A 139,749-nucleotide genomic window follows, 5' to 3' on the forward strand; every position below is an offset into this window, starting at 1 on the left:
AGATGACTTTTTTTAAAAAATAATAATTCATTTAGTCTGAACCCAAACAAAAGTATAGCTAATTAAGAAGAGTTAAGTCATATTTTTTCTGCATGTCTAATATATATGTAAGAGAGTTTGTTTGAATTAACTCCTAGAAATTTTAGAGAATTAAAGATGTTTTTTTTTTTGTATTAAGTGTTTAGTACTAAGTAAAAATAATTTGTTAAAAAATTTTGCTGAGTTATGATAATTTTAAAAAATATATATTATATAAAAAGTGATGGATCATTGATTATTTTATTATAACTTAGAATTTGGTAGAATCATTTTTAGTTTGTGGTATAACCTAACATTCGATTGTTGGAATCTCTTTTAATAAAATGTAAAAAAAATTAGAAAGTATTTTAGTAAAACCATATATTTTTTTTGTTTCATATATACAGTGAAACCATCTTTTATATGTAAATAATCTATTATGATAAAATATCATTTTAAGAAGTTTTTAAATTAGAAGTATGCCAAAGCATGGAATATTTTAAAAATAAACCAAATATAGACTTTCGACAATGACATTTGTTGAAAGTTAAAGCAATTTTTTATGCTTAATTTTAATTTGATCTTAATTTCGTCATTAAAAATTGATTTCAATAGGTTTATTCCAATCTTACTTTTGAATCTATAAATTTCAATTATAATCAATTAAGTTTCATTATTTTTCAAAAAAATAATTTTCATGTTTTACTTCCTAATCTTTTTAATATAATTAAAATTGATTTCAATAGATTTATTCCAATCTTACTTTTGAATCTATAAATTTCAATTATAATCAATTAAGTTTCATTATTTTTCAAAAAAATAATTTTCATGTTTTACTTCATAATCTTTTTAATATAATTAAAGTTAAGAAACATAAATTTTGAAACTTAAAAAATAAATAGAAATAAAATTTTACCATAAATTATAATATTTTAAAACTTAATAACTAAATTAAATAGAAGAAAAAACGGATAAATTTCTATCACCTATAGATCTATATCATTTTTTATCATTGATAATATTAATGGTTCAACAAGTTTTTATCATTGATAACTTGTATAAGTTTTTATTACATATCACTTGTAGACTTTTACCATTGTCTATCTAAACTATATAAAATGTAAAAGTTATAATTTGTAAATAGTTTAAGTTACTTTTCTATATTAAAAATTTTTCGAAAAAAATGTATTATTTTAAAATCAAAACTCAATTACCAAAAAGTACTTTACCTTTTAAAAAGGGGGAGATAAAACGGGTCGGGTCGGGTGGAGAAAGCCGTGCATAAATGTATATCCAATCCAAGTGGAGAACGGGCAGCCACGTCGCTGACCGCAAACACAGAATCTCACGGGTTTGTAATGGCCCTCAACGCTGGCAGTGGCAATGTCAAATAAGAAGTTAGAAGTACACCACACCATCTTTACCCTACACCCTCCCTCTCCCAATTATCGCCGATCCTTTCCATATCATCAACTTAATTCATTCATAAACGATTCTCAATACCAACAATTCCTACTCTTCACACTCATCTCCTTCCCTCCCATCTTCTCTTCCTCGCTCGCTCGCGATCTCCATTTCCATCTCCACCTCGATCGGGACTTTAGGGTTTTGGTCGATTTATTTTTCTTCATTTGATCCTTCTTCTTACCTGTTAACAATTCGATCTGATTTCTTTCCGATCAATTCTCTTCCACAATGCCGTCTGTCTATGGAGACCGTTTGACCACTTTTGAAGACTCTGAGAAGGAAAGCGAGTATGGATATGTCCGGAAGGTTTGTTTCTACTTCACGATCTGTTTATCTTCACTTCTTCTTTCTTAATTCTGACTGCCTCGATTGTTTTATTGATCTTCTTATATGTGATTTAATCGGCTTAAGTTGATTTTATATGCATTCTCTTATACTTCAGATGCCAATACTTGTTTTTTTTTTCGTTACTTCACTTCCTGTCTTGATGTGCAATTTTTGTCGTTTCATTTTGTTCAGATTCGTATTTGATCTTATTTTATGGATCCGGTTTTATTGTTTTTTTTTTATTATTATTATTTATTTAAATTTAATTTAACTGAAGTGTGATTACGTTGAGTAATTTCGTTATTTTTGTTGGATGTTGCAAAGTGAATATTAATGTGTATGTCCTCATTGTCTGGTTCTACAAGTTGATAACAAAAAGAAATGAATTATGATCACTGCGATTTTGGTTGGTCATATGCTTGTGGATGCATCGGGTTTCACTCCTTTAGTTTTTTCTTACATTTGATCTTTTAAATTTTTGTTTAATTCTCATTTTGATTTCACGGACGGTAAACGCGCTTATGATTCACAGGTATCTGGACCAGTCGTCGTGGCAGATGGCATGGGAGGTGCAGCCATGTATGAATTGGTTCGTGTTGGTCATGATAATCTGATTGGTGAAATCATTAGGTTAGAAGGAGATTCTGCCACTATTCAGGGTATGCTACATGAGCACGAGGATAATTTCTCTCTCTACTAAGTGGATCCCCCTTTTTAATAAGTTTCAGAGGTCCACTGGCGCACTTTCTTCCTACTTGTCTGATATGTTGACTAGACTTCGGAATATCGTCTTTCAATTTTCTTGTTCCATTGTTATTGTATGAGTATGTGTGTTAAATGTTATAAACCTCAGTAAATTGATTGGACTTATTCTTTCTTTTTGTAGTTTATGAGGAAACTGCTGGTTTGATGGTGAATGACCCTGTTTTACGTACTCGTAAAGTAAGCACTCCATGTTTTAGTTATTCTATTTATCTCTTCGGTTCTTGAATCTTAATTAATTAACGGCGTGTGAACTATCAGCCTCTGTCAGTGGAGTTAGGACCTGGAATACTGGGAAATATATTTGATGGCATTCAGGTTTGTATCACTTCATGCCACATGTTGTATTTAGGTTTTTACTGTCCATTTATTCTTGATTTCTTCTCTTAACTTAAAATTTTGAGAATGTAGAGGCCATTAAAAACAATTGCAAAGAGATCGGGAGATGTCTACATTCCTCGTGGTGTTGCTGTGCCGGCACTGGACAAAGACACACTCTGGGATTTTCAACCCACAAAGATAGGTATGTTATGACCATACAATTTGTTTTATGCAGATGTGTTTGATTATAGTAGTCAGATTGCAATGAATTTATTACTAACAAAAAGGAAAAAAAACCAGGTGAGGGCGACTTATTGACAGGTGGAGACTTGTATGCTGTAAGTTCTGCCATCTTTGTTTGTTAATATCACTTGAAATGGCGATGTTTTGGGTTTCTCCGACGAGCTAACATTGATAATTTTTTTAATCAGACTGTCTTCGAGAATAGTCTAATGGAGCACCGCATTGCACTTCCTCCTGAAGCTATGGGAAAAGTTACCTATATTGCAGCACCCGGTCAATATTCATTGAAGGTTCTAAGACTTTTAATTTTTTTTTTTTCTTTTTCAATTTTTATTTCTGTTCATTTATTTTAGATGCTTCTTTCATATCCAAAAGCCTATTCTTTACAGGATACTGTTCTAGAGCTCGAGTTTCAAGGAGTTAGAAAGCAATTTACCATGCTTCAGGTTTCTAACTGATGTTTTATTTATGATTCCTTCACAATTTTATGGTTCAATAGGTTCTTATGTTTGCGTGTATGTCTTTTCTATCCAATATAGACTTGGCCCGTGCGTACTCCTAGACCAGTTGCATCGAAGCTTGCAGCTGATACCCCTCTTTTGACTGGACAGGTGAATAAGATAGTTGATTGCTTTGCCATTGATTTTTTCCCTTGTAGAAGTTGTGTATTTCTAAACCTATTTTTCTTATATTTATTTATTTGATTTTCATGTGTAGCGTGTTCTTGATGCACTCTTCCCTTCTGTTCTTGGTGGAACATGTGCCATTCCTGGAGCGTTTGGTTGTGGAAAAACAGTCATTAGTCAAGCTCTCTCTAAAGTAAGTTATTTATCTTATATCTGGCTGAGAATTTGGCACGATCTTCTGTGGTGTTAAGAATTGCTATTGTTGCTGAACTTTTCATGCAGTACTCCAATTCTGATACTGTGGTATATGTTGGTTGTGGAGAGAGAGGAAATGAAATGGCTGAAGTTCTTATGGATTTTCCTCAATTGACAATGACATTGCCTGATGGTCGTGAAGAATCTGTCATGAAGCGTACCACTCTTGTAGCTAACACTTCTAATATGCCTGTGGCTGCTCGTGAAGCTTCGATTTATACGGGTAAAATTCTGCTTCTTTTTTAGAATCTCTCTAGCATCTCTTTTCCCATTGAGTTCTGCTAGTTAACCACAATTATTTCTCTGATCTACTTGATGCAATTTTCCTGTTGTCATTTCTTATTGTCCTTGGCACTGCTATTAAGAAGATATTATCATTTTACCAAAAAATAATGTTTTCATTTTATGGAAACTCAATATCGTATTTCCTGTTATGTTCTTTTGAATTGTGGCAGATAAATTTATTGCATTAAGTACATCATGGAATGAATTATATGCTCTTTCAATTGATACGTACATTATATTTTTCATTGTATGTTTATTCCATCTTTTTGGTATTTGCTTCTTTTAAGTCTTGTGGAGCCTGGCTGACATATTTTATTATATCAATATCACCGTATAATGATGTATAAAATGTGTGCAGGAATTACTTTGGCCGAGTACTTCAGAGATATGGGATACAATGTAAGTATGATGGCAGATTCAACATCTCGATGGGCAGAAGCACTACGTGAAATATCTGGACGATTGGTAAGTATCTGGAGCTTGATTTATAATTTGCTCATTGTCTCTTTAAATGTACTAGGACATGAAATAAAATTTGTATTTGATGTGTGTTGATAATAAATTAATTAGATTGATTTGTGTGATGGACTATTCTGATTTTTTGTTTTCTCATCAAGTGCCATCTTCTCATAAAGTAGCAACTAGAACTTCCTAACTTCCAGCTTTTTTAATCTCAATATTACTTTTACCTAAGTAACACGAATCGAAGCGTGGTATAATTGATATGTGTACACTCATTTCTATGATTTTTTTTGTTCTTTAGTATTTGTTGTTTAATTTAAATTGCTGCATTGAAATTACAAAGTAAACGACCAATAAGATATATGGCAGCTAATGGAAACTGAAACCATAAAGCAAATTGTAAATCCTGTTAAGATTCAATGTCTAGGTTGAAGGCTAAATAAGGGAATGCAAACTCGTTTCTATCATTCTTTGTGCTATAATATTTACACGTCAAAGAAAATAGTTACATTGAAATTTTAAAGTAGAAGACAAGATGAGGTATGTGACATCTCAAAGCAAAGAAGCAAAATGTATATCCAATAAGATCCGTTGTCCAGTATTGAGGTGTGTAAAAGGGAATACAAAAGTAGACAAACAAGTTCCAAATGATTCGATGTCTTCCGATAGCAAAAGAAAACTCAGAATTAATATTGTAGGGAAGTGTTATTGTATCGTGTTCCTTGTCTTATTCTTGTTGGACTTGTCTTTGCTTATTTTTCAGGCAGAAATGCCAGCAGATAGTGGATATCCTGCTTACCTAGCAGCACGTTTAGCCTCCTTCTATGAGCGTGCTGGTAAAGTGAAATGTCTCGGTGGGCCAGAACGAACTGGCAGTGTTACTATTGTCGGTGCAGTTTCTCCACCTGGAGGAGATTTCTCTGATCCGGTTACATCTGCTACTCTCAGTATTGTCCAGGTGAATTTTTCTCAAGACTATTGTAATCTGGTTCTTTTTAATAGATCTCCAATCAATGTTTTATTATCTGTGATTATTATGGTTATTTAAATTATTTGCAGGTCTTCTGGGGTCTAGATAAGAAGCTTGCCCAGAGGAAGCACTTCCCTTCTGTGAACTGGCTAATTTCATACTCAAAATACTCCTCTGTATGTTAACAAAGCTCTCAATATTGCGTTTGCCTCTTTGTATCTTTATCCTTTTAAACAAGTGCACCGAGTAATGGATTTCCTTTACATCTTTATTTTAGGCTTTGGAGTCTTTCTACGAGAAGTTTGATCCAGATTTTATTAGCATCAGGACGAAGGCTCGTGAAGTCCTTCAGAGGGAAGATGACCTCAATGAAATTGTCCAAGTATGTCTTCTAATACTATTCTAGTAAATTTCGTTAGTTATAACAAAACACTAAGATTTTTTTTTTAAATATATGTCACGGAACGTTGTCTAATTTCTTGATTATGGCAGCTTGTAGGGAAAGACGCCTTAGCCGAAGGAGATAAGATCACCTTAGAGACTGCAAAGCTTTTGAGGGAGGACTATCTTGCTCAGAATGCATTTACTCCGTAAGTCTTAACTACTACATCTTTGTTCCGGTCCCTTCAATGCAATCGATTGTAGGTAGAACAACAACAGTTCTCTAGCTTTCATATAATAATGATAATAATAAAATTGTGGGTGTGACAGGTACGATAAATTCTGCCCATTCTACAAGTCGGTCTGGATGATGCGTAATATCATTCATTTCTTCAATTTGGCTAATCAGGTACTTAGCTACTCTTTTATCAACCGTCCATGTTTAGTAGCTATAGGGTAGGGCATCCGCATTTCATAACTTCGGTTCGATGTTGTTCGCAGGCAGTAGAGAGGGGAGCGGGTATGGATGGCCAAAAGATAACATACACTTTGATTAAGCATCGGTTGGGAGATCTTTTCTATCGCCTCGTGTAAGTGAAAACTATACAATACAATACAATGCTATGTTGATTGTCTGTGAATTGGGTTGGTTGGATGGATGGATGTGATGATGTCCATTGTGATAAAAAAAATAATATTTGGGGATTTTGCAGGTCTCAGAAGTTCGAGGATCCAGCTGAAGGAGAACCAGCTCTCATCGAAAAATTCAAGAAGCTACATGAAGATCTGACCAACGGTTTCCGTGCTCTCGAGGACGAAACTCGATAGACAACAAAAATACGTTTGCCGACTTCGTGCCAGGTCTGGTGTTTCCTCCTCCTTTGATTTTGTAGAATAATATCGATGTATTATGTTGGTTTGGGTTGCGGTCGCAACTTTCGGTTAGCTATTATTTAATAATGTGCATTATTTTTTTCCTTCCCCCCTCCAAGTTTTTCCGGGTTCGTATTTTGGCGTTCAGAACTGAGATTCTTATACTATTCCCTTATTTATCTTATAATATCTGTGCAATAAGATGGATCCGAGTTTGTATTTTGGCGATTGTTCTTTTTCTTTCTTCGATATCTTTCTTATATTCCATCATTGAAAGGGACATAATTGGATGTAATGACATTTGGGAAAATGAATGTCCATTCTCTCGGTTGTTTTGTTTTGGTTGTAGGATGGCATCAATTCCCCCATCGTTAGAGAACATAGAATTCTTTTCCACACTTTTGAAGAAATTATGCTCTCCGCCTTCAATTATTTATTATATTTATACCATTGGATAAGTTAAAGTAATTTTTCTAGGCTTCCATGAATTTCATATTTTTATCAATAGTGGGCTGTCTATTACTATCTATCATTTCTACAATATAAAATTTGTTTTTTATTTTGTAAATATTTTATATAATTTTACTATATTAGAAAATGTTAATTTCATATCTTTTAGTGTCTATCATTACTATATTATAAAATTTGTTCTTTATTTTGTAAATATTTTATATAATTTTATTATATTTGAAAAAGTCTAATTTTTTAATTTCTATTTCATTTGAAACAATTTTTGGAATGAAATTGTTGAAGTTGAAATTCATACCCAAATGTAATCTAAACAACTTCATGAATGAGTCTTAAGTGTATATTTCCCTTGTTACTATTTTACTGTTTCTATTATCAGATTAAAAGTATCCAACTTTGAATTTTTAATTTTCTGAATGTTTTTGTGAAATTTTGTATCTACTTTAAACTTTTAATTTAGTTTGGACGAATTTAACTTTTATTGAAGGTTCAAAATTTCTTCCGTTCGTATTGTTGTACTAAAATTGAAAAGAAAAGGTGGATTTTGGGAAATATTATATCGGTTAATGATGTTTTAAATTGAAATTTTTGGACCTTAAAAGAAAAAGGTGGATTTTGGGAAATATTATATCGGTTTTTGTTTTAAATTGAAAATTTTGGACCTTTGGAAATCTTAAGTTTAAAAGAAAAGAGATTTTTATAAAAATAGTAAAAAATAGAAAATTTATAATAATAGAGTTTATGTCACACCATCTATTTTAAAAATTTGATAGTCATTTCATAACTTAATATGCAAACAGTCATATGATAACTTAATATGCAAACAGTCATATGATAACTTAATATTTAATATGCAAACAGTCATATGATAACTTAATATGTAAAATTTATATGATAACTTAATATGACATACTGCTTTTTTCTAATGTTTTGACAATTTGATGTAATTTTTTAAAAAAACTTAATTTTGATCTAATTACAAGTATGAAAGTTGATAACTAAATTTAATTTTAAATGTAAATTGTGAGTAATTAGTATTCTTTTGTTCCATTCACCTATTTAATCAACACTCCCTATCTTATCTAATCTCTTTTTTTAATCCTAATTTCAAAGATACAAAGTCGAGATTTGTCCGCACAACCAAATTACATTTATGAAGTATGATGAAAGTTTGGTGTGAAGACTTCAAAAATATTGAAACATGCATCATAAAGTCAGCAATTTAATTATCCAACAAAATCGTACTAAAAGTGATGGTAGGGAATCAAGTTGTGATTTAATTAGGGTGAATGAATGAGAAAAGTAGGATAGGCTGCAATTGGAAATTATTACAAATTAGTGATTATATATATATATATGGAAATAAACCAACCAAGAATGAAATGATGATGAGGTGGGCTTATTTGGATATGGAGAAAATGGAACTACACAATATATTTATTACCTTTTTAACTCAAACAAGAGTTTGAGGGGTTTGTATATAGGACTATCTTGCAACTACAATAATCATCTATTTTTATCTAGTTTTATTACCATATTTGCTATTTTTCACCATTTTTACTATTTCGATATTTATCATTTGTTAAATTTTTTTGTTACAGTTTTTACAATTTTCATCTAAAATTAAAATAGTTCAACACTAACACTGTGACTTTAAAAATTAATTGCTTATTCATGTCTATCCTTCCAATTGTGGGCATGGCCTTTTTAATATTTAAAATAAGAATTTGATTAATTTTTTTTAAAGTAAAAGAGCAGTTATGGCCACACATGTAAGTTATAACCTATTTAAAAGTCCTTTTTTCCACCATAGAAATATACACGTATGATTTAACATAGCTTGCAGAAACTCAATGATTGCACCATTAACATTAGTTCTTTTCATCATTTATTGACAGAGATGAAGTTGATATGATGGAATCATGAAAGCACACATTTGAATCTCTTTTCAAACAAAAGGCAATGGTTTGTATCAAAAGGAAATCCACCCAAATAGAAAAATATTAACAAAATATTTAGATTTCATATGAAAAATTTGTGCAATCAATTTTGTATTTTTTCTCTTCTTAGACTCCTTTCATACATACCAAAAGTCAAACATTTATAAATATAACTAAATGTTATTATGGGTGAGTTATAAATACTAATATACATTTATCAACATTTTGCTTTATTTACTGATTTATTGTACTATATCTAAAAACAACCTCAAGCATAAATACAAGTATGCATAGAATAGTAATTCCTATATAAAAAAAACGTGGATAACTTAAAAATCGTGTCTTGTATTTAATTTTGGCATAGGGTAAGATTTATAAGTTTTATTGATAAACTCTATTTTTTTATAAATAAATGAATCAATTGAGGCTATTAGTATTCATTATTATTGTTTAAAAAATTAGTAGCCTACAAACATGTATGGATTTACTCAGAAATGATTTTCAACCATAATTACAATGATTTTTCAAACAAACTTGTGTATAAATCACGTCTTTTAATTGATTCCACAAAACAGAAAACAAATTTTGCATCCAAAATCAAATTCTGAAGAATGCACTCTTGAATTTCGTAGTAAAATATTGAATGAGGTGGATATGCAAAAGTACATTTAATTTGTAGTGAATTTTGAGTACCACATCCGTTTCGGTTTTTGTTCATTTATTTAACTTCCTAACTTAGTTTAATCTAATTTAATTTATATTGTTTGTACCTTTTTAATTTTAATAGTACGAAGGTTACATTAATGTTAATGTTATTTATTTCTTAATTTTCGTCCACGTTTACTTCTTGTCTTAAAATTAAGAGTAGAGTAGCTTTAGGAAGTAGTGGCTGAAGAAGTCAAATTTCGTATTCGTTTTTTAAAAAATTGTTTTAAAAGTAGTACTTAAGTTTATCGTGGTCATCTCACGTGTTAAGAGTTATGATTAAACAATTTGATCTAATGTTATAAAATAGATAATGCTCGTAATACTCTAAGGACTATTTGGAGAAAAGATTAGGTTGGACCATAATAACAAATTCTTACTAAAATAAATACTATTTAAAAGTTTATAATTAGTTATAGTAAAATAATAACATTATCTAAGAACTTCCGATTTACTATAATATTAATTATTTGTTATATTTTTTTATTATTTAACATTCATCATTTTTTTTATTATTTGCTTCCGTGTTTATTACAGCTCAAACATTAACTATTATAATCAAACTATAATAACTTAAGACTATAACAATTCATCTCTAAGTAATTTTTAGGAAAATTTTTAAAAACAGCAAATTTTACAAAATATTTACAACATATAGCAAATTCTATCACTGACCGTTATTGATATGCTATAGTAATAGAATTCAAAATTTTGCTATAACTTGTAAATATTTTGATTTATTTTTCTATTTTTAAATATGTCTCTTTTCTTTTAATATTTTTAAATATAACAAAAAAAAATAAAAAATTTATATGTTTTTTAATAATTATAAATATACTAATTATATTCAAAATAATTAAATATATAACACCTTATTCGATAAGTAGCTATCAGTGTGATTACAAATGTAGAAAAGTGGTTGGCGTACCATTTGGGTCGAGAGACTACTATATTTGAAGAAAGAAAATGGCTAACAAACGAAAGAGGAAAAGTACCCATCTCGTATTCAATATTCAAATCCCAACTCCATTTGAGTCAACTCATTTCTCAGGTGAGCTCACCACAGTCTCCCAGAGAAAACTCATACGCCTCAAAAATGGCGGAAGGATCCAACACTGTACACTCACCCTTCCTCACTTATGTTTCCATGTTATCTCTTCTCACTCTCTGCCCTCCCTTTGTTATCTTACTGTAATTCTCTCTCTCTCTGTTTTTTTTTTTAAACTGCGCTTTCCATGCTTTATCTCATTCATTTCTCTATTTTCCGCTTCTATGTTTCAATATTCAACTAATTTCAAAGATTCATCACTGATCTTGCTTTTCCTTGTTGTTGATCCAATCAAACAGCTTAGTAGGATACGCAGTTCTGATGTTTGTGTCTGTTTCTTCAATGCAGATGGTACACCATGGTTCATGCTGATGGGTCTGTTTCTCAGACTTGGAATTACTTATATCAAAATGGGTTCGAGGGATTTATTAATATATGGCCATCGCCCTCTGCTACTGCTTGCAAGATAATTGGATGTTATGCTGCCTTTGAGGCTGCTCTTCAGCTTCTTTTACCTGGAAAGAGGGTTTTGGGCCCGGTCTCTCCAACGGGAAATCAACCTGTTTACAAGGTGTCTGCACATTAGACTCTTGATCACTTTGTGTCAGTTCTTTGCATTTCATTGTGCTGTAGAAGTTACTGATGCCTCGGCATTCATGGTGTTGTTTGAAGTTCTGTTCATAATTTATTGCTCCTGTTTTTGTTCTGCAGGCAAATGGCGTGGCTGCCTACATAGTGACACTGCTTACTTATGTTGCTCTTTGGCGGTATGGTATTGAGTCAGATTTCTACAAACTTATTGCCCCTTTAAGAATTTATTGCAGTCTGTACCTTCCAGTTAGACAATTTACACTTTTTGTAATTCTTCTGCTGTACTAATTTGTTTTGGGAAATTATTTTTTTCATTGTGTGATAGACTACTATCTGAGGAGGGTGATATTCTACTATATTTTGTAAACTTGGTTCTTTTTGTTATAATTGAAAATAGCCCTTTTTTTTTTGTAAATCTGTACTTTTCGTCTATATCTCTCAATCTTGGTCTGTTTATCATTGTTTTTCTCTAGCAGACTCAGTAAAGTATTTTAGGGTATTTTGTGTTAAAATTATGTGTTTATACATGGTTTTTGTAGGAAATATCTTTTCTGCTTTCTCGATTTATTATGATATTATTCTTGTTTATAATCAGGTTTGGGATATTTGATCCAGCTATTGTTTATGATCATCTGGGAGAAATATATTCGACTCTTATTTTTGGAAGCTTCATCTTTTGTATTCTTCTATACATAAAAGTGAGGATTTAGATTTTTATGCCCATACCTGTTGAAGTTGAGTATGTATATATATATGCTCTCTGCATATGTAACACTGGTGTTTGAATATACAAGGGTCATGTGGCGCCATCTTCCTCTGATTCAGGTTCCTCTGGAAACGTTATACTTGATTTCTACTGGGTAAGCTTTCACATCCTCTTGATATTTATGACTTGACGTGACAACTTCATTTTTCTTTAGTTAAAGAAAAAAACCCAACTATTTTAAAGCTGAATGAAGTTCAGAGAAGGCCACACACAAAAAAGGGCTCTACTAACATGGGACAACAAAAAGGAAAAGAGAACCTCAACTGTTGGTTGTAAGAAAATTAGGGTGCTTAAATATTTTTGAAGAGCAAACCTCATTAGAAGCTTTAAAATATTCCAGCTAGCAAACTCCCTCTTACGTTATGATGCTACTATGTATCAGATATATAAACATAGCTATCATCTCTTGCTTTATTCGGTGTTCTCTGCTGGTTATTTTACTAATCACCCTGCCCTTAGTTTCTTGTCTGCTTGATATTTATGCTATGGTAACAAAATGGGGAACCCGACTGGTTTGGCATAATCTATGTTTCCTTTGGTTTTCAATTTTTATTTAACTTTGGACGCTTCCTTGGAGTGAACAATATCTTTGTGCCATACATACTTACCAGAACATGATCTATTCTATAGGTTGTACAACAATGTCCTTGAGTTCTAAGGAAAAATATCCTTTTACGCTGTATTTTGACTCAGCTCTTATGTAATTCCACTAGCATTTCATTTAAATGCTTTCTACTGTGTTGTGAAGTTATATATGTGTGCCGTTTACAGACTTCCAATTTGGGAATTGAGAAAAATATTATACTCCATAGTTCAAGAGTTCGTACAACTTGGCTATGTCTTGCTCCTTTTTTTTTTTTTTTGTAGTTTTGTTTGATCACACGATTGCATTGGCCAAGCTAGGTCTTGTTGATACTCTATAACACATTTTTCCTATTTACTTGCTTTCAGGGCATGGAATTGTACCCGCGTATTGGCAAACATTTTGATATTAAGGTTTTCACAAACTGCAGATTTGGGATGATGTCTTGGGCCGTCCTTGCTGTGACCTATTGCATAAAGCAAGTAGGTAATCTTAAAGTTCCCAAGTATGAAAGATAATCTTACATTTGTGGATGTTTTCTTTTCATGTGAGGTTTACTAAATATTATTTATAATAATGGGATTCAAGCCTCGTTTAATTGATTGGCACCTTTTGTAACATTTCTGAGGCAACAAAAGTTAAAATCTGTTATCTGTTGTCCTTGTTTTATTTTGTTTTTTATTTTGTATTTCTATGATTCTGTCTTATGAGTCAAGTCTCTTATTGCCACGGTCACATTAGTTTGTATCAATCACACCTTTAAATTAGAGTAGTTGGTAAACATTGATCCTCGGAACTTTGGATGTGCGTTTTTGCACAAAGGACCTTTTTGCATCTGAGGGCATATACTATCTTACTGAAAGTACTTGAGCTTTTATTTAGTAATTTCTGGGGAGTGTGTAGGTAGTATGCTACTTTCTCTTGGATACATATGATCTGATAGAGCCTTGTGTTGTGATCAATAGTTCCTCCCTCATCCACCCTTTCATGAGAAGGATCGATTTTTATGGCTTGCTAGGGTATGTGCTATATTGTGTGATGTTTGGAGTGAGCAAAATAAGCGAGTGTTTAGAGGGTTGGAGAGGGATTCTAGTGATGTCTGGTCCCTCGTTAGATTTCACATTTTTCTTGGCTTTGCCGCTTCAACTTTAAAGACTCAGTAGGTACTCTATAGACATTATTTTTTTTTATAGATGGAGCCCCTTTCTCTAGTTTGGATCCCTTTTCATGGTCTAGTTTTTTCTGTATGCCCTTGCATTCTTTTAATTTTTCTCTCAATGAAAGTTGTTACAAAAAGATAATAATAATAATAAAATCTCGGGAAAAGGATGTACAACTTTGATGACCAAAGAGAAAGAGAAATAAAATTCACAGATGTTCGAGAGGCTTGCCTCTCTCAAGGCCAGAAACTATTTACAGCTTTCACTTGTTGACAGAGACTATTTCCTTTGCCCTCTCCTGTACATATAACCTAGATCTTTTCCCACTCAATACGATTGACTAACTAATTTCACATCCCTTTGATGATTTCACTAAAAGTACCAAACTATGACAAAGTTGCTAGGTTTTGACAAATATTAGAAAAGCAGTTGTCCTGCATAAATGTTCAAGGAAGTGATGGATTGAGAACACTATAGAAAGAGTCTATAAGCACTTAAAACTTGGTATACCTACTCAGTTATGTGAGTGTATAATTCTTTGACAGTATTTTTTTTATAATTGGGACCAGAAACAGATTTGTGTGATTATCATAATTTTTCACATGGTGGATTTTTTTCTGGACTGTCTTTTTTTTTCTTTTTTTCTTTTGGTCTGGAGTTTTTGTACGCTAATTCTTGTGTTTCCAGATTCATTGTTTTCTCTTAATTTCTCTATTATTTTCCTGGTTATTCTTGTAGCTGGGAGAGTTTTTTCTCAACAAGACTGAAGAAACCAAAAATGAAAAATTGTATTATAACGAGAAAAGATTCCCTCGCCCTACTTTTAATAACTACCCTGCCTTCGATCCACAGCTCCCTATTTTCCCACCTTAGATTCACTCTTCTTCCTCTTAATATAAGTAATGCAAACTAACTGCGTTAAATTCCTGTCAGGAAATTTTATTTATAATAACCTTGAATTGTCAGAGGAACATCCTTAATTAACTGAGCTGTTTTATGTTTTACTCAAAAGTTAGTTTTCACCCTTCTATTTCTTGCTCTTCAACCACTTATATGTATATAGTACTTCTGTACGTATGTTGATTCTCTGGTATTCAAAGTGTCGAGTGATGTAAATTGTTGCATAATTATCTTCTCTTCATCTATTTCAGTATGAAAAGAACGGGACACTAGCTGATTCGTTGCTTGTAAATACTGCATTGATGTTGGTTTATGTTACGAAGTTTTTTTGGTGGGAAGCAGGGTACTGGAACACAATGGACATAGCGCATGATAGAGGTTAGCTTATATTGTTAACATATTATTTTCTCATAGTTCTCTGTTATTAATTAAATGTTAAATCTTAAAAACACCCTTAAACTTTAGGGCAAGTTTTAATTATGTCTCCAAAATTTTAAAAGTTCAAACTTTTTAAATTCATAACTGAAACTTACTGAGTATTTTGTTTAGTTCAGGCTTGGTTAAAAATGCTGGAGCACAATTGACTAGTTTTTTATTTTGAAAAATGTGATATATTAGTCTGCAACTCATTTGCAGTTGAACTGTACTGGGTCTGATTTTGATTGTCCATTTACCTTTTTGGAATTAAAAATAAATAACATATTTTATCCCTTTTGTTTTACTTTTATCAATCTCGATATTCCTCAAAATTGGAAACTTGGACTTTGCAGCTGGTTTTTATATTTGTTGGGGATGCTTGGTATGGGTTCCGTCTGTGTATACCTCTCCTGGCATGTATTTGGTCAACCATCCTGTAAACCTTGGCACTCAGGTATCCTTTCTTCTGGTTAACTTCGAACATCAAGCACTTAATTTAAATTGAAACATGCTGGATAGTCACATTGTTTAGAGATTCGTGGAAACTCATTAGGTTTCGGATGGATGCTGGGTAGCCAATGTGGAAATGATAACCATTTTATGTATTTTATATGCATTTGGATATCGAATAAGAAAGATGACTTGAATAGCTAGATGCTTCATTCGTTGTGGTTGTATAGTTGTTTCTTAATCCAAAAACTCATAACTCACCCAATCAGACGAGCTTGAAAGCAGATAAAAATATACTGGTATTTTTATACTTCTTTATGAACCATGCTACTTTCCTAACAATCCCTTTTGGTTTTCAGTTGGCAGTATCTATTCTAGTAGCGGGCATTCTTTGCATATATATCAACTACGATTGTGACAGACAGAGGCAAGAATTTCGCAGAAAAAATGGGAAGTGCTTGGTTTGGGGAAAAGCTCCATCAAAGGTTTTGATGAGATTTCTGTGCCCACAAGTATTTATATAGAACTCACTTGTGATATTATGTGCTCAAATCTGGTATTAATTTGGCAGATAGTCGCTACATATACCACTACAACTGGGGAAACCAGAACTAGTCTTCTTTTAACCTCTGGATGGTGAGTTTTCATTATCATCATTTCCTACACATACATAAATGTGGGTGGGGAAGTATTAAGCATTTTGCTGTTGGGGTTGGTGCAGGTGGGGTTTAGCACGGCATTTTCATTATGTCCCAGAAATTTTGGCTGCATTTTTCTGGACGGTTCCAGCCCTTTTTCATCATGTAAGCATCCTCCATTCTAATTAATACAAGCACATACTTTTCATTTCAATGAAAAATAAAATACATCATTCTATAAACTAATAAATGTATCAATTTAAACCTTCATTTTTTCTTGTCAGTGGATTCAATTTATACCTTGGTTCCTTCCATGTTCTTAGACAAATTTCTTTTGAAAATCATCCATTCATTTACTCTAATAAACTAATTTTGTAAAATCAACATTTGAAGAAGTAGGCTTGAAAATTAAAGCATTGATGATTTTTAACGATAATCGTAGTAAAAGTTGTAAATTGATTAGCTTATGAGTATTTAAGAATTTAATTGACTCAAATTATAAGTTTTACATGATAATGGTCGGAACAAAATCTCGAGGAGAGTAAATTGATACACTTACACAAGTAAGTTCACTCTTTAAATTATAAGTTTTATGGTAATTGCCTTGTTGGTTCGGATCTTCTCTTATGCAGTTTCTACCATACTTCTATGTGATATTTCTTACTATCCTTCTGTTCGACCGAGCTAAAAGGGACGACGATCGATGTCGCTCCAAGTAAGTAAATCTGTTTGGTTAAGCTAATAATGGATGGGAAGTAATTTGGTTGATGATTTTGAAATCATGCAGGTACGGGAAATATTGGAAACTCTACTGCGAGAAAGTGCCTTACAAAATCATACCTGGAATATACTAATTGTAGTTCTTACTTTGTGTATTACTTACCACAGTCACAATGCCTTCTGCATACTCTGTTGTTGTAAACTCATTTCCCTCACCAAAGTTGGGGTTAGATTTGAACTCTTATTTCTAAAATTAAGTTATTTTAAGAATTTTTTTAAGGCATTTGGGAACGTTGGATAAGTTGTTATAGTAATTAGGGTTTAGGATGTAGACTATTATAGTCTGTAGTGTAAACTAGTTTTGTTTAAAAATAGTTCTAAGAGAAAAAAAATATAGTAAATATTAAAGAAAAAAAGTGTAATGCTTCCGTTTGCTAGGAAAACATGAATGAACCGATATACATTTAAATGAAAAGAAATTTTGAGAACATGAAAGTAATGTTAGAAAAGAATTAAAAGTTACTACTTATATCAACAAGGTCGACCTAAGAACTCTAAAATTAAGCCTAATGAATTTGAAGTGTTGGATGAATTTCGAATTTGAATTCTGAATCTCAGACTCGATGTAGCTTAAACTATCTCTCAGTGACTTGTCTTTCACAATTAATAAAATATAATATTGTATAATATTGTGTTTATGATAAAATGTATTATTGCTATTTAAATAGTATCTAGATGACTACAACTTTTATAAGAAAAAAGCAAAAATAGTGATATCCATTCCATTCCTTTTTATTCTTTTAGTACTTTTAGTACATATAAATGGTTATATTTATAAATATTTTAGAAAATTTAGTTTAAATTTAAAATAAAATTGTTTCTTAAAAAACTACTCCACAATTTAAAACTAATAAAACCATATTTGAATATTTTTTAAAAATAAATCTTCTAAGAAGTTTATAAACTATGAATATTTGGGGATTGGTGGGAAGCGCAGTTGGCGCTGGATTGGCAGTTCAATCGATCAATGCTGTGATCGACATTTCAATCAATGGACACCAATTTCAGCCCTAAACGTCCACCGGACGCCATCTCCGATCCCAGCCTCTCCGCCGGTCGCTCCGTCCGCCCAAGACAATTACCTCCACCTCCGCCATTGCCGCCGCCAGTATCCACCACTGCACCGGCAACATTAGGGTTAGACACTACCACCAGAGATGCTCCCGTTCTTAAACCCTCATCTCCCTCCGATACTCTCTTTCGCCTCCTTTGCCCAGCCTCCAAGGTTTCATCCATCCTTCGCCATCTCCGGGATATTCCCGGCGCTAGGATCCACGTCGATGAACCTCTTCCTTCATGTGAGGAGTGCGTGCTTGTCATCCTCGCCGGCTCCCCTTCCAAACCCGCGCACACTAATCCAGGAAATGATAGAGAATTCCGTGAACACGACGTCCATCGCAACGTTTCTAGTGATACAGTCGCTGGAGATTCGGACGAGCGGTCGCAGGCACAGCAGGCGCTACTACGAACTTTTGAGAGTATAGTTAGGATGAACGAGGATAGTGGAGAAAACCAAGAGATACAGAAGAAAAATGCAGATTCTGCTCCAAACGATCGGATTAGCGGTGGTGAAACTGACGGATTGGTGGTCTGCAGGCTGCTGGCGCCTAGTCATCAGGTAGGGCGCGTACTTGGTAGAGGAGGCAAAACTGTAGAGAAGATTAGGCAGGAGAGTATGGCTCATGTAAAGATTTTCCCCAAGGATCAAAATCCAGCATGTGCGTCGCCGCAGGACGAGTTGATTCAAGTAATATGCATGAGTTTCTTCGGCCTATAACGTCGCACTTGAAATCAAAAGTTTCAGTTATTATTATCAACTGTCTTTTCATTTGCAGATATCAGGAAACTTTTCGGCGGTGATGAAGGCTCTTTCTTCTGTTTCCTCCTGTCTTCAGGATAGCCCGAGGGTGGACTCGAGCAACTCTTCCTCTACAAAATCATTGGGGCCTACGTCCCATGCAAGTTCTATGTCAGTACAAGACGAAGAACCTTCTCCTAGGAGGAGATATGGTAGTCATCATAACGCAGATTACCGCTCAAGGAGTTATTCTTCCATACCAGGACATGAAAATGCTGGAGCTGGTCCAAGAGCGGCCATGGAAGAGGATGTAGTGTTTAGATTGCTTTGTCAACCCGATAAAGTTGGAAGTCTAATTGGCAAAGGAGGCACTGTAGTACGGGCGTTGCAAAACGAAACGGGTGCATCTATAAAGATAGTCGATACACCCGACTTGGATGAACGCTTGGTTGTGATATCTGCACGAGAGGTACGATCTTGTTGAAGCTTCAATTGTCTTGGTAATCGTTGGTTTTTTGCACGTTAAAGTCAATTCTTGAAAAATTAATTGCATTAGTTTACATGTTCCCCTATTTTTCATTTTTCATTTTAGCTTTTATTTTGAGTCATAAGTAAAAAGATAAAAAAATATTGCAGTTAAGGAGATTGGCTTGGGATCCTCTCCGTTTTGATCATCGTGTTGTTACTCCTTACCACCAATAGGTTCCATATATGAAAAATGGATTGAATAATTGTTTCTTTTAGGAACAAGGAGAGAGGCAAATCGGGTTGAATTTGAAAGACTGTGTTCCTTAATTTTATAAATCATGATCTGAGAACTTGTTCTTTTAGACAACCCATCTAACTCCACAACATATGGGGGAAAATTCTAAAATTAAGTCATAGACAAGTGGCTACCATGAATTGAACTCATAACCTCGTAACCTTTCATCAAGGTCGTGTCTCGTATTTACCACTAGCTCAATCCATGATGTTTTACAATCTTGGAACTTGTTTGAGTTCATAGATTACCTTCCTTCCTTTTTCTTATTATTTTATTTTATTCTTTGAGGTTGTTGTCATAGTGTTAGTTAGGTTTGAGGTTATGAGGTTGGTTCATTCCCTGCTTCACATATTGGTCTTCCCTTCGGGCACAATCCATGAAGGGCACGACTCCTATTTACCAATAGCTCAATCCATGATAGTTCACGATCCTAGAACTTGTTTGAGTTCATAGATTACTTCCTTCCTTTTTTTATTATTTTATTTTATTCTTTGAGGCTTGTTGTCATAATGTTGGTTAGGTTTGAGGTTGTGAGGTTGGTTCATTCCATGCTTCACATATTGGTCTTCCCTTTGGACACAATCCGACTAGTCTGTCTTTTTAGTATCTTACTGTGGAAAATATTCAGAAAAGTTTGGCATTGTGGAAAATGAGAAGAGATCCGACTAGTCGTCTTTTTAGTATCGGACAGAAGAAAAAACTCAAAGAAGGTTGGCATTGTGTGGAAAGGGAGTTTCTTGTCAGAAACTGGTAGAGGAACTCTCAGTCATTAGTGTTAAGTGGGATTCTTCCCTGCTTCCTTTCTCTTTTTAAATTCATGTGTTTCTGAGTAATGGTTTGGAGAAGCTTATGAAGAATTTCTTTGCGAGGGGTGGAGCAAAGGAGGGCGTCTCATTTGGTTAGGTGGGAATTCTTTGCGCGGGTCCAGATGCGTCACAGTCCGAAGGCGCAATTCAATATGCATTGAGAGGCGCAATTCAAAAGGTTTTGAAACCCGTGGATTTGGGGGATTGGGCATAGGAAATTTTGAAGCATGTAACCGTTTGTCTTCTTTGAATGCTTCAGTGGCTGTGGTCTTGGCTCAGCTTGCCCCCTTTTTGGGATTCCGCCCCTTGTTACTTGTTTAAGGAAACATGCCATATTGTTGGTTTTCTTCCTTTTTTTCTCTTTGCTTGGTAGTTTCAATGTTTTGTTGGGGAAGGGGATACCTTTGGTGTCCTAACCCTTCGAGGGATCTTTCCTGTCACTCCTTTTTTTTATTTTTCTTGAACTCTTGAATGAGTTGGTTTCTGCCTTGATGTAGAGGATGAAAATTTTCTAGAAGTTGAAGATTTTTGTCTGGCTCGTTCTTCTTGATTGGGTGAATACCTTGGACAAGGTGTCTAGGAAAATGCCTAGTTTGATGGAGTTGTGGTGTTGTATTCTTTTTAAAATAATCTTTTTAAAAGTGCAAAATATCATATCTTGGACTAGTTGTCTAGAAAACTATGAAAAGTATCTACAAATATTGCAAAATATCATAAGCTAGATCACTTACAGTTTGATAATTTGCTACTTTGTAAATATTTTGATTCATTTTGCTATATTTGAAAACAATCATGTGCCTTTACTCCTTTCTTTTCCCTCTTAATTTATCAGACTTTGGAGCAAACGTATTCTCCTGCACAAGAGGCTGTTATACGTGCACATTGTCGAATTGCAGAAATTGGATACGAACCAGGAGCTGCAGTTGTTGCTAGATTGCTTGTACATGGACAACAGATAGGTTATTTGGTAGGTCGAGGAGGCCATATTATTAATGACATGAGAAGAGGCACTGGTACTAGCATTCAGATATTTCCTCGCGACCAAATTCAAAACGGTGGACCTATGAGTGACGAAGTAGTACAGGTAATTCACATCCTCTTTTAACATTACTGTGCTTTTTTCCTCACCACAAACTATTTCCTTTCCAAGATTACTGCATAATCTTTCTTGCTGATACATATATGATCATGGAAGTGACCGATCATCTTGTACTTTCTTTTTCTAGTTTCCTTGGTTCTTTCCTATTCGTACAAAAAGCTGCAAAGAGTATTTAGCATATCAACCTAGTAGTTAGCCGACTATTTAGCATATCAACCTAGTAGTTAGCCGATAGATTTTTTCACCCCTATATTATCATAACAAAAGCTGCTGGGACAAATGTTGCATGGTCTTTTTGTAGTCTATATGATAGTTGAGATATGTATATTATATTGTAAATGCCTTTTCTAAGAAATAAGATGAAGAATTTTAATACGAACGCTTATATCCCCTTTCCTTTTCATGTAACGGCTGCATGATCGTGTGATTAGATCTTGTTAACAGTTAGATGGCTTGTAATGACCAACTAAAAGAAGTAATCGCCATGTCAAATTGATGTTTGTTTCATTAATACGTTTATTTCTCATCAAAATATGGCCAGAGATTGTTGTTTCTGTATAGATTTACCATCACACTAGTCCAATTTTCTGTTGAAAACTGATTTATGTTAATGTTCATTGCAGGTGATCGGAAATTTGCCGTCCGTACAGGACGCTTTATTTCATATAACAAATCGAATTAGAGATACTTTCTTCCCGATGAGACCACACGTACCAAACTTCAACAATCATCCACCTTACTTGTCGCCTCACCCAGAAACACCTCCTCCCTTATTTAGGCCAGGAAGTAATGCACATTCCCCTGGGTACTATCCTTCTCAAGCTGGAGGTCTCCGTGGGACCGAACGTCCTCCTTACCATTCCCACCCACTTGATCATCAGCCTGCATATCCTCATAATGTTAGTTTCGGTGGTGGTAACAACATGGATGGAGTTCCATATCCCCATGGCATGGAGAGACCAGGGCCAGGTTCTTTTGAGAGACCTTCTCCTAGATCATGGACTTCTCAGGTCATTGCTTGAACTTTCCAAGAAACCTAGACTCTTTATCGTGTCAAACTGATTGGGAAATGTGTTTATTTGTTTGTTTGTTGAATATGCAGGTTAGTAGCGAAATACCCAAGGGACCAACTGATGGGTTTGGCATGGTTTCAAGGAATGAGCCCTACGGCAGGTAACTAATTCCAAAGTGTCGGAAGATGGTTACTTCGTAAACTTGGTGTTAACAGCTACTTATTGGTGTCTTTCAGTGGAGGTCCTCATTTTATGGGAGGCACATCTATGGAGATGGTGATTCCACAGACTTTAATTTGTCACATCTATGGAGAGAACAACAATAACATTGCTCATGTTCAGCAGGTTAGTCGAGTTTCAAAAGTTGGGCACACATATTGTGTTTTGGCCTCTATAATAATGTGTTTTGTGTGGTACTGTGGCAGATATCAGGAGCAATGCTGGTGGTTCATGATGCTAAACCTGGGATGTTTGATGGTAAAGTAATCATGTCCGGCACACCCGATCAAATTCGAGCTGCCCAGAGACTTGTCCATGCCTTCATCTTGTGCGGAAAGACACAATCATGATAAACCTACCAAAACAACCACGAAAATTGGATTGTCTCAAAAGTTTTTATCGGAGTCTAAATATACACATGGTGAGTTAGTAGAGTGCTATCTCAATTTAGGTACAGAGTTCGAGTCCATTTTCCCCTGTTTCAAACATGTTTTCCAGCCACCCTAGCCGGAAGTGCACATTGTAGAAAATCAATAAGAAAAATACGAAGTTATTTTCAATTTTTGTAGCATATAATTTATAATCGTATTGTACCATTCATATCAGATTTGATTCGACCCTTATGCTAGTGGCAGCCATTGGAGATTCTGTAGAAAGGAAGACAGAGAATTATGTGCAAGTGAAAATGCAGGACAAAAATAAAATCTGATTACGAAAAACAAAACAAAAAAGAACCGTTTCATTGTACACCCGCAGGAGATGATAATTTACAAGATTCTAGGAATTGACAATTTGAAATGGTTCACAATGTGATAAAACAAAAGGCTAATAAATTAATTAGTACGCGTACACGGTTCACCCTCGATGCAGCCAGCTTTGGAAGATACAAGGGTTCGTTCCTCTTGTCTGATGGGTGTGAATCCATCTATAGCCATCAGTGAAATTTTAAATCTGTCAAATGTTGACTAACTCATTTCAACCTAATCTCTATAGGAGAGATGTATGGTTTTTGCTAAATTCCGCAACAGCAATCTCATAGCCATCTGTCACAATTCTAAACACCTTTCGGGTTGGACTCAGAATCTCCATTCTGCACAGCATTCTAAAACAGATTTGAATGATTTGATGTAATGGGCGATATTAACGACTACAAAAACAATGGTAAAGAAAACAACAATATAATACAACTTTCCACCTCATTTCTATTGAAGGTTGCAGTTTGTCCACCCTGATTTGGAGTTTTTGAGAGGTCCCGAAGAGTTCCCTTGACAGTCCACGGGGTTAGAAATTAGAAGTTTTTTTTTTTTAAGGATGCGAGTCTTACTATTATTAATATTGAAAAATGAAGAGACAAAGCTTAATGTAAATGAAGGTTATACAAATAGCAATAGGGGAAGGGAAGGGAGGATCAGCAAGCACCTCACATCTCAATAGAAATTACAAGTAATTAAAACAAAAACATTAAGGGCTATTCGCTACCTAACAGCCTTCAAGAAAAGATTTACTAAGGCGAAAAGCAGAGCAGCTAAATGCACCACACCATTTTCTGAATCATGTCTATCGAAAACTCTGAAACTGGTTTAATAACACCATTCTTAATGACTTTTATAGGCTTCTAACAAAAAGGAGGTAATTTAGGTTCACTGTATACCATTAATAAATATCACAACAGAAAAGCCAATCCAGAAATATTTGGCATTTTCTAACAATCCATGACTGGAAAGACCCTTAATTGTCTAATAGGCCTTATGCCCTCATTTGACACTTCAATTTGTTGAATGTACTTTAATTTTGGTTGATTGAGTACAGTATAGTTCGTATAGTCTAATATATAATCCTTGAGTGCTCTCTCAAAAGTTAATAAGATTTTAATGTTCCAAGCTTTAGCTTTAGCTTGGAAGTCTTAAAGAAGTTAGTCTACTAAGTTTATACATTTTGACGAGATATCCTTCATATCTTCAAAGTTTCAAACCTGCAGGAGACTTTTAGTCTTTAGAGCTTCAGACTTTATGATGATGGTACATTCCCACTACAGCAAAATTTTACGTCAAACATATTAAGCCAAGCATACCATAGGAATCCCAAAATAAAGTGAAACCTTCATCATATCCACCCTCATCCATGCTGTCTAATTCTAAATCCTACACAAGAATCGCTTTGGCTCTCTTAATCCCAACATAGAATGCAATAACCACTACACGTCATCCACTCTACTGATTGGAATCCACTTCCTGAAGAATCTATGCTCCAAGGACTTTGAAGAAGCTCTATCAAGGATTGTAAAATCATTGCAGTTATCTAAATTCTAATGTAAAAAGGCGTTACTCTGCTATACAACCATAAAACTCCGTGGCACCTTAATCACTTTTGCTTAATAGGAAGGGAACTAGAAAGCATCCAACTAAGTTCCACCGTACATGAATGGAGAAATTATACAAAAACTACCAATAGCATTTAAAGGAATAGGGCGATTATATTAGCAAGCAATCTAGCCACTTTGAAGTCCTAATCCATGTTCTGTTGGCTTAATACATCGGATTTTGTATTATGAAGAATTTGCAACCAGTTGATGATATTTATCTGGATTGCATAAGAGACATAAAAACGCTTACACCTTGGTGTATTGTTATCCAGAATGTCACTCTTCCTTTCAATTTTTCATTTTGTAGAGCCCTTTACAACAAAGAAATTGATGAGTTAGTTCCTTTCTATTTCTAATTCCAAAAGTTAAACTTAATATTGGGCTTAGCGACAGCCTTCCAAAAGGTCTCATGTAGGCTTTTATATATATATATATATAAAACAATTTTATTGATGTTCTAAAATTTACGAAAGGGACAATCGATCCATTATGATTACAAAAGGCTTTCCCAATTTGAAGAAAGGTGAACATAACTATAGGAAGTGGAGATGTTAGACAATTTACACCATGAAACAGCATAATAAATAATGCGATCAAAGAATACTTCAAAATTCTGCTGTGTCTATCAGAACCCTTTTTCTTGCACTCTTTTTCCAAATGAGCCAAAAGAATGATCTATTGACGTGGAACCACAGAAAGACTTCGGCACCATTGAAGGGGTGGCCCAATGAAACAAGAGTGAGGGTAACTTCTGCGTCCCTAGGAACTAGGAAGGGTTGTAGGACATCCAATATTCAAGGTGATAGGAGCCCAAAAAGAAGAGGATCTAGGGACGTCATTGAGGTGAAGACTGAAATAAGCAGTGGACTATTGCCCATGCTTGCAACAGATGTTAGAAACGAAGAAAGATCCATCTATAATTTACTGGCAGTTATGTTCAAGATCTCACATCTCAGATTTGCTAAAGTTGATACAATCCTTTAAGCTTAAAGCACGATATAATACGCATTTTCAAAAGAACTATATCACCATATTAAAAGATGTTAACGTCTTTTAACCTTTCTTTTTTTTTTTTGTGTGTGTGTGTGGGTTGGGGGGAGGGAGGTGAATGTTTGATACCTTGTTTGCCCACATGAGTCCACAAGCATTGCAAAGGGTTCTTGGCCCATCAGGTCCACGTCGCATCATTGGTGTTGACTTCTCACTAATACCACAATGTCGACAGCTACAGGCCAATAAATTAAAAATGTGAATCAATCAATAAAGCAATAAGCATGACTATTTAAAGAGTAGTTGAACTAGATCATAAATAAAAACTAACAGAATTTCTTGTTGTTGGGATCCATTTCCATCACTACTCCAGCTCTCATTTTGTTCCCAACTCGCCATGGCCAATGATGAATCTTCATGAATGGGTTTAGAAGATGTGAACTGGCCTTTATTACGCTGCATCCTATAAGAGTAAGAACAACAAAGTGAAAACATTAAATATAAGCTCAGTGATCTGTTTTGAATTTATCAATATAGTTATTAAAATAACTTATGTACAACGAGAAAGTGTATGTAAGAAATCTGTCGGCACACAAACAAAATAATTTCAACTTCTTGCGACAAAGCATGCTGCAAGATGCATTATTGGTCAGCAAGTGTGAAACTACAGGTTAGTGAGTCGAAAGTTTTCAGTTGCACTTATAATTGTTGAATCAGTAAAGTAATGGGCTAGATGTGCAGTCTAAGACATAATATTTTCTCCAAAATTAGAGTCAAAAGCTATTTGAAAGCATGTAGCTTTTTTTAAAGAAATTTTTTAAAAGGTGTTTTGATTGATTTTGAACTGAAAGTAAGTTTGTTTTGGTTTTTTGTTTCAATTAAAAGAGATATCAGTAGACAAACTACTAACTGCTACACTGGATACTTAACGCAACTTTGAGACTAATTACAAGTTAGCCACTACCTAAAACTGTTTCCAGCTCCTAAAGCCCTCTTCAATTCTCTCTTTTGTTTATAAGAACCTCTTCAATTCTCATAAATAAGCATAATGAAACTGAACTTATAGGCAGGAAATGTTGTAAAGTAATTGGCAAAAAACCTTTGCTAATTCAGAGAGAGAGGAATCATCAGGATGACAGCCAATGAACAAACTAAAGATGCATAAAGTATCCATTGATCATGTCATCAGAATTTTACACATTCATCATTTTGCTACCCAGTTCAACAAGAATACATGACACTAAACAGCTTCAACCATCAGCTGAAAAACTATGCTTAAATCAAACTAAGCCTCATAATAGGAACATACAGCATTAACTCCCAACTCTTAGAAGAAAATATAACCCTATTGAAGATGAAATAATAGATAACTTAAGGGAGAAAAAAAATAATCCAACAATAAAGGAAGGTGAGATACCTAAGTGCTACCTCTTTACGAACTGTATACCGAATTTTCTTGTCAAAATTACGTTCCTTTCGCTTTTCACGAAATCTAATCAAAGAAGCTAATCTCTGAGGGACACTTAGACGTGGGGGAATATTGGCAAGTGCCTGGTTAAACGCTTCATCAGTGAGATGCTACAGATGAGATAACACGTCATTCTTTAATAGATAGTACAATAAAATAATGGTAAAATGTTGACAAGAAGAAATACATACCCTATCATTTGGCTGATTGGTTATTGGGATCGACGGAACACGCAAAGGTACTTCACGACCTCCCAATAATAATAACACGGCTTGTACCTGAAAAGGAGTTCTTTAAACTATTGAGAAAGTGGGAAACCATTGAACCAATAAAGAACAAACTATATATGCTAACTGATGAACTAGTAGGTACATGCGAAATTGCTAACATGAATTTCTTTAGATAAGCAACCAATATTTCTACTTAGCCATAAAAATGGTAATTAGGGTATCTTGCTTGCACCTCAAATGACTAGCATTCACGTATTATCATTGCATAAACCATCCAATTAATCCCATCCCATCCATCGCCTATAAAGCCCAAATCAAAAGGTCCACTTAGTCATAAACCGGTAATGTCGATAAACATGTCAGTGTCAATTTAGAATATCTCAGTCACAATGAAAGTGAAAGATACTTAGGTCACAACATCAAACGAAGACTGTGAAGGACCAATCTGACTCAGCAGTTTTTTCAACAACTAGGAAGAGAGCTCGGAAAGGTTAATTGTGCAAATGTAGTGTTATCTCAACATCAGAGTATCACTTCAAGAATTCTCTAAACTGTTTTTACTTTATACAGTTAACACAAGCAGAAAACGAATAAACCTTTTCAGGCGAGACAGAATCGAAAACATAAACTTGACCCTGATAAGACAGGGTGAGCTGGTCGCAGTTCTCGCCTCCTCGATCCACCATTACACCACGATTCTCAGCAAGATCACCATGGTCCGATTGAACTTCCCTTTCCACAACCATAATACCATGACCTTCATTTTCATGTTCATCAGCCAATCCATTCCCATTACTCATATAATGCAAGTCATGGTGTTCCTGTTCTTGCACAGATTGCGTGTGCATCGAATGCTGTGCATGGCCGATATGCATCCGTCCATCACTTGGATGAATACTGTCCATTTCACTGCTCCCGCCAAAACACCGGAAAAAAAAAAGTAAAAAAGAAACCTCGATTAATCGTTGACAAGCATTACGCATGAATAAAAATAGGAGGAAAGTCCATCCTAACCCTACCGAATTCAATGCCAAACTCACAATAAACACTAAGTAACCAAAATGAAGAATATCCGTAACTGCGTACGAGAACATCAAGTCGATAGTTCAAAACCAAATTCTAAGTTCATTATGCCTAACACAATGTCAATGTGCTGTGAGTTGAAGAAGTCAATTTCCTCCATTTTCGGTAAAAATAAACTCAGGGAGAGGGAGTGATGAGAAGCGAAGAGTGGTATAAGACGATCAATTGAGATTTTGGTTAAAATTACCATCAAATAGAGTGGATAATCCAACAGATGATCGCGAAATCCACAACACGATGAAACCAATCTCCTGGCTCTGATGCGAAGTAGCTTTGAAAAGTAGAGGATCGACGATCACATTGATTTTCAGGTGGATGATCTCTCCTCGGGAAGGGAAGGGCTGAAGATGCGATCTGACCCAATTGGGATCAACGGCGGATTGAGCTCGGAGGGAGGAGAGAAGGTTCTAGAAACTAGCGACAGACGTGCGCTGAATGTCTCCCGCTTGCGCTTAACACATATTTTGATTCGGGATTTTTATACCATGTGATTTTATAAAGTTTTTTTTACCCATTTCCTTCTTACTTTTACAACTTTTTTATCTCTTTATTAAAAAAATATAGTTATCTTATTATTGTGAAATTTTATTTTAAATAACAAAAACATTTATTAATTATAGATATGGACGGTTATGTATATGTATAATATAGACATGTTAGTCTATGTCCATCGTAGATATATCAATATTGTGATATTTTGTTATATTTTTATAGATATTTTATTCATTTTACTACATTTAAAAACAGTTCTGTTGTTTTTATATTTAAAAAAATGTAAAAATATGCTTGATAATTATTTTGTACACTCTCAAATATTTCAAACTTCGCATACTTTAGCATAGTTTACCAACCTGACTTCTGGTATGCTTTTGTGAAATTGTCCATTGAAAATCTAAAATGTTTCAACTCAATCTCTTCGAGGTTTTTACATGACTTGCAGGTCCTTAGCGACTCCTGTTTGAATATTATGTCGATCCTAATGAGATTCTCACGTTGTTTCTCTTTAACTCCCTCGCAATTTTTATTAAAGTTTCATTGGGTTATACGAGCTCCCTCATAAGTCATTGAAGCTTTCCTCGTCACTCATCTTAGTTCTCTGGTGAGTTATTTGAGCTCTTTTGTATATTTTATTTAGATGGATCTTTTAAGCTTCTCCACTAATCCTCGTAAATCCATCGTGTGTCACGTTAAGGTTCTCCATGGGTATTTAGTTGAACCTAATTGTTGTTTGTAGGCCATTATCTTTCATTGAGTATTTGTCTCTTTCTAGACCAGTAATTTTAGGATGACTAGGCAAGTCTATGCAACATTTTGAATTAGCAAATGACTTATTTTATTTCCTTTTCTTGAGTCATAACATAATTATTCTCTTAAAACTACAAAAGTGTTGCCATTCTATGAAGTTATACTCTACATGTGATTGATGGCAAAAATTTTACTAGTTTAGGAACTTATATTTATATAGTTTGCCACTTTTAGTTAACTAAAGAAAAATGTAACTTCATTAATCTGAAGACATTGTAAATACGTTAGAATAACTTTGCATTGTCCATAAGCAAGGAATCTATTTGTACAAAATCAATATTAGTTTTTTCTTATTCTATAAAAGTAAAAGTACCAATAGATAAGGCTTATAATAGAAGACATTAGAGAATTTCACGTTTCTAGTCATAGACCAAAGAAGAGATAAAAAAACCTTAAGTAGAAAAAAAGAAGTTAAGTTAATGGTAAAAGATGTAGGAAAATTTCAACCAATGATTAAAAACCAATAAAAACACAAACCCTAAGGAGCGTTTGGATTAAGGGAGTTGAGATGGAAATAAGGGTGAGAATGGGTATGACACATAAATTGAGTGATGTGTTTTCTTATTCTCGACTCTCTTTTCTTTTTTTATATGTATTATTAAAGTTAATTAATTTAAACTAACAAAATTAAATTTGTGATTTATAAAATTACATTACCATCTATAAGTACCTAATTTAATGAATTACTATATACATATATATTTTAAACCATGTATTAATAGATAAAATAATTGATAAATTATAATTATGTTAAACTAATTATAATTTCATTAAGAAACAAATTAATGACAATTATCTAACTATATTAATAATTTGATTGTATTAGTTGTTTTTGTGCTTATCTAAAAACAAGTATGCATATATCCGTAAATTATAAGAGTTTTTTTCAACTAATAGAAAAAAATTGACAAACTATTTATACTTTATCAAACAAGCCACTATAACAAAATTAATTACACTTTATTTTTTTATATAAATTCATATTTTATAAACTCTTCAAATTTATCCTATCAAGTTACTCATTTTATCTACACTAATAATTGATAGTTTAATAAGTATTATTACTTGATTGTTAAATAACTATTTTTTCTCATACGTTCTTAATACCATTCACGTGCACAACAAAAAAACAGGCATTCTTGATTCCCATTCCCATCAATCTTATCCTCATACTTATTTTTTCCGTGCGTTAATCTTCAGCCATGTTATTCTCATCCTAATTTTCTCATTCCAAATGACCCCTAAAGTCTATAATAAATAAGAACATTAAATAATACCAAGGGTATGTCAAAATAAGAAAAACTAAACGAGCTTTCGACTGGTAAGATTTCTACTTAAGATGCAAAGTTTTGATGCACATTAAAAATCGATTGTTAGTTTGTCTAAATGTCATGTCATTAGTTAACAATCAAACAATGTGTGGTCTATAATAACTTTTCCTCATTATAAACTCATGTGCTCTATAAAACAATGCTTCCAAATTCATCTTTAAGGTAGGTTAAAAAAACTTACCTCTAAACTCAATTTGGGAGTTGAATGAATGTTGGGAACATTGAACATGGTGAAATAAATCAAATGATTGAAAAAAAAAAGGTTTAAGATGAAAGTAGCCAAAGGTTCAAACAAGTTTACAAGCAATTTGAGAAGCAATAGCATAAAAATTGAGTTTTTTTTTTCTTTATTTATTAAAGAACAAAAACAAATATGACTAGACATTTATGGGAGAAACCTTATTTTTTATTCTTCAAAACATAGTAAACACGATAACATAGTAAACACGATAAGAAAAACACGCTATAATTATGTTATAATAAGTGTAAAAAACAAATAAATAACGAAACCTGAAAAAATTACCTATATCAAAAAGTATCATCAATTACGTAAAAACAAATATAAGATAAAATAGTACGTGTATAATGACTTAAACATTTAAGAGATGTTCATAGATAATCATGTCTCAAATGGAAATTAGAACAAGAAAAAAGTGATCAATAAAGAGTGAAATGACCAAAATAAGTGAAATAAAATAAGTTTTTAATAACAATTTAAATTCACAACCGTCAATGGAAAGATGAATTTTTTATTACATTCCATTTTATTAGCATCCAATTATAACATTTACAAATCATTTCATTAATTAGTTTCTATATGCTATGAATGGAAGAATGAAATGAACTCAATTAATTAATTTATTTAGGGGTTTAATTGATACACCACATAACGAAAGAAAAGAAAAGAAAAGGCAAAGTCTTTGGATTGCCCTTTTCCCTTGTATTAGGGTGTTTGTTAAAAGTTAAGTGATGTACGCTGACGTTTACCTCCACTCAATACGTGGCAAAATATTATTGGTTGATATCTTACTGGTCAGTGAAGAAAATCAAAACCTCTCTCCCCAATTTTAATTTCCAAACAAACAATCAACAATTTTCTTTATAGTTTCAAAAAAGAAAAAAACATTTTTATTTCTTTTATACATTTACCGAAAATCCCCATTTTCTTCTCGGCGATCTTTGTTCAATACCATCCTTCAGCGGCTCTTCCGTTTCCGTTTCCGTTTCCATTTCAATTTCCCAGTTTTCTTCCAAACTCAGAAAAGCACATTCGAGGAGCTCTGAATCTACAAAGAGATCCTTTCAATTACCATCATTTCCAGACGCTTCAATCTCTGCCATTTTTGTTTTTCTTTCTTTATAAATCATGGTGTTTCTTGCTGTTATTTGATAGATCATTTGATTCCGAGTCGGAAATTATTTGCTGATAGTGAATCTGGGGAAGGTGATTTGTTGTGTCGGAGCCTGTTCTGAGATCCCATGGCTAGGACCAGATCGTCTACGAGTAAATGGAGGTATTGTCATCCATCGTACTACCTGAAGAGACCCAAAAGATTGGCTTTTCTTTTAGTGACATTCGTTTGCGCTAGTTTATTAGTTTGGGACCGCCAGACTCTGCTCAGAGAACATGAGGTACTGTTTGAGTTTTGGGTATTGCTTAATTTTCAATCGTAGAACTTACGTAAATGTTGCTTTGAATTTTGGGGGATTTATGAGGACTTTTTGTGAAGGGGCCGTGTAAGTTGGGTTGCCTTTATCTTCAGAACTGTGGAATATGAGAAAAATGCAAACAGTTTAGATTCTGAATTTGGCACTTCAATGTTTGAATGGGTCCTCTCCTCCTCATTTCCACTTCCTGGTAAACGGCGACTTGTTGGGTAGAATTTATCGACAAATAAGAATCTCAGTAGCTCGTTTTGTCCCTCTCGCGATAACAGTTAGTTTTGTCTTGTCAAGTCCACGTCGCAACTCACCCAACCCACGTTGTCGAAACTGATAATTCTTCATGTTTGCCCAACTATTTCAATATATTGCTACCAATGGATTTTAAATTACATGTCTGAGAATTAAAGAATAAATATGCTCGACCAACTATCGAGTATGGATGATAATGCCGGTTGGCTGGGTCCTCATTCAAAGAGAGAAATTTTCACTTTTGCGTTTGTTAGTTCATCTTCGTTTTTCCCCTGTCATTCAACAACTTATACTATTTCCTACTCACGAGTGACTACACAATATCAGTTATAACCGTGCGTAGTTATTATTGTCCTTCGCAATCATAATTTATAACCAAACTTCTCTGGATTAGCTGTACTATCTAATCTATCCACGGATACATTTTGGAAGTGATATCCAGGTCGAGGGAAATGGCCACAATACTTATAATTTTATGTTTACCAAATCACTTTTGTCATCGACCTTACTTGAACAAAATCTATTCTATTGGGTATACCAATGTGTCCTGTCACATAGTGTATTCAAAACCTTGATTCTGTTTTGAATTTTGGGGTAATCCCTGCACACTGATGTTCGGACAATTTTCAATGTAGTTCCATCAGCCTAAGAGTATTTTCCTTCATGGAATTTTTCATTGCCATCTTTTGATGTGTATTCAATACTCTTGTGTAGGACGAGCTTGCAAAGTTAAAATCTGAGGTGGTACGATTGAAAAGTCTGGTAAGTGATTTGATGTATTTATCTTTCCTCGATATCAGGCTAAGCTGCTTATGTCCAATCTTTTCAAATTTAAGTTATGGCCTTAATAAGTGCAAATGGCTATGTAAAAATTGTATGGTCAGGTAGAAGAAGATAACGATAAGACAATGAATGGAATTGCCGCCAGAGTTCACGAGGAGGCCAAGGAGGAGGAGGTTGACGATCCTATTGATGCTGAGCGAAGGGAAAAAGTTAAAGAAGCAGCAATTCATGCCTGGAATTCCTATGAAAAATATGCTTGGGGACAAGATGAACTGCAAGTATGATGGGCTTTCTTCTATGTAGTATTATAATTTGTTCATTTGCCATTGTTCTATTTCATTTGAAGTTAACAGTCAATATCTATGAATTGGTTTGAGAGTCGAAGTTTATTTGCTGAATGTCCTGTAGTTGTCATTTTTTTAATGTATAAATCATGTTCAAAATTTTGCACTTATTCTCTTTCCCTCTATGTTTTCTTTTGTCCTGAAACAGAGTTATAATAAAGCTGAAACTACAGCCGTTCTTTGTGTTTGCCGTAAGGCATATGTGTGTGTGAGACTATCGTTAGATCCTTGGCAATATTTTACATTTTCTTTGTAACTAAATTCATCTATGTAGTAGACTAGTTTGAAAATCAAAATAGAGATTTGCAACATGAGCATAGCTCAACTAGTCAAAACATTAGTCTTGACCAAAAGATTAGCAGTTCAAATCTTCATGCTATATGTTTTTAGCTAAAAAATCAAAACTAAGAATTGCAAGAAATTTCTGCCTCCCGCTTTTCTCTTTGGTGGTTCTTGTGGTTTTTTGACTGACTCAAAAGGAAAGGAACTATTCATTTAATTCCTTTTTCAATATTTTTGTTCTGTAATTTGTAGAAATCATTAAGATGGCCTGCATAAAAGAATTGATGTATCCAATTTTTCTCTCAATTTTGTTGGAACAACCAGAATATTCGCTTGGGAATGTTGAACTTGAAATAACATAACTGAAAAGTAGAATATACAAGCATACTACATGCCTGACTCTAGATATTTATGTTAAAATATAATTCTGCATCTGTTTGAGAGTTGGAGTGCTTGTTATGTGATATGAATGGATATGAATAATGAGATAGGCTGAAAACTGAGCCTTGACCAAAAGATAAGAGTTGTATTGCCTGTTATGTCTTCTTGATGTTTTCAATCAAAACTCTTCAAGGATTATTCTAATCAGGAAATTTGTCTTAACTAGAATGCTCTTAATTTCTCTATGTAATCAGCATTTGGCTATTTCTGTTTTCTGGGTGCACCTCCTAATCCAAAGGTTTTATGTGTTATGTTGCAAGTCTCTTTGTATCTTGAGCATCAGTCTCATTTCATCATATCAGTGAAATGTTTTCCATTTATACAAAAAAAAAAAAAAACTATATAAACTGATCATGGCTTGCAAATTCATTTTATTATGTTCCTTGATTTCTCCCCCATAGTGGTCAGTAAATATGAAGTGATCTTTATGGATGTAGCACCGAGGATGCCGTTATCCATACTTTAAAACTAATCAAAACTTTTGAATTTCACATTGATTGCTCTTTTGCCATTTTTTTTAGAATGATTGCTCTTTTGTCTTCCTATGTTATTTTCATTTTCAACTTTATCAGGTTGTGCATTCAAGTTAATGAGTAACATCTTTCTATTTCCTGATTTCTCTTAATTTTGGGTGTGTCCAGCCACAATCAAAAAGTGGGATTAATAGCTTTGGTGGTCTTGGAGCAACGATAGTAGATTCTCTTGATACATTGTATATCATGGGTCTCGATGAGCAATTCCAAAAAGCTAAAGAGTGAGTGTTTTCCATTTATTTTCCCCGTTTCTTAATGCATTTGACTCATTGACTCGCTGTTACATATTCTAGACTTTTTGTTTCTCCTATGAGCCAAAAGAGCACCAAAATGTTATTAGAGTTGTTTTGCTGCAAACTCAAGCCTATTTTTTCTTCCATGCTTCCCCCACCTTTATTTATTTATTTTAATTTGTATTTTTTAATCTCTAACTTCAATTTTCTTATTTCCATATAAACTTACGGTTATACTAATTTGGTAGTCCTTGTCAAGATCAAAATTTAATACCATTCAACTTAAGTGTGATCTATAGTATGATATGCTTGGTTTGTCTATGCGCTTTGCGTATTTGTGGTGTCCAGAAATATTTGCAGACAACTATAATGCCTCTAAATATTGCTTTACTTTGTAGGTGGGTTGCAAACTCATTGGATTTCAACAAGAACTATGACGCCAGCGTTTTTGAGACAACCATAAGGTTGCGTTATAAGGTTTAATGCGTCATTGATTTTATGTGCCTTTGTTATTGGGCAGAAGACCACCGGACTTGTGGCATTTTTTGCTTCTAATGAGAAATTCAAAAAGAGATGATGTCACAGTTTGTTTGCTCATAAGTGCTTTCTTTTGATTGGAATCAGAGTTGTAGGTGGACTTCTCAGTGCATACGATCTCTCCGGTGACAAACTGTTTCTCGACAAGGCAGTAGATATAGCTGATAGGTTGCTTCCAGCATGGGATACCCCTTCAGGAATCCCTTATAACTTCATAAATTTGGTTGATGGAAGACCTCATAATCCTTCATGGACTGGGGTAACTTTCTTTCTTCTAGCTTTCCAGTGCATTCAATATTGTCAGTGCTTGTTGTGCCTTGAAAGCTCAAGGGTAGTTTTGTAATTTATGTGATTCTAATTATTATTTCCATTTTTATTTAGGCTCTTGTTACCCATTAATCTTCCCCCTCTTGTATCATTTGTTGTATAAGAAAACTCTCTACCATGGTTTTTCTCCCTGTACTAGGGTTTCCACGTAAATCTTTGTTTAATTCTTTGTCGTTACTATCAATAGTCAGGGTAGCACATTCATGTCCGGTCCTAAGCTATGATATATTGCTACTTATATATCTTTGTAATGGTATTGCGATACCTTTTACCTCTAAACTTGAACGTTGAGGTTGCTCCTGGGCATAGAAATTCCCATCTATATCGAAATCCCTCTTAGATTGAATCTTAATCCTTGTCTTCGTTTCAAAAAAGATTGAAACTTTACCCTGGGTTTTCTTTTTGGACACTAAACTTCAGACGTTTTTATTTATATAATTTACTTCCAACGATTGATTTTAATTCAACGATTGATCGTGAATCATGATATCTGACTTCGAAGTTGTTTTCTTTAACCTTTGGTGAGTTTCCTGTATTCATCATGTTTTCTAGCTGATGTATGTTGTTCAATGCGAGTTCAACCGTTACAGCTGGAGGTTTATTTAGCTATATTTTTTAAGATATGTCCTGCAGTTGTAATCCATTGGTTTATAATGGCATTTCTAATTCAAATAGTGTACTATTATTACTCTTTTTAATTTTTTAATAATTGTAATTTTTTTAGTAAACTAATAATTATTTTTTCTTAGGGTTTTAGTATCCTTGCAGATGCTGGTACTGAGCAGCTGGAGTTCATTTCTCTGTCACAAAGGACTGGAGATCCAAAGTATCAGCAAAAGGTTAAATTTTAATTGTTTTCTTATTGTGCTCTTATATAATCTCAATACACTCTCCACTGACTCAGAACAGATAGAATGGTAGCCCTAGTGCTGACTCTAATGAAAGCCGGGGTTTCTATATATATATAAAAGATAGGACGGTGGCTCTAATGTCGTGTACCAATGCTATTGTTGTACGTGTTATTTGTCCTGAAATGTATTCTTCAATGATGTACACGTTTAATTGTTGATGAGGACGTTGATTGCAATTGCTGTTAGTGTTCCACTATTTGTGGCTTTGATTAATTCATTGTTCTACTGCTTACTTGATTGTCAAGTGCTATTCTGTGCATCAATTGGCTTCCTAGAATATTGAACGTTTGGTGTACAACATGTCAGGTTGAGAATGTAATAACCCAGCTCAATAAAAATTTTCCCGATGATGGGCTGCTGCCCATATACATTGATCCAAATGAAGGAAAAGGATCACATGCAACCATAACTTTTGGTGCCATGGGCGACAGGTATTCAATCATTCAAGATTGAGACTTTTTATTATGTTTTTGAGAATTTTGTTTTCTTAGGTTTTCCCTCCCTCCATTTCAAGTATTTTTTAAACCATACTTTGTTTTTCGCTGGTATCCTTTAACTTGAAGATTTTTGGCAGCTTTTATGAATACTTGCTCAAAGTGTGGATACATGGAAACAAAACTTCTGCTGTAAAGCATTACCGGTAAGAAGCCATATCATTTATAAACACAGTTCAAAGTGGATGTATTTTTCTGTGACGATGTTTAGGTTAATGAAATTTGGGAGAAAAATGATGGTACGTTTTTTTGGAGTTGGTGATATTTGACACAAGGATAATTGTAAAGGATAGCAAAACTAGTGGTCATTTTTGCATTATGTCACCCAAGCAAATAATTTGCAAACATGACAATTTTTTTGTATATATCTAATAGGGAAGGAGCGAGTATAAATAATTGTTGATAACAACAAATTTATAATATGTAAATTTGCTATGTATATCCACGTTTTATTTCCTTGTATTTTGATCATTAGTCTTTTCTCATTATGTCAATGAAAAATTATGTTTCCTTTAAGAAAAATGAAGGTACAACAAATTTTCCATTTAATAGTAAATGAAGTAAAATAATACGATTCCTATATATCATATTTGTATTTTATTGACATGATACACTAGTAACAAAAATATTACCAAACGGGTATGTGTTTATCGATAGTAGACATCTATCACATATAGACTTCAGCAAGCTATGGGTCTATCATTGATAAACCTCAGTTAATGATAGGTTCATAAGCGATAGAAATCTATTATTGATAGGCCTATCAGTGGTAGACCTCAATTATAACTCATGAGTGCTTTGATGTGTTTATTAGTATTATTTTAATTTATTCTTAAACTTCCTGTCTTTTAATATGACAGACTTTGATATCAGAATTGTTTGTTGGTATTTTGAATTTAGGGAAATGTGGGAGAAGTCAATGAAAGGCCTTTCAAGCTTGGTTAGGAGGACAACCCCGTCAGCTTTCACCTATATTTGTGAGAAGAGTGGATCTTCCCTCAGTGACAAGGTAATATCTCCGCTAATCTTTCTCTCATTTATGTTAAGAAGATCAACTGCCATGAATTCTTTTTCCCCAATTTTTATGACTTGCAGATGGATGAACTTGCATGCTTTGCTCCAGGAATGATAGCTTTGGGATCATCTGGCTATGATTCTGAAGAGTCTAAGAAGTTTTTAACGCTTGCAGAAGAGGTAAAACGTTTCCACCTTTTCCTCTTATGGAATAATGAGGTCTACTTGTTTCCGATTATTTGACACTCTCTGGGAACTTCGGTTTGGCTCCTCAATTGTTTACCTTAGACAAACATAAATCAATTTGTTGGAATGCGGTGTGTGAACATTTAATTGGGGCATTTGGATGATTTATTTACTTTTGTTTGACGGGGGATTGATCCTAAAAGTTAAGCACATGCGGGGTTCTAAACTCTGTCTGTTTCTAGTTTGAAGTTGGTTCTTGAGTTTTCGTTAATTCTTCATTTTATTTTATTTTCGTTCTAGCTTGCTTGGACGTGCTATAATTTCTACCAGACCACCCCTACAAAGTTGGCTGGAGAGAACTATTTCTTCTACTCCGGAGAGGTTGGTATTATTGATCCACTAATGTAATATCTCTCACCAGTTTCTTCTTATTACTGTAGTTTAATCTTGATTTGATTTATATATGTAATTTTAGGATATGAGTGTCGGAACATCGTGGAATATACTGAGACCAGAGACAGTAGAATCACTCTTTTATCTCTGGCGCCTGACTGGCAACAAGACATACAAAGAGTGGGGTTGGAATATATTTCAAGCATTCGAAAAGAATTCCCGGGTGGAATCAGGTTATGTCGGGCTGAAAGATGTGAGCATTCTCCAAACTCTTAAAATATTTGTCACTGTTTTAATAATTTTTTAGGGGTCTTTGTCCAAGAAATTTGTGGAATCCCACTTTTAAATAATATCACTTTATACCTTATTAACTTCTTAAACGGTAGGCTTTTAGGAAACTCTCCCTACCTCATAACTTCTTAGAGTTTTTTTGCTATTCCACCCTATGTTCAAATATCCTCCAAAATCTCTATGAACTCCGAATGACGTGCCTGTGACCGGTATTTTCAGGTGAACACAGGTGTGAAGGACAACATGATGCAGAGTTTCTTCCTCGCAGAGACTCTGAAATATATCTATCTTCTCTTTACACCACCTTCAGTCATTCCTCTAGACGAATGGGTATTCAACACAGAAGCTCACCCTCTACGAATTGTAACCCGAAAAGAGGGAAGAGACATTGAAAGAATTTTAGACGAGAAACGCAAGCCATTCATAAGGCTGCGTAGCAGGAAGGAAGGTCGGTCTGATTGAAAACGTGTTTTATTGCATTCTAATTCTTGGTAGAGTTGATTTTTATAGTTGAAAACCTCAAGCATCCTATATTATTATAGTTATTGAGATGATGATAGAGGCAGTTGTTGCTTCTGGGAAATAATGCAGCTCCCATATGTTTAGACAGAATTTATTTGTAAGATGTAATACTTAGAGAGAAATCTTGATAAGGTTTTTGTTCTGTTTTTCTTTTCTTTTTGGGCTCTTGGAGATATTTTATTTGCTTAACTTGCTTGAAAATATTATAAGCTCTTCTTCCTCTTTGGATTCCATTTTCTCAAACAGTTGATATGGTGGAGGGCACATGTATATGTAGTGTCCAATAGAAACAAGGCAGCTCTGTAATCATCAAATGGTGCTACATTCAAAGTTAGAAACTGCTGTGATGTGAAACAGATATGCTGAGGATGATTTACAAATGGATTGTCAATAGAATCCTGGGGGATTTTTCTTCCCATTTCCATAGGAAAAATATACATCTCATTTTGATACACACACTGATATTTTGAAGTCTGTTTAACTAGTTCATGTATTCTGAATTGTACAATTTTAGTCCATCTACTTTCAATAAATCTTAAATGAAATCTTAAATTTAGTCCCATTGATAAAATTAATATTCGACTTTCCATTTTATCTTTTTAACATATTCATATAATTTACTCTTCTTCCCCAAAAGTTATTATTATTATTTAATTAATTTTAGTGAAAGATTTGGGACTAAAATTTTAAAAAAAATAATTGGACAATAGTAAATAACAAAAAAAAAAATATTTTTTTTAAAAAACAAATTTTACAAAATATAAAGATAGAAGTCAATCAATTTTCATTCTTAATAAAATTCAAAACTTTACAATAATTGATAAATATTTTAATTTATTTTATTATTTTTAAAATCGTCAAGAACTTAAAATATATTAAAATTTCAATATCTATCACAAACACTTACGGACACTATTATTTATAAATTTCGATAGAAACACTATCAGTATTTAATAACCTATGTTGGAAGTTATTTTAAATGCGAGAAAATTGTCAATCCCTTTTGGAAAAATATAAAGTTGTTTTTGGAAGAAACTCTTTGGAAATTCTGATTGGGTATGGGCGCCCAAGTTTCCTAACCTACTTTTTTTTCTTTTCCTTTGCGCATATTCCATTTACTTGTCTTTTTCGACATTTAATTCTAATTTGTAAATTTATATTTAAAAAAAATGCTCTTAATTTATAAAGACTAAACCCTAAACCCTAATTATTAACTCCAAAATATCGTGTATTGCCATTATTTTTTAAAAAAATACATAATTGAATGAAGGATGTATTTTTCTATATTTATATTTGGGAAATTTTTAAAAATAATATAATCCAAAATTTTGTGTAAACATTTTAATTAATTTTATTATTCTTTTAAATATTGTTATGTATTTGATTGTTAATAGTAAAATGTTATCTATTGTAATTACTCGTTTCTTTTATAGAAAATATGTAACTGAAATAGATGCAACTATCATATAAAATAATTTGTAAATATAACAAAGTTTAAATACATCTTTCTTAGCTTATCACTCGTTTTTTAACGATAGATCATATGATTAATAAATCATCAACAAGTATTAATCATCAAAAGATTTTGTTATATTTATAATTTTTAAAAAGATAGGTATACATTTAATACTCATTTACAATTAATTTTTTAAATAACCTCACCAAATAAATATCAAATTCAAACCTACAAAAATTGATCAAAATGAACTTATATCGTAAGCACTTTCTTTCCTGTACACTTGCTCTAAGGGTTTTTTTTTAAAAAAAATAAATTGCCTTTTCAATATATGATGTAATAATTCTTAAATTTATTTAGTTATGCTTGAAAGAGAAAAAAAAAAAAAAAAGAAGAAGAAGAAGAAGAAAAGAGAGTGAAATTATATTATCAAATAATTTACATTAGATAGCTTTTTTTTTAGACTAAGGTATGTATTATACATAACTCATCACCATCGAATCTAACCGGTCTACTTCGTAGCAATTGCTGCGAATGCAAATTTCTGGCCCGCCCTCGATTTCGCCACAGAAGAGGTTCATCGTTGTTCTTCAAGTCACCCGCCGGCTCCGGCCATCTTCAATTGAATGCGAGAGCGTGGTTTGATATGTTGGTAATGGAATCGTGAGATTGATGTTGCTGTGATAATAAAGAATCGGGACAAAGCGAAAAGCAGCTCTTGCACAATCGTTTTGATGCGAACATCCTACTTATTGCAACGCTTCGGTTTTCACCACACTCACCGTTCTTCTTCTTCTACCTCATTTCGTTCCCTCTGCACTTCCTCGCCGCCTTCTTTATTTGACTCCAAAACACCACAGCAGCAGCAGCAGCAGCAGCAGCAGCAACAGCAACATCAACCAGAATGTGACAGTTACCGCATTCCACTTATCGGAACTTACTTTCAGTCGCGGAGGCTTTCGTCTCCTTCCAGTTGTTCGAGACGCTCCGTTTTGTTGGGCTTGATTTCATTGGACTCTAATCCCCCTCGTCCTCCTCTTAACCACCATTACGCTTTCCATCGCGGTATCTTCCTTTTCAACTTTGCATTTTTTTTAATGTTAAAGTCTTTATACTTTTTGCTCGGAATGGGGATGTATTTATTCTTGTGCTCAATTCGTAACTTTTTCTCTCTCTCCTTTAAAAACTGGGTTTGTAACTTTTGCAGGTTTTTTCACTAGAGCTAAGCCTGTACAAAGAATTGAATTCAATGATTATCATAGGTAGTGGTTCTTTTTCTTACACAGTTCCCTTGAATGTTATGTAGTGATATAATTATGAAATACATACACATTAACACGTTTATCTCTTCGTAGTTTTGTTCTAATTAATGTAAAGGCGAGCAATTGCTGTTATATCATTTCATTTCCGTGCTCGGCCTGATTGTGTCTTACTCAGTTTTGAAGTTTTGATCTAGTGTTAAATTGTAACTACACTGAAAAGTTCGATTGGTTGGTCAGTGAAATGTAATATTTTCAATCTTTTCTTCCAGAATCAGCACCTTTACACTCAAACACCATATCAGCCAGCTATGATTCATAATATTTGAACATATGAAATTTTAACTTGAAATGAGCCAGTTATACTGGAGAAATTTCCGTTTAAGTTGTTAATTAGTATGAATGTAGTCTTTTCAGTTTATTTTTCAACACATAGGATCTTATAGGTAGCACTCAATGTAAATGTGTGTACTTTTGATGAAAACAATCCTCAGGAAGAGATACAGAGTAGAAGGCACGTGAAAAAGGAAATTAACTTATAATCACACAGGAATTGGGATTACCTTATCGTCACTGTTAGTATGTTTTCTTCACATATCCCATAGTGGAAGTTAATTTTACCTCATTGACTTATTTTCTTCATTTTTCCGGTATAATATTTTTATCCTAGTCAACGAGCAGTTACCACTGCTTTGTGGTGCAATTTCCTTGTTTTCTCTCTGAAATTTGGGGTTTGGTTTGCCACATCAAGTCATGTCATGCTGGCAGAAGTTGTGCACTCTGTTGCTGATTTTGCAAATCAGGTATCTTAACCTTTCATCTAGCAAAGCATAACTGTCCATGTCTCATTTTAACTTGAGTTGTTAATCACTGAATGCAGAGAAACTAATTATTTTTAACATTGTAGGCACTTCTTGCTTATGGTCTGAGTAGCTCAAGGCGTGCCCCTGATGCTATCCATCCGTGAGTTATAAATATCTTCGTCATTTTAGTTTCATCCAGTTTGTATACACATAATTTCCAACCTAAGTGGCAATATTGCTTTCTACTTTATACAAGAAGTTATTTTTTTCAATCTTTCCGTGCTAGTGTTATGATTCGGCTGCAATTTTATCTTAATAACCAAATTGAGTGGTTTTCATGCTGTGGTGCAGAAATACTATGACCTATTACTATTATTTTAATCGAAACATCTGAGATATTTTCGTTGTTGAACAGTTACGGATATTCTAAGGAAAGGTTTGTTTGGTCATTGATATCTGCTGTTGGGATCTTTTGTCTTGGTTCTGGTGCTACCATTGTTAATGGAATCCAAAATTTGTGGACTTCACAGGTAACTGGTCAATTGAAATTTGAATCCTGCTTCACATGTTATCACTTTCAAATTTTCTCTTTTCCCATTTGGTACTTAGCTCATTTGTTGTTAGTGGCAACTCTGGATGTTATCTTCTAATTTTGTTTGCTTCAGCCTCCTGCCAATATACATTATGCAGCCTTAGTGATTGGTGGTTCACTTATTATTGAAGGTCTGATTTTATCCTTCTTTAAAATGAATGTCCACAACTACTACTAATTGGATATAATCTAATTTGATTTTACTCCACAATAATTTTATCTGCTCAGGTGCTTCCCTGGTTGTTGCCATTCAAGCTGTCAAGAAAGGTGCTGCTGCAGAGGGAATGAAACTGAGAGACTATGTTTGGCGTGGTCATGATCCCACATCTGTAGCAGTTATGACAGAGGTGGTGACTCTTACATACTGTGGATTGAGGAACATTGTTCCTAAGTGTTAAACTCTCATGTGGTAAAAATTCTTAAGATTATTAAATTAATGAAGCACGAAATGTCAGAAGTACCTAAGCTTGTTTGACACGAGGGAGCGTGCATTCACATAGTTGATTAAGAATTATTAAGTTTAGGGTCAAAGATTTAGAATTGCATCCAATATGATAGAGTATTTTCAGACCTTTTAGTTTTTAGTTGTTTAAGATAGTTTTTAAATCAGTTGAATCTGTGAACTTTTAATGTTCTTCAATGAAGTGGATTAATTCACGGAACTACAGAGTGGTATCATTTGATGTCAAATATATCAATGAAGGATTCTTTTGTCTACGTTTGTGGGTTCCCTTTTCTGTTTGGCGGTTATTTTGTGTATGCTCTTGTACGTTCTTTTATTTTCTTCCACGAAAGCTTGGTTTCTTATGAGGAAAAAGATGCTAGACATTCTGTTGAGCCAGTTTTCTGAAATGTTCAGGATGGTGCTGCAGTCACTGGTCTTATCATTGCTGCTGCATCTCTTGTTGCAGTTAATACCACTGGGAATGCAATTTATGATCCCATCGGTTCCATTATAGTTGGTAACTTACTTGGAATGGTATGTCTCCTACCTGCAACTGTATGCAAATATTTTTTTTCTCCACATTTGTTTATTGAAAGAGACATTTCATAGTGACTATTTATAAACCCTAAATAATAATTGTGTCAATTTAAACTAAATGTATTAATTTACACCCTCTTTCAAATTTGAAACATGCATGACATGGATTTGTTTTATTTGATAAAAGTAAATTCACTACTTTCGTATGTACTAGGTCTTTCTTAGGATGTCTTTACCTGCGTACTCTTACCTAGTTTTCCATCCAAACATTCAATTCCAGGGCTGACATGTGATTGATCACGACGTCCTGTAAAAAAATATAATTGATAGCGAGTAGAAAGCTTTTGTTGAAATAATGAAAAGAAATGCTTCAACCTGACCTCTCAAAAGAAGTCCAAGCCTAGCTACCTTTTGCTTCCAATACCCACTGGCTAAATCTTGGAATCGCAAGAATAGCCACAACCAAACTCTCTTATATCATGTTCTGTAATACAAATAAGTGATAGTGAAGTAAAAAAAAAAGAAACAGCTTCTACAACAAACCACGCCACTAATGGAGTGGCAAAGGAAATGCATTATACGGTAGATTAGTAACCGGTGGTCTACAATGGTATTCTCAGTAGTTTACAATTTCTCCCATTGGAATATCATTGTTTTCTCTGTAGTCACAATGTCAGCAAGCACGAGAATTTTAAAAAAGGTTTGAGCTAAAAGTTACATGAATAATAAACAATATAGTAGTCTGAGAGTTACTAAAAAAATTTCAAAAATTTACAGGTGGCCATTTTTCTCATCCAACGTAATCGGCATGCTTTGATCGGCAGAGCAATGGATGAAAATGATATGCAGAAAGTTCTCCAATTCTTGAAGAACGATCCAGTATGGTTATGCTTGATAAATTTCTCGTTGGATCTTTGCTTTAATATTATACTTCATGATTTCAAATTTTGAAGTCTTCTTCTCTAGGTCGTTGATGCTTTATATGATTGCAAAAGCGAGGTGATTGGACCAGGATTTTATAGATTCAAGGCAGAAATAGGTGGATTTTTTTTACTTTTATTTTTCCCTCTATTTTTTTCTTCTATACTCCACCAATGTTACACAGTTTCTCTATTGCTTAGGTTCTTTCATTGATTTTAGTCAATTTAAAAGGTGAATCAAGTATCCATTACTTTCATCATATATGTTATGCCTATGGATTGCCTTCCTTCTGTATATTTTATACCTTATGTGATTCGTGGCTCGTGACATCCTACATCAGATGTAAATTATTTCAACTTCTATAGCGGCCTCATCATGTCGTTCTGTTATCACTTGTTTGTTTAAAGATCAAAACTTACAGAAAACAATTGGTTGCAAAACTTATAGAAAACGATTGGTTGCAAAGGAGAACAACTGTTTGTTGTATTCTAATTGTGGGATGAAGTAGAGTGATTTTAACTAAAGCACAATCAACTTGTATATTTTTCAACATGCTTAAAAGCTGTGGTCGTTGTCAGTTTTATTTCCAATGATTCTATATTTCAGGCAGTTTATGAAATTATGTACCATCAATATATTTTGATTTTATCTGGCTATATGAAGCAGATTTCAATGGAGTCATGGTGGTGCAAAATTATCTAACTAGGACTGGACGTGAAGAGTGGGCTAGAGAGGTTGATACTGTTTCCTTATCTTCAGCTTTCTCACTAGTGTTCGTTTTTGTTTGATTTGATTTTTTAAACTCAATAATAGTCAAGGAAATGACTGCAATATGATTTCTGGATGTGATCTCTTGTCCAAGAAATACACATTGGACTCTGCTTAATCATGTTGCATGACTCTTAATCCATATTTCTTTAATGTTACTAGAAAATTATTTTTACGAACTGATGATCATTCAATCTGATAACTAAAAAACCTGTCAATGTTTGGACAAGTTCTTGTTTTAAAGAGGGGATTTTGAAATCGCCATCACATTATCTATTTTTATTGTTTTTACTCTGTAAGCATTCATGTCCAATGGTAGTTTCCTTAAGATGATGTCTGAACTAAATCCACGTTGAACAGTTTCGTCAAGCTGCGAAGAGCAAGGATGATTCAACTTTGCTCAAAATTATGTCGAACTACGGTATGTATGAAATGAACCTTCAATATTTAACAAAATTGGGATCTCAACATGATTCGTTCTCAAATTCTTGTTGCAGGTGAAGAAGTGGTTACTGCTTTAGGAAGTGAAGTTGATAGGCTAGAGAAAGAGATTCAGGAGCTCGTTCCGGGCATTCGGCATGTCGATATTGAGGCTCATAATCCTACTGGGCCAACCCCATGAGTCACAGGGAAGTCTTTCTTTTCTGTTAATATCGTTACGATTTGTCAATATTATGGCTGCCTTTTAATCGATCCTGAAATGAAGGTTTGGCTTGCCAATGAGGTTTGTGTGTGTGTTAGTCAACGAGTTTCCACTTGAAGTTCAAAACCTTCCCGGTAGGAAACTCGTTAATAATGCACTTCAAGTCTAGGGGGTTTAGGTTGACGTACTCTCATTCCGAACCCTAGTATGTTCAGCCTATTCAAAGTTCACTGTATTTCCCTTACATTAAAAGAAATTCATTGTTGAACTTTTGACATTCATTCCAAATGTTTGTGAAGATTATTGCAGGGTTTTTTTTCCTTTTTTCCTATGAGATAACTCGTAAAGTTGTTGACACCCCGAGTACAATTCAATGTTATGAAAATTAGAATTGAAAAGACATAGGTAATAAGTATTGATCCTAAAACTTTTGTTTTATCTATTTTATTTAGTTTGTAGATTTTAGAGTTTTAGATATCAATTAATTTTTATTTATTGTATTTTTTAGACTCTTCCAAATCAGTCTACCATTCTTTCGGATAATACTTGAGCGTATCTTGGGTATCTATGTGTGCATTCTTTCTCACAATTTTCATAAAAAAAGTTTAAAATATTCTTAAAATAAAGAAAGAAATAATCATAATTAATCACGGGACAAGTTATAATTGAACAATTTAGTGGAATGAAAAGATTGCATTATAATTAAACAATTGGGAGGATGCAAGTAGATAGTTTTATATCCCTTCTATTTTCAATTTCTTTAATTGCGTTCGTTTGCATATCATGTTACTAAAAAGCAGCATTTCCATTTCTTCCATCAAACTCAACTTTATTGTATTGTTCGCTCCACTCCACTCTTTTGTTCCTCCCAAAGAACTCTTCCCATTCTTCTTAGGTTTGTTTAGGCATGAAGATTTAAAACCTTCCAAACTTCAAAAAAGGATTGTGTCAAATATATTTTGAAGGGTTACCTATACATATCAATGATAATTATTGTTATTGGATTTGTCTACCATTATTGTTTGTCCGTGCATTTCTTTTTTTTTTTTCTTTCTAGAATAATTACTCTTAGTTTCCAAGTTTTAATGAATATGTTATTTTGGGATTAAAAGATGTTAAAAGGTAATTTCTGTTTAATTTCTTTAAGAAATAAGTGTCATTTAAAAGAGATTTTTTAAAATAGAAAATAAAAACCAAACAATTTACCCCATAAAAAAACCCACTTTATAGAATTTGTTTTTTAATTTAAAATGTCACGAATTGAAGAACGGATCAAATGAATCTCATAAAAAGTGTACGTTTTTTAATCTCATAAAATAAACGAACATATTCTTGCGTGCAAAAACAAGAATTATCAACTAATTAAAATGTATTTACAAATAAACTACAAAATCATCAACTAACAAAATTTCCTAAAAACATTCATTCTATCAACGACTTTAAAACCAATTCAATTTCAATGTTTTCAAAATCCAAAACAAAATATGACAAAGTAGACAGAAATACTAACTAATAATGAGAAAATGGGACAGAGATTACAACCAAGCGTATAAATAATGGAATTAGTCTAATTCAAGAAATCCCCCATCGACATCTTTTTAAAAATTTAACAAAGGAAACAAAATTTTCAAGAAATTGATCCACGTCCTCCAAACAACTAACAAACAATGATAAGCTTGATGATGATCAAGTATAGAAGAGTTCAGATGATATGAGACCAAGGAAATTTCACTTCAAATTATCCCATCAAATAAGGACAGAATTAGAAGCCTCTACTAACTTTCACCCTTCATGGCAAAAAAAAAAAAATCAGAGAAACTAGTTCATTCTTCTGATAAGCTCATTGATGTAATTTTCACGGTTTCCAGCATCTCCTCCTTCAACATAGTGGTTCCTCTTCTTTTTCAAACCACCCAATGGCGCCTTGAGCTTGAAAGGCCACAGGAAGTTGTTTGCCTCTTTAAAATGAGGTCCAACTGTCATGATCTCGTGAATAAGATCTTCAACGCTCAAAATTCCATGTTTACCTAGGGCCTTATGAGACAATGGAGCAGTCTAAGCATACGAGGAGTTTCTGAATGTAGGATATGAATTAAACAATGGATGAAACAATGCAAACCTGTTCAACGATTGAGTTGTCGGTCAAAGCAGTTCTCTGCTTGTTTAGTTTCCCAAAGCCTCTCTTGTAGATGAGTTCTTTCACACTCTTGAGATTGGGATAACTAACAATAGAATGGCATATGATAGTTTCATTTTCAGATGCAAAATACCAACTTTTGTGTGAGTTAAAAGAATTGACTTGTTAAGAAAAGTACCCATAAGTCACATAAGGTTCAACCCTGTGAAGCATATTCAGTGTTGCTTTGTTGACTTTCAGAAATACACCATTGAATATCTGTGCCAGATCAACGAGAGAGTAGCATGTAACTCCAATTCAGGGATGAAAAAATATCGTCTCTAAACATATTAAACACATCAAGCAAAAACATCTACGAGAATAATCATCAAACATCAAATATGATGCTGCATGTGCGCTGAAGCAATCTTACTAAAACACTACCTGTCTCAGTCTCAAAAGCTGCAATATCTTTCTCGTCTTAGGGTCAATGGCATTGATACTGAAAGTTTAAATTGACAGATCAAAGAATAGAAAATCAAGTGAGTATCCAACAAAAACAATTCCATAGACGTGTACAGGATTAAACATACCCACGAATACGAACAATGAACAAAAGCTTTGCCTCCGGGTCAACATAAAATCCTCCCTTCAACCTCGCTTCACGCTTCAGCCTAACAAGCTCTTTTTCCTGATACCACAAACAATGATTTATATCTCTCCATAACTGGATCGTTAATCAGAGGAGAGACTGTCAGTTGCAAAAGTGATAAGTACCTGCTCCTCATATTCCTTTGAGTACAATTTAGCACGGTTGTAAATCAATTTCCTGGTCTCGGCTCTCTTCTTCTTTGCTGCCTCAAGTTCTTGCTTACTGGCCAAAGACCACTCTTCATTTCTCTTTGCTTTTTTCAAGACCGACTCTGGAACTATGGCCTTTGCTTCTTCACCCATCTTTGTGCTGAAAGAGATAATTAAAAATGATTAAACACACTCTGTTAACAGGGGACTAGTAATAATACCCCGAAGTCAACATAACTGACCGATTAATAGCACAAGATATATTCATGGAAATTCTACATTTACACTTGGAAGAAGAGACGCAACCCCACAATATACAAATGGAGAAACTGGGCAAATGGTATATTCCTTAAATTCAAATGAAAAAGGCATCGTATATACGTAATAGCCAACATTGGAAACGCAGAAGATTTCTTGATTCGTGATCAAATGATAATTTCGCAACAGTAGAAAAATGGGGAGTGGCAATGCACCAAATTCGTTGAATTATTACAATTTAGGGACAATGATAAATTGAAATGGCATGAAAATCCCAAAATCCTAGACGTCATAAAACAAAAATCGGTGAATAAAATATATATATCTATCGTCTAACACGTAGATGTAGACAACTAAGTAGAACAGGAATAGCACTCGACGCCATGTCAGTGGTGCTTATTAGTGAATCGATATTCTTCCATTAATGAATGCAGAACTATACATTTGCCAGAACATTCTCTCAATAAAATTGTGAGATAAAACAATGTGAAAATCTTTTCAGAATATAAGATCATACACATCAACTAAGTACCTTACTGCTTGGGAAAACAAAAAACAAAAATCAAATACCGTCGATTTCGATAAATCTGATGCCAGTGTTTAAATCAAGAAGAAAGATTGCCTGTATTAATGCTACTCACCCTTTGTTGCTGTTGTGATACTGATTATTGAAGCAGAATTAGGGTTTCCTGAGCATGGAAAAGGGAAGAAGGCGATCAAATGAAAGGTAGGGTTTTGTAGGGTTTGTCCGCGCCAAGACTGAGTACATCAATAGCCCAAAAGGTGGCAATACTAAAGCACAGTGATTGGGCCCAAATTCTTGTCTCGTTTGTCATAGGCCCAGCCCATATGGTTCAATGAGGACATAGGTTGTGTACCCAAAACGAAAATAAATGGATAGTTGTAAATATAAGAATTATATTCAAAATAATTAAATATATAACAAAAAAAATTTTAAAAATTGTAAATATAGTAAAATCTATTGATTGTAAAAGTCTATCAATAATAGGTTGTATATCAAATATTGGTCGATAAACAATAAAGCATACGAATCTATCTGCGATAAAAATTTATCACTGATGTATTTTGCTATGATTGCAAAATTTTCAAAATATTACTACATACTTGATAATTATTCTAAAAGTTGTTACCCATTATAATTACTTACTAATAAAAATCATATCGTACCAAGTACTTTCTAAGTGAAGAAAATAGATCAACTGAGTTGTTTTCAAGTGGACTTACAAGTATTAAGTACCAAAGCTCGTTTGAGATAGGTGTGATCATTGGTCAGTTGGATTCGAATTGACCAAGTCCAACCATAGTCGAATTAGTAAATGTTCAAATTGTTTTCGACATCGATTAGTAAAGGTCGGTCGATCGATTTTTGTCATGTCATTTAGAAATGGTCGATTTGAAACTTTTTGAAACAAACATCGATCGATCCCTCTTATTTTCCAACCGATCGACTTTAATTTGGTCGGCTCTGTTTTTTGGTTTATCATGTTCACCCCTAATTTGAGGCACGAACCAAACGTTGGTGGAGCAAGTGAGTTATTACGACTCAATCAAACGACTTTAAAATTTGGACACTAGGTATATCAGTGGTGTACATCTATTTATAATGTACACTGAATTATAACAAACGTTATTTTAAATCCATGGTTAATGCCATATTTTATATCTTCCATCATTCTCTATTTTCATTTTTTGGTAACACTAGTTATTGTAAACTACTAATTGTAACTCATTGATTCTAACGGTCAAATTGTGTTTTAACTGTATATTTAAATTTACACGCATAGTGCTTTTTTAAGAGGTTGTTACGACCTCTAGATTGTTTGTTTACAATGGAATTTTGATTTTATTAACTTGTAAGAAGTTAAATTTTGAAATAACAGATTATTATCGTGGTGTCTATTCTTTTCGCAATCTACTAAGATTTACTATATTTTATATGTTCTTCTCTAATTAATACGCGACTATTCTAAAATAGTATGTATGCAATGTTTTTTAAGTACTATATTTCTAACTCAAATGTCAAATTCAATATTAGATTCACCTTATTTTTAGTTTTTCTCAAGTAGTACGTGTGTTCTTTCCAAATTTTATATATCAATGCACTCAAATTTTAGCAACATTTTCACACATGGAACATAAAACCTTTTTTTTTTCTTTCCACATATCTCTAGTTCAACATATACTTAGAGCTTGGGAAGTGAGGTAGTTTTACATCAAGTTGGGATTTTGGGTTAGAAACATGGAATATGAAAATTATAATTAATTTGGAATTGCTATGTTAGAGAGATTTAGGGAAACAATGTACCAATAAATTATTAGCATGAATAATTGCTATTGTTTGTCAAAAAAAAGTTAAATAAATTTGATGATTTGGATGTGACACTAAATAAAGCAAATGCTTTGTTTTGGTCTCAATCTTGGTATTGGTCTTGGTCATTGTCGAGATGCATTGAGATAAGTCATCGAACAAGAAGGTGGTGATATTTGTGGAAAAGTTTGAGTGTTATTTGTACCAATTTTCCAACTATACAACAACTTTTACTAGGACTCCACATAGGTAAAGGATGATGATTAAAGCATGTTAGAAATCACGTGGAAGACAGTTGTATACATGTTTTTTATCGTGACTTTTAAGCTAATCAAAATGTGATTTCCAAATTAATCAGAGCGGACATTACACTTGAGCGTGTCTTTGTTCTAATATTTTCATACGTTAAATTTTGATTAAGTTTACATACTAAATTTAACAAATGTATAATCTTGGTATTGCACACGACTATGAGTAGAAGAATTCATAGGGTCTTAATTAAATAAGATTTTGGAGTTTATAAATTAAAGTCAATCAATTTAAGAAAAATTGTAAAAAAAAAGAGAACATTTTAAAAGATATTTAAACTTCGTATAAAAATGATGTGCAACACATTTTGTCTCTATTCACCAAGTGTAAATAGTTTGTAACTTTTATACTTTTAAATAAATATTGAATTTAACCTTTAATCCAAGTTATTTTTTAAATAATTGTTAAAAAGAAAGTCGGAAAGTAAAAATGACTAAAAGTAGATGAATTAAAGAATAATATTAAAATAAAAGCAACATTTTCAAAAATAGCAAAATATTTAAACGATCCGTTTTTTTACAAAAAAAAAAAAAATATACAACAAAGCGATCAAATATTTAACAATTTTGAAAACGAAAAAAACTTATCGACCCACTAAGTGTTTGTAATATAGTTGGTACACGATATTGTAGCAAGATTGTTTAGGATTCATTCAGTACACGATCATTATTTGACATTATATAATAGTTTAAATTTGAAACAATTTTTTTTAAAGATTATTTGATGTAAAATAGTTTAGATTTGACTATTATTTGATACACGATCATTTAAATTCGGGTAATACGATTTTTTTTAGTTTCAAATTTTATGTGATTTTAGATTTGACTACCGAATACCCAACAATTTTTTTTTAAGATCTTTTATATTGAACAAAACAAAAATGGTTATATTTGGTTCCATGACCTTGAACCAAATAATAATTTGAAAAAAAAAATTGCACATGAAATGAGATGGAATGACAATCATGGAATATTAAAAAAAAAATGATAACATACTTTATTGGTTTTTTCATTTTGTTACTCAAAACGTAAATATTTTGGTATTTTGTTATATTTATGATTTTTTTTAAAACTATTTATAAAATATAACAAAATTCATCAAATCCCTTATTGGTCATTTGAATTATTTTTGCTATAATTTGAAAAATGTTAGGTTGTGTTATTCAAATTTTGAAATAAGAAAAAGGTTTTTTTCAAAAATAGAAAAAATTAACGAAATATTTGCCCCAAAGAATAAAACTACTAAAATAAAAAATTCAAAATTTGAGTGTTGTATGAATTGTAAACATTTTGTCAAATATTATGTTTTTTACAATTTCTCAAATTCATTAGGGATTTTTCAGAAAATAGAAAAGTTTCACAAACTATTTACACCCGATAGAGAAAAAACCATTAAAATATAAAATTTATTACACTTAATTTTTATATTTTTATATGAAATATAAGTATTTTGTCATTTCTCACAATATAATTGTAACTATTTATTAGAAAAGTTTAACAAACTATTTACACCGTATACAACAAAATCACTAAAAGACAAAATTTATTTCATTTAATTTTTGTAGAAAGATTAAATATTTTATCAAATGTTTGATAAGTACAAGTATAAATATTTTGTCATTTTTGAGAGTAGAATTCTACCTATTTATTAGAAAAGTCTTCCAAACTATTTACGTTTTATATAACAAAATCACTAAAAAGATAAAATTTCATTTAAATTTTAAATATTCCGTGAAATGTTTATTTTTTACGATTTTACTATTTAATGTTATTGAGCATTTTTTAAAAATTAAAATTTGAAAGTGGATTGGTAGGGTTGGACTCTTGTTGTGTGTCGTATGCGTGTGCCAGCTTTTAATGTTGACTCAGTTTTGGTTCAAGGGGGCATTGCCCTCTGTATCGTTTCCTCCCGCCCTACGGCGGCAATTACGCCGATTTTCTTCTTCTTTTCTTTTTTCCTTTTATTTATTGTTATTATTTTACGCGGCAGTTTATTTTTTTCTATTATTTTGAATTACAATACATTCTTTTAAATAAATGAATATATACACATTAAAAATATTCGACTTAAGCTGATGGGAAGAGTCGGAGACACGTTTTCACAAATATATAAAATCAGATTATAAATATGGATTTTTTTAAAAATAACAAAATACTTAACGAAATTACATTAGATAACAACAAATATTAAAAAAAAAAACAGTTTATAACAACTCTTTTCTTAGATGTTGTAAATTAGAAAATATAGATGATATGGACTGTATTGTCATATTAATTTTAGAAATTCTCAAATATTCAAGAGAAATTGTCAAAACTAACAAATTTGACAATAATATACATTGATAGCCACTGATATGCAGTAACATTGATCGTTGACGGATCTATTAAGAGACCAAAGACACGTGCCTCTCACATTTATGTTTTTCGTATTTTAATATTAATTTTGAAGTGCTAAATTATAGTATATCTTAAATACTGTTTTATTTTTACTATATTTTGTCATTGGTATAGTGACTTTGTCCCTTTAAAATTTCAAAGTTTTGGTTTCAAATCTCATCGTCACTGACATTGATAGACAATTACAGAAGTTTATCAATAACTATCATTCGTATAATCTAAAATTTTGATATAACTTATAAAAAATTAATTATCTCTCTCTCTATATATAATCCACACTCGTTTTTAGTTTGCCACCAACGGTTTGAGCATGAAAAACGTCTCTCTTCTTTTACTTCTTCTTTTTTTTAATTAATTAACCATTTTAGTTAATTTTCAAATACTATAAAATTGACAAAAACAATCGGCAAGTAATGCACATTTTTAAATACTAATATTTTTAAAAGTATAGGAAGCATGGTAAATTTTTAAAAGTGTATATTTAATTTACCTATATCCTATTTATATATATACATAGAAAATAGGTGTATGATCAAACATATCAATATTTTGATATTTTATAAATCCACGTTGGTGTATCTAACTATATATGTATCCGTGTGTGTTTCATACAAAATAACTATCATATTTTCTTGGAAGACTTTTATAAATACTATTTTTTAGGACTTATATAGAAAGCATGGTCATGTTATCTGTAAATTAAACTTAGCATTATTGAACTTGTAAGTTTGTAGTTAGGGTCTCTAAAAAATGCGTGCAACACATAAAACCAAATTAGAGTTCTTAAAATAATGTCGACATACTTTTCACAATTCAATGTGTCCAAAAGTGCATTCAAACACAAATAATTGGAGTCAATTCAAAATAAAAGACGAACATCAACAAAAACACATCAATTAGCAACAAGTAGTTTTTGTTTAATTCATATTGTTTTTTAAATAACGCATAGAGTGGATGAACCAAACCTCTCATTTGAAAGTTAATAAATAAGAAATCATATTAGTAAATATGTATTTATCTCGATTGTCCCAAATAGGTCATTTGTATCAACTAAACTACCAGTAGTTGGAGAGTGTATTAACTTAACACAATTCAATAAACAAATACAACAATATATCATAAACCTTGCAAAAAAAAAAAAAGGTTTTGTAAAGATGCAACGTGATGTAATGTTCATACAAACACGTTTTTTAGCCTTTTTAAATTAACATGGACTGAGGCAGTGAAATAACAAGACATACATATCATACAGTACAACAATTATAGAGGGAGAAGATAAACCGATGAACCCCTGACCTTAAGGTGAAAAACCATATCAATTATCATATGTAAGTTCACTTTGGTCCACACGTCACATTGTAACAACATACCAACACGTATATTCTTACAATAAAAGTTATTATTATTTTGAAGAAAAAAAATTGAGGTGAAACAAAATTTCTATGAACATCAATGATGGATTTGACCCTAGTGATTTTCTAAAAATCACATTCACAAATTGACTACTCAACCACTAAATTAACACCAAACACCAAACTTTTAAAAGTATATATAGATTTTTTCCACTCACAAATATAGAAAAAATAAATCTATAGAGAAAAAAAATACTGTCCGATAACAAAAATTTTAAAAATATAACCTCGTATTTATATTTGAGTATAATTAATTTAAAATATTTGTTATTTTAAAATATAAATTGTTGGTTAATTTTTCTATTTTTTATAAAAACTCCAAGCTAAATTTTGACTTTCTATTTTGGGATATGATAGAAATTTTTTTCCAAAATTTTAAAATATTGATGTTGAACCGAACCGGATTGGGCCCAACACATCACTTCGTACATTCCTACTTAAAAATGCGTGGGAGGGAAAGTTCGATGCGTGGTTTTAGGAAGTTTCTTCGAAATTTCGCATTGGAAGAGGAACGATAACACTGAGGACAGTGTACAGATCAGTTTCGTGCTCATCCAGCTCGGAGCTCCAATGGATCTCCATTTTCATGCCGATTTTCTGCTTTGCCTTTTTCTCTAGACCTTCCTTTTGAAGATCAATGGAGTGGTCATCTCGCAGTCTCAGATACACGGCCACCACACCAATTTGGCTGCCATTGCCTTACGCAGTTACGTGCATTATTCAGTTTCAAGCACCAGTCCCACCGTTTCGCTTCTCTATTGTTTCCTAAATTTGGTATGTGATCGCTCCTTTTTTTTCTACTACTCATTCCCCCAATTTCATCGCTCTTCCAGAAATAGCATAACCGTCGGCCAGAATTAACATCGACGACTTTTTTTTCTCTCTCTTTTCTTTTATTATTCAAGATTGTTTGTGTTTTCGATTTCTGATTTTTTGAGTCTGATCGTTTTTCCCCCCTTTTCGTTTCCGGGCGAATTGGCTCGGCAGTTGTAAGCGTCGGTCGATTGTGTGTATGTGTACTGTGCCATCTCTCTTGCGACGTACTTCAATCTGAGCCGAGCCAAAAAATGACGTCTCGTGATTCCTCCAGTTCTGGTAATGGTCTATTACAGCTTAAGGTTTCCACGTCCGGTCGACATCACGATGTTGAGTCTGGACTCTCCTCCGGCAAAAACATTGACGAGGAGGAAGAAGAGGCTGTATCTGATCCCTTCGACATCGACAACACCAAAAATGTACCTCTCGAGATACTCAAGCGATGGAGGGTAATTCTTCTTTCAAATTATGTTTTCTTGTGAGTAATTAGATGATTGCATCTTTCTAAAAAAAAAAAAAAGATGATTAGAATGAAATTAATTATATCAGACAATTGAATTTACTATAAATTTCAACAAATTTAACGAGAATTAGAAAAATAAATGGAAATTTGTCAAATTATATTTACTTTATTAGGACGATGAAAAATTGTTGTTATGATTATGATTATTCGTTTGAAATGAAAACCAATTATTAATTATTTGCTCTATAGTAGAATCGAAGCAATGGAAATGTAAATGATAGACAGAATGTTCTTATTCTCGTGTCGTATTTTTGAAGATAGATTAAAAATGCCAATAGAATAAAATAACAAATGTATTAAAAATGCCAATAGAATAAAATAACAAATGTATAACATGCTATTATATCCTCTGTAAAATAGAAAAAAGAAAGAAAGAAAAAAGTGAAGGGTCAACCAAGTGTGTTGACCGTTTCCAAGTTCCATCTGATCTTTTTATATTTTTTATTTTTAAATATAAAACGAATTTCATACCTTTTTCTTATTGAAAATAAACTGTTAGAAAAATAGAAAAACTACGTGACTGACCAATTGGCTCGGTGAGCTTGATCTAATTTGATTAAGTGTTGGGCTAGATATCTCGATTTGGCAAATATTTCAAGAGAGTTAGCGGCCAATTTGATTCAGCAATCGTTTCCCTCTTACCACTTAGTACACAATTTAAACTAGGTTAGGTAGAAATTCAAGGCACCCAACATTACAGAGTGAGGTTGTCAACTTTTGAGAGTTGAAAAAAAGTGGGACCCACGGTATAAGGAGTTGATATTAAATTGATGTTTTTTTTAGTTGTTAGGCCAAAACTCCTTGAGCCAAACGGCTCCACGGAATTCTTGATCTTTTAGTTGTTTAACTAGCGGCAATAAACCTTTAAACCCTTCACTTTGTGGTCTTGATTTCCCCACAACAATACTACATTCACTTTTTAAGATTTTGATTTCTATAGTTTTCTTAGAGTGGTCTCAAGAACTCTTAACTCAAACTTGGCAAAGGCCCAAGCTCAGTAGACTAAGTCATTATTTGGGCCTTGGCTAGTCCAACCCAACTCAAATAGTCAACTCTTGTTGACCTACCCATTTACCTTGTTAGATTAGATACAAATCTGTACTGAACGTGGATTGATCCATTAGATTGGACCTTTGTATCATGATTAACTTATTGAACATTTACTTCCAACCTTCTTCCTTAAAGGAAAAAATATTTATATATTTTAAAAATTTTACTTTTAAATAAAAAAGTACCAGCCTTAATTATAAAACAAAGTTTTCACTTGATTTTTAATATTTCACAAGTAAAGACTTTTATTCTAATTTTTGGTTAAATTTTAATATAATTATCATCTCATTAATCTATCATTAAAGAATTCTAATGTTTTTATCATTCAAATTTATAATTCAACTGATGTATAAATCAAATTTTAAATTCATCTGTTTAAAGAAAGAAATTAATTTTTCTTTTGAAAGTTGATCATGTATGAAATGAATCACTTAATTAAAAAAAAAAAGAAGTATGAAATGAATCGTGTTTTGAGTCCTTAAAAACTGGTTAAGGGTGTTTGTCCTCGGGCTGTGAGCTCTTATTTGTGTTTTTTTTTTTTTTTTTGCAATTCAATACCTTCTATTTATTTTATTTTATATTTGTGTGAAGTGTGATCATATATTTAAATCAATGGGACATTGAAGAATTTTAGCTAGATTCAAGATATCTAGTCTTTTTTGATGAATACTTTCTATCTTGATGCCCCTTAGAGTGGTCACTCCTGAAAATAGTAATGTAATATTGCTAAATATAAGTTTACCACCCAAGTATTACACGTTAAGCTATCTCAAGTCAAGAATCTGAGGGGCTGTTTGCCCCTAGGATTAGAGAGGAGTGTTAGCCCACTCCATGTTTGGCCCTAGTATTAGATTAGGATTTTCCTAATCCTAATATTATGATAATACTTGTTCGCATTCCCCTTTCTCCAAGTAAAAGTAAAGGCCAAGCTAAAGCAGAAATCCCACAAAAGGAAGCAATGCCGACAAAAGCGAGATAATAGTGCGCACTCCAAATGCAGACTATTATATTCCCTATACTATTATAATCCCTAGACTAATAAGTCACTCTTCGTCCAAAACACCCCCTAAGTATTAGAATACTGTGCAATTGGAGAGATCATGTACCAAACAAACACATTCAAATGATAATATTAAAGGTTCAAAACAATGTTCTGGTGCCAGTTATGAAGGATTTTGACGTTGAATAAGTTTCTTGTTGCAAAATACTCGGAGTGAGAGGATTGGGATTTTATGCAATGGGATGCACAGAAATGAACTTGTAAACCGCAGTCATCATTCAAAAGAATGTACAATGTGATGCATGTTTGCAAATAAGCTCTTTGTGGGAAAATACTTCTTTCCTATTGCATTTGTTTTCTTTAAAGCTAGTCTATTTGTACGCTTAGTGATAAAATATTATGAAAGTTCACAAGATTATTTGTAAATTTGATTTTTATGCTTATGAAAGACTTTTCAGTTTTTTGTACATGGAAACTGGAGTATGAACCAATAATTTTTCCTTTTTTCTTTTCTTCCTGGGGGTGCAGCAAGCTGCATTGGTGCTTAATGCCTCTCGGAGATTTCGATATACTTTGGACTTAAAAAAGGAGGAAGAGAAAGAACAAAGGAGACGGATGATTAGAGCCCACGCACAAGTGATAAGGGTAATACTTCGACTCTTCACCAACATTTTCTATTACAGGGTCTGTCTTTTATATCCTTACGACCCTAACACTTTTTGCTTCTTTCTTCAGGCAGCGCTGCTTTTCAAATTGGCAGGGGAACAACAAATTGGTATTGTGTCTCTAAAAGTTTTCATATTTTTCACAAAAATCTTTCAATATTGAAGTTTTCATATTTTTCACAAAAATCTTTCAATATTGTTTTTCTTATTATCATTTCTTGTATGTTACAACAAATTAACTCTGCCATCCTTTTCATGCCTTATTTCATGTCTGGTTCCCTAAAAGTTTCGTGTCAGCCACATGCTACCCGAAGGCCTTAGATAAATCAATTTGAAATTAGTTTTGATTCTGAAACTTAAGTTGGTGTTTATGCCTAGTCTTTTAACCATCGGTTGATATAAACGTCTGATTAATTGCCTACAATGCACCGGTTGTAATCATAAACTGGGAACTGAAAAGTGAAAACATATTGCTTCTATTTAACTCAATTCCTGTTCTTCTAATTTTATTGTCACCATTGGTAGGTTCATCAGCATCACCTCCATTATCAGGTGGTGACTATTCCATTAGTTTAGAACAACTTGCTTCATTGACTCGTGATCAAAACTTGTCTTCTCTACAACAGCATGGAGGAGTAAGTCAACTATGGTTTGTTTCTTTGTATCATAGTTACCCTTCTTCATCCTTAAATGTGAAGATTTATTCTTCTTTGTAAGGTTAAAGGCTTATCAAATTTGTTGAAAACAAGTACCGAGAAAGGAATATCAGGAGATGAAACTGATTTGCTGAAAAGAAGAAACGCATTTGGATCAAATACGTATCCACGTAAAAAAGGACGGAGCTTCTTGGTACAAAATTGTTCTCGATTTGCTTCTGGGTTTCTTTCTGTCTTGTGTTAGTAAATGGCCATCATTCTCACTGTTCTATGTTTGGCAGAAATTTCTTTGGGAAGCTTGGCAAGATTTAACCCTAATCATCTTGATTATAGCTGCAGTGGCATCGTTGGCTTTGGGTATTAAAACAGAGGTCGGTTTGGGTTATTAAACATCTTCTCCTTTTTGTCAATCATTTTTAAAGAAATATACTTATGTCGCACGTTCTGATTAATATTTGTGCCAGAAAGTTATAAGATCAGCAGGTTCTTGTATACTGATGCTTTGAGTTTTATTAACTTTGGTAAAGATCAACATGGCGAGATGTTTTATTGAATTTACACAGTGAAGTTCGCAAATATTAGATACAATTATGTTAGGATGAATTGCCATACTTCTACTATTTACTAGATCACATAACACAATTCAAGTCTAGGGTGAAGCTAAATCCCATTCTGAGTCTCTGACTTTGGCAATCATCGCAGGGTGTAGAGGAAGGATGGTATGATGGAGGAAGTATTGCCTTTGCTGTGTTTCTTGTCATAATGGTCACAGGTATTCTATTTGATTCCATTAAAAGTGCTAGTAAGCTTGTTCTTTTGCTGAAGAAGAGGGAAGAATTAATGGGAAGAGTTTTTTGGATTTTATTGATGACAGAATGAAAAATCATGTGATACTTTTTAAAACAATTTTAAATTGATCTCTTACATGCTTGTTTGTTTCAGCAGGTTCACTTAACATAGTTCATGTAGGCATTTGGATTTGATATATGTTTTGGTGCAGTATACATTGATTTAAACTTGAGTTTTTAACGGTGCTTTTATCTTTTTTATAAATACCTCCTTTTAAAGAATGCACCATTCTGTTCTTAGATGTCTTATTTTTGAATTATTCTTTTTACTTAACAGCGGTTAGTGATTATCGACAGTCTCTTCAGTTTCAGAACTTAAATGAGGAAAAACAGAACATACAAGTAGAGGTACATGCTGGCAACTTGATGCCACATTTTTTTAAAAAATAATTTTTTATATTAACCTGCTAACCAAGCAAAATTTGATGTAGATCTTGAGGGATGGTAGAACTTTAAAGGTTTCGATATTTGACCTTGTTGTTGGGGATGTTGTACCTCTTAAAATTGGAGATCAGGTGGCTGTCCTTTGTGGTTTATTTGTTTGTTGGTTACTTTAAAGTTCAATCATATTTTTCTCATGGCCAGACTAATTTGAACCGATTAGATCCCTGCCGATGGAATATTGATCACTGGCCATTCACTTGCCATAGATGAATCTAGCATGACAGGCGAAAGCAAGATCGTAAGTTTAATTGCTCCCTCTCAATCGTAGGCAATTGTAGAATCATCATTCCTCTTTTTATTTCCCCCATGACTAAGCTGATATTGTCTCTCAGGTTCGCAAGGATCAGAAGGCACCCTTTTTGATGTCTGGTTGTAAGGTTGCAGACGGAGTTGGTACCATGATGGTAATGTTTGTGCTCTGAGGACTTGTAACTTTCAGCTATTCTTGTTTAGTCTGGTGCAGTTCTGGGACTATAAATATGAGCATGCCTCTATGAACGACTTTTATCCAAGTTCTTTTTTATGGTAAAAGCAGGCCGTTGTTTTATCATAGATTTTTAATTTATCTGGCTAGAACTTTGCATGGGCTGGAGGACTGACTTTTATTAGGTTCCCTAACTTAATTTTCTGGTTTTGGTAGTAGGAAGCGTGGCTGGTTAGAGATTGGTTTTGTCCTAGGTTTGATTTGATTCATTAGGTCTGTCAGAGAACTTGGCTTATGTCTGATCATTGTAATTTTGTTTTCCGTGTTAATTTTTTCTTGTTGAACGTTTCATACAGATGATGCATATGCTTTGGCCATAAATTATGCAAAAATTACAATTACGGAGCTTCACTATTTTCATGTTCAGGTAACTGCCGTTGGAATCAATACTGAATGGGGATTGTTGATGGCAAGTATCTCAGAGGATACTGGGGAAGAAACTCCTTTGCAGGTTAATGTCTTGACATTTGCTGCTTAGAAGGCGTTGGAATTTTCTGTTGATGTGTTAGGACCGACAATTTATCTTTGAATGATGTATAACAGGTCCGGTTGAATGGAGTTGCAACTTTCATCGGCATAGTTGGGCTTGCAGTTGCAGTTTCTGTGCTAGCCGTCCTTTTGGGCAGGTGATTTAGTATTTCATAATTATAATTTTTATTCTTGAGTTTTCATGATTCTGTCCTTGGAAGTATAATATTGGAAATTTAGATACTTCACGGGAAATACACACGATGCAAATGGGAACCCTCAATTTCAGCGTGGCCATACGAGTCTAGGTGATGCTGTTAATGGAGTTATTAAAATCGTTACCGTTGCTGTAAGTTTAGCCTCTTGATGCTGTTTTTCTCTGCGTATTGTTTTTTTTACTAATTGCTGTTAAAATCATTCAGGTTACTATTGTGGTTGTTGCAGTACCCGAAGGCCTACCTTTGGCTGTTACCCTAACGTAAGTAAATTAATTATGCAGTATTTGTTTCACTGCAGTTTGTGTTGGATTTGATCCTATTTCTCTTAGGTAATTCTGATATTTTTGATCTTTTATATTTCCAGACTAGCGTACTCCATGAGGAAAATGATGGCGGATAAAGCACTGGTTCGTATTATTATTGATTTCCATCTGATAAACTTGTACTTCAAAATATTCTTTTGAAGTTACAACTTTACTTGATTAGGAATTATTATGTAGAGCTACTGTGTTTGTCTTCCAAGCAGACTCCTTCAAAGTTTCTTCTTCATCTTTCTCAATCCCAAATAAAAGAGTTGATTTGCAGGTTCGTAGGCTGTCTGCTTGTGAAACCATGGGCTCTGCAACAACAATATGCAGTGATAAGACTGGAACATTGACTTTAAATCAGGTACGTTTGAGGCTCAACGATTAGATTTGGGTGTAAGTCTAGCAAGGCGAGAACCACTTGCTGGCATTTACCAGTTTCAGTAAAACTACATCACGTCAATATTTATCTCACCTTTGTTAGTAAGGTTCTTTTGGATCCTTGTTTATATCATACCAGATTTGGAATTTTGTTTATTTCAAAAGTCATTTTTGGACACTCAGCTATATTCTTTGGTTCTTCATTTTCCATTTTTTTGTCTCCTGATGGTGTGAAAGAAGAAGAAACGGTTTTGATATTGATTTTATGTGTGTGTGTGTTTTAAGCTGACTATGAACTTGTGCGGTGGTTGTTTCCTTTTCTGATTTCAGTTATCTATTCTCTGAAGTCTGAACAAAAACATTAGTTCGGATTAAAAATTTCTTTCAAAAGAATAAAATGTTCAAATCTATTGGCAAAGTTAAATATCTGGAATGATATTTAAACTACATGTTATTGATTATTGAACATTTTCATTAGAACTGGTTCAAAGAGTTAAATAGGTTTGGAAATTTATCGACAAATTTGAAAATGTGTGGAAATGGCAAACATCATCCAACACACTTGTTTCTCATTTATTCGTAAATGATTTAGATTAGGAAATGAGATTTTTATTGCGTGAGAACTTAAAGACTTAAATGTTTTTCTTTTAATTATTTCTTGTTTGTTGGGAGGTCAGCTTTCTACTTTTACTGCTAAATGGTGATTAAATTTTTTTCCCTGTAAAAAATGGGAATTTTAGATGACTGTGGTCGAGGTATGCGTTGGAAGGAAAATGATCAATCCTCCAGATGATCCATTGCAGTTGAATTCATCTGTACTCAGTCTGCTACACGAGGGCGTTGCTCAGAACAGCACAGGCAATGTTTTTGTGGCTAAGGTGAACTTTCATGCAGCGCAGACAACCTTTTTCTTAATAATTTTGGGTTGTCCTGGGAAACCACTTGACTGCCTCTCGGAAGTTATGGGGTTGAGGCAATTTCTGTTTCTTTATTTTTCCGTTTACAATTTTGAGTTGAGCAGGGAACGCATGTCCTTGTGTTTCATCTTCCATTTTTCTTTTGTCATCGGTGGGAGCTCTGTCACATGTTTGTTACATTCTGTGATTGATTGAGTTGAACAGCTATAGATCTCTTTGACTGAATTTATATCGACAGGATGGTGGAGGTATAGAGGTCTCTGGATCTCCTACAGAAAAGGCTATTCTATCTTGGGCTGTAAAGGTGTGTTTATATCATGTCTTTTTTCTATCTCTTAGTTTTTTGCCTCTATTTTGTGTATTGGTTTAACCCTTATTCATTTTCTAATCCTGTCGTGCAGTTGGGAATGAAGTTTGATGATATCAAATCAGAGTCCAAAGTTCTCCATGTTGTCCCTTTCAATTCAGAAAAGAAGCGCGGCGGTGTTGCAATAAAGCGGGTAATTATTATGATCATGAATTTGGAGCACATGTTCTTCCTCATTCCTTTATGGTGTTGAGTTTGAGGTTGAGCCACAAGTTTGTGCATTGGATGATTTAGAGAATGCTGGAATATTAGTTTTAAGCAATCTGTTGATTGTTTTTACGTTTTAAGCATTTTCTTTACTTACGCGTCCATGGAAGATAACCATGTGGTTTCTTGACAGGCCAACTCAGAAGTTTGCATACACTGGAAAGGAGCGGCAGAGATGGTGTTATCTTCATGTACAAAGTTTATGGACTCGAATGGTGAAATGCACTCATTAGAGGACAATGAGGTTAGTGGTAGCAATTTGCTACTTAGAGAACAGTGTAGTGTTGCCATCTTCCTCCCAGGTTGAGATTTTTACTAGGATTGTAGGATGCGAGGGAGCTGTTTATTCTGAAAACTAATTTTGGGCAACTATATGAAACTGAGCAGATTGAGAAACCATGTAATGACTTTAAATCATGGTAGTCCTCTGGTCATTTGGAGAGTCTTAAAGATGAGCATATGAATGAGCATGGGGGAATGTCTGATTCTAAACTTTCATTTGCTTCCATCCTGTGGAACACGACGGTCTTGTTGGTCGTATTTATTTAGGGGACCAAGATACAATTTAGTCATTTACTATTTATCACTTTATCAATGCAACAATATTCTAAATTTGAATTTTGATTGATTGTCAACCCACAACATGTTCTTTCATTTCAAGTTCTGTGAATTTTTTGTTCTTCTAGCTCATAATTAGAGAAATGGTACACACAAGGTGAATGTAATTGAATATTATTCTTGTTCTTTTAAGTGCATTTCTTACTTCTGAACCTCTCATTATTGGACATTCTGACTGAACTTCATTTATTTATCCTTTCCAGGATTATTTCAAGACAGCTATTAGTGACATGGCTGCAAGAAGTTTGCGTTGTGTTGCCATTGCATATAAATCATATCAGTTGGAAAAGATTCCAATAGATGAACAACGTTTGGATCAATGGGACTTGCCTACCGATGATCTTGTTTTGCTTGCCATTGTTGGTATAAAGGTAAGGATCACTCCCTCTCATACAATATATTACTACTATTGTCAGTTTCATTTGCCATGAATCATGCTCAAACATATTCTTATCTTTTAAATTTAGATGTTGGCCTGATCTTTTGGTAAATTGATTTTTCAAGATAGAGAGTTTTTTCACTGTTCACTATGGTTGAATTTAGACGTTGAAGTACTCATTGTGGGTGTGAGATGCCCATCTTCTTTTCTTCATCCTTAGTTTTACCTTTTCTTTTCACCACCATCTTATCTTTTTTTGGAATTTTGGTTTCACATTTTGAAGTGCCAAGTTATGCGATTTTCCCATTTTCCCATTTTCATGAATTATAAAAGGCAATTCTTATATCTTTAACAATCTAATAATGTCATCTTGTTGCAGGATCCTTGTCGCGATGGTGTTAAAGAGGCTGTTAAAGTGTGCACGGATGCAGGTGTCAAGGTACTTTATTATGTGTTTTTTTATTCACAGAGCTTTGTTCCTTTCACATGGGGGAATCAAATGTTTCGATGTACAGATGCATATACATATTCTTGAGTGAGCTGGATTCTTTATAGTCTATTGACCCTAAATTTAGGTTTATGTTTGTCTGGGGCTGTTTTTTTTTATGCCGAAGTAGTTGATGACTCTTTTAGTTAGTCTGGGGTGTTTGGTGGAGAGGACTATTAATAGTCTATCTCATGTTTTAGGACTCCAATTATAATAGTTGGTGTATTATAGCCTACAATTAACTAAATTATTACTATTTAAAAATTCTTCTTTGCTACAATGCTTACTATTTGTTCCAATATCTATTGTTTCTCACTCATCATCTCTTTTCCTCTTTATTACATCGTTTACTATTTCTTATCCATACTAAAATAGCATGCACCACAAATTATGATGATCACTGACTTTAATAACCAACTCATCGCTCGAAACATCCTTTTTAGTTCTTTAGTACATAATTCAGAAAAAAGAGCATATTTTCTTTTCAATCTCCTTTAGTTTTTATTTTATTTTCTCAAGATCTGGGGCATGGCATGTCTTAATTATGCATTCATCAGTTGACTATTAGCATGTGAAATATGTCATTATATTCACGTCTGTGCTTCATCTAATACAGCTTTTGAATTGTAGGTGCGCATGGTCACTGGAGACAATATACAGACTGCAAAAGCTATTGCAGTTGAGTGTGGAATACTAAACGCAAATGAGGATGCTTCTGAGCCTACAGTAATTGAAGGAAAAACATTCCGTGTATTGTCAGAGAAGGAAAGAGAACAAGTTGCCCAAAAAATAACGGTAATTTCAAGTGTTTACATGAAAATTCGATATGCATTAGCCGTTGATGTTCTCAACCCTTGCTTATAGGATGACATAGAATAACCATGCACTGAGAGTTACATTTCAGCAAGAGGACATCTTGTCTACTTGGCCTCCAAGCTGTTTTGTTTCCGTTAATGGAGTTTTTGTTTATTATAAATAAAGGTAAACTCCATGCAATGATATACAGGTGATGGGGAGGTCTTCGCCTAATGACAAGCTCTTGCTTGTTCAAGCATTAAGAAAGGGAGGGGACGTTGTCGCTGTGACTGGAGATGGGACTAATGATGCCCCTGCACTCCACGAGGTTTGTAATCTTTGTGGTTTTCTTATTTCATTATTTGGATTATGTAGAAGAGAATTTATTGCAATTTTTTTCAGATTTTTTAGTTGCTTGTTATAGCACTGATATCTAAGTATAGAACATTTGCAAGTTGTATGAACTAGAAAGGTGCAGCAAACCATCATGGTTTGGCCTAGTGGTAAACAAGGAGAGTCTGAAAAACTAAGAGGTTATGGGTTCAATCTATGATGACCACCTACCTAGGAATTAGTTTTCTGTGAGTTTTCTTGTTACCTAAATGTTGCAGAGTCAAGCGGGTTATCCTGTAAGATTAGTCGAGTTGCACGTTAGTTGGATCAAACACTCTCTGATTAGAAAAAAAGAAACTAGAAAGGCGTAGTAATATATTACTCTTTAATATTTTCTATACAGTATAATACAATATAAATAATGTTTGTTTAGTACAATAGGATTCAAACCATAAACGTTGTGGTTACTAGCACACTCGTTTGACTACAATAAATGTTAATATGCTGCTCACAATTTTTATGTGCAAGTCTATTGTATGTGTCCATAATGGAAACTATGTCCACTGGTAGTATGGAAATAAGTCTAAAAACATTTGAGTTCTTGTTTGATTGAATACTTGCAAGTGACATGGTGGACACCTACATAGGAGTAATTTTCTACGAGTTTTCTTAACACCCAAATGTTGTAAGGTTAGGTGGGTTGTTCCGTGAAATTAGTCGAGGTGTGCGTAAGCTAGCCCGGACACTCATGGTTATATAAAAAAGAACTTGTAAGTAACTTTTTTATAATTATTATTATTATCTTTAAAATCAGAGTTCATACATATTATTATTTCTTTCTTTCTTTTGTACTATTATTTAGATTGTATTTCAATGAAGGAGTTTCTTGCATATTCAAGTGTTTGTTTTGATTGATATTGCATGTGAAAGTCTGTTACTGTTTAACTGAGTTCATTTCACGTTGAGAGCAATTTTTACCCTTTCAAATTCTAGGCAGATATCGGTCTTTCTATGGGCATTCAAGGCACTGAAGTTGCTAAAGAGAGTTCTGATATTGTTATCTTGGACGACAACTTTGCTTCAGTTGTAAAGGTTTGTGTGTTTTCTCCCACTTTCATTACTGCAGTTTCTTTTATGCTCTGTAGTTTTGAAGCTAATAACCTCCTGAAAGTGAATGGGTAACAAAGAATTATCCTCCATCATCCTTCTCTGTATTTGGTACTTGTTGGAAGATCAATATGTCTCATCTTTACAGTACCGTATCCATTATATTTATGCAAGGAAGCAGGTCTGACATTTTCAATCAATGAAATCTGCTTCAGTAATAGTATATTGCTACAGTATAATATAACTAAATTTAGCATAAGTTGGCTGGTAATTTAATGTGGTATTAGAGTAGATATGTTGGAATCTTAGTTACAAATTAATATTGATTCACATGTTGGGTCTTCTAAGTCCACACGTTAGAGCAAATATTAAAACTACTAATACAATCAATTTACTGAAACGCATCAACCCAGCTTTTGAGCTGATTGGTGATTTAACGTATATGCTTATTGGTAAGGTGCACAAAAGAACTTTTGATATTATCTTCCCAAGTTTGAGATCATGAAAATGGCTAATTTATTGCATTTATTCTGCACTATTGACTTGCTAGTTCATAATTATACCGCTTATGCCGATTTATGTCAACCAGATATGGTTGTGCAAATGTTTCCAAGAGTGATATGGTGGTTGGATATTCTTTTTGTGTTATCGTTTTTTCTCCAGGTTTTGGTATTTTCTTTAAGCTCCCATCGTGTATTCTATGTAGGTTGTCAGGTGGGGCCGTTCTGTGTATGCAAACATTCAGAAATTCATCCAGTTTCAGCTCACTGTAAATGTTGCTGCTCTTGTGATCAATGTCGTTGCAGCTGTGTCTTCTGGTGATGTTCCTTTAAATACCGTGCAGGTTTCTCCTCTTCCCTGTTCCAATCATTTTTTACCTTTTGAAATCATTTGTTTCATATTACATTCCTAAAGCATGTATGACTGGGAATTCAATCGACATGCAACAGAGAATAATTGCTGAATTTTAGAAGTGAATAAGATTAAATACTCTATGAAAAAAGAAAGACTATTAACTTGGTATCTTATGTTAACACGTGAGTTAATAACTGAAGGAACAACTCAAGAAACAAATAGTAACAACAAAAGTCAGAACACCAAACATTGGTAACCTAGTTCGATGACACACCATCTACATCTGTAGAGTCCTTGACCTATAGCAAGAGATCATATATTGCTTTGCGATATAATACATGATTACAAAGTTAGGACTCATAGTACAAACATTGTTACATATATTCAACATGCTGTACATATATTGACGTATCAATCCGAACATTGGTCACTCATAATTGGCATCCTAACAATGAGACATTCCCCCTTAATCAGAAGTTACCATGCAATAGAAATGTCAAGCTTCTCTTGATCGTCTCTGATCTCTCTTTACACAGAATTTTACATTTTGTAGAATGTAGTTTCTTTTCGTCAAGGAAACTCACCACACTTTTTAATTTCCACACCTCGAATGGTACAGCCAATCTTCAAAAGAAAACTTCTTCAACTCAGGAAGATAATAAATAAATAAAAGGGAGTTGGACCACAATTCACAACATTATAGTCTATCATCGTGGTGGGAGTTAAGCTAATTTTTAGAGCCTGAGGTTCTATGGTTGAATCAAAATTTCATGGTTTCATTACGTCTCAGTTAAAATGAAAGACGGTGAAAATATAAAAGGATGTGAGATATAATGTAACTTATCAGTTTAAGATGCTCAGTAACTTTTTGAAACCAATTGTATTTTTTTATTAAATTGCTGCGAGCCAAAGAGCAATACAATATTGTGGATTTGCTTATATATTTATGCGTAGACAACAAGAAACTAAGTTTACAACTATAATTTTCTGTTATTGTTGATTAATGGATGTATGTTTGTTTTCCTTGTTAAGCTTCTTTGGGTTAACTTGATCATGGATACACTTGGTGCTCTAGCATTAGCCACAGAACCACCAACAGACCACCTGATGCATCGGTCGCCTGTTGGACGAAGGTAACAATCAATGCTGCATATGCTGTAGAGTACTAAAATTATTGCTGTATATTTATTGTCAATTGTCTTAATGGTAATTTGTGCTGATTACAGGGAGCCCCTTATAACGAATATCATGTGGAGGAATTTGATTGTACAGGTATGTGAGCAGAAGACTGGTGCTCGTTATCTTTGAAACTCATGGATTGATTTCTTTTTTCTTGATTTTCTTTGCCTTTGTTGGTGCAGGCTTTGTATCAAGTTGCTGTACTTCTTGTTCTCAACTTCTATGCTATTGATATTCTTCAATTGGATAATGATAGCAAGGATCATGCCTTTACTGTGAAGAATACAGTGATTTTCAATGCATTTGTCCTCTGCCAAGTAATTATAACTATGAAATTTATGCAAAGTCTATGCGCATTTCCTTTTGTCTCAACTCAAATGTTAATATAAATCTCATCTGCTTTTTGGTTGTTTGCAACTAGTGAGTATCTAACCTGACAGCTTCGTATTTGGTTTAACTTTTCAAATATTTAATTTTAAAATAAGTCAAATAGTTTTTTATAACACTTTAAAAGAACTAAACTGAACTTTTTTTTTTTTTTTTGGAAAAAACTCTTTCTTTAGCTAATCCAAACAAGCAGACTAAGTAGAAAACATTTTAGTTCCGAATATTTAACATTTTTCTTCTTGTTTGCTCCCTTCAAATTTTTAGAACGCAAGAGTATGTTTCACGGTCATCTATTTTTGGCTCTCTTTTCCTTCAAACCATTTGAAACTCGTTTGTTTTTTCCTTTGAAAATGCAGATATTCAATGAATTTAATGCTCGAAAACCAGATGAAATGAACGTGTTCAGCGGAGTGACGAAAAATTACCTCTTTATGGGAATAGTCGGATCAACGTTCGTGCTTCAGGTTTGAAGCATTCGTCTTCCTATCGCTCTATATTGTCCATGCAGAGGCCTTTCAATTTAATGCCTTCCATTTTAAAATTGCCATGCAGATTCTCATCGTCGAATTTGCGGGAAAATTTACTTCAACAGTAAAACTTGATGGGAAACAATGGCTTATATGCTTTGCTATCGCCCTTGTCAGGTTGGCTAACTCTTCATTCTTTTTCTACCTTTCAATAGCTTTTCCAAAATCATAACTAAACATTTTAAAATTTTTGGTTGGTTATAAAACCAAAGGAATTAGGGAAAATTATCTTGTTAGTCATCCAGTTTCGAAGAAAAAGTGTATTTGGTCTTTGAGTTTTATAAACATTTCTTTTTGCTCCTTGGGCTTTCAAGGATAGGTGCATTTGGTTTTGATTTTTCAAGGTGTAACATTTTAGCCCCCATGCCCCTTGACTAAATAATTTACAACTTCATGGAACGAAATCATTCATTTTTTTGTGTGAAGGGTAAATATTTTGTCGCTTTTTTTTTTTGACAATTTCCCTATATTTTTAATAAACATATTTCTCTAATTGTGTATATATATATATCCCAAGATTTGTTTGTTTTGAAAATTTGGGATCAAATACACCTATTCTAAAAAACTTGGAGAATAATAAAGTATGTTTTAAAAACTTAGGAACCAAACACAAATGTAGTTTTTTCCATGTGATTTATTTGTTAACAAAGTTGTTTCTAGAATGGGAAACGGAGAATTGAATCACTTTTTTCATTTTTGGTGTTCCGTTTACCAATTAATAATATATTGTTAATTACAAACATCAATATTAAATGATTGATTAATATATATTGTTAATTACCAAACAACAACATTAAATAATTGATTAAATGACCAACAAAAATATTGAATGAATTTATTTTTTATTTTTTATTTTCAAGTGGTAATTAAATTATGTTATCTCTTTCAGCTGGCCGCTGGCGGTTGTTGGCAAACTGATTCCAGTCCCGGAGACCCCATTGGCTAAGTACTTCACAAAGCCAGTTCAACGATGCCGAAGGTCACGTGCTGATTAAATTTGGGATTTCTTTCTCTCTTAAAAATAGCATTATTTTTAAAGACAATTCATAATTTAGTATCTCTAGGTTAAAAAAATATACCTTATTTTAATCTCTATATTTTGGTTAATATTATTTTTATTTGCTATAATCTAGTCATCATACTCTATTAAGTGCAACAGTCAAGTCCTAAAAAGGAAAAAAAAAAAAAAATCTTTATGGACTCGAATTAAAAGTGCTTTAATTATTTACCCATTGATGGATTTGAACTAGGTGTTTTATGTCAAGGACTTGATTGTTACATTTTTTAAAGCATGGACTAAATTATTGCAAAAATGAAAAAAAAAAAAAAAAGTTTGTATAAAAACCAAAATATTGTTGGAGTAAATATAAAATTTAACCAATATATATTTTCAAGAAAATTACTTAAAGGGCCTTCTTTTACGTTTTAAAGTTGCAAAAATAATTCAGAGAATGATGCATTTTAGAAGGCACACACAAAAAAAAAAAAGCACTTCTCTTTGGTGATTTCATGACACTTAAAATGCACTAAAACTGAGTATGAACAGTGAAGTTTCATCTTTTTCATTTTGTACTCTATGTTTTAAAATTACTTTTGAGGGCAGTGCTATTTTTAGAGTTGTTCTTCTTAATAATGCTGTTTTTTCAAAAAAGAAGAATCCCATAATTTTTCATTTGCTCATAAGTTTGAGTTAATAATGAATGCAACAGCAGATATAAAGATATGTGCTGAAGGTTTATTCATCAGACTGCCTTTGTACATATTACCTCTTTGCAAAAATATACCCTTTACTAACCCAGAAGATAAAAAGTGAAATTGTAAATTTTACTTTATATTTTTACAGTATATTTGCTTCCTTGGCTTTTTTTTTTGGTTATTTCATGGGAATTGTAATGTTTAGGGTCGGATGATAAATACTCATAGTGATGTTCTCTAAAGTTTGGAGGAAGAATTTTCAGATTCGGAAGAAATTTATGTATTTTACTCTGTTGTGGGAGGATCAACAAAGATAGTTTCTCTCGTTTTTCCTCTGTTGTTTTAGGAGATGTTTGGACTGCTAACGATGGTGAGGTGGGTTGTTATAATTCACTTCTTGTTTGGGACTTGGTTGCTATAATATACCGTTAACTATAGTGTTTAATATACCGTTAACTATAATACATTTCTTTCCTTCCTTTTACTGTTTTATTATTTTCTACTTTGTTTGAATCTCAAAAACAAACTATTACAACTCATTAAAATTGTCTGTATTTCAAACACAGATTGTCATAATTCACAAACGATAGATCATAATAGAATATCCATAACGATAGATCATAATAGAATATCCATATTGACCTCTGAAAGGTACATAATTGCAAAACATTGTTTTCGTTCTACTGTTTCTTTTCAACTTTTCTCGAGTTGTCTATTTTTTACATCAATTTACTGCACTATGAACCAATGATTGTAACCCACAATGGTTCCTTTTCATTTGTCTGCTAAACATTATCATTAAGTATGAACTTGAAGAGGAGGAATCTTATTTACTCTTTTTTAGGAGTTAATAATAAAAGAAACCAAAAACTAGAGGAATAGACAGGACTTGGATTGAATGCAATATTATATATGTTGACAGCTTCTCCAAGGGAATGTGAAAGAATCCATGAACTTGAACACAATGTAATACTTTCTCAATCTCATTACTTTAAATGGAAGCCTTTATCAAACAATAGTTGACATCTTAATCGTTCTGCTGAATGTCTTGCAAAAGCTACCTTAACAAATAATTCTTTCTGTTTAGGAATCACTTAAAAAACAATATGGAAAACATATGCAATACAATTGGGCTGTCTTCTGCTAGCCACAAAGCTCGATGCACGCAATGCAAATGAGAGATCGATACTGTTGCTCGTGTCTTCATTTTTCTTTAATATGGACCTAGCAAAAGCATGAGTATGCCAAGTGATTCTTCTTTGTGATGTAAGAGGAGATGAAATTGGAAGCAGAGGCAGTGGGTTCTCTAATGGTGGCTGGAACCAGTATTTGATTCTTTCCCAAAGCAATCCTCTTGCCTGCAACATTTGAGTAGAAGAGACCGGAAATCGCTGGTACGAATACATCGCTTTGGCTACATAAGTAGAAGTCGATCACTTTCTCATATTCTGAACTTTTTGAATTCAAAAACTTTGCCTTCTGATCAGCAGGCATTATGCTTTCCTGCAAAAGTAGAAAGGTTACTCTCACAATCAATAATGGAAAAACTGCTCAACTCTCAGTAAGAGAGTATTCATAGTTTCGGTTAGAGTTTCGAATTCTAACCAAAACAATATTTAAGAAAAGGCAACAGTGGGGAAGATAAATCATTGTGTACTAACCTTTGTGTAAGTTTTTGGAAATAAATCCTTGAGATCATCAAGACTGTTTTCCCATCTCGGTTGAGTCAAGTATATGGTAGCATCCTTGTCGAAACCAATCTTCTTCAAAAACAAAGCTATGTCTTGTGCAGTGTAACAACTTTTACTTCCAGATGCCTCTTGACATCCATTTTCTCCCAACATTTCAATCCTCAAGTCGACTGCTATGAACTGACCATTGGACTTCCGACTCAAAGTTTTTAACCGCTCCATCATGGATTCAATCACCTCACTTATTTCTGGCTGCAACTCCAATGTTCCAAACATTGCCAAACATGGAACTGAATCACCATCACTTGATGTGGATGACTTTTTCATATTTACTGAAGGGAAGTAAGTTGCGAGTCTTATGTTGCCACTTCTTTTAAAAACCTTCTCAACATGTTCCGAAATGTAATCTTCTGTAACACGATTTGGTACTTTAACAGCCGAGATCTTTTTTGGAGAGATGTCAGATGGCATCTGTTTTACTACTTTCACAACTCCTTCCAGGCTTCCGATGAACTTCTCGACATCATAAATATCCTCAAAGTTCCTGGAAGATTACGGTACTGTTAGATTTCAACCAGAATAGTCTCTCTAGAAATACTAGACAGATTAAAGAAGCACAAATCTTTGAATAATGAGTGAAGCAATAGCAAATTCCAAGACAATAGAAGTGGAAACAAAGATCCTTTCGACAGAGGATCTTGCTCCAGCTAAAACGAATATACAATCAAATGGGAATTGTTCTCTACTGTTTTCCTCGTTAGAACATACAACTTACCATTTATCTCCCACCTCTTTCCCTCTGATATCTGGGACAACAAGAGTTGCACCTAGATATCTTGCCACAACTACCGCATCAGTAATCTGAAAACATACAATAAACATCAAGGACATTCAGTAAAATGAAGGGAAGGCAATGCTAGATGACAAGTACGAAGATCTGAGAAGAACCAAAACAATAATGCAACAAATGGGGAATTTTAGAGCAAGAAGCCAGAGTATTATGCTGAAATTACTTCAAAACATGATGGTTAGTTAGCCACTAAATAACATGAACCTCAGTACTAATGTTCAGTGCTCCACTAAGTTAATTGTTTAAAAGTCGCAACCAATTATAGTATAGCTCAACTGGTTTAAGCATACACTCTAAGTGGTAGGTCAGAAACAAGGATCCAATCCCAAACGTAAACGTTGTGGAATTACAAAAACAAAAACCAATTGAATCGAATCATTCGATTGAGTACCTGCGAGACATGGTATTCAGGACCATCAGTCAATGAAAAAGTGACATACCCCTTTGATTCCTGCCCCTCATCTGCTTCCAAATCCAACAAAAGAATAATGAGAAAATGGGAAGGATAAGAGATACAAAAGCACGATAAATGGAAGTTAGGTTTCACTCATTTTTCAATTCGGATAGAAATGAAATACTAACCAGATTCGGGTTTACTCCAACATTGTTTTAGCTCTAGCACATCATTTTTCAACTGAACGTCACTTTTTTTGTGGATGCTGCGCATTGTTGTTACTTTTACAGCATCCTTAGTTGGCCCTGGAAATTTTTCCTTCAAAACAAAAGCAAGATACAACGCAATCAACCAGGATTCTAGTTTCTTAAACTTGATTTAAAAGAAACAAAAAATCACTCAGTCTAATACAAAGGAAAAATGCGCTTGGTTTTACTGGCAGATTAGAGAAAGTAAACAACCATAATCTAGTAAATTCCGTAGTTAATACTCTAACTCGAAAAAGCAGAGATACTATAGTTGTTACTAGTACTACACCCAGAACAAAATCCCAACAAAAACGAGCAAGAACGACAATAAAAAGCAAAAGAAAAGAAACCAGAATTAGAGAAAAACAGAGACTAGAGGAATTGTACAGCAGAAGATCTCGAGATGAGAAGGGGAAAAAAAAACAGAGGAAAAAGCAGATCGAAAAGGAAATGAAGGTTTAGAGGATGTACTTGAACGGAATCAAAGTGGTCTCGCTTGATCATATGGCCAAGCATGACGAACATAGTGAGAGTGAGTATGCCGGCCAGAACTTGTCTCAGATCCACCCCCATTGCAGTTGAGAGATCGTGGTCTTGAGGTTACAGTAACAGTAACAGTGTCTGAAGAAGAAGAAGAAGAAGAAGATTAAGGAGTGGAATGAATGGAGGATGGAAATGAGAGGTTGACGATGGCAAAGCAAAATGGAAGGATTGAGAATTTGGTAATGGAACTGTGGATGACGCTGTTCCAACCTCTCCCTCTCTCTCTCTCTTCTCTCTGATTATGAAACAAATATCAAATTTCTTTCCTTCTTCTTCTTCTTCTTCGTCTTATTGTTCTTCAGCACGCAATTATTTATTTATATTTACAAATACAATAAACACCACCGACACTTCCCTCCCAATTTCACTGCCTCCTTCCTTAGTCTTCCTTTTTCATATCCCTTCCCTTTCTTTTTTACTTTTCTTTAAGAAAAATCAATTTATACCCTTCCAATTAGGGCTTTTTTCCTCCTATAGCCAAATCAATTTTCTATCTATTTAACATCATTATAGACGCATATAATAGTCTTTCAACTATAGATTTGGATATTTAAAAAAAAAATTAATAATTAATAATAATAATTAAATAAAATATGTTTACACATCATATAAAAAAATGTACTAGACACAATTTTGTTACAAGGGGGAAATAATTTGTTAATGTTACTTTAATGTAATGGGAAGTTCTCGAAAATAAATGAAAGAAAAAAAAGTTTATGATAACGGATTTCATTTCACTTCCATTTTCAAAATTACAAAAAGTATGAAATTTAGATTGTCGTCTAATTTTCCATTTTTAATTAGACTTGATATATTTGGTAACTTCATTATAAACAAATAGATTATTTATTCTTCCAATTAAAATGCATAATTGAGTGATACTAGGGGTGAGCATAATGAACAAAAAAATTGAGCCAACTGATCAAACCGAAGTCTATTGGTCGAAAAATGATCGGGATCAATTTCGAAAAGTTTCAAATTGAGAAATTCCAAAAGTTATTTTTAAGAGTTAAACCAATCGACTGATCAACTCTTACTAATAGATATTGAGGTCAGTTTGACACTTTACTAAACAAATTACGGTAGATTTTGTTAAAAAAAAAAAATCAATTTCGACCGACTGATCATCCCTAGGTGATACTATACACACATATATATATTTTTTGCATTTATAAATTTGTCGGTTAAATTTTTTTTTTTTTTTCAATTTCAATAAATAGAAGGAGGATCTAAAACTTCCGGCACGAGAAAGTACATAATGCTTTGTATGAATTAAATTATTGTTGGGTCCACCAAAAAAAAAAAAGTTTAAATAACAACACTTTGTGTGTTTTCACTTGTGTTGATATTTAGTATGCAATTCTACCAATTTGGTAAAAGGATGGAGAAATCATTACTTTACCACTATCTTATAAAACATTCCTTAACATTCCATATTAAGTTGATTTTCACTATAACATATTTATAGCTTGCATGTAATATGCATTATTCTTTTTTTTCTTTCTTTCTATTTTTTGAATATTTACTTAACAACAATAGTTGATATGTTAAAATATAGGCCACTCAGAGTTGTTCGGTCTATGTTTCATTGGATCCCAAAATTGGTCAAGAAATCATTTTGTCATATGTTTGCAAAATATGTACACTTTCTTTTATAATGTAGGTAGGATGGAGGATGTGACCTTAAACTTTGAGTTAACGTATGCTATAATTATTTGTCAACTTAACTATATTCAAGTTGAGATTTGTTTGAAAAAATATTGATTTTCAAGTTGATAGTATATATATATATATATTAAAAATAAATAAATAAATTAACATTGTTTTCACTTCACGTAACAAAACCACTAAAAACAAAGTTTGCTACACTTGATTTTTCCATGAAAAGTAAATATTTTGTCAAATGTTCTATTTTTTAGTTAATAACTATTTTTGAATAATACTAAAAACATGGCTTTCTAACTAGCCTAATGTAATTCAGTACAAATACAATTATTATTGAGATAAGTTTGTCTTGGTAGAAAAATTTAAAGGATGATATTATTAACACAAGTTTTATATTATATTAGTACAATTTAGAAAGATTTGAATCACAGATCTCGTTAATAAAATTATGTTATTTTACGATGATAAGCTTCGTTTTCAAAATTACATTTACGTCGTTTTCATCCATAAAAATGAGAAGAAAAACACCACATGTAACATTACTTTTTGGGATAGTAACAAAAAAAAATCTTCATGGGCTGCCGTTCCAAATGAGAGTGAGGACACTGCAGTGATGTCTACATATATGTATATACATCGGCCACGTGGAGCCCAATGATTGGTTGGGTTAGATAAATAAAGTAAAAGTAGGTCAACATTATTGGCTACATTTATATTGACTAATTTAAATAATTCTGATCAATAAATAAATAAAATTTTAAAAAAATGGTTAATGGCTAATGGGGTTGAAACCAAGGGTTAGAGTTAGGAACCCATTTTCTAAAGTTAAGATTTCTGACGCTGATTTTGTTTTTTCCTTAACTCCAACTCTCCAACTCAGTCCCTTACCTACTCCCTTTATTTATTTATTAATTGCAATAATATCTTCTTCTTTTTTTATTTTAGTTCTCAATTATCATTCCTTCCATCAATTTTTCATTTTTATGTTGAAATTTTGATGTTGAAAGATTTGGGTTTAAATACTCATGTGTTTCTCAAGGCTTATTTATTCTAATACTCTATCTAATTATAAATTTTATACTTTCAACTTGATTTTATATATATATATATATATAAATAAGTTAGTAAAATAATTAAGGGCATGTTTTAATTGATTAGAGAATTTTTTTTCCAAATAAGTTAATTTTTTTATTTAAACTATTTTTTATATATGAAAAGTTGACTAAAAAAACTCTAGAAGTGTTTCAAATTTATTTGGGTGATTTTTGAAATAATTGAAATTCTTTCACCATTATTCTAAAAACATGAATTTATAAAAGCACATTTGAAAATATACAATCAAATATTACATGTTATTTTAGATGACAAAATACATGATTTTAGTCAATTTTGGGTAATTTTAACAATTTTAAAAGCAAAAAAAAAGACCTTTTTAAATATATGAAAATGAACCAAAATTTTACTTAAAAGTATTTGTTATATTTTGTAAATATTGTGTAACAATTTTATCATTTACAATAATTTTATTTTATTTGCATGATTTAAAGTATGGTCCAAATAATATTTTTAAACGACTAGGAAAAATGATTGTTAAGAAAAGTTAGAGAAAATAGAAAAAAAAAAGTGATGAGTAGATTTTTTTTTTTTTTTTTTAAAAGGGATAATTTAGAGTGGGGAAGGGAGGGGTTGGGGTTTGGGTCAAATCTGTTTAACGGTTAATAGGGCTGAGATTGCGTGTACTTTCCGAATTAGCGGACTAATTAAACTAAACTTCTTCCATTTTCTTTTTGTCATCCAATCCTTTTTTCTTCCCCCAAAAGAGAAATAAAAAGTAGTGATTGAGGTCACCTTCATTTTCTAAATTCGTCGGGTTGTGACGTCGTTTTCCTCCGCCCGGCTGATTTTAGTTGACTCAGAATCATCCTTCTCCTCCATAAATGCCTTGATTTCCGATTCCGATTCCGATCACGACCGGAGAATGTGATCCGCTCGATTCCGATCCGACGTAGCCATAGATGTAGGAGTCTGTATGGTCAAACAAAAAAGAATTCCAATCAAAACAAAATTATATATTTCATATTTTTAGATATATGTTTGATAGCATAGAACTAATAAAATTGACAAACTATTTGTCCTCAAAACAAAACCATTTAAACACAAAATTTGTAAATATTTTGTCTTCTCATAAACAATTATTAATAAAAAAATAAAACATTTTGACAAAAATATTTACAAGGTTAAGTGATTTAGATAGTTTATCAATTTTTTCTATTTAAAAAAAAGTACCATTTATTTATGTACATGTTTTAGATTAAAAATTAAAATTTTTATTTTAAATTATAAAACTCTTGAAAATATTTACATATAGAGTAAAACATTATACGATAGACTATCATGTTCTAGTATGTTGGTAAGTATTTTAGTTTAATTTGCTATATTTGATAATCACCTTTTTTTTTTTTGTATAATTATTATTTATTAGTATTAGATAATCTGACATACATGGTTTTATCTTTATTTAATATAATTTTGTACTTTAAACTTTTAAATATAATAAAAACAAAAAATGTATTGTATTCACAATTGAATCTGAAGACAATTTTTAGAAACAAAATTTCGGTATCAATAACTTATATTCGTTAACTCAGTAAATCTAAAAACACAAAAGGCGAAGATCAACTGCTTTGCTGCTCTTCTAATTTCTCTATTGTCTGTGACTAGTCCTTGTAATAAGGCATTTAAAATTCCAAATCACTGTAGACAAATACATAGAGATTCCTTTATTCTACCACTTGCCACTATAAATCTAAATCATCTTATTATTCATCTTCTCTTTCATTTGTGGATTCCCATGGCCATGATAGATTCAACACGAATAAGATATTTATGGGTAAAGGACTGAATTTTGTCTATGTGTCTCTGTATGTTTTTAGCCAACTTGAACATACCCGAATGATTAATGGCACATGACTTTGGTCTAGAAGTTAAAAGCTTGAATCTACTAAAATTTTCCTTCCTCCCTATGGTTTGAGTTTAGTTACAATAGGATCTACATGGTTGGGTCAAATCTAATGCTTATGGTATTGAATACTTGACATGTCTAACTTGAACCTAATTTAACTAAAACATATATGATTCGGTCAATCTCTAAAGGTAAGAGGTTCGAATATACCTATCCCACTTGTTGTTGAACTTAAAAGAAAGAAAAGGTTTAACATGTTTTATTGACATGCAATGAGATGATGTTGGCCAACTTTATTAGATGAAGAATAAATGAGCAGGGTGTTTGTATAGGTAAAGGATAGTTTAAGAATAATTTATAAGGCTTAACTACTTATAAAGATTAAAATGAAATAAACTAAATCAAAACTACAAAAGCTAAATTGATACTTTTACAGAACGATACAAACAACCATATGAGCCAATATTTGTAATTTAAATATACTTTTAAATTAGTTCATATAATCTTAGGAAGTTTTCTAAATTTTCATGGGTTCTTCTAATAGTTTCATAATATAGTGTTGACTGTTGAGACTCCAACACCTCTGTTGTAATTGCTATCATTGCCACAGGAGAGATCTCCAACCAAGTAGAAGCATAAATGAGTTTAAAAGAAGCCCCAAACTGCGTACTTCGACATTGATTTCTGGATGGGTAATTATTATTACCATTGACTTCCACAACAAAACAGTGAAATACAATAACTTTAACTTGAAGTGTTTTACCCTTCTCTTTTCCAGTGAAGTTAATTCTAAAGTATTTTGACTCGCATGCTGAGGCCATAATGTCATTGAATTTCAAATCTTTTTCCAGGAAAATAGTAGCAGAACAATTATAAACTATTTTATCAATTACTAGCTGAATTCTTAAGTTGACCAAGTCAAATATTGGAAGTCAGATGGGCAGGACGAAATTACTCCAACCTTAACTGAGTGCTTTATGAATTAATGGATTATTATAAACATTCTTTCACATTATTGACTTTTAGCAGCTTTCTCATGGGTGGTTGGTTGTTGCTTCAGTTTCTTTTAAGTCTTTAACCTGATGTATATAAAATTCTTAAGTTTGAAGACTGGTTTAATTTTCTTTACTTTTACGTGCACATACAAAAGGTAGTTGATCAGAACTTGTGTCCTACGGTGGGTGAGAGATTTTGCAAGTGAGGTTTGGTTTGAAATGGCAGCCTTTTCATTTCCCTGATTGTTAAGTTTGGTGAAGAAAAAGTGAAAGGAGTGACATTCAAGAAACCAGACAACCATTTTCTAAACTAAAAATAGTAAAAAGAATAAATAAAATTGCAAGACAATATATAAGCTTAAGTAGTAATCGAACCTGTTATTTCATCGTCAATGGACGAGATGGAAGCCACTGGAAAGCTTGTTGCAGCTAGACAGCTCTTGAAAACTGGCCTCGAAAGATCGAGAGACATTGAATCTAAATTGGCCAATGCTGGACCAAGATTGAGAGACAAGGCTCAAAGACTCGCAAGTTTGGAAGCCAAGCTCCTTAAGATTCAGAAGTGTAATTCTTTTGGTGTTGGAGACCAGATAGATCATGCCATTGGACTTGCGACCGCGCTTCTTAATGTTTTCAACACCGTTTCTGAACTTCAGAAGTCACTCACGGCAGATTCTTGTTCTCAACTCTCCAGTTACCTTTCTGTCATGAAACGGTTTGAAGAAGCACTTGAATTTATTTCTGATAATTGCAGCATTACAACTCAGTGGTTGGATGGAATTGTTCGATTTGTTGAAGACAACAGAATAGTCGATGATCAACGTCTTCTCAATGTCAAAAACTCGTTGGCAATACTTTGCGAGTTGCAGACAGTTGAGAACGATGCTCGTATTGATGGAGGGCCTCTCGATTTTGCATTGAACAAGCTTGAATTTGAGTTCAGGAGGTTATTGAGAGACCATAGCGTTCCTCTTCGTCTGGCTCCACCCTTATTGGCCATTGAAAACCAAGGCTTCATTGGTTTCTCACTATTGCCAGAATTTGTAGTTCAAGAACTACAATCAATTCTTACTAGACTGAAAGCCAATGGTAGAATTGAAAACTGTATATCAATATATATCGAAATTCGAAGTTCAAATGCTGAACTTAGTTTAAGAACTCTTGGTTTGGATTATCTTGAAACATCAGTTGATGACTTGAGCAACATGCGGAGCATTGAAGATCATATCAACAAATGGAGCAAGCATCTTGAGCTTTCTGTGAAGCAAGTATATGAACCTGAATGTAAACTCTGCAACGACATGTTTGAGAAGATTGAATCTGAAATCAGAACTAGATGTTTCGCTAAGATTGCATCACAGTCGGGCTTTATATCCCTTCTCCGATTTGGGAGGAAAGTCACCCAAACAAAGAAGGACCCCATCAAGCTCTTAAACCTACTTGACGTTTTCTTGGTTCTAGACAACCTAAGGACAGACATTAACAAGTTGTTTGGTGGGAAAGATTGCACAGAGATTCAAGCTGCAACAAGAGATCTTGTAAAACGAGTCGTAAACGGCATATGTGAGGTTTTCTCTGAACTTCCAATCCAAGTTGAGTTGCAAAGACAGAGTTGTCCTCCAGCAGATGGTGGCATTCCAAGCTTGGTAAGCTTTGTCACAGATTACTGCAACAAGCTACTTGGGAACCATTACAAACCAATCCTAAACCAGATTTTAATCATCCATCAAAGCTGGGGGCAAGAGACATGTGAAGAAAACCTTCTAGAGAACCAAATTTATCTAATCATAAAAGAACTTGCTTTAAATCTAGATGCATGGGCAAAAGCCTACCAAGATATGTCAAAGTCCTACTACTTCATGATGAACAACCACTGCCATTTTAGCAATCTAAAAGGTTCAAAACTGGGTGAAATGATGGGAGATGAATGGTTAAACGCACACAACCAATACAAGGAATATTATGCTGCACTTTACCTGAAAGAAAGCTGGGGAGAGCTTCTCAGCCTTCTAAATCAAAAGGGTGAGCTTCAATTTGAAGGCGAGAAATGGGAGGATACCTATCTGTTGAAGAAGAGGGTAAAAAAGTTCTCTCAGGCATTTGAACAAACATGTAGAAGGCAATCGAAATGGGTAATTTCAGATGAGGGTTTGAGAGAGAGAATTTGCCTACTTTTAGTGCAGACGATTGTGCCAGTTTATCTGAAGAATTTCGAAGCTTTGATCGAACATGATCGAGGCGCAGCTAAGTATTTGAAATATACTGCAGAGAGTATGGGGAGTGTGATCAGCTCCATGTTTCGGCCCCCAACGTTGAGTGTGCAAATTAGAAGCAACGGTCACACCCATTCCCGCTTCATTACCAAGATCAAGAGCCTTGTTACCAATCAGTTTCGCGCGTCCATTACTGCTTCGTGACTTCATATTAACTTTAGCCTCATCAAATACTTAAATTTGTGACATAGTTTAGTTTAAAATTAGACTCATTTAGTGAAAAAACTTGTTAAATTATTTATAATTATAGCAAAGTATCAAAATTTATTACTCTATCACAACACATATGGTAGTTTATCTTAGTTTATCGCGTCTATCTTAGATAAGTGGTTATATTTTAGTTTGTTTTTCTATATTTGAAAATAACTCTAATTTATTCTACAAAAGTTTCTAATGAGATATTTTAAAGACGATGAATAGTAAAAAGTTAGAGATAATATATCCACTACGAACATTATCTAATGATTTTATTTTTAGTTTAAATCATACATTATCGTGTGATGCATTGTTTTATAAGACAAATTAACTTTTACACTTTTGAATGATTGGTGAAATTTAATATCGAGGATAATTGTAATGAGTACCATTTTTTAGATTAATAATTAAGTGCATAGAAACATTTTAAAAGAATTGCAAATATATGATAAACTTTAAAATTTTGATTTACATTTTGTTGTATATTATATGTACAAATACTTTGGACCTATTTGTTATATTTGTCACTGTTGATATATATACAGCCACAAAATAAAAGTACATCAAATTCTATCACCCTTTAGAACCCCAAATTATTTTGTTATATTGTCGACACTTATCATAAGCAAGGGGAAAACACTTTTGGCTATGTTTGTGTGCTTCTAAATTCTACAACTAGTTACATTTCCTCACATATGGTTCGAAATCTCCACTAGACCTTTTAATGTCGAGGCAATGGAAATTATGTAGGTCTTCAAGTTGCCCTTCAAAATGAAGCTACTACTATTTTCATCTTTTTTAATTAGTCGTAATGAATATTATCGATCGTTATATCCAAAGGTTCAATGTTTGATTTTGGAGATTAGGGATTTAACTTCTTTTAGTGTCATTTCAACTCGGGGTACACCCCCAAATATCTTCACTCATATTCAAATTATCTTATTTCATTGGTTTATGTTATTATTCTAATCCCAACAACTTTATCACAAGTCATGAGTGTGAATCAATTTTTCTTTCGTTTTTTGCATCTTGAACAAAAATAAATAAATTAATACACCAATTTGGATGGTTTGGTGGGAGAGAATACATAGTTTCAAAATCAATAGTAAAGTGGATAATATGCTTAAGTTGGGGGATATTTCTCAAATCGACATGTCGTCCATAGATGGTTTGAGAGTTTAGGCAAGAAGAAAAGCATGACATGTCGGCGTTGGAACTGTCACCACTCGGCTTCGCTTGATTAGCAATCAACTAGATAACCATGGAATCCATTCAAGCTTGATCAAAATGAAGGCAATGGCAGCAACTTCGAACCGTCCCCTTCAGATTTCCCCATGGACTTGCTGTTCCTCATTTCCCCGCCAAATCAACACTTTCAATACACAGCACCGGCGTCTTAGCTTTACGAACTTCAAAGGTCAGTTCGTCTTCTTCCCTTTTGTCGTATTGACGCCATTGCTTGATTTCATCACTTCCTTAACCCCCGCAGTTTCCGTCAATCAAACAGGAAAATCCATTGGAATGAACTCAGAGCTTTACTTGTTTGATTTCTAAAAATTCTACCTCTTTTATTGTATTGTAGGGCTAGGAATTGGTTGGTATAGTTGTGGAGTTTGTGTACGGTCACCTGGTTGCGTGGTTGCTGCTGCAGCGGGAGGGAGGGAGAGGGAGCAAGTATCTTCTGTGTGGGATGAGGAGCCTTACGAATTGCTTCCGAACGGAAGGATACAGTACATAGATGAACAAGATGTAGCATCCTTTCTAGATCCGCCTAAAGAGCTTATACCATTTGACCCTGATTCCTATAATCCCGCTGCGTATCTTTGGTAGTAATTTCCTTTAGAACTTATAACCATCTCAATCTGCTTCTGTTTGTGTCATATCATCATAAATTGATTACAATCACTATAAATTTGTTATGTTCAGTGGTTCCTTTTGAAATAATTTACTTGTAATGCAGTTTGAAATTTGTCTTATGATTGACAGGAAAAAGATTGAGGAAATTCCTGAGGAACGACGACATAGACTTTTACACCTCCTAACCCCCAGGTTACATATATTTTATCTTTCTTGTTCCTCATTAATGCAATTTCTCTTAATTGGAATATATGTGTCTTCTAATTTGGTTGGGAACTATTTAGCAAGAACAGAATTATAGCCTTTTAAGTTCTGTTAAGATTTTGGAAATTCTGAAACCAGCAATATAATCATAATGTAGGTGCATATCAAGGGCTTGGGGAATTGCTGGCACGCGATATGAGGATCCAAAGTTAGTTAAAAAAACGGCATCTAGTTTGCTGCAAAATGAAGATGGCATGGTGCTTGAATATTATAACTGCCTCAAAAGTGGAGGCAAGTAGTTGACTACATACATAATATCCTAGCTTATTGTGTGGAAAGCATACAACGTTTCTTAATTTTGAAGTTTCTTTCACTTTATAAGGAAAGTGATTTGATAAAGGATAAGAAATAGTGAAATTTGAGTTTTAGGAACTGATTTATAGTTTAAATATTATGATTATATCATCCAAGCCTAACAACTTTGATTTTGAATATCTTGAATAGGACAAATACCTATTGGTTGGATTAATCGTTTCAAGAAGGTGAAACTTATCTAAACCTTGACCCTTATTTCAAATGTACAGTACAATCGAATCTATCTATTTACATCTCCTTGTTTATCAGGCAATCTTTTCTTCCAAGGATGGAAAGATATATGGGCGGATTATTAGTAAGTCTCTTGACCTTTGGTAACTATACGACTCCTCTTATGACATTAGTAAATCTACAGATTTTATGGCACTAAAACACTACAGAAGCCAGCTGATCTATATAAACATGAGTTAGACAAGACTATTTTAACAGACCACTATATTGATAGGATGTGCATCTGTGCCCTTGAGTTCTAAGAATAGAGTTGATGAGAAATCCATTCCTCTGTCCGTTTGATGTCTTTGGAAAATGAGAAAAAAGAAAATTATTTGATGATCAAGCCTTAGCATGGATGGTGCCTATTGACTGTTTTTTGGAAATTAGAATGTTAGTTCTGCTAAGTCACTAAAAATTTCCTTGTTTCAATGCCGCTAACATTTAACATTTCACGAATCAGACATGCCCTTACTGGCTGGATTTGCAAATTCCGTTAGTCCATTGTACTTTGAGATGAAACAGCTTAAGGAAGTGATGTCAACTGAACATCCTTGTGACTTGGCCTATGAATTTGGTGATGGGCTGTTCGACATTCATGAATACCCTGAAGGCTTTCCAGCGCCAGGTATGCTATTAAAATGTATCCATGATACTATTTCAACCTAATCTAACGTTATCTGTGCAAGCTAATTGTGACCGAAATAATTTTCAAAACGAAATGATAACTAAAGGAACAGTTTGCTTTGCACTCCCCTACTTTCTTGGGGCTTATCACGAAGTCTCTAGTCTTTGCAAAATAAGCCCCACTATGTATATGAAGTCTTTAATTTGTTTCTTGAAGGAGAATCATAACTGCATACCATTAGGGACAAAATTAATGACTTGAGTGAGATGTTTTGAATCTTTGGAGTTACACTCATGAATTTGGATGAGTATATTTCACAATTCACATTGAACTGAAATGATAGCTCTCAAGAAGCATGCTTGTCCTCGGTTTTCAGTTTTCAATACTTATATATATGTGTGTGTATATATATTTTTCATTTTGCAGCCAAGCATCTATATCCTTTCAACGATCAAGTTGTCGTATATGTTCGATATCTGGGACCTGGGGTGTTAGTTGGACAGGCATGGCAAGAAGGAAAAGCTCTGGAGCAGGTGCCGCAGAAATTATGTGGTGAAATATTGATGATCAAAGACTACAGTCAACAACCACTCCAAAAGCAATAGCCAAGGGATTTTATTCAACTCTGCCCTTTGAGAAAAGTACTTATCATGTTTGTAATGGATTGGTAAAAAGAAAAAGAAAAAGAAAAAGAAAAAGAAGACAATCCACTAACAACTAAAGTTTCATTAGGTGATATGTATAATATTAAATTTAGTTTCATTATCATCTTAAATTTTTAGGTCAATCGATGATTTAACATATTTCAGAGGAGGCGTTCCTGGAGGTTCTTTCTATGTTCAAACATCAATGATTTAACAAATTTATGTGAGGAAAATATTCAAGAACAAAGACGATGGAAGTGAAAGAGACTTGACTATAAGTATTACTAATAGAAATAAGTACGTTGATTTGCCTGAAGTATGGAGCTATTGTTAGGGTTTTAAAAAAATCACATAGTTGATTCGATAAATACTTTTGAGAAGAAATTGGGGTTGTGGAAAGGAAATGTGACATTTTCTAAGAACAATTAGAGAGGGGGTTTGAAGACGTGACTGAGTAGTGATAGAAAATCTCTATTGTCAAAACAATATTGGTATTTTGAATCTCTTCGGTAATGGTCTGTTAGAGTTATCTACCTACACATGCTTGAAGTAAACGTGTTCTTTCATTTCATCGTCTTTCAAGTATCATATATGTTATACATTATAAAACAACATGAAAAGTATACATGTTTTTACAACTTCTATGAGAAATATTAGTGCGAGTGTCTTTTCATTATCAGTTTGCAATGAGTTCAACGAATGTGTTTTTTTTTTTTTTAATAGTGAAAATTGAGAGCATTTCAAATCTACTTTTTTACAATAATCTACTGTTTTAGAATTCATCAAAAATAATTATTGTAAATCAGATTTGGGATTGAGCTACCACATTAGAATGTTCATACAATTTGATTTCTATCAGCCCTAATTTCCTTTTCATGCATAGCCAAAGCGTATAACAGCTTCACTTTGCGGACGACGTGTCGTCTCCAAATGGGTTATGTTATGTTATAAGTTATAAGTCGGGGCCCAATTCAAGACAGCCGACGCGTCGTGTACGATTCAACCTCCCCTCACTTCACCGCAGCCAGATTCCGACAAGCTTCCGACGTCTACGGCATTATCGCTCTGTTCTTCTTCCAATCTACTCGCCATTAAGTTTCTGTTTTGGGATTCAGTAAGCTCATTCATTTCTGAATTTTCTTTAAAATTCGATACAAATTACCGAAAGATAGTTTCTTTTTGCTTCGAATTTGTTCCAACAAATTGAATTTCTTCTCTCTCTTGGACGATTTGGGCATTCCGTTTCTTTTCTGTACTAAGAATGTGCTATATGAGCTTGATCAGAAGTAGAATATCCACGAGTCCTGAAGGGTGATTTGGTTTTCACTTTTCTTCGAGCTGATTAGGTTATATGGTTATTTTCTGTGTTTGTTCTTGTTCTGTGCTTCCGTACTTCCGTACTTCCGTTCTGAAGTTTAATGTTTTTACATTACATTGCAAGCACCTGGACTATTATCACAGAACAATTGTTTGACTCTAGTCAAATTTGATGCTGCTTCCAGTCTAATTTCAGGATACGCTTGAATGGAAGCTAAAGTTTTAGATGATCTTCAGATTATTGGTACAGTTCTAGAGGATCAAGATTACTTGGAGAAGATAACCAAGTTACAAGGTTACCTCGATGAGGTGAAACTACTGCTTATTAGTTTCTATCTTGAAATGAAACCATAGTTGTTACTGTATTTTCCTCATGGTCATAGAACAGCTATCCTTCAATCAATTTATCATAACTTGCTTGCTTATTGCTCGATGGCTTATTAGTTAGGCAATTTCTTATCAATATGATTTTGAGTATTTTGTAATTTCTTAGTGCAGCCAGAAAATTACGTGTCTTTTCTCCTAGTGCACTGTGCAGTGGTGATTTAGGACTCCCTGAGCCATGAACAAGAATGAAGGAAACTAGAAAACGATAGAAGACAGCTTAATCTAGAAACAAGAAATAAGTAATGTACTATCAAGTTTTAACAGTTTTGGTATCTTTTCAAGGGGTTGTTCTTTGATTGGAAAAAAATGCTTTTCTATATAGTATTCTCTCTATCGTTCATAAAGAGGAGGTTAGGGTGTAGTTTGTTGGATTTTTTGCCTAAAAAAAAGGTATACATTAGGCAAACAAAACAAAGTAGGTATGTATAATGAGTAAAGAAATGAAAAGGAATGAGTAAAGAATCACATCCTTACCATTCTATTTGAAACTTGTGAGTTTTGTAGACTTTTACATGTCTTCTCCTTCACTTACTATCATAAAGATTGTTCTAAGATAAGACAGCTCGTGCAGATTTATAGTTGTTAGAATACCTTGAATGTGTTTTCTGGTGTTTTAGAATGATCCTACACGGGTTTTGCTAGGATTAAAGGAGTGCACTATACATAAACTCTCTAGCTCTAGAGGCACCACTGGAATCTTAAGTTTAACATTTTATCTTTAATAACAAAAACTGCTCATCCCCTGCCCATGCACGTAGCTAACTCATTGTCTCTATTTGGATTCTCTACGGTTTTAGTTTTCTTCTCATCTCAACAGTTATTATTACGAAAAATGATGGAACCAAAACAAAGTTCTGTTTAAATTTGACTAATTGATAGAATGAACTTTTGTTTCCAAGATTCTTAATTTGTAAAGTAATAATGTTCTTATAAATCATTATTTTGATTTCTGCTTTGTGGTTCATATTCTACTCAGGTGAAGAAGATTGTGAGTGAAAGCTGTTCCCAAGAGGTTTTAGAACTGGCGTTGGACTCCATCTCATCCCTAATTACCATCCTCTCCTCCATGTCATCGTCTACCAAACTCCATTCTTCACTTTGATGGTATAAGAAGGTGAACTTCAAAACATGTATGATTATGTAAATAGTTACTCGTGTAAATAATATAACATGTTGTATTCTTGTTTGTTTCCCTTTGCTCATCTTCGTTTTGTGAAGAGCAGAGAAAAGCTTACGAGCATAAACATGTGCAAATTTATGAAAGTCAATGAGCTTCGAATTCTTTTTTTTTTTTTTTTTTCCCTTCTGTTCGAATGATCCATTGATTTAATTGATTTATGGAAGATGGATTTAGTAAATTTATGTTAAGCTTTACAAAACAAGAGATGTGTGTCAAATGTTCTAAGGGCCCTTTTGGATGGATGATTATGCAATACTATAATAACAATTTTTAATTACAATAAATACTATTTACAATTTTCAATTAGCTACATTAAACACTACTCTAAAATCCTTTTTATTTGCTACACTATGACATTCATCACTTTTTTTATTCCATTCTAAAATATTTATTATTTTCTTTTAAAAATAAAATAATCTAAATCATAAAGGCATGGTATTATACTCAAACTAAAATAATTACTATTATAACTCAACTATAATAACTCATTCATTTCTTATAAGGGGACAATTGTAAATTTAACAATCAAAACAAAATTCGTGATATCGTTTATGATAAGGAGTACAAAATAAAATTTCATATCGATTAGAGAAGGGAATAATTATGAATATACAAGCATAGGAAGACAACTATGTCTTTAGTTGTCTTTTGAAATGACGTTTTTTTAGTGAAACCAAAAGCAAAGTGGTGTTGTGGGGTGGTTTCAAGGAGGAAGCAGCGTCATGAGCCTTGATCCACAAGAAGTGGAGGTCAGCTAGAACAACATGGGCTTAGTTTTGGAAAACCCATTACATTTGCAGCATCATGAGCCTTGATCCACAAGAAGTGGAGGCCAACTAGAACAATATAGGCTTAGTTTTGCAAAGCCCATTACATTTGACAGAGCATCTCCTCGGCCCACTAGCCCAAACGCTATTCATCTTGTTAGACCACGCACAAATCGAAACTGCCGAGAGTGTAAGAGAATTGAGGAATTTCTTTTGAGACACAGAGAGTTTAGAGAGAAAGTCGGAGAACAATGGCGTCGAGTGCAGCGGTGCCCTTTTGGAGAGCGGCGGGGATGACTTACATCACATACTCAAACATTTGTGCCAATCTGGTCAGGAACTGTCTCAAGGAGCCTTACAAGACCGAGGTTCTCAAACGTGAGAAGGTTCATTTTTCCGTTGCCAAGTGGGTGGATGGCAAGCCCCAAAAGCCCAGTATGCTCTCTCTCTCTCTTTTCCTCTTATTTTGATTTTAGATCGAGATCTAGGGTTTCCTAGCTCTTGGTTGATATCCTGTTTTTGTTTCTGATTTGTTTTCAATACATTTACCTGTTATTTATTGGATTTTTTATTTTCTGGGGTTGATTATTATGGTTGATTGTTGGGGATTTAGGGTAAATTTCAGTTCTCTTTGAGCTGATATGAGGATCGCACATTTCTTAGGGATACAATTCGCATCGTGGTTTTCTAGGGTTTCTAGTTTGTTTTCACCTATATGCGTATTTGTTGTGTCAGGCTTAGTAATTCGTCGCTTCCATGTCGTGCAAGTCATTTGTGTGGGTTGGGTATTTGTTCCCTTGAGTCGTAGTGGAGCGTCTCTTTTCTCGATACATTTCATTTTCATTGTTTGTAGGAAGCATTTACTTAGAATTAATGTAGTTCCAAACCTGTTTAGAATTTATTATTCAATTGAATAACTTGATATCTATATGACTTACTTCCTCTGCCAATGGGGTTTAGAATTTTAGCTTGGAGGTCTTTGCGAAAAAAATTTAGGGGTGGTAATTCTTCTTATAAGCATTTTGTAGCGGGTATTGAAAATCTTTAGAACCAATTGATTAGACTATAACATACCAAAACGTATAATGGTCGGCACAAAGGAGCTGTCAGTTATCAGTCTTGAGGGATCAAGGATCGACCATCATATGCCAGTGGCCCAACTCTAGCCAAATTAGAGATTAGACGTATAAAAACTTAATCCCACCCTCATGTGCCAATGGCCCGACCCTGACCAAATTAGATATTGGTTGGCACAAAGAAGCTGTTAGTTATCAGTCTTGAGGGATCAAGGAACAACCGTCATTTGCCAGTGGCCCTTTCCCTGACCAAATTAGAAGACATCAAAAACCTTATTTCGGCCTACTTTGATCAAAGGTTGGCAGCCTCATCATTTCTACTTCTTCTTCTCTTGGGTGAGATTCATTCACGTGTTAGATTATTTTGTTTTTAAGGTATGATGGTTTAATGGCAAATTTTGTCTCAATTCCTAAAGTATAGGTACTATATACTATGTTTCAGTCTTGAGTGTAGAATCCACGATGGTCTTCTAGTATAGGGCACAGACTATTTCTTCTTCAATTTTTTTATATGATTTAGTGTAAACTCTCAAATGTCTGGGATGTACATTTGCATTGTTGCTCGTGAAAGTTTTATATACTCCTTGTCTGTTGATTACAGATGTGTTTGTACGGTAGGTGTTTTTTTATTAATATATGTGTGTATGTGTGTGATAGACATAGGAAAAAGGAAATGTTTGTGGTGGTAAGATAACCACTGTATACAGTGTGAGTGAAGTCAATACTCCACTGTATCCCACCACAAAAATTACTGTCCAATATTTTCACAATGGAGCCGACATGTATTGAGTTGGATGGGTAAACAAAACTCACCCAACGTTTGGGCGCACCAACAATTGAAGAGGTTTTATACCTCGTTATTTGTGTCAATTCCCCTAATTACTCTCTCTTATAATAATTACCAACTCAACTCAACTCCCTAAAAATTACTCCAACTCAATCCCACTAAACAGTTTCTATGCACATTGGACTCCATCCTGCATTTGCAATTTGAAAGGGAACTCTCTTAATTGCACAATTTTGGTTTTTTTATGTTCTTTACCTCTCAATTTTTTTCTAATGGTTTTCACTCACAGCAACAAAAAAAACATACTTTCAGTTTTCAAAACTTGATTTACTTTTTAAAAACATTAGTAAAAGTAGACAATAAAACGGAGAAGCTTAAACTTATGAAAGTGTTTAGATGTCTAAGTTTGCTCGACTTTGTGAACAAAGTCTCTGAAGTTTGAGTATAGTTTAAAAACAAGATGCTGTGTTTAATAAGTTTGAATATTAGGAAATTGGTGGTGATCTATTCGGCACAAAATTAAAAGTTCAGATACCATCTTTCAGTATTTAGTATAAACATATATACCTATATACTGTTGCGTATTTACTGATAACTTTATCTTTTTTACATCAGCTCTTAGGTCGGACACTCCTGAAGCGTGAAGGTGTTAGGAGTTTCCATTTCGAAGGTGCTTCTCTTTTTCTTATCAACATTTGTAGGGTTGAATCACTTTTTGAAATCAAACCTTTCATGGAAATGGATTGATGAATCTCTTGAATTTCCATAGGTTTGCAAAATGTAATAAATCTTGCTATTAAATCAACTATAAAGTTCCTTTTGTTTGATTTTTCCATCGACCTATACTCTGTATCCTGCCACTTTGAGCATTGGATCTCCATAAAATAATTTTTTTAGTCTGTCTTGATGTATTCTTTTTGTGTTCTTATTCAACCACTTCTGTTGGAGGTTGAACCAAAAACACTTTCATTCTTATATTTTAAACCAAAAGCAGTTCCTTATTAGAAAAGCTCCCATTTTTTTAAACACATTTACAATTACAATTACAATTATATGATAGAGATGGAATAATACTCCAATAATTAATTCCCCACAACCTGTTGGGGCGGTTGGCTTTATTCCTTCCCATAAATAATGGGCTTAACTTTTTTATTCATTTATAGCCGATTCATCATCCACTGCCTATGTCGTCGTCTATAAACCATTCTTCAAGTCAACTCCCCCTTAAATTTTCCCTTCAATGCCTAAAATATTAGCTTGCAAATATAACAATCAACCCCAAAGTTTATTATTGTATTGCTCTTGTTTTTAGGAATCAAGAACAACGATTTGTGCTATGTAAATATTTTGTGTCATTTTTTACAATTTTCCTTTGTTATATTTGTAACTCTTTTTCCTTTACTCATGAAAATATTGCTGTATGTTTAGTCTTTTTTTCTCTACTGGATGCAATTACTCTAATATGATATAATTTATTTAATGGGCATTGAGTTAAATCAGTGAATTCATTGTGGTAGGAAGTAAGGAGTTGCTATTCTTCATTTTAAGGAGAATAATAGGCGTTTGAGCTATCTTCCAAAATCTTTTTCCTTTTTTTTTTTTTTACTGTCTTCAAAACTTTCTGATCTGTCCACCCACAGGTATTTGGTGAGTTTGGTATACTTTTATTGGGTAAACTAAATGTATATTTAATCATTTGAATCATGGATGGATTTGGTTACATTTCCAAAAGAATGCTTTTAGTAACAACCTCTTTTCGATTCAATAAGTTCAAATTTCGGATAATTTATATTCCGTATGAATTAAGACGTTGAAATGATAAATTTATCGCTTCATACATTGTCTTATTAAGATTATGTGAAATTTATAGTTTAAGTTGATTAAACTTCAAAATTTTTAAGAAACAATCCGCTTAAGTTCATCACTATGCATTAATTAATTCTCAAAGCTTAAGTTTCCTTAATGGTTTTATAAAAAGCGTGTGAAAATTATGCATTACTTAATTCTCAAAGCGTAAGTTTCCTTAATGGTTTTATAAAAAGCGTGTGAGAATCAAATTGATTCAACTAATTCAATTATAATTTATTGTTTCAACTAATACAATTATAATTTTTTTTTTAATTGGAACGTAGGTGAAAAAATTGATAAACCTGCCAACTTTATTTTTCACAATCTATTTCTTAAGTAAAATGTAATGTTTTTTAAATAAATAATTATAAATTCATGATAGAATGTAAACATATGTATTTAATGGATTGTGAGAGACGATTATCTATATAGTATAAACTATATATGTCTATCACATATAGATAGAAATATATTAAATGTGTCTACAGATATAGATAGAATGTAATATTTCAAAATATTTTGTAATAATTGTAATTATTTTCTAAAATCTTGCAGTTAAAACACTTTATAATATATATATATATATATAATACACACATACGGATGGAATTATCCCTCAAATTTTGATATGAAGGTGAGAGTCTAACGCTACAAGGAGGAGCGTATCCCAATTATCACAACATCCAAGTCAGTCGACTAAGACCCCACCTGACTCGGACACAGAAAATATATGTAGAATCTAGTGTGAACGATTAAGAAAACCGAACCAACCCGGTTCACATCTTTATCTTCATCGCTGCATGCAAGAGCCACATTGTCAAACTGGTTCGGTCGACTTTCGGTTCAATAATAAACCGGAAGAACAGAGGCTAAGAGAGAGAGAGAGAGAGAAAGAGTCGTGCTGTTCTCCTCTGGCTGCTGCCCCCCCTTTCTCCTTCAATCATCCTTCTCATTTCTTCCAATTTCTCTCTTCACTTTCCTTTTTCCCCAATTTCCCTCCCATTTCTCCTTCGATCTTCTTCTTCCAATATCGAAATCCCTTTCCCTCTTTCTCTTGATCTGATTCTGTAGTTGGATCACCTTTCCATGGCCTCCGTCAAGACCGCTCGGTCTAGACCCACCCCTGTCAAGGAAACTGGCGCTAAATTTGAAGAAGGCATCAATTTCTTCAGGTCTGACAAGTTTGATGCCGATTCCTATGTTCAAACTAGATGCTCTCTTAACGAGAAGGTTCGTTCTGTTTGTTTCATTTTACCCATTTTTTTCTTCTTTCGTTTCAAGTTTTTTTTTTTTTTTAAAAAAATGTGTGTGTGTGTGTGTGTGTTTATCCTAATTCAGTTGGTTGAGGGGATTGCATGTCATCACGGTAATCGCTTGTTTGTTTTAACCATTTTTAGGATTTCTGTTGAATTTAGCTTTCCTTCTCTTGACTCTATTGGTTCTGATTTGTTCTCTCTCAGAGGGGTTTTCTTACTAAATTTGATTGAAGGGATTTTCCCATGAAACATCTAAGATGGGAATATCTGAAATCCTGAATTCCTGAAAGATATACTTAGCTTCGAACTATAAATAGCTTCATCATACACGAAAATGAAAGTTCACACCCATCTTGTTATAGTATGACCTTCTTTATAATTTTTCTCCATTCATGTATATCATCATCATCCTGACAGCGGCCATATGTTTGCATAAAATGTTAGGCCGTTCTGTCAACCTCACAGTTATAAAGGATTTTTAAAGGAGAACAATACGTGATTCATATCATATGCTTTGAATCAAATGACATTCCCATCAATTCTAATTTCTAAATACTCCTATTGAATTTTAATGAACAGAATTATATGTTTACGAAGCAAAATCACACAAATTAATTAGAATGGAGATGGAAAAATACACGTTAATCAAAGTTCTTATGGTTTTGCTTTAAAGACACTTGGTTCACAACTATTATTTGGTAGAAAGCATTCTTCATTTCCTCGTGACTGTCAATTATGAAGTTTAATATTGTAACGGAAAGAAAAACTCATATGCTAGACACTACAAAACTAACTTATTAAACATTTCGGATCATGAGGAAATGAGACTACAGAATAAGGGTAGGATTCCAAGGCTGGATCCATTCCAAAAGGAGGAAGGTTGTGAGCGTGGAAGGAAACTATATATAGACTTGGGAAATTTTGATACCTTGTTAGAAACTTTGAAAATTTTATACCCTTTGAGAACTGGAAGTTAGTGCCATGTACCAGCAGGGGACGAAAGACTTTTAACAATACAACTTGCAGTACATAATACATTATGTTCAAAATCCTCGACATTTCAATTCACGATTTGAAAATCTTGATCATATGCCTCTGATCAATTTGTGTGATTTTTTTGTTTCTTCTTATTTTCTAATTTAGATTAGTTTTATTTGGGTTCTCTTCTTGGATAAGGAATGATTAATGAGCTTGTTACCCCCCCTCCTTCCCCACTGTACACCTGCCTCACTAATTTCATGTTTATTATTTATTTTCTATATCATGCCAAATAGACCTTTCACTGTTTAATGAAATCCCTGATGTTAAGCATCTTATGTTTTTGTAGGAAATCAAGCAATTATGCACTTATCTTTGGGATTTGAAGAAAGCTTCTGCTGAGGAGATGCGTAAAAGTGTCTATGCAAATTATGCTGCCTTTATACGGTACGTTATAACTAGGAGCCCATACATTAGATATACATGGACTGTTTTGAAGGTTGAACCAGCCGATCCTTGTGATGGAGGAAGAATTTCCTTTGATTATTGTGGGGGTTAAATTTAAGATGTGAGTTAATTAATTAGCTTGCTTGATCATTTGAAGAAATACAGTGCACTGAAGTGTTGCAAAACAGATGATGTGGCAAAGATTGAACTGTATATTTTGTTAAGGAATAAACTGAGATAAGCTCGCAAAAAGTTTCAGTGCGTACTTTAATGGTCACTTCACTATTAATTTTATTCAGTGCAGTAATAGTTTATATTGATATCATGTGCTATTTGCTGACAGCACATCAAAGGAGATATCAGATTTAGAGGTGGAGCTCTCGTCCATTAGAAACCTTCTGTCTACTCAGGCTGCTTTAATTCATGGTTTAGCTGAAGGGGTTCATGTTGATTCAGTATCTTCCTCTATTTCTGAAAGCACAACTCCAAATGGGTTTTTAGGATCAGGGGATGGCTATTCTTCAGATATTGAGAAGTGGTTAGTGGAGTATCCTGATACTTTGGACGTTCTCTTAGCAGAACGAAGAGTTGATGAGGCCTTGGCAACTCTTGATGAGGGAGACAGGATAGCTACTGAGGCGAAAGAAAAGAAAACCTTAACCCCAGCTGCAATTATATCTCTGCAATCAGCAACCGCTGAACGAAGGCAAAGGTTAGCAGATCAACTTGCTGAGGCTGCTTGTCAGCCTTCTACTCGTGGGGTTGAACTCCGTGCAGCCATATCAGCACTCAAAAAATTAGGGGATGGACAGCGTGCTCATTCTTTGTTACTAAAAGCACATTTCCAAAGATATCAGTACAATATGCAAAGCCTTCGGCCATCCAGCACTTCATATGGAGGAGCCTATACTGCCGCTCTCTCCCAGCTGGTTTTCTCAGCCATTGCTCAAGCTTCTAGTGATTCCTTAGCTATTTTTGGTAGAGAACTTGCTTATTCTTCTGAGCTTGTGATGTGGGCTACAAAGCAGACAGAGGCTTTTGCACTTCTTGTAAAAAGGCACGCTTTAGCTTCATCTGCAGCTGCTGGAGGTCTCAGAGCTGCTGCAGAGTGTGTTCAAATTGCTTTAGGCCATTGTTCATTATTGGAAGGTCGTGGTTTGGCACTTTGTCCTGTGCTTTTAAAACTTTTTAGGCCTAGTGTTGAACAAGCACTAGAAGCTAATTTAAAAAGAATTGAAGAGAGCACGGCGGCCTTGGCTGCTGCTGATGATTGGGTACTAACATATGCTCCTGCAACCACACGGCAATCTGGCCGAACTTCTAGCACTATCTTTAGTAATGCTGCATTCCAACATAAATTGACTAGCAGTGCTCACCGGTTTAATTTTATGGTCCAGGTAAAATTTTCTCGATTGTTCTTTGATGATGCTAATTTGGTGTGTTGGTGGGTGGGTTATTCATGTGTATTATTTCTTTGGTGATTGTTCTGACATTATTTATTATTAATCTATTGTTTTTTTTGGGAAGTAATATATACTTGATAGGGGAGATGTGATGTAAAAATGGAGGTCCCTTTGTAACTAAGTGGACTGAAAGTGAGTAAATCTAAGAATGGATGAGCGCCATACAGATTTTATCTGACTAGTCAGAGGTAGGGGGAGAGAGGGAACTTTGTAATTTTCCTGTTCAATGAGGTCTACTTTTGAACTAAGTGGATTACATCAATAGTCTTGTATGTTGTGTTTTCATGACATCACACGTGTTTTTTTTTTTTTTAGGGGGGTTTGGAAGAAAGTCAGATTAGATATGTTCGATGTAGTGAATGGCATATTGTCTTCGTTGTTCCATTTTTCTTATTGTTCCTGACCCTTTCTTTTTTGGCTTCAAATATTTCCATTGCAGGATTTTTTTGAGGATGTGGGACCTTTACTTAGTATGCAGTTAGGGAGTCAAACTCTGGAGGGATTATTCCAGGTATTTGACTCTTATATCAACATGTTAATCAAAGCATTGCCTGGTATGGAAGAGGAAGCAAATTTTGATGGTGCTGGAAGTAAGATAGTGCGCTTGGCTGAAACAGACGCTCAGCAAATTGCACTCTTGGCAAATGCATCATTGTTAGCCGATGAGCTACTGCCTCGTGCTGCCATGAAACTGTCTCCACCAACTCAAACTGCTTATAAGGACGATCCTCGTCGACGACTTTCAGACAAGCAAAACCGTCACCCAGAGCAAAGGGAGTGGAAGAGGCGGCTAGTTGGCTCTGTGGATAGATTGAAAGATACTTTTTGTCGACAGCATGCCCTTGATTTAATTTTTACAGAGGATGGAGACAGCCATCTCACTGCTGAGATGTACCTAAACATGGGTGGAAATATGGATGATGTTGAATGGTTCCCATCTCTTATATTCCAGGTACTTCGTGTGATCCTTCCTTTGTGTTGGGATTCTTATATAATATGTTAGCTGATTTATTTCTGATTGTGTCACTAATGCATACATGAGCATGAGAAAGCTAGCTTTAACTCTTTTTTTTCTATGTGAAATGAAAATTCCCTTTGCCAAGAATCAACTCTACCTATTAAAAAAGAAGTTTGTTTATTCTGCCAAATAAATTTTAGAAAAACATATGACATTGCAGTCATTGCTTGATTTTTCCATAGGAAGTCTAACCATGTTGTATGATCACAATTCAGGAACTGTTTGTAAAACTGAGCAGAATAGCTAGTATGGCAGCAGATATGTTCGTTGGCAGGGAAAGATTTGCTACGTTACTCTTGATGAGGCTTACAGAAACTGTCATCTTGTGGCTTTCGGGTGACCAAAGTTTTTGGGATGATATTGAGGAAGGCCCAAGGCCTCTTGGCCCTCTTGGTCTTCAGCAGGTGCGACTGTAGTTTCTGCCTGTTCCAGATGACTTTATGTTACATAATCATATGGCATAATGTTTTAAATTTTTTACCAACATTTGACAGCATCAGTATTTAATTTGTAATCTAGAGACTTGAACTGCTTTGTTGTGTTGTCTTGTCAAGGAAAAAAGTGTGATTTGGAGAGCTGATATTACTAATATTGTGCTTATGTTCCAAAATCATGATCATGTTGCATAATGTTGTATCAAGGGTGTATTGTTTGAGCCTTGAGGAGAGAATTCTTGTTTTCTTGGAACTAAGTAGCAAGTTGCATCACAATGTCTCCTTGTTTAGTATACTCTGAAGATATTGACCTATTATCATCTGTGTTAATAAATGGTGGTTCGGTTATTATAAATAAATAACATTATTTGTATGAAGGAAGTCTATGTAAGCTAACCACTACTGACAGTGTGATTTAGAATCTCTTATTGATCACTAGATACATTTTTCCATGTGAATGATCATAACTAATTGTTTCTAATTTGTGCAGTTCTACTTGGATATGAAATTTGTCATGTGTTTTGCTGCCCAAGGTCGATACTTATCTCGGAATCTGCACAGAGTTGTCAATGAGATCATATCAAAAGCAATGGCTGCATTTGCTACAACAGGAATTGATCCAGATAGGTACACCATACACATTATTCTGAACGCTAAAATTTCTATTAAACTTACTTTAAAAAGGTTTCGTATCTTTTTCTAGAAATTTGAGTTTTTTTTTAAGTTTTCATGAGTTTATATGCATGAAAACTTGAGTCCCATTGGCTGTGTTTAAAAGAAAACATGACAACTCACGAAAATTTGAATTTGGTCTGAGTCAATTGAAATGTCAGATAATGAGTCTTTTCACTTAGGGCTTTTGGGGCTAGGGGTGGAATTGAAAATTTTATAGAATTATGAAGTCGGGAGAAATGAGAATCTTGAATTCGCGAGGAGTTAAAAAGACATAAAATTAATAATTTTTAGTAGTGGCCAAAGAAAAACTTCTCTCAACTCACTCTCCCCAGCTCCTCCAATACCCTAAGCAAACACTCCCTAAATGGAGTAATGGTAGAATAACTCCAAAGAGAAACTAGAACCGTGCGGTATCGGACTGGCGATACTGTTGGGAATTCAAGTAGATGTGTGATACATGTAATGAAATCTGCTTTCTTCTGTGATGTATTTGCAATTATGTAAGACTTTTGTTCAGTTCTTCTGATATTCAATCTGTTTCCTATCAGTGTACTTCCGGAAGATGAGTGGTTCAATGATGTTTGTCAAGATGCAATAGAAAGATTGAGTGGAAGGCCAAAGGCTATAAATGGGGACAGGGATCCTAACAGTCCAACGGCTTCGGTTTCAGCACAGTCGATTTCTTCTGTTAGATCTCATGGGAGTTCTTAAGAGTCACAATTTCTCTTTCTTGTAAATTAGACCATCCAAGTTCTTGTAGTGGATTTGGATTTGTGAGCATTTATCTGTCAATTACGTCCATATTCTTTGAATCTTATTCAGTTTCCTGTTTCAGTTTTAGAGGCTTCCCTACATTTGTACTAGATAAATTTGCACAGCGATGGCTTGGCATGAAGTTTTTGACAAGCATCTAGTTTGTAAATGATGGTCGAACGAGTTGTTTTGATATTATATATATGTCCATTCTTTAACAGAAGCAGGATTATTGCCTGTGATTTTGTTCATTTGACTCCTAACGTTGCAAAACTTAACATCTACTTACATGTGTCAATTACTACTCAGTGTTCAAACATGGCAATTACATAAAATAAAAAGTAATTTTATAAAAGGCCAAGGTTTCTTTGCTTTTAAAATGTTTCACTTTTCTTCATTCGGCCTCTCTTACTTCTCTTACTCTTGACGATGTGACTCTTTACGATTTTTTGTTTCTATCTTTGTTTTAATTTTAAAAGATCAAAATGCAAACCTTTTATGGGGTGTTTGGACTATCCGACTACATAAATATAGTCCACTTCATGTTTGCCCTCTGGTTATCATAATTTATTAGAATATTTTTCATTTGTTACTATTTCTCATTCTCTTTCACTATTCCTCACTATCCCTTTCACTATTTCCATCCCCGAGCCATTTTTTATTAACATAATGACACCGAGTCCTTGTTGCAGCCCGGGCTACTGAATCCGCTGCTTTATTTTTGGTACCAACAATTAAGAATTGTTTGCCCCTAGTTGCTGCATCAAAAACTAAATCACAAGCTTCTGATAAAAAACGAGCAGTTCTAGTAAGATTATAAATATTTTTCATTTGTTACTATTTCTCATTCTCTTTCACTATTCCTCACTAGCCCTTTCACTATTTCTAACTTTCCCAAACTGTAATCATTCAGACACGACTATAATAACCCACAAACTGACAAATTACAATAACCAACTTCACGTCCCAAACGCCCCTTAGTGATTATTTACAACTTTTTGTATTTATTATATTTTTCAAAGATCAAAAGGATGGTTTTTCTTACGTTAAAAGATTAAAATGAAAATGAATCTAAGTGTAATAACCAAAATAAATATTTTAAAATTACAAAAAATCAAAATAAATCAAAACCAAAACTACAATGTCATATTTCAAAGGAATAATAATAAAATAAATAAACAAATGATATTTGAATAAAACTTATCTATTTCAATTTCAAACTTTCTTCCAAACGTTGCAATCCCATGGAAAAGACTACTAATATTTGAACATCGACTCCCCTATCTCAATTTAAAACACTTTTAACATGTACAATTGAGCACTTTCAATATTGTGCAAATCACTTTCCCTCTTCTTAATCGCATTTTAAATGTGCAAGTTTTCCCTCTTCCACTATCAATTAGCTTTTCTCCCTCGTATTCATCACACTAGCTTCCCATTTTCAATAACAAAAGCCATCGAACGAATCACACCTATTTTCATTTCATCTTTCCATAGATAAGTCCGTTAACTTCATAAAGGAACTCTTAATTATGTGTAGGAGGAGATTGGAACGACGAAACAGTTCTAAAACACTAACAAGGTAGAAGTTTAAAAATATGACAACTCCATGAAAGCACTACAAAGCCATCCTGATTGAGAATAAGTTAATATCTTGATCAAACAAATCACTTCTACCAATCCCACCACTATGATGCCCACCATAGCCAAGCCAACATGCACACTCAAGTTTTGTAGCGAGTTGGATACATCCAGCAAACTCGCCAATGACGAGTAGATGGCTCGAACTGGTTCTTTGAATCATAGTCCTGTGGCCTGTATAATTTTGTGCTGTTGTTGCTTCAGTTCAAGTAATTATGTTTTTGGGGGAGGGGGGGATTAAACGCTTCTCCACTTCCGCCCTTAATCAATGTTCAATTCACCTCCATGCATTTGAAGCCTTCCTGAATGCTGGGAAAAGAAACTTCAGATAGCACCTGAAACTGGACCTCAAATGGATAGTAGCCTGGTCAATTCATACTTCAATCCTGTATGTAAATGCCACTATGTATTTCCATGCTTAAGAAATGGTCTTGGATCCGTTTGGATTGACTTTCTAAGTGGACAAAAAATATATTTTAAGCACTTGGAAAGTTAATCCAAACAAGCCCTCAATGCGAATACTTCACCATGAATTGATTGCTGGCCAAGTATGATGTGGTCGTGATGATTATGGGAATGTTAATGGAAAAATAAAGTAATGGCGTGATGAATTGTTTGGTGGCCTACTTGCCCTACATTCCTACTAGAGTGACACCATGATATGGGAACTCCTGAATTGAAATTGCGCCAGGTGAGATGAAGTGACTGAACTTTTATATGTGAATGCTCTAAATAAACGAGGAAATCCATTTAAATAAATAGCTACTTACTCATACACAAACAATATAGATAGAATAGGACTAATGCACAGCACACATCCTACAAATGATAATAATATCTGAGGCCCTACTATGTAATCCAGCTACTTAAATTTTTCTCAGGTACTGAAAAATAAATGCATGTAACAAATAAGTGCTACAGTAGCATGCTTCCAAATGGAATGTTTGTGACACCAAAATGAGCAATTCATTCATTCCCATGGAGATGAAAATGCTGATGACTTGATATGAAATGGATCATGGATGCATGCAACTGCTGCAAGATGCATCTTATCATCTAGTGCTTGAATTTGTTGGAGCAAAAAGAACAGAGTACATCCCCTTCATGCTATTGGTATGCCATAGCTTGTGGAGTTCCGTTCACGCCAGGAGCAGAAACAGGGTAGGCAGCATCCTTCCGTTTCCCAAACGGGTTCTTTGAAAATGTATTCATGAGTCAAGAGAAGAAACGTGTATGCAAAATCATGAAAAGAACAATAAATGAAAAAGTTCAAGAAATCACATTTACGCATATGTTTGCAAAACCTATATCACATACGTTGACAAACATCAACAGGAATTGTTATAATATGAGTAGTTGATTGGTTATAATGCACACATCGCATTCAGCAAAGAACAAACAATACACTTGCAGATCTAGAATTTTCTAAGATAAGATTTAAGGCATTACACCTATATGTAGCACAATTCAACCATTTAATTAGAATATTAGATAAATCATTCACTCCAACACATAGATTGTCAGGCAACAACTTCCAATTTTCAAGTACCAGTAGAATAGGTAATATCGTTCTGCGGCTAACATAAAAAAAACAATTTGATAAAAAAAAGGATATTGTATTCTCATGCCCACAGAGCCGGAACTAGGGATAACAGCACCCTGCAAACTATGATGCACATTGGTGGCGTTATTCACGTCCTAAATAGGTGAAGCAGATAACCAAATTAGAAAGCGAAAAAAAATAATATGCTGATAATCAATAGCCTGAACATGATTAGTGAAGATTAAAGAATCAACAGTCAACTAAAACCTACTTACTTCAAACTCAATGAAGCAGACCGTGTGCCTTTCCTGCCTCAGAATCTTCATTTGCTTAAATCCAGGTTGTCTGTGTTATATGTCATGAACAAGTGATCCAAAAGATTCAGTTGGTTTAGCGTGATTTATAAACATGATTAAACAATTGAAAATTGTGCAAAGATGAGACTTGCATACACGCTAAAAAGACCTCTGAGTTCCTCCTCATTTACATTTTCCCCTAGATTGCCAATAAACAGGGTGTTGCAAGGAGGATTATCTTTAGTGTTCTGTAGGAAACATGAGAAAAATGAGATACATAAATATTCCAATACTTGAAAAAACCTGTGTAATATAATCTTTTTCTTTTCACAGTGAAATGGATAAGACAAAGCACTTCATGACGTCTTCATCAGTTCATCGTAACTTTAATAGTTAGCTGTACTAAAGCCTCCTATTCCAGTGATAGTAGTTGGAAGTGACGATATCAAAGTTCAGTGTCAGACTGGAGCATCAACGTGCTAATGAAACAATATGGATCGTGATCAAATGTTGATGAAAAAGAAGATATGGCAGGAGAATACACACAACAGACGAAGTGAAACTCCAACAACAATCATAATTATGTGCCATAGACTTAAAGGATTACCTGAACAGGCACATAGCTGCTAGGTGCTGGTACAGGAGCAGGAGCAGGCATAGGTACAGGAGGAACGGGGTAACCTCCATAAGGATCATATGGAGGAGGTGGTGGAGCCATATACCTAGATAACCACAGAACCATAAGGAACTTGACCAACAAAATCAAACGCCATTTGGTGTGGGATGGGGGACACATAAAACAACCATAAAATGTCTACCAACATGAGCAAATTGAGCTATTAACAAGTCCAACTCCTTTTCTATAGCCATAAAACACCATACAGATAATTGGAGATAGACTAACTTTGAAGAGAAACCACTTTCTGGCTTTCAGATAGAGAAGGCTCACCCATGAGGCCCCCAAATAGGGGGTGGAGGGGCATGAAAAGGTGATGGACTTGAATATCCAGTGTGGGCATAGTCACCACCTGTTCTCAATCGCTTACTTTGGTCGTAAACACTCGCATCAGCAACAATGCCTACAAGTAGAACAAAGATTAGCAAATCAGGCAGGAGCAATCTTTTGCTTCTTCCTTTTTCAGAACGAAAAAAGAGCAGCAAAGTGTTTAAAGCTTGAAAATGTTACACCCAAAAAAAAAAAAAAAAAAAAAAAAAAAAAAACTGAAGGTATATTGATGTGTCACTATTAAAAGACATCACAAGAAAGCCTCATAGTGAATAAGCAAAGATGGAAACTCGTCGTTGATAGAAGAAAAAGCGTAGTTATATATATCTATATAGTGCCAGGGTAACTTGAATTGCGGAAGCATGCATTACAAGTCAAGATCAACAGGAAAGTAAATACAATAAACCAAAATAAAAAACAAACGTAATGCGTGATAATCCTACAATCAGAGCTAAGAATAAACTTAATGAAACCCAACAAGAATCACAAAAGTTACTAACTCACCTCGTTTAACAAATAGATTTTTCTTGGCCATCTCAGTATGCAACACTGACTTAGACTCCGCATCAAAAACCATATCCTGAACCACAGATCAAAGAAACCGAAACTTCAAAATTGAGAATTCAATAATTCATTAAACAGAACAGCGGGGCAAAGACATGAACCTGGAGGGCATCTTTCGCAGCAATAGCAAACTGGGCATTGGAGAAGAGCGCAAAGCCCATAGGCTTTTCACCTTTGAAATTCACTTGTGAAGCCTCGTAACCAGGTAACCATCTGAGAAGATTCTGTAGCTCTCTCTCTTTTACATCTTCAGGAAGCCCTGTTATAAATATAGTTCGAACCTAATACAACACAACACCAAAAAATAAAGACAATTGATTGAGCAAAATAATCAGCCCAACTCACTGAAAATTGAAGAAACACAAGACAACCCAAATTAAGCTCAGCAACTATGTAAGACCTCTACGGAAAAAAGAGAGTCAGTACCTCATCAGAGGCATGGCGGCCGGGGTTGTCGACGAGGATCTGAGGTGGATGGGGGTGGGGAATAGGAGGGGGAGCAGCGGCAGCGGCTTGTGGAGGAGGAGGAGGAGGGGCGGCGGCGGCGGCAGGCCATTGCTGGTGGTACGGGTGGATTCCAGTACCGGCCATGCGTAAAAAGGAGTGAAAAGGAGGAGGAGGAAGCAAGAATGGAGTATTGAAACAACCAAATTAGTGGGTTTCAATTCAACTTCTTCTTGTTCTTCGTATTGACAATAATGGTGAATTTCTTGGAGTTCTTGAGTGTGCTGCGATACGGATTTGGAAGTTCCCGGCGGAAAACCTAAGAAGAGGATAAAAAACGCCGCCCTGCGCGCCAAAGCATTGTGAGTTGTCCTCCGCCGTTGGGCCTTATATTAAAACACTATGGTCCAACTACTGCCCGCCAGCACAACCAATTTTCTTTCCAATCAACCATTTACAATATTCGCATGGTATGAATCGTTTCATAAGCAAAATTTATACGTATCTATTGACGTATGCTAGTATTAGTAGTTTATCAATAATAGCGTAGGAGAAGTTTATTATCAATCGAAATGGCTTATAAATTTTTGTTATATATAATTATTTAAAAATGTTATTGCATGTTATTATTATCTTAAAATAATTACTTTTATTAAAATCGAATCTTTAACGTAATTGATTTATCAATTACTTTTATTAAAATCGAATCTTTAACGTAATTGATTTATCAATTACTTTTATTAAAATCGAATCTTTAACGTAATTGATTTATCAACTAAATTGTAAGTGTATGAAATTCAACACAATTTTAAAGTAGTTAAAGTGGATAAAGGGTTAATTTTCATCTTAAATGTTTATGGTATAATTGTTTTATTAGAAAATATAATGTATTTGACTAAGTGTTTTGTATACCAAGCCTAAATGTATATCAATATTATAAAATATAGAAATTGAAATAAAATAAACGAAAGATAATAACATATCTAAATATATTATTAATATCAACTAAATTAAAATTGAGGAGAAAGTGTAAAAAATAGCAAAATGTGTAAAATATTTGCTCTCTATAGCAAAAGCAATTATAATGAATTTTTGTTATGCTATATTTACCAAATCTATATTAAACCATATTTTAACTACTTTTTGTACTAAGAAAAGTACCATTTTTGTCTTCCTATCTTTTTATTTGTTATCGGATTTCAAAAACACACTCTAGCGAAATTTTGAAGATCAATTTATTATTTATAATACAATTATGACATATAGACTACAACCCGTGGGATTACACATGTTTTTTAAGAAATCATTATTACCTTTAAAAGAAGTCAAATCATTACATTACATGTCAATTAATTAGCAAGAAGAAAAAGAAAATAATCAACAATAAATGTCCATTCAACTACATAAAATCAACTCCAAAGTGAAAAGAAAGGTCCAATTATTGGTAAAAAGGCAATCAATGTTCGTTTAAGAAACTATTTTGCTTTTAAAATAAAACTTACGAAGACTATTTCGATTTTCTTATTTGTTCATTTGTTATATACATTCTACGAGTAGTTTAAAAAACAAGTAAAATATTGAAAACTAGAAAAATATACTTTTAGAAAAATCGTTTTTTGTTTTTTAAATTTGATCAGAGAAGATTGGAATAGAAAACTGATGTAATTAAAAACAAAAAACAAAAAGTTGCCCAACAAAGTAAAGAAACAGAACAAAAAATCACAAAACAGAAGATTTATAGAAGAATATATGGTAAGAAAATATCATCCCCGTGAGGAAAAAAGAAGAAAGAAAGAAAGAATTAGACTATTAGAGCATACACTAATATACTACACGATGCGTCGTAACAGCAGAGCGTTGGTTGATAATTTGCAAACCGACATGTCGTCCAAGCATCATAACCGTAGCTTGAGGATTAGTACCTGGCGAAACCCCAAAAATCGAGCCATCCACAACTCTCAGCGCCTCCATTCCAATAACCCGATAATTAGAATCCACCACTTTCCCCGCCACACATCCGCCATGGTAGTGCCATATCGTGCTCACACTCTGCCGGCAGAATTCCCTCAACACCAACCCATCTTCATCTTCTTTCTCCGGATAAGCCGGCCCCACGTACCGGAATTCCTTCCTCCCGAACCAATCCCTGAATTTGAACCCCTCCATCGCCTGGCTCCGTAGAATCTCTCCAATCTTCCTTGTCCCGTTCACACACCTCTCCAGGTCCACCGCGTTTCCGAAGTAATTGAATCGCACCACCGGATTCACCCTTACGTCCGTCGACGCCAGCCGCATCGAGCCGGAGGCAACCGGTCCGGTTATTTTTTCCATTAGTGTCGCCACCGTCAGATACACCGGCGGCGATGGTGTTCTGATGAAAAATGACCTCGGCGGCGAGGTGAACGGGATGACGTTTGATGCTGCTTCAAGGTATGTTCCTGATTCTGTAATTCCGGCTACTTGAATTAGAGACTGCTCCAATGGCATCGGCGCTAAAATGGAAATTCCGTTTCTAGGGTTGTCGTAGAGGTAATGGCCGACGTAGGGTAAATGATGAGCTACTGGAATGCCCCAAGATGAGAGATATGGACGCGATCCGATTCCACTGAGTAACAGTAATTGCGGACTTCCGATTGCGCCTGCTGATAAGAATACTTCTCCACGTGCGTGTAGCATAGCGTGATGATACGTGCCGATTTGGTCACGATAAAGAACACCGATTGCTTTTGGTCTTCGTTTGACTGTGGAAGCTAACAGAATTCTCTCAACGTTGGCGTAGATGGCGACTTTGATGTTGAACGGCGTCGCGTGAGAGAGAAGATCGGCGGCGCTATGACGTCGGCCTAACTCGTCGAATGTAGAGCCCCCGATTTTGGTTCCCATTACATGGTCTAAACTGAAGCCGTTGTACGGAATTATTCCAGCTTCGACCATTCCGTCGCGAACGGCGGATTGCCAGTTCTTGAGATTTGGTTTGAACACGATTTCCTTTTCAACCCATTCGTAGGATTGATTGACGATGGCGAGGTCCCATTTGAGTTGTGAGTTTTTGAAGAAGGCTTGATCAGCTCGGCTGTAGAAGCCAGCGTTAATGGCACTACTGCCACCGAGGATGCGTCCTCTGGCATTGGGAACTCCTTCTTCTGAGGTGAATGCTTGCACGGGGGAGTTACGTGAGTGGACGTCGTCCATAAGAGTCGTCAAGAATCCTTCCTGAGACATCAGATTGGAGTTTCCATGAGGAACGCCGCCGCGTTCAAGAACAAGAACTCGGAATTTGCTTGATAATGTGGCAGCGAGTGGACAACCGGCCGTTCCGCCGCCGACGATTATGTAGTCGTAGTAATCTACTTCGGGAAATTCCGTCGCATTGGACACAAATTTCAGGTAATCGGGATCTGGTTTCACGTAAATTTCAGATTATTAATTCATTATATTCAATAATTTTTTTAAAAAAAAATTGTTTAAACTATACCTTGTTGAGAGGAGTTTGGAAGAGCGGATGAAGCGGAAAAGATGAGCAAGAACGTGAGGATTTGAGAGTGGAAGGAAATGCGAGACTCCATTGATGGAGAGAGGAGAGCTTGTGAGTGTTTCTTGGAAGAAGGAAACAGAGGCATTTTCTTGGATTCTTGAGAGTGGTAATATGATGATCAAGAATGGTTGTTGGTTGTTGGGGATTCAGTTGAAAATTGTTTCATATTCTCAAGAGAGATTATGCCCAATTATGAACCAATAAGAAAGCCTTTGTTGTTGTTAAATGAGAGATTTTTTTACCTCTTTTTCCATTTGGTATATATATCAACTTGATCGAAGCAGCTTTTTTATATCATTTATTACTCAATGGAATTGGAATAATTTTCATCTTTTTTTTCTTTTTCTTCTTTTTTCAATTCAATTTTTAAAAAATTAAACCAAGTCTATATCAATTTCTTACAATGTTATTTAAAAGTAAGTTAGAATACTTTTAATAGGTAAACCATATTATTGGCTATGATATTAACCTATAGGTATAATATGCCTATTTATCCATTGTAATGATCTGGCATGATAGGATGACGCCATGTGGCAACACATTTTTTGTTTTTATTTCATCTCTTTCAATTTTAATTATATTCTAATGGCTTCAACTTCTGTCTCCAAAACTCCTAATACTCGGTCTCCATTTTTTATGCTTGTGTTTTTATTATGTATAGATTTAATAGGTCGTAGACAAAAATACCCTAGTGGTAGCTATATAAAGCATTGGAGGGCTTAGTGTTAACTCAAACAACACATGAAATCCGGCTAGTGGTAGCCCAACTGACCCACATGAAGGGTCTAATTGTAGTGTAGAGGACTTATGAAAAGCTTATAGATTACTTGTAAAACTCGTGAATGAGTTAAGTGGTAGCTTGTATAACCTATAAAGAGTTTAAATGTAGCTTAAATGTCCCATAAAGGAGTAAGTGATAGTTGAGATGACTCGCGAGAGACCTTAAAGGTAGCTTAGGAGGATCTTAGAGACATATATTGAAGGATCTTAAAGTAATTGAGTTTTTTACTTGTCCATATTCTCAACAGACGATTCGTAAATAACCAAACGAGTAGTTTAACGAGTAATACACTAAAGAGTTAATAACAAGCTCGAGCAATCATGATGATGTAATTGTCCAGTGAATAATGGCTCATGTAAATATAAGAGGCTAAGTTATGAGTCCATGCTTAGTTTTGCATTGTTGCTGGCCCATATAAACTACCAAAGGTACACCCTCAATCCCCTACTACTATGGACTATCCAATTACTCACAAACTCGACATTGTCTTGAGTGTCATCGTGTGTGTTATTTGATCCATACTAGTGTTTATTATCAATCGCATAATCTTCTACTACTATCTATTATCAAATTACTTATGAATATTTTCAAATATAACAAAATATCACCGTTTATTTGCAAGATAGATCAATAGTAGTCTCTATCTATCGCAGTAGACTTTGATATTTGCTACATTTGTAAATGTTTTTAACAATTTTGTTATTTTCACTTAATTTTGTTTTAAAAAATCTCAAAATTGGAAGTAACTATATTTGAGGAAAATTATCTAAATTTAATAATAATAGAAATCTAGATGGTATTTGGTAGTACATGATGAGATGGGATTTGGTGCTAATACAATGTAAACTAAGTTAACTTAGGTTAAAATTCATTTCATTCCTATAATTTTTTATCAAAACTCTTTTTTCACTATTAATTTTTTACGCTTTACGATTTCTATCTCAGTTATATTCCAACTTTTGGAATAACTCTTAAAATATTTCGTTTGGTTTTTATAGTTTTCAATAAACTCTTTTTTTATTATTAATTTTTCACATTTTACGATTTCATTTAAATTATTCATATTTTTCATTTCAATTACATTCTAACTTTTGGAACAACTCCTAAAATCATTTTTGTCCACATCGAGGAGAATGAATTGTATGGGAAAAGAAGGGTGAGGGACAAAGGTGGAGTAAAAAGGTATCAAAACAAAGAAGTAAAGTGAGGGTGCACGTGCACAAGAAAAGCCCAAGTACGCCTAACCTTGCCGTAGCTTCCTCCGTACAATCAACAAACTCAACTCTTCTCTTTCTTTTTAGTAGTCAATTTTATTTTATTTAGTTTTCTTATTCACTACGCCATTTGCTATTTTTATACTATTTTGAAACTATACACATTTACACACAACAATTCCTAATGAATTATATGGGTTAATTATCAAAATTACATTTATCAAATTATAAGTTGTTTTCCATCATATACCTTCAAAAGTTATTATTATTTTTAAAAAATTTAACTATTTAAATATTATTGTCGTTTTGTTAAAAAAGTAAAAAGTTAATTAAGAAGTTAGGGGTAGTGAAAAGAAATAAAATCGGTGAACGAAATAATACCAAATTGTAGTGTGAGGTAATTGAAATGAAAAATAAATTCTATTATGGTACGATACTTTAATCTATTATTATATTAACCGAGTTTAAATACTATTTTGATATCCATACTTTCCTTTATTACTTTTAAGTACAATGTACTTTTTTTCTAATTTAAAAAACAACAATTTTATATATTTCACCATTTATTTTTTTATTTTCTTTTAATTTTTAAGATCATAAAAACGTTTATTATATGGTTGTATTTCAAAATAATAATCGAGCATATTGTCTTGTGTTTAAACTAGGATGATTAGAGCAATATAAAGGTAAAGAACAAGAGGGCCATCACTTGTTTTGAAAAAAAGATAAATATAAATACCAAAATACACATTTAAAAATATACTAACTAAAATAGACAAAATTTGAATTACATAAATCATTTATTAAAAAAAACATATTCTAGCATAATATTAAATCGGGTTTTTTTTCAAAAATATAAAAAATTAACAAACTATTTACACTCCAAAAAAAACAAAACTACTCAACTACACAGAAGACAAAATTAATTACATTTGATTTGATTTTCAAGTATTATTTTACTTTTTACGATTTATTTTTAGAGACATTTTTAAAAATAAAAAAATAAATTAAAATATGTATAAGTTAGCAATTTTTTTTATTCTATCACGGTCTATCAATGTTGCTGATAAAAGTATATTAGCGTCTATCTTTATCTATTATTGATATAATCTAAAATACTATCATGTATCGTAAATATTTTGTTAAATTTATTATTTTTTACAATTTTCTTTGTTTTTATTGGATGTTGGGACTTAGCACACAACATTTTGAACTCATCACCCAAGCAAGTCCTTGGATTTAGGGCAAACTATATAAAATTGATTGTAATTAACAATAAATTAACCAGAATGAAACTTATTAATTATCAGATCTAAAGGGCACCTTCCATGCAACTGTGTTATGTAATTAATGAACTGTTCAATATTTATGAACTAACATATTATATATATATATATATAAAGTGTAAATGACAGTTATTGTAGGAATGGTTTTAATTTGTTTTAATACAACTGTCAACTCACATGTTGTAGTTGTATAAAGTAACCTTATGCTATAACATGTCACTAATTAAACTCCTAAACAATACAATTGATTATTTCATAAATCTCCAACAATAATATTATAATTCTCAACTATATGGCATGTCAAATTCTCTTGTCTACTCTTGCTTAAGCAGATAACGTGTTTAGTTTATTTTGTGAACAAAAAAAATGATTTCCTTTTAATATAATAAAGATCAATATACGTATAAGTACCTTTACTTTAATTTCGTTAGAAATATTTTTGGTGGAACATTTTTAAATATAGTAAAATAAAAGGGGATTCTTAAAAAAATTCAAAATATCAAAACTATTTATAAAATATAGAAAATTCATCGATAACTAATTTAAAAATTTTGGTATATTTTGTAAATAGTTTTTTTTTGTTATTCATAACAATTTTCCTAAAATAAATTAAAATATTTATAAAATGTGACAAAACTTTTATCACCAAATGACATTGTTGACATTATATTATATATATAATTGTAATTGATAGACATAGATTAAAATTAGTGTCCGTTAGTGTTTACCATTCATTTTTGTTATTTTGTGATTATTTTCAACAATTTTATCATTTACAATCGTTTTTCATTATTTTATTGGGGGCTTCTCGTGCTAACAAAAATGGTTGGAATATAATATATAATTAATTGCATTTACTTTTAAAAATTATGTTTAAATACTATTTTATAGTTACTAAAATAATTTAAAATTTATTATATATTTTATTTCGCAAAGTCCTTCACTTTTCATGTTCCATCAGTTATTAACAAATATTTGCAATATGATCTATTAGTTATAAACTTTGTTGGTAGTGTTAGGCTGTAGACTATTACTAAAATATTGCTAATGTTTGAATCTAACTTTTATATAATTTTTTTTAATGTTCCAACTCAATGTGTTTCCTTCTACTATTATCATTAACTATTCAAAATTCATAAGCAACAAACATTTTTTTCTTCTAATTTTTGCTTTAACAATTTAGAATTCAACAACTTGAACTATGCAACTAAACTAACTTTTGAAACACTCTAGATTTCAATATCATATCTATCTTAAACGTTCATCGATCGAATCAAAACAAACTTAAAACTCTTGACCGCTATTAAATTCGTATATCTCAACACTCTAGAATTACAGAGATTCAATCTTCCACCCATATTGAAAAAGAGAAACGAACAAACAAAAGATAACGACATACACATATATAAACTTCATTTATTATTGTTATTATTATTATTACTTCAACAAGAAGAAAGTGGATAAGCTGTTTAATACACAACACATATGTATAAACTCACAGCAATACTCTTTGGTGTATACTTGCAAAATTACAGGTTAGAAAGAGAAATAAAAAAAAAAACCCACTTATAGTCATAGATTAGATAATCCTAATTAACATAAACTAATTAGAAAAAAGTGCCTGAGAAAGATTAGGGGTTGAGTTGGGTTGGGGCAGGTTCTTCAAAGTGGAAGGCCAAGGCAGAGAGCCATTGGGGGCTTTGGTGAAAAAGGCAAATACATACAAACCGCAGCTTTTAAAGTCCAATCCTCTAGTTCGGAAACCCAATATCAAATTGGGTTAAAAAAAGGGCAGCAGCACCCAGAAAAGAGGATTGAAAAATGGTATGATACAGCCACAGATGATGGTATTCACTCATATTGTAACCAAAGCCTAAGCTCCCAGAAAAAAAAAAGAGGCAACTTTATATATAAACTATATATATATAAAACTTGCAGCTATTGATCATCAATCGTCTCCTTGGATGTACCAACAAAGAAGCATGGTGGCGCAACGCCGCAAGATGTAGATGCGGGCGCGTTGTTCTTTCACTAACGACGCGCACCGCCGTGAGAAACCGCCGTGTCGGCGCCCTTTTGACGATCTGATCTTGATCCCGGCCGATTCCACCATTTTTTTTTTGCTTTAAAAAAGAATGAAAGTTGATTTAATTTAATTTGGCTTTGTGTTATTTCCCAAGCTGCAAAAAGCAGGGTTGAGGGATATAATTAAGCAGCTCTGAAGGTTAGAATATGAACCCCTCCATGTATTTATACCCACAGCTAGCTCTCTAATTATTAATTGCTTGGGAAGATAAACATATATAAGGTCTTTTAATTAGTGCACTTGTTTTTATTTTTTATTTTTTTACATCTTAGAATGGTAAGTTTTTTTTAATAAGGAGCGGAGACAAGTATTATCTAGTCTGCAATAACCACCTCATACCGTAACTAAATATTTATTTAAAAGCCTTCAAGTTAATTACATAAAACATTATTTCAAAACTTTTAATTTGTTTGACATTCATTTTTCTTTATTTGTTACATAGTTTACTATTTCTTTATCGAACTAAAATAGACACATATTATACTAACTCAAACTAAAACAATCTACACTCAGAATACAAACTATTATAATCAAAACTATAATAGCTCACTTCTTGCCTCAAACATTTCATAACTGCTATCTATGTAGTGTTTGTTTGAATTGGTCGTGTTTGAAGACTTGAATTGTAATTAAAAAATTTAAAAAATGTTGGAAAACGGGAGCAATCGAAGACTGGACATAAATGAAATATTGAAACATGAAAAATAATGAGAAAGAGAGTAAATTAATTGGGATGAGTTTTGTACTACAAATTGTATTATAATTGCAAAATAAACCAAAATACATATTAATGATAAAATATAGCAAACAAAAAATTAACATCTATCTCTAATAAATAAACTGAAGTCTATCAGTTTCATAGCATTTATAAAACGAAAGTTTGCAAAAATAGCAAAAAAATTTATGATAATAGAGTTTATGCCACTTATATTTTCAAATTTACAAAAGAATAACAAATTTAAAAACAGATTATCGTATCCAATTACTGTCTGATTGGTATCATATTTGTCAAATTTACGATTTATGCAAAAAAAAAAAAAGAAAAAAAGTTATAAGCTGTTTTGTTTTTGGTGATATGATACAAATTCATCTTTACAGAATTTGTAAATATTTTCTATAATATCGTGATTTATTATAATTAAAAAGTAAAATATTATTGTTATATATATATATAAATGGGATTAATTAAGCATGGTTAGAGGGAATTGGTGGGTGTGAATCTCAACACAAATAAGGGAGCTTTGGAAAGATAAGAGAAAGAAAGGAGTTTGAAATTAAGGGGGAATGAACGTGGGGAACAGAAAAGAGTAAGATATACGTAAATAAAACTAATAATTAAAAAGAAAAGAAAAGAAAGAGGTTATTGATTATTATTATTGATTATTATTGATTAAAGGAGTGGGAAAGGGCAAAGGGGGAAATAGCATGAAAAGAGGAGAGTTGTATGAATGAGGACGAAGCATTGTAGATTTTGTATTATTGGGAATAACCAAACAGGGAACCGCCAAACTCACTCTCAAATCCTTAGGACAGACGTTGGTTTTGTTCCATTTTCATTTTTCTATGTATATCATTTTAAATTCTGCCAACTGTCTTCATCTTTGGGATTCCCTCGTTTACCTCTCTCTCTATTATCTCTCTTATGTTCATTGTTTACTCTTTACTACTTCTTCACATATCTAGCTATCTTACTCATATCTCCATCTTACTATTGGTTTTATTCTTTTGAGAAGATTGAGATTCATCTTTGATACTACTTCTTATCTCGGTAATATTTAATGAGATTTGATTGTGCTGATAAATTTTTATTATTTAAGTATGTCACATCATCACAATGTGACTGACAGTTTCTCACATACGTAAAAATATGTTATTATTGTCATTATTTGCGAAAGTAATACTTTTGCTAAAATAAGAGTTTTAGAATAGGTATAACAACAAAAGAAAGAAGAAATAAAAGTAAAATCTAAAACAAAAAACACGAATAAAACCCATAACTCATAGAAATATGTCTTAATGTGGAGAGTCCTTACCAAAGGAGCTCTATTTCACTTAGAACAACAGTTAAAAATTTCATGCCGATAACATAAGGATGCGGATGCATAGTGTGACATATAGTAGCTACTAGATTTTCAAATTATGTGTGTTTACTTAAAATTATATGGTAAAATATAAATGCACACCAAGAAACTTCTTAAACTTTTACGTCTCGGCTGCCTCGTAGAACTGAACTAACAAATCCAAAGTCAACTCCCTGTCCCAATGAAAAATCATATGGAAACATTGATCCCACAAAAGCATATCCTCCAAGATTAAAAAAAAAAAAGATTCCTAGACGCAACACAACTATTACACATTTGTAACCATATTTTAAATTCATATCTAAAGTGATTGTTAAGAAATTATATATGTATTTATCTTTTTGTTATCGTGAGACAATCACATTTCTAATGACCTTGCCAAATTAATTAATGAATTTTCTTATTTGGAATGATTATGGATTTTAATAGTGATCATGATCGTCATCAAATAACATATTACGATATATAAAGTACATGTCATGATTCAGGAAGCTGGATTAAGTTTTCATATCTTTGCCAACATAAACTTAACTTAAATAGTCTCGAGACATGTCTTCAAGAATCATGTGCTGTCAAACGTGTCTTGTAATACATTGAATATTGTATACAACTTAATTGAGTCCAACTACATTGATCATGTGTTGATTGACAATCGATCATATTCCATTAGAGGATTTTAGATTTGGCTAGATTACACTTCATTTCATTCGATGATATTGAGTTAGGGTTTTAATTAAACAACATTATCTTAGCACATCATTCCAAAGCAACAGAACTCAATCTTTTTCACGTGCTTTTGAGTTTCAAATATCACATAGAAACTTTAAAATAGGCAACAACGACTGTATAGAACAAACATTGAAGATAAAGGGCTAATTAATAATCAATTAATATAAAGTTTAGGTTAAAAATAATGAGTTAAATAGATCAAAGTTAGATGGTGAGATATGATAATCAGAATCTATATCTTATGGAATATAAGGGCAATGAGGGCTTACTTAGCTGGTCAATACAGACCGCAGACAAACTCAATCTTTATATGATAATGTTGCTTTTCACTTCACTTATTAAGTGATTACATTTTAAAATTATAATAACGTTAGTAATTCAATTAAAGTAAGATTTTGATTCTTTAACTCTTGACTTTGTTCAATCTGTTAAATAGATTTGTTATATTAAAAAATGTTTGATGACTAAAATGACAAGCATATATAGATATAAAATATGTACTACTTCATCTGATTCCTCCTATAAAAATAATAAGACGAAGAAAATTGTTTTAAATGATAAAATTATTGAAAATATTTATAAATATATATAAAATTTTACTTTTTATTAGTGATAGACGGTAATAGATCCATTTTGCTATTAGTAGATTTCATCGTTTAGAAAGTAAAACTATGCTATATGTGTAAATTAAGTTAATTTATTTTTCTATATTTAAAAATCATGAAACATATTATGATCGAGCAATTTTGTTGGAATACATAAGGATAAGGATAGGATATAGAATGCTTATACGTATTAAGTATTTTTTAGTTAGGACGACAAATGATAATTTAAGCCAAAAAAAATAAAGGTTAAAATGTGATTATCAAATCAATATTTTTAGAGAAAATACATTCAACCAAATTGAAATAAGTGCATGCAAATAATATATTTTATCACTTTTTTGTTTTTTGTTATTTTAGATTTCATTTTTATACTTCAATTTTTTCTTTTAAAATATACAATGAAAGAATTGAACCAAACATCTCGGTTTGAAGTTACTATTATAGATTTTTTCTATTTCGATATTAATACACAATTAGAAGCACCAATATAATTATTAAATATTTGACAATCTCTTTTTCAATTATTGACTTAAAAAAAAAACATTTACACAATTAACTCCTCAATATTAATTTAAACATAAGATTTTGGGTTTAACATTTTTCATTTAGTCTCTATTTTACTTTTTGTTTTTCTTAAAAACTATCCATTTTGGTATTTAATTCTTGTATATTTAAAACAATATAGTTTCAACTATTACATATGTGGTAATATTCAAAGGAAGAGTATGAAAAATTCAACTATTTTTCCATATATATAATAGTAGTAGTTAGGTAGCACATTTTACTTTCTAGTTAAAAGAAATAAATGAATGACCAACCATTATTGTCCTTTTTTCCAATTTGATATTAATTTCCACATGTGACCAACCATTGTTATATTTATAATGCCTTCAAACTATATTCTAAAATTTGACCAACCAAATTCAAATAATAATAATATAATAGAAAAAACAATTCAAACCTCACGCTAAGAAAAGAACTATAAATTTTCTTGTTATTTTTGCAAACACCCCAAAATTAAAATAAAAACTACACATACAAGACTAAAACCGAACGTAAAGATAAAGAGAACAAAATAGTATTTTAACTACTAATAAAAAAAATTGAACCCTGCTACACATAAATTTGAAAAGAGTTGGTACCAAACGAAACCATTATATTCAAAGCATTAATATATATACCAAAACATGTTTGATAATTGTTTGGTTTATCTTTTATTCGTTAGTCTTTGAAAATTAACGGACCATAAAAATCTCTTCAGTTGATATTCTTACTTTCTCATTGAGTTTTATCGACATTTTCAGAAGACCTAGCAAATTTTAATAGTTAAAAAAATTTAAAACTTGTTTTTTTAGAATTTGACTCACACTTAGAGAAAATAGATTTTACTTTTGAAAAATTGTAAAAAATGACAAATTTGACAAAAGTATTTTTAAGTCGTAACAAAATTTAAGATTCTATTACTAACAAATATCTGACAGTGAATGGATGAAAAGATATCCATAGTTATATCATTGATATAATTTTTTTTTACTATAATCTATTTTTAAAAATCTCAATTTATTTATTTTTTAAATACAATTATTATTCAGGACTTAATTGCACTGTCAAACAGCTATGAATCTTAAATAGAGTAAAAATGAAGAAGGAAACAGAAAAAGGAGAAAATAACACTATAACGAACACTTATTTGGTCAGCTGTGAGATTCAAGAAAAGAGAGTGGTTGATTTGAGGCTCTCATTCCTGTTCTGGGCAGAGGCAGGATGGATTGGAGGTGGAGGGAGCTGATATCTTTCATCATTCTTTGCATTCTATGGTCGAAGCCTATCTGCATTCAAGGAACAACAAATCCAACAGATGGTCAGCTGTCTTCCCCATTCATCTTTCTCTGCCATCTGCAGCTTCATTTTCACTTTTTGGCTTTTCTTCTACTATTGTTTTCTTTGTATTTCTTCTTTGCCTCCACATAATTAGATTCTTTAGGAATGTGGGTGTGTTTGACTACTTATTGCATTGTTATTTGCACCGCACGTTGTGGATGAATCATCCATTCTGTTCCTCATTCTGAATGGTATGTTTACTGTTACCAATTTGGATGTACAGCCTCTGCTTTAAGGGTTTTGTACATCAGTTTAGACTCCCCCTCTCGGTTAACCCAGTGGAACGCAAATGGGGGTGACCCTTGTGGACAATCATGGAAGGGGATTACTTGCTCCGACTCACGGGTTACAGAAATGTAACTTTTTAACTCTTAACTCTTTCCTCATTGGATTTCACATTGATACTCATGGATGTTCACATTCTTTTTGTTAGAAACTTGTCTGGCCTTGGACTCAGTGGATCGCTTGGATACCAGCTTGGAAGTATGACATCGGTAACCAACCTGTAAGGTCAAGAAGCCTTATATTATGGACTTCAACTAGTTTCTTCTTTACTTCTTGTTGATATGGTTGATCCTATTATGCTGCAGGGATGTGAGTAATAACAATTTTGGAGGCGAGATTGTCTACAACCTTCCACCTAACCTGAAAAGACTGTATGCTTCATATGAAACTTTTTGTTTCTGCGTTTTACATTAACTCATGAATTGTCCACTGCCCACTACGAATTGAGCTTAGTCCAGTATTCCAAAGGTCCAAAATCAAGTACATAAGATAGATATTAATAGTGTGTAACAACCACAGAAATTTATTAGTGAAGGATAGATGGGTTTCAACTGAAAGAATTACGGAAACAAAGTCATCTTCCGAAAGCTTAAGCTTGTGGATTGTCCGAATAGCTTATGAAGCATAATTTGAGTTCAATAATTGCATATGTGCTCAATGACCACAAGCTTACATGATATTCTCTTCACCTATACTTCCGCAGAAATCTTGGACGAAACAACTTCAATAAAGCCATCCCTTATTCCATTTCCTTGACGACTTCTCTTCAATACTTGTAAGCAATTATTTTTACTATCAATGGGTGTTGTTTGTTTTACACAAGACTTAAGCTGTCATTGATGTTTTCCCTTATTTATTGAAATTGTAGAAACATCAGTCACAATCAGCTTCAGGATCCATTGATGGATGTGTATGGCCAGCTAACTTCCCTATCCATATTGTAAGATATCTTCCCTTACTTATTTGATTCTGGTGAAGAGAATCAAGACCTCTGATTTGAGCTCACCAAAGATTCTTCAGTCCAGATTCTTTCAAATATTCAATGTTTGAATGCAGATTTTTATACTTTGTGGGCTAAACAATTTTGAGCTTCTTTTCACCCGCTGAGTTCTATTTCCACTCTATTTAATGACATTTTCATCTAGAATCTGGAAGATTAAAAGTAGTCATAATACTTCGTTCTACAACAAGAAATTTACAGTAATGCATGAAACATATTTTTGGTACGAAAATGTTTGAGTTTGTTATCATCCTCTTGGTGACTATCGGAATTTTGTATTTCAATCAGGGATCTGTCTTTCAACGCTATGTCAGGCAACCTGCCTCAGAGTTTTAGCTCACTTTCTGGCATCAGCTCTATGTAAGTCTCTTCACCAAATTAGTTCCTACGCTACTAACATCAAAAGTAGTATTGTCCTTTTTTTCCGATCCATCGATTACTTCTGAATAGGTATTTGCAAAACAATCGGTTCACTGGCACAATTGATGTCCTTGCAACTCTTCCTCTTGATAACCTGTGAGTTCAATGTAGTTTAGTTAACATGCAAGAGACACGTCTTTCCCTACTCTTATTGAATGTATTGGTTTTTATGTTTGAAGGAATGTTGAAAATAACCGTTTCACTGGAAGGATCCCTGAACCACTGAAAAACATCAACCTGCAGTGAGTATATCTGACATTCTCATTGGCTGAAATTGGAATTTTTTCTTAATCAAAGACAGATTATAACTCCATAAGGTCTCCATATGATTGACAATTTTATCAGAAAAAATGGGAATTCCTGGAACACCGGTCCTGCACCCCGTCCTCCGCCTGGTGCACCCCCAGCCTCCAGAAGAAACTAAACTGAAGTCACAATTCAGGTGGCAGTAGTACTCCATCCAATGGTGGTTGTAGTGAAGGTCAGAAATCAGGTATTGGCGGGGGGTACCATTGTACATGTCATGACTCTAGGAACATTAGTATTTTCATATCTTTTCCGACATAAACATAACTTAAATAGTCTCGAGATATGTCTTCTTCGAGAATCATGTGCTGTCAAACGTGTCTTGATCATGTATTAACTTAATTGAGTCCAACTATATTGATCATGTGTTGAATGACACAATCGATCATATTCCATCAAGAGGATCTTAGATTTGGATGATGATGAGTTAGGGTTTTAAACAATATTATATATCTTAGCACATCATTCCAAAGCAAGAAAACTCAATCTTTTTCACGTGCTTTTGAGTTTCAAATATCACATAAAAGCTTTAAAATAGGCAACAACGACTGTATAGAACAAACATTGAAGATAAAGGGCTGATTAATAATTGATTAATATAAAGTTTTGGTTAAAAATAAGGAGTTAAATAGATCAAAGTTAGATGGTGAGATATGATAATCAGAATCTATATCTTTGTGGAATATAAGGCAATGAGGTCTAATTAGTTGGTCAATACAGACCGCAGACAAACTCAATCTTTATATGATAATGTTGCTTTTCACTTCACTTAATAAGTGATCACATTTTTAAATTATAATAAGTTTAGTAATTCAAATAAAATAAGATTTTGATTCTTAACTCTTGACTTTGTTCCATATGTGTTAATTAGATTGGTTATATTTAACTTTTAATATATATAGAGAGAGGAAAAGAAGGTGTGATGAACATATCTCTACTAATATAAAATATATATGTACTATTTAATCTCGAAAACAAATATTTGATTTATCGTATAAAAATAAAAAGATGAAATTAACATTGTTGAAAATATTTACAAATAGTATATCATAATTTTACTTTTTTGTTATTAGTGATAGATTACAATAAATTCATTTTGTTATCGGTAAATTATTCATCATTTTACTTACATGTGGCTTGTTTATCAATATATATAAAAAGTAAAATTATGTTATATATATGCAAATAAGTTAGCTATATTTGAAAATAATTATTTTAAATGAAAAAACTGTTGAAAATATTTACAAATATAACAAAATATAAAATAATTTTTTTGTTATATTTGTAAATATTTATTTATAAATAGTTTGATTCATTTTAATATATTTAAAAAGGAATATAGTTGTTTTAACTTAAAAGAATATTAATGCACCGGTGAATAAAACATGTATTTTCATAGTTGAAATACCATGTAAACGATCGCGAAAGTTAATGACAAATATATGTGCAAGAAAATAATTTTACCTTGTGAAACATTATGATCGAGCAATAACTTTGTTCGGATACATAAAGATAGGTATAACCGTATAGAATGCTTATAAGTATTTTTTAGTTTTGACAACAAATGGTAATTCAAGCCAATAAATAAAGGTTAAAATGTGATTACGGTCCCATCTTTTGAACTTTGTTATATTTAGTCCCCTTTGCCTTCAATGGTTTGCTTTCAGTTTTGGTGGATTCTATAAATTTTAAATTTAGTCTCTTCAAATTAATTTTTATCGAATAAGATAAAATAAGAACAAATAATGTCCATCGATAATAAAATATGATGTAAATACCTTTTTAAAATTTATGATAAGCATGCTCAAAATAACGAAAGGGTATTTTAAAAAATAAATATGTATCCTAATATTGAGCTCTAAATTTAAGATTTATTTAAAATACAAGAATTAAAATTAAATAACCACAAACACACAGCTAAAATCGAACCTAAACATGCGGAAAACATATTTTAACCACTAATAAATATTTTTGAACCCTACCGCAAGTAAAATTGAAAAGAGCATAGACCATGTCAATATTGATTTATAATCAATATACTACAAGAGTGAATTACGACCCTAAATAAAATGGTAATTATAATGGATAACTATTATAGAAATAATAAAATGATTAGCTATTAAAATCAAAATAGTTAAAGTATATAACGACATTTTACAATATTGTAAATATAGCAAAATCGTTAAAGTTTTTTCATAACATAAGTAACATTGATAGATGATGTTGTAAATATTTATCTATGAGTAATAAATCATACTCATAACAGTTTCGTAATGAATAAATTTAGCTCTATTTACAATTATTATTCATAAAGTTATTATGGGACTTTTATTAAACTTTTATTGATTTTAATAGATTTTGTTATACTTACTATTTTTTTAAATGTTTTCATAGGGTTAATTAGTTGGGATGTAATAATATCCTTTTCTTCCATTCATTTTTCCTTTAAATTCGGCTGGCGGCCTAAAAATACTGGAAGAGATGGCGGGAAATGGAACGGAGAGTGAGAGACGAATGGTTCGCGGAGCAAACTCGAGATTATTCCACAGTCATCCGGCGATCGGAATAAGAGAAAACTGCAGTTCTAGTGCGCACGGATTCTTCTTTATCGCTCTTCGAGTTTCAACAGCAGGCTGAATGTTTAGGTACAGACGATGTCCAATGCTGCATTTCCATTTTTGATGCCTGTGTTCGTGATTCTTTCGAATATCATTTCTGACTCTAGATTTTGAGGTTTCTATATGGAGTTTTACGATCGGCTGTTTAAAAGTTGATTGATGGTTAAATATGAACTTGCTCTTTGTTTCTTCTCTGTTTGAAACGTATAATTTGAACTATTTTTCTCGATTCAAGAACTGGCCGATAGTCATGTTTTAAAGCGTTAGCTAAATATCTGAAATCACATCCTGAAAGATGAAGGTACTGAAGCAAGAACATAGATGCTAAAAGCTTTAACAAGCTAAGGTAATATTTGCGCGTTATTTGGTCTTCAGTAGGTTTTATCATCCGGCGATTGGAATGAGAGAAAACTACAGTTCTAGAGCGCATGGATTCTCTTTATCGCTCTTCGAGTTTCAACTGCAGCTGAATGTTTCGCATTAGGTACGGACGATATCCAATGCTGCATTTCCATTGATGCCTGTGTTCGTGATTCTTTTGAATATCTTTTCTGATTCTAGATTTTGAGGTTGCTATATACATGGAGATTTGCGATCGGCTGTTTAGAAGTTGATTGATAGTAAATATGAACTTGTTCTTGTTTCTTCTTAGTTTGAAACTATTAGTTGCTACGGTTACGAAATTCGCGTCAATTCTTCAGTGGAAACGTATAATTTGAACTATTTTTCTCGATTCAAGAACTGGAGAGTCATGTTTTAAAGCGGTAGCTAGATATCTGAAATCACAGCCTGAAAGATGAAGGTATTTAGTATAGCTGAAAAACGAGTCTCAAATTGTCAAACGCTTTCAAGTCGGAACATCAATAAGCGTAGCAGTGTGGAAGCGATTGATGCTGTGACAAATGCTATTTGTGGAGTCTTGAATAAGTACATTTCTTATTTCTAATTAAAGACACTTTCCTTCTCGATTCTGCTCACACTCGTCCATCAATTACTAATGTAATGATCTAATCTTTCAATAGAACTGGCGAACTTAGATTTGAAGCATCTCTCTCTCGTTTTCTCAATAACCTTAACAAATATGGACAGTTTTAATAACCTTTTAATTTTAGCTTTTGGAACTTGACAAGATTGGGCAGCGAACTGAAGGCCTTCTCAATGCTAGAACAAATTTCATGGTCGATGTGTTGAAACTTTGTTACCAAAGGAAGATGATCCTTGTGTGCCCGTCAGGCTATGGGGCCACGTAATTCAGTAAGGTATCCTTAACTTGATCTAACTTTTTTGTTCAATATTCCATGACGCATTTCCTTGGAATTTTATTATGCCACACATATATGCAGATTGCTTCTTCTGATTTCTGTAACTATTACCGAAATTCTTTACTAAAATATTGAACTGAAATTTGAATTTCATTAGATCAAGAATCCAGGACTTAAATCAGATCGTGTACTCTGAAGCTCTTTTAATAAACGCTTTGTCAGTATACATAGCAATTCTTGAAATGTTTGATGTCGTTTAGGAAAGCTAAATGTGGAATGATTTTCAAAATGGGGCGGGGAGCTTCCGTACATTAAGGAATTTTTATCTTTTATACACTTGGAGATTTCTGAATAAATTACACAGCTTCTCCCAAAGTGGGAATCCCGTGTGTATGGGTATTGGGTTAGTAATACGAATCTCGTTGTGGGAGGTTCATTGACAGTCCAAGCCCATTATCCTCTGCACTTTACAAGGCCCAAACAATGAACTGATCTGTTTGACCGATTAATTGTGTAAAAGAATGCAATGTGGTCTTTCTTTGGGTAATTGCAATGAAAAAATATTTCAGTGGCTGATTGACTTCAAGCAGTGGTAGATTCTACCGCTTATAGATTCCTATAAAGGAGATAGACCATCATCAGTAAACTTTAAGAATTGGACTTAGATCGTGCTACATCTTCACATTTCTTTGTATTATGCTACACTGGTTACTACTTTAAGTGCCATTGTTATATTTGTGATTAACCTATCTCTTATTCTTCTTTCTTTTGGTTAATATTCATTAAGTTTAACTTGTCTATAAATACTAGTTTGTCTCTGAAATATTGTGTTAGAGAGAATTTAAATGAAACAGACTGATTCACATGATAATTCTCTCAAAGATGCCATTGCTTCCCTAATATTGATGTCTGGGTTAAAGTTTGACTTTACACAGGAAATGGGATAATCAATAAAAACAGAGTCAATAGATCGTGGCCACCAGAAAAGCTCAAGCTGGCATTGACTCGGTTGAGGGAAGAGAAGTGGTGCTTGACTCGCTCCCGAAGGTATTTTTTCTGGAAACATTCAAAAGTAATACATTGTGGGATTAATTAGAAAAATGCTATTTATTTATTTATTTTCTAAAGTAAGAAGATTTGAAACAATCTAGGAAATTTGGTTCATATTGGCAAAAACTAGTGGATTTGGCAAAATCCACTGGTTTTTGCCAATATAAATATATTTTGAAAATTTTAAATTTAAATAAAAAGACTGTATATATATATTTAAAATCTTAAAATCTAAATATTATACAATATACATTTTGCAAACTTTTAAAGTGAAAATTAAACAGTGTCTAAATATAAAAATTAAGTAATACATAAAAATAATAAAAAAATATACACCTGAATTTAAATTTGAAATTATATATGTATTGAAATTTGTAACAACTAACAAATAAGATAACAAAAATTCAGCAACACAATTGATATAGTGTTTGTATGCACTATCAACTTTAAAATCTTAAATTAGAGGATTGATTGTCTGTTAAAAAAATCTTATTTAAAAAAATCTAATTTATAATTATAAGTCAGCAAGTGCACATAATTTTAAGAAGAAAGAATTGAGACTATTATAGACATAGATAGTGTTAATGGTAGGCAATCATGACAATCTACAAAGGAGGAACATGATTTTAGGAAGAAAGAATTGAGATTTTCAATTCTTGAAATCTAGTACCAATTTTAGAAAGAAAAAGTAATTAAGGACATGTTAGGTAATAGTTTGAGTTTTTTTTTTTTTTTTTTTTTTTTTTTTTTTAATTAATAGGCCATAAACATCTCTTCTGTTAGTATTTTTACTTTCTCAACATCAAATTTTAATAATTAAACAAACTTTAAAACTTGTTTTTTTAGAATTTGACTCAGACTCGGATAAAATAAATTTACTTTTTAAAAAGAGAAAAAAAAGCATCAATTATTATTCGGGACTTAAAATTCATTATCAAACAATTTTGCATCTTAAACAGAGTTGGCCATCTTAATTGAGGAAGGAAGCAGAAAAAAGAAAAACTTAACACTATAACTAACCCTTATTTGTCACCCGTTGGCCAACTCTGCTAACAATAACATGTCGGAGAGACACGGTATGGCGATTTACGCGTCACAACTTGCCTTTTGGATTTTACTCTCCGACTCCTTTTCAAATTTTAATAGATCCATGCATTGTTGATTATTGTTGACCTCACGCTTCCTATCAATTTTCAATATAGATGGAAATGACTTTTTTTTAAAATAATATATATAGATATAAATATATATGACAAAATGGACACCTATACAACTCCATCATTATTCTTTCGATAGGTGTTCCAATATATTTCCTCTTGTTCTTTTAATGTTATTTTGAGTGAAAGACATTTGTAACTACCAATATTAGAATCTATTTTAGTTAAAGCATTTTCATATTATAATTTATCTACTAATCATTAAAACCAGTTTTTAAACACTTAATCCTTTCATTGTCATCTTTTTCAATGTAGTTGTTGTGAATTGTTATTCATTTACGATTGCTTGTCATATAAATTTATAATATTCTTCGAAACAACCCTGTGGCGAGGAAAATTTGAGATTATATTTGTCGCTTTTCAAAGCATTTGTATTTTTTTACTTAATTCTATCATAATTGGACAAATTTATAATAGTTTTTTTGGACCACATATGGTCATTTTTGGATTACATTTAAACATGGGGAAAATATTGAAACCTATATAACTTAAACAAAAAGTATCCAATTGGTTAGTTGAGTTATGTAGTTGTAAAATAATTGCCCTAACGTATTAAAATATATTAAATATAGATTAGTGTGGTAAAAAAATTACGGTAAAAGACAGAACTCTTAAAAGTATTTATAAAATATTGTAAAATTTCAGATCCTATTAAGGTAGAGTTATCAATATCTATTATTGATAAAATTTAAAATTATTAAATATTTATAAATATTTTAGTTCATTTTGCTATATCATTTATAAAATTAGTTTGATTTGCACTTGAATTGGCTTATACATTTACAATCAATTTTACTTGGGTTTAGAAGAGACTGGGAGATAGTTTTACCGTTGTGCTAACTTTTGAAATTGGAATTATTTTATATATTATATATGTAATATAAATAGCAAAAGCTTAGTGGGGCTCGAGCCTCTTAGGCTTATGTTACATTCGTCGGTGCTCACATATATAAAAAAAATATGTGAAGATCACAGATATAATTAAGAATAAGAAACTATATTTATAATAAACTAGAGCTCGAGCCAATAAAATAGAAATCATACCATTATAAAGATATATGGATGGTCAAATGTTCCAAATATTTCTCTTTGGGCATGTCCTTACCCTTTTACAAAAATTTAATTTAATTTTAAAGTAGGTGAAATCAGAAGGTTGGTAAATTTCTTTTATAAAGAAGAAAAATAATTTGAAGGTGAGAGGGATAACTTTAGGATTGCTATTGCAATCATTTTTTATATGGTGTTCGTTCTTGTCCAAAACAGCTTTTACTAATCCAACGATGTTCTGAAACGAAACTAATGCCAATAGACTGAACTTTGAGATAGAATACGATATAACGTAAACCCCCATGATGTCCTTAATCTGACTTACTGACCTATAAAACACAAGCAAATAGAGTGAAGTGAAAGGAAAAAAAGGATGATCAAGCGATAATAGGAATTTCCAAACTTGGAACATGTTTCTATTTTCTACTTTTTGGCCAAATAGCAATTAGTGCTTTTAACATTAAAAAAGCTATACATATATAAGCCTGTAATGTGTGTATAATTATAACTATAATAAGTTTCTTTCATTCATGTGGTTGAATTTTATGGCAGATTCGGTGAAACAGTGAATAAAGATTGTAATGTTAAAAAAAAATTAACGTTACAATTCTGAAATTAAATTATTAGGAAAAATAATGAAGATAAAGAATAGATTTAAGCAAAGTGGTTGATGCTTTGGCGTTGGGAAATGGTATGTGAGGCCATTTGCTTGGCTTTAGACTCTGATCTTGCCTTCCTTCCACTTCCATCCAAGTCCTGTTCTAACAAACAATGAAAGAAACATGTATCACACACTTCTCACTACACCAAACCCATGTATTACTGATGGGTTTAAGTTTAAGAGAACGACATTTTGCTAACTAAATCTTCAAGATGTTCAAATCCAACATCAATGGGTTATTGAAATTTATAAATGAATACATTAAACAAAAACAATTCCTAATCTATGGTTACCTAAACATTTTAACTAGGGGAAACTTTTACGCTATGTTACTGTAAAATTAATGAATTTGATCCCATCTCTTTTGGTTTTTTGTTGTTTTTTTTCTACTGGTTGTCTCAACTTTAATTTGACTTTGACGAAGGCAAGTGGTAATGGTGTCTCACCGTCGACGTTTAAAAAGTTGGGTAATAATATTTAAGTGAATAATAATTAAAAAATTTAATGTAAGAAAATGCAAAATATAAAACTTGGAACCTATTGATGTAATTTACTTTTAGACTAGTGATGTAATTCAACACTACAACTATTTACTTGTTATATTTCAATCAAAATGATAATATACGGAGTTATGCATAAATTTCTGTATGGTAGTTGATTGATTGATTTATTTATTTTTATGGCATGGTGGTTGAAACTCAATTTTGAATTATTAACATTAATACCATCAATAATTGTTGGTTTGATTTTTATTGGTTTGAAGGCTTGTACTGTTTAGAGTCAAAACTTTGTAATTTCAATTGTTAACCGTTAATTAATCAAAAGCTTGAAATATTGTGAAACACACTTCTAATTAAGAATTCAAATCTTGTAATAAAAAAAAAAGAGAAAGAAGAACAAGAAAAAGAACGAAGAAATCGGTGTGAAAGAGACTGTTTCTCACTTTCTTTTCTTCAAAATTTGTTTCCATGTAATCTACGATTCCTGCGATCCAAAGTAGATTACTTACACCTACCAAGTACCAAGGCTACTTTTGTCTTTTTACCTGCTATATATAAGAAAATAGAAAATATATATATCCTTATTAAACTAAGAGAAAACTGTGATAGATACAGACAGCTTTTCTGTGGCTTTTGATTCTTCTTGGCTAATCGTGCCTGCCAGCTTCACTTGAGCGTGGCTGTACAGAGTATTAAAAATTAGATAACCACTTTTTCCAAGTTTCACAGGAGAGAGAGAAAGAGAGATAGAGAGAGAGCGAGAAAGCGAGTGAGATTCAGGAAAAGAGGGTGGTTGATTTGAGGCTCTCATTCCTGTTCTGGGCAGAGGTAGGATGGATTGGAGGTGGAGGGAGCTGATATCTCTCATCATTCTTTGCATTCTATGGTCGAAGCCTATCTGCATTCAAGGAAACACAGATCCAACAGATGGTCAGCTGTCTTCCCCATTCATCTTTCTCTGCCATCTGCTACTTCATTTTCACTTTTTGGCTTTGCTTCTACTATTGTTTTCTTTGTATTTCTTCTTTGCCTCCACATAATTAGATTCTTTAGGAACGTGGGTGTTTTGACTACTTATTGCATTCGTTATTTGCACCGCACGTTGTGAATGAATGTTCATCCATTCTGAAATTCTGTTCCTCATTCTGAATGGCCTGTCTACTATTGCCAATTTTGATCTACAGCCTCTGCTTTAAGGGTTTTGTACACCAGTTTAAACTCCCCCTCTCAGTTAACCCAGTGGAATGCAAATGGGGATGACCCTTGTGGACAATCATGGAAGGGGATTACTTGCTCTGGCTCACGGGTTACAGAAATGTAACTTTTTAACCCTAACTCTTTCCTCTTTCGATTTCACATTTATGCTCATGGATGTTCACATTTTTTTTGTTAGAAACTTATCTGGCCTTGGACTCAGTGGATCGCTTGGATACCAGCTTGGAAGTATGACATCGGTAACCAACCTGTAAGGTCAAGAAGCCTTATATTATGGACTTCAACTAGTTTCTTCTTTACTTCTTATTGATATGGTTGATCCTATTATGCTGCAGGGATGTGAGTAATAACAATTTTGGAGGCGAGATTGTCTACAACCTTCCACCTAACCTGAAAAGACTGTATGCTTCATATGTAACTTTTTGTTTCTGCGTTTTACATTAACTCATGAATTGTCCACTACCCACTAGGAAATGAGCTTTTAGCCGTGGATTCCAAAGGTCCAAAATCAAGTACATAAGATATATATTAATAGTGTATAACAACTACAGAAATTTATTAGTGAAGGATAGATGGGTTTCAACCGAAAGAATTACGGAAACTATTTTTTATGAAAAAGTCATCTCCTGAAAGCTTAAGCTTGTGGATTGTCCGAATAGCTTATGAAGCATAATTTGAGTTCAATAATTGCATATGTGCTCAATGACCACAAGCTAACATGATATTCTCACCTATTCTTCTGCAGAAATCTTGGACGAAACAACTTCAATAAAGGCATCCCGTATTCTATTTCTATGATGACTTCTCTTCAATACTTGTAAGCAATTTTTTTTACTATCAATGGGTATTGTTTTTCTTACACAAGATTTAAGCTGTCATTGATGTTTTCCCTTATTTCTTGAAATTGTAGAAACATCAGTCACAATCAGCTTCAGGATCCACTGAATGATGTGTATGGCCAGCTAACTTCCTTATCCATATTGTAAGATATCTTCCCTTACTTATTTGATTCTTATGAAGAGAATTATGACTGCTGATTTGAGCTTACCAAAAATTCTTCAGTCCAAATTCTTTCAAATATCCAGTCCCTGTTTATGTTGTTTGAATGCAGATTTTTATACTTTGTGGGCTAAACAATTTTGAGTTTCTTTTCACCTGCTGAGTTCTATTTCCACTCTATTTAATGACATTTTCATCTAGAATCTGGAAGATTAAAAGTAGTCATAATAATCCTTTCTACAACAAGAAATTTACAGTAATGCATGAAACATATTTTGGTACAAAAATGTTTGAGTTTGTTATCATCTTCATGGTGACGATCGGAAATTTGTATTTCAATCAGGGATCTTTCTTTCAATGCTATGTCAGGCAACCTGCCTCAGAGTTTTAGCTCACTTTCTGGCATCAGCTCTATGTAAGTCCTTCCCAAATTAGTTCCTACGCTACTAACATCAAAAGTAGTATTGTCCTTTTTTCCGATCCACTGATTAACTTCTGAATAGGTATTTGCAAAACAATCAGTTCACTGGCACAATTGATGTCCTTGCAACTCTTCCTCTTGATAACCTGTGAGTTCAATGTAGTTTAGTTAACGTCCAAGAGACATGTCTTTTCCCTACTCTTATTGAATGTATTGGTTTTTATGTTTGAAGGAATGTTGAAAATAACCGTTTCACTGGATGGATCCCTGAACCACTGAAAAACATCAACCTGCAGTGAGTATATCTGACATTCTCATTGGCTGAACTTGTAATTTTTTCTTAATCAAATACAGATTATGACTCCATAAGGTTTCCATATGATTGACAATTTTATCATAATTTTATCAGGAAAAATGGAAACTCCTGGAACACCGGCCCTGCACCCCCTCCTCCGCCTGGTACACCCCCAGCCACCAGAAGAAACCGAAGTCACAATCCAGGTGGCAGTCCATCCAATGGTAGTTCTAGTGAAGGTCAGAAATCAGGTATTAGTGGTGGTGCCATTGCAGGAATTATCATTTCTGTGCTCGTTGTAGGAGCTGTAGTAGCATTCTTCCTCGTCAGGAGGAGATCCAAGAGACCGTTGACGGATATTGAAAAGCTCGACAATCAACCCCTGCAACCTCTTAAAATGACTGCCGCACAAGGTGATCTTATACATTATGAGAATTGTTATTCGTATTATGTCATTCTTTTCCATATTCTCAATATTTCTTTAATATGTGCCGAGTTAAAATGACAATAAGGTATCCATCTACACTAACTTTGAAAATTCTTAATTGGAGAGAGTTTCAAATATGAGTATCCCTGGTCTTTTTGTATAGTAGAGAAAACACTACTATAAAAAATAATAATAAAGAAGATAAAAGACAATACTGACAACTGGTATTTACACATTTACAATCAATCACAAATATTCATGCCTTAGTTTTTCCTTCAATTAGTTTTCGTCATTTCTTGTTCCAAAAATTTCGTTAGGATATGGAAGACACGGTCAAGAAAGAACATCAG

At 33.2% G+C, this 139,749-nt stretch overlaps 17 protein-coding genes across 24 annotated transcripts in view; 12 read left to right on the plus strand and 5 right to left on the minus strand.

Annotated features, from left to right (window-relative positions):
* Window positions 1-1,449: 1,449 nt before the first annotated feature.
* VHA-A (V-type proton ATPase catalytic subunit A) lies at window positions 1,450-7,326 on the plus strand. Its single transcript, XM_004141701.3, has 19 exons — window positions 1,450-1,791; window positions 2,345-2,471; window positions 2,699-2,754; window positions 2,836-2,892; window positions 2,986-3,097; window positions 3,196-3,233; window positions 3,327-3,428; window positions 3,528-3,584; window positions 3,678-3,749; window positions 3,856-3,957; window positions 4,047-4,242; window positions 4,663-4,769; window positions 5,530-5,724; window positions 5,826-5,912; window positions 6,014-6,118; window positions 6,229-6,326; window positions 6,448-6,526; window positions 6,619-6,707; window positions 6,831-7,326. The coding sequence occupies exons 1-19, from the start codon at window positions 1,714-1,716 to the stop codon at window positions 6,943-6,945; spliced, it is 1,872 nt and encodes a 623-aa protein (XP_004141749.1). The 5' UTR covers window positions 1,450-1,713; the 3' UTR covers window positions 6,946-7,326.
* Window positions 7,327-11,031: 3,705 nt separating this feature from the next.
* On the plus strand, window positions 11,032-17,667 carry LOC101215997 (7-dehydrocholesterol reductase). 2 transcript variants are annotated; one of them, XM_031888998.1, is made up of 13 exons: window positions 11,032-11,154; window positions 11,500-11,722; window positions 11,863-11,918; window positions 12,338-12,440; window positions 12,537-12,602; window positions 13,460-13,573; window positions 15,403-15,529; window positions 15,922-16,022; window positions 16,378-16,503; window positions 16,590-16,654; window positions 16,740-16,821; window positions 17,289-17,371; window positions 17,444-17,667. In XM_031888998.1, the coding sequence occupies exons 2-13, from the start codon at window positions 11,510-11,512 to the stop codon at window positions 17,508-17,510; spliced, it is 1,203 nt and encodes a 400-aa protein (XP_031744858.1). In that variant the 5' UTR covers window positions 11,032-11,154; window positions 11,500-11,509; the 3' UTR covers window positions 17,511-17,667. The 2 variants fall into 2 exon arrangements, with proteins under 2 accessions (XP_031744858.1, XP_011659586.1); XM_011661284.2 differs by having other exon boundaries at window positions 11,076-11,294.
* A 671-nt stretch (window positions 17,668-18,338) lies between these two features.
* Window positions 18,339-23,705, plus strand: LOC101215447 (KH domain-containing protein HEN4). Its single transcript, XM_004141781.3, has 7 exons — window positions 18,339-19,183; window positions 19,272-19,703; window positions 21,636-21,887; window positions 22,526-22,912; window positions 23,005-23,075; window positions 23,152-23,260; window positions 23,341-23,705. The coding sequence occupies exons 1-7, from the start codon at window positions 18,428-18,430 to the stop codon at window positions 23,482-23,484; spliced, it is 2,151 nt and encodes a 716-aa protein (XP_004141829.1). The 5' UTR covers window positions 18,339-18,427; the 3' UTR covers window positions 23,485-23,705.
* Window positions 23,706-23,843: 138 nt separating this feature from the next.
* On the minus strand, window positions 23,844-29,737 carry LOC101215755 (GATA transcription factor 24-like). Of its 4 annotated transcripts, none has more exons than XM_011660240.2 (8): window positions 29,455-29,737; window positions 28,781-29,093; window positions 28,146-28,232; window positions 27,904-28,037; window positions 26,818-26,949; window positions 26,616-26,721; window positions 24,330-24,398; window positions 23,844-24,236 (listed from the first exon to the last, which is right to left on the minus strand). In XM_011660240.2, exons 2-8 carry the CDS (start codon window positions 29,087-29,089, stop codon window positions 24,189-24,191), a joined length of 885 nt encoding a protein of 294 aa, XP_011658542.1. In that variant the 5' UTR covers window positions 29,090-29,093; window positions 29,455-29,737; the 3' UTR covers window positions 23,844-24,188. The 4 variants fall into 4 exon arrangements, with proteins under 4 accessions (XP_011658542.1, XP_011658541.1, XP_011658540.1 ...); XM_011660239.2 differs by having other exon boundaries at window positions 23,844-24,224; window positions 27,904-28,064; XM_011660238.2 differs by having other exon boundaries at window positions 27,904-28,064.
* Window positions 29,738-32,996: 3,259 nt separating this feature from the next.
* Window positions 32,997-41,264, plus strand: LOC101215522 (mannosyl-oligosaccharide 1,2-alpha-mannosidase MNS1). The gene is made up of 14 exons (XM_031889054.1): window positions 32,997-33,535; window positions 34,532-34,579; window positions 34,702-34,878; window positions 36,309-36,421; window positions 36,832-36,897; window positions 37,058-37,229; window positions 38,047-38,136; window positions 38,515-38,639; window positions 38,783-38,848; window positions 39,603-39,711; window positions 39,798-39,896; window positions 40,203-40,283; window positions 40,378-40,548; window positions 40,806-41,264. The coding sequence occupies exons 1-14, from the start codon at window positions 33,383-33,385 to the stop codon at window positions 41,046-41,048; spliced, it is 1,713 nt and encodes a 570-aa protein (XP_031744914.1). The 5' UTR covers window positions 32,997-33,382; the 3' UTR covers window positions 41,049-41,264.
* A 1,766-nt stretch (window positions 41,265-43,030) lies between these two features.
* On the plus strand, window positions 43,031-48,930 carry LOC101215203 (metal tolerance protein C4). Its single transcript, XM_031888786.1, has 14 exons — window positions 43,031-43,203; window positions 43,257-43,629; window positions 43,772-43,826; window positions 44,494-44,626; window positions 44,731-44,786; window positions 45,042-45,156; window positions 45,292-45,349; window positions 45,447-45,565; window positions 46,078-46,197; window positions 46,978-47,079; window positions 47,167-47,239; window positions 47,788-47,855; window positions 48,250-48,310; window positions 48,387-48,930. Exons 1-14 carry the CDS (start codon window positions 43,099-43,101, stop codon window positions 48,509-48,511), a joined length of 1,563 nt encoding a protein of 520 aa, XP_031744646.1. The 5' UTR covers window positions 43,031-43,098; the 3' UTR covers window positions 48,512-48,930.
* Window positions 48,931-50,067: 1,137 nt separating this feature from the next.
* Window positions 50,068-52,490, minus strand: LOC101215283 (60S ribosomal protein L7-4). The gene is made up of 7 exons (XM_011661287.2): window positions 52,349-52,490; window positions 51,426-51,609; window positions 51,242-51,339; window positions 51,093-51,150; window positions 50,848-50,927; window positions 50,652-50,754; window positions 50,068-50,566 (listed from the first exon to the last, which is right to left on the minus strand). Exons 2-7 carry the CDS (start codon window positions 51,600-51,602, stop codon window positions 50,351-50,353), a joined length of 732 nt encoding a protein of 243 aa, XP_011659589.1. The 5' UTR covers window positions 51,603-51,609; window positions 52,349-52,490; the 3' UTR covers window positions 50,068-50,350.
* A 6,111-nt stretch (window positions 52,491-58,601) lies between these two features.
* On the plus strand, window positions 58,602-76,311 carry LOC101214801 (calcium-transporting ATPase 9, plasma membrane-type). The gene is made up of 34 exons (XM_004141695.3): window positions 58,602-58,927; window positions 59,141-59,418; window positions 62,071-62,187; window positions 62,278-62,317; window positions 62,733-62,842; window positions 62,925-63,056; window positions 63,145-63,234; window positions 63,566-63,635; window positions 63,989-64,059; window positions 64,143-64,226; window positions 64,316-64,393; window positions 64,488-64,559; window positions 65,007-65,090; window positions 65,183-65,265; window positions 65,348-65,456; window positions 65,530-65,585; window positions 65,690-65,732; window positions 65,911-65,994; window positions 66,752-66,889; window positions 67,167-67,232; window positions 67,330-67,428; window positions 67,636-67,746; window positions 68,324-68,491; window positions 68,879-68,938; window positions 69,617-69,781; window positions 69,993-70,109; window positions 71,108-71,206; window positions 71,928-72,065; window positions 73,109-73,209; window positions 73,303-73,348; window positions 73,438-73,572; window positions 73,999-74,106; window positions 74,195-74,286; window positions 75,059-76,311. Exons 2-34 carry the CDS (start codon window positions 59,221-59,223, stop codon window positions 75,162-75,164), a joined length of 3,270 nt encoding a protein of 1,089 aa, XP_004141743.3. The 5' UTR covers window positions 58,602-58,927; window positions 59,141-59,220; the 3' UTR covers window positions 75,165-76,311.
* A 503-nt stretch (window positions 76,312-76,814) lies between these two features.
* On the minus strand, window positions 76,815-79,959 carry LOC101215039 (protein MANNAN SYNTHESIS-RELATED 2). The gene is made up of 6 exons (XM_004141696.3): window positions 79,519-79,959; window positions 78,988-79,117; window positions 78,797-78,867; window positions 78,331-78,416; window positions 77,526-78,099; window positions 76,815-77,367 (listed from the first exon to the last, which is right to left on the minus strand). The coding sequence occupies exons 1-6, from the start codon at window positions 79,618-79,620 to the stop codon at window positions 77,089-77,091; spliced, it is 1,242 nt and encodes a 413-aa protein (XP_004141744.1). The 5' UTR covers window positions 79,621-79,959; the 3' UTR covers window positions 76,815-77,088.
* Window positions 79,960-85,595: 5,636 nt separating this feature from the next.
* Window positions 85,596-87,758, plus strand: LOC101214965 (exocyst complex component EXO70B1). The gene has a single exon (XM_004141779.3). The coding sequence runs from the start codon at window positions 85,605-85,607 to the stop codon at window positions 87,627-87,629; it is 2,025 nt and encodes a 674-aa protein (XP_004141827.2). The 5' UTR covers window positions 85,596-85,604; the 3' UTR covers window positions 87,630-87,758.
* Window positions 87,759-88,815: 1,057 nt separating this feature from the next.
* On the plus strand, window positions 88,816-91,845 carry LOC101213828. Its single transcript, XM_004141692.3, has 8 exons — window positions 88,816-89,097; window positions 89,263-89,506; window positions 89,667-89,729; window positions 89,899-90,032; window positions 90,246-90,283; window positions 90,366-90,411; window positions 90,790-90,954; window positions 91,381-91,845. Exons 1-8 carry the CDS (start codon window positions 88,968-88,970, stop codon window positions 91,557-91,559), a joined length of 999 nt encoding a protein of 332 aa, XP_004141740.2. The 5' UTR covers window positions 88,816-88,967; the 3' UTR covers window positions 91,560-91,845.
* A 3,572-nt stretch (window positions 91,846-95,417) lies between these two features.
* On the plus strand, window positions 95,418-98,019 carry LOC101214317 (ATP synthase subunit epsilon, mitochondrial). The gene is made up of 2 exons (XM_004141694.3): window positions 95,418-95,684; window positions 97,728-98,019. Exons 1-2 carry the CDS (start codon window positions 95,501-95,503, stop codon window positions 97,754-97,756), a joined length of 213 nt encoding a protein of 70 aa, XP_004141742.1. The 5' UTR covers window positions 95,418-95,500; the 3' UTR covers window positions 97,757-98,019.
* A 1,732-nt stretch (window positions 98,020-99,751) lies between these two features.
* Window positions 99,752-106,235, plus strand: LOC101213590 (exocyst complex component EXO84B). The gene is made up of 7 exons (XM_004141691.3): window positions 99,752-100,190; window positions 101,544-101,641; window positions 101,985-103,038; window positions 103,544-104,056; window positions 104,338-104,526; window positions 105,047-105,183; window positions 105,780-106,235. The coding sequence occupies exons 1-7, from the start codon at window positions 100,047-100,049 to the stop codon at window positions 105,940-105,942; spliced, it is 2,298 nt and encodes a 765-aa protein (XP_004141739.1). The 5' UTR covers window positions 99,752-100,046; the 3' UTR covers window positions 105,943-106,235.
* Window positions 106,236-107,443: 1,208 nt separating this feature from the next.
* On the minus strand, window positions 107,444-111,908 carry LOC101213352 (RNA-binding protein with multiple splicing 2). Its single transcript, XM_004141690.3, has 9 exons — window positions 111,461-111,908; window positions 111,136-111,315; window positions 110,975-111,050; window positions 110,414-110,543; window positions 110,072-110,186; window positions 109,621-109,712; window positions 109,444-109,513; window positions 109,241-109,323; window positions 107,444-108,829 (listed from the first exon to the last, which is right to left on the minus strand). The coding sequence occupies exons 1-9, from the start codon at window positions 111,623-111,625 to the stop codon at window positions 108,733-108,735; spliced, it is 1,008 nt and encodes a 335-aa protein (XP_004141738.1). The 5' UTR covers window positions 111,626-111,908; the 3' UTR covers window positions 107,444-108,732.
* A 1,287-nt stretch (window positions 111,909-113,195) lies between these two features.
* Window positions 113,196-114,898, minus strand: LOC101214723 ((R)-mandelonitrile lyase-like; the record flags this gene model as incomplete). Its single annotated transcript, XM_011661499.2, has 1 exon — window positions 113,196-114,898. A coding segment is annotated over one exon (1,599 nt), but the record flags the coding sequence as incomplete, so codon positions are not given.
* A 10,534-nt stretch (window positions 114,899-125,432) lies between these two features.
* LOC105436208 (protein STRUBBELIG-RECEPTOR FAMILY 7) lies at window positions 125,433-128,182 on the plus strand. 3 transcript variants are annotated; one of them, XM_011661291.2, is made up of 10 exons: window positions 125,433-125,656; window positions 125,900-126,032; window positions 126,110-126,186; window positions 126,267-126,332; window positions 126,665-126,736; window positions 126,830-126,901; window positions 127,250-127,321; window positions 127,412-127,477; window positions 127,561-127,623; window positions 127,727-128,182. In XM_011661291.2, the coding sequence occupies exons 2-10, from the start codon at window positions 125,991-125,993 to the stop codon at window positions 127,803-127,805; spliced, it is 609 nt and encodes a 202-aa protein (XP_011659593.2). In that variant the 5' UTR covers window positions 125,433-125,656; window positions 125,900-125,990; the 3' UTR covers window positions 127,806-128,182. The 3 variants fall into 3 exon arrangements, with proteins under 3 accessions (XP_011659593.2, XP_031744508.1, XP_011659592.2); XM_031888648.1 differs by having other exon boundaries at window positions 126,110-126,181; window positions 127,561-127,627; XM_011661290.2 differs by having other exon boundaries at window positions 126,110-126,181.
* An 8,511-nt stretch (window positions 128,183-136,693) lies between these two features.
* The window catches only part of LOC101213107 (protein STRUBBELIG-RECEPTOR FAMILY 7), a 5,676-nt gene continuing 2,620 nt past the window's right edge, over window positions 136,694-139,749 (plus strand). Inside the window, exons 1-10 of one of the 2 annotated variants that reach the window (XM_011661293.2) lie at window positions 136,694-136,972; window positions 137,227-137,359; window positions 137,436-137,512; window positions 137,593-137,658; window positions 138,003-138,074; window positions 138,168-138,239; window positions 138,600-138,671; window positions 138,760-138,825; window positions 138,910-138,972; window positions 139,087-139,385. In XM_011661293.2, the coding sequence (XP_011659595.2) occupies window positions 137,318-137,359; window positions 137,436-137,512; window positions 137,593-137,658; window positions 138,003-138,074; window positions 138,168-138,239; window positions 138,600-138,671; window positions 138,760-138,825; window positions 138,910-138,972; window positions 139,087-139,385 (829 nt within the window). In that variant the 5' untranslated portion in view covers window positions 136,694-136,972; window positions 137,227-137,317. The remainder of the gene's footprint in view (window positions 136,973-137,226; window positions 137,360-137,435; window positions 137,513-137,592; window positions 137,659-138,002; window positions 138,075-138,167; window positions 138,240-138,599; window positions 138,672-138,759; window positions 138,826-138,909; window positions 138,973-139,086; window positions 139,386-139,749) is intronic. The other variant, XM_011661292.2, reaches the window with a different exon arrangement.

The sequence above is a fragment of the Cucumis sativus genome, chromosome 7 (genome assembly GCF_000004075.3).
Source record: "Cucumis sativus cultivar 9930 chromosome 7, Cucumber_9930_V3, whole genome shotgun sequence".
Lineage (NCBI taxonomy): Eukaryota > Viridiplantae > Streptophyta > Magnoliopsida > Cucurbitales > Cucurbitaceae > Cucumis > Cucumis sativus.

Bases quoted from the DNA above. Each gene is read 5' to 3' on its own strand.
- LOC101215755 (XM_011660238.2), bottom strand. From the start codon at position 29,089: ATGGACAGTATTCATCCAAGTGATGGACGGATGCATATCGGCCATGCA. The intron at 26,722-26,817 runs GTTAGTTTTTAT...ATTGGCCTGTAG, and splicing joins TCCCAACAACAAGAAATTCT to CTGTCGACATTGTGGTATTA. The intron at 24,399-26,615 runs GTATCAAACATT...TGGACTGTCAAG, and splicing joins GACTCATGTGGGCAAACAAG to GGAACTCTTCGGGACCTCTC.
- LOC101215203 (XM_031888786.1), top strand. From the start codon at position 43,099: ATGCAAATTTCTGGCCCGCCCTCGATTTCGCCACAGAAGAGGTTCATC. The intron at 43,630-43,771 runs GTATCTTCCTTT...TAACTTTTGCAG, and splicing joins CCATTACGCTTTCCATCGCG to GTTTTTTCACTAGAGCTAAG. The intron at 47,240-47,787 runs GTGGATTTTTTT...TATATGAAGCAG, and splicing joins TAGATTCAAGGCAGAAATAG to ATTTCAATGGAGTCATGGTG.
- LOC101214965 (XM_004141779.3), top strand. From the start codon at position 85,605: ATGGACGAGATGGAAGCCACTGGAAAGCTTGTTGCAGCTAGACAGCTC.
- LOC101215447 (XM_004141781.3), top strand. From the start codon at position 18,428: ATGGACACCAATTTCAGCCCTAAACGTCCACCGGACGCCATCTCCGAT. The intron at 19,184-19,271 runs GTAATATGCATG...TTTCATTTGCAG, and splicing joins CGCAGGACGAGTTGATTCAA to ATATCAGGAAACTTTTCGGC. The intron at 23,076-23,151 runs GTAACTAATTCC...GGTGTCTTTCAG, and splicing joins AGGAATGAGCCCTACGGCAG to TGGAGGTCCTCATTTTATGG.
- LOC101215522 (XM_031889054.1), top strand. From the start codon at position 33,383: ATGGCTAGGACCAGATCGTCTACGAGTAAATGGAGGTATTGTCATCCA. The intron at 36,422-36,831 runs GTGAGTGTTTTC...TTTACTTTGTAG, and splicing joins CAATTCCAAAAAGCTAAAGA to GTGGGTTGCAAACTCATTGG. The intron at 38,640-38,782 runs GTATTCAATCAT...GATTTTTGGCAG, and splicing joins TTTGGTGCCATGGGCGACAG to CTTTTATGAATACTTGCTCA.
- LOC105436208 (XM_011661290.2), top strand. From the start codon at position 125,560: ATGGATTGGAGGTGGAGGGAGCTGATATCTTTCATCATTCTTTGCATT. The intron at 126,333-126,664 runs GTATGCTTCATA...ATACTTCCGCAG, and splicing joins CCACCTAACCTGAAAAGACT to AAATCTTGGACGAAACAACT. The intron at 127,478-127,560 runs GTGAGTTCAATG...TTATGTTTGAAG, and splicing joins ACTCTTCCTCTTGATAACCT to GAATGTTGAAAATAACCGTT.
- LOC101213590 (XM_004141691.3), top strand. From the start codon at position 100,047: ATGGCCTCCGTCAAGACCGCTCGGTCTAGACCCACCCCTGTCAAGGAA. The intron at 100,191-101,543 runs GTTCGTTCTGTT...ATGTTTTTGTAG, and splicing joins GATGCTCTCTTAACGAGAAG to GAAATCAAGCAATTATGCAC. The intron at 105,184-105,779 runs GTACACCATACA...GTTTCCTATCAG, and splicing joins ACAGGAATTGATCCAGATAG to TGTACTTCCGGAAGATGAGT.
- LOC101214317 (XM_004141694.3), top strand. From the start codon at position 95,501: ATGGCGTCGAGTGCAGCGGTGCCCTTTTGGAGAGCGGCGGGGATGACT. The intron at 95,685-97,727 runs GTATGCTCTCTC...TTTTTACATCAG, and splicing joins TGGCAAGCCCCAAAAGCCCA to CTCTTAGGTCGGACACTCCT.
- LOC101215283 (XM_011661287.2), bottom strand. From the start codon at position 51,602: ATGGGTGAAGAAGCAAAGGCCATAGTTCCAGAGTCGGTCTTGAAAAAA. The intron at 51,340-51,425 runs GTACTTATCACT...TTGTGGTATCAG, and splicing joins CAAAGGAATATGAGGAGCAG to GAAAAAGAGCTTGTTAGGCT. The intron at 50,928-51,092 runs GTAGTGTTTTAG...GATCTGGCACAG, and splicing joins AGCTTTTGAGACTGAGACAG to ATATTCAATGGTGTATTTCT.
- LOC101215997 (XM_011661284.2), top strand. From the start codon at position 11,200: ATGGCGGAAGGATCCAACACTGTACACTCACCCTTCCTCACTTATGTT. The intron at 11,919-12,337 runs GTATGGTATTGA...GTTTATAATCAG, and splicing joins ACTTATGTTGCTCTTTGGCG to GTTTGGGATATTTGATCCAG. The intron at 16,822-17,288 runs GTAAGCATCCTC...TCTCTTATGCAG, and splicing joins TTCCAGCCCTTTTTCATCAT to TTTCTACCATACTTCTATGT.
- LOC101214801 (XM_004141695.3), top strand. From the start codon at position 59,221: ATGACGTCTCGTGATTCCTCCAGTTCTGGTAATGGTCTATTACAGCTT. The intron at 64,060-64,142 runs GTACATGCTGGC...AATTTGATGTAG, and splicing joins AACAGAACATACAAGTAGAG to ATCTTGAGGGATGGTAGAAC. The intron at 74,107-74,194 runs GTTTGAAGCATT...ATTGCCATGCAG, and splicing joins GATCAACGTTCGTGCTTCAG to ATTCTCATCGTCGAATTTGC.
- LOC101215039 (XM_004141696.3), bottom strand. From the start codon at position 79,620: ATGGGGGTGGATCTGAGACAAGTTCTGGCCGGCATACTCACTCTCACT. The intron at 78,868-78,987 runs GTTAGTATTTCA...ATTTGGAAGCAG, and splicing joins TTGGAGTAAACCCGAATCTG to ATGAGGGGCAGGAATCAAAG. The intron at 77,368-77,525 runs GTTAGTACACAA...CTACTTTTGCAG, and splicing joins TTCCAAAAACTTACACAAAG to GAAAGCATAATGCCTGCTGA.
- VHA-A (XM_004141701.3), top strand. From the start codon at position 1,714: ATGCCGTCTGTCTATGGAGACCGTTTGACCACTTTTGAAGACTCTGAG. The intron at 3,234-3,326 runs GTAAGTTCTGCC...TTTTTTAATCAG, and splicing joins CAGGTGGAGACTTGTATGCT to ACTGTCTTCGAGAATAGTCT. The intron at 5,725-5,825 runs GTGAATTTTTCT...AATTATTTGCAG, and splicing joins CTACTCTCAGTATTGTCCAG to GTCTTCTGGGGTCTAGATAA.
- LOC101213828 (XM_004141692.3), top strand. From the start codon at position 88,968: ATGAAGGCAATGGCAGCAACTTCGAACCGTCCCCTTCAGATTTCCCCA. The intron at 89,098-89,262 runs GTCAGTTCGTCT...ATTGTATTGTAG, and splicing joins TAGCTTTACGAACTTCAAAG to GGCTAGGAATTGGTTGGTAT. The intron at 90,412-90,789 runs GTAAGTCTCTTG...TTCACGAATCAG, and splicing joins GATATATGGGCGGATTATTA to ACATGCCCTTACTGGCTGGA.
- LOC101213352 (XM_004141690.3), bottom strand. From the start codon at position 111,625: ATGGCCGGTACTGGAATCCACCCGTACCACCAGCAATGGCCTGCCGCC. The intron at 109,514-109,620 runs GTATGCAAGTCT...CATATAACACAG, and splicing joins CTCAGAGGTCTTTTTAGCGT to ACAACCTGGATTTAAGCAAA. The intron at 108,830-109,240 runs ATATCCTTTTTT...ACTCATGAATAC, and splicing joins TCTGTGGGCATGAGAATACA to ATTTTCAAAGAACCCGTTTG.